Raw genomic sequence first — 142,835 nt, forward strand, 5'->3', positions numbered from 1 at the left:
GGAAAGCCCACAAGTTCAGCAATAGACCTCTTGTGAGGACCTGGGAGGTTTTGGGATCACGTATGAAATGAAGGACTGCCATAGTTGCCATAAGTTGCAATAATTGGTAACATCTATCTTCCTTCGGTGCTGAGATTTCAAGCAAATTCCCCCGTGCCGTGTCCTCTCTGTGCTGGGTTGGTTACCCCCACATTCCTACCCACCTCTGGAAATACTCCTCTGACCAGCACATAGCTTAAGCACATTGCAAAAGAATAATTTAATGCCTACTCTGATCTAAATTCTTGCTCTTTCAGCCATTTATTCCCTCATCACCAGCACACGGTCATAAACCCAAGGGCTCACTGCTGCTGCGGATATTTGGATGTAGATACTTAGGATTGGGGTATTAAGGAAGCAGATCATACGGCTGCTACTAGCCTACTGATCTGACCCAGCTCCCTGCTGGAATCCTAGAAGTTCAGGGCAAGGACTCTTTGGTGAGAGAACCCCAGCAGAAATTTAGCATCACAAAACATGCAGCAAATAAAAGCTTGGAAATATAGACAGTAAAACCTTTAAAATGTGCCCTTCCAGTAAGTTCCCGAAGTCCCTTTTTAAAAGCTATTTCCAAGCTATCCCACTTCCCTGGCATAGAGACCACGCGTTTGGTAAGCCATAAAATGGTTTACTTACAAAACTCTTCAAAGTTCATGTGCTTTTCCATGCAGCAGTTAGAAAAGATGCACAGGCAAAATATTGCTTGGTTACTAAAGGTAAAAGTTTCTAAACTATTGGTGGAGGGGGGGAAATGCTAGTTTCAGACTCCATTCTGGTCTGAAAAACAAGAGGCTGGTTAAAGCCATCGGCTGGAGTGACCAGTTCAGAAATCTGACATACTGCAAATTTTAACAAAGTCTTAATGACCCATTTCCTCTCAAGGTGAGGAATGATGACATAGGCTGAGCCTGGCAGAACAGCTTAGTCTATGGTTAAACCCATTTATGCACTAATTAGATTAAAACATGCGAAGGTTATATGAGGCTGGAATCCTACCCCTTCTAAGGCCTCAGCAACTAATAATAATAATAATAATAATAATAATAATATATACCCCACCCATCTGGCTGGGTATAATCGAGATATGGTAAAATATTTGCTCACAGTTTCACTTGTAACAAAAGAAATCTATAGTGTTCCATATTCCCCACTACTGAGTTACATTTCCTTTGCTCTAAAGAGCTACGGGGACTTGATGGTTGTACAGTTTGTTTTCTTTGCAAATATATAAGCAGGTCAAAGTAGAGGCAGCTGAACCCTGGCAGCCAGAGAGCACAGACACTAATTCTGCATCAAATTTGCAGAGAACATTTGTTGTGATCAGATCCACAGTTGCATCTCACTTGCAGCTCACTTCAACTAAACCCTCCGCTCTCCCTTGTATAAACTCAAACTGCGAACTGCCCGTTGGCACCTTTGTCAAACTGCACCCCGAAAGGTGAATTCTCCATTAGAAAGACTCTCCCAAAACATTCTGGCCAAGCGCCTTTCCCTTAGAAAGCAACAGGGGTGCAATGAATGGCTTGCCAGCAGCGGTAATACCAGAGAAAAGTGGACAAAGCAATTTAAGACGTGAAAGTTATAGCTCATATTTTGCGCAAGGGGTGGAGGAACTTGCAGGCCATATCCTGGTCATGCCTGAACAAATGTGCCTTGACGACTATGAAACCTCTCTTGCTGACTGGTGCCCGGCTGGCATCTGCTGTGTCACACAAAACTCCTCTTTGGCTCCGCAACATTACGATTTACTCCGGATCCACTGCGCTCCCGCAGCTGCTGAGTTTGAAGTTCAGTGCACATGGCAGTAGCCACAGCTAATTGAGAAACACACCTGTTTGATGCACTTTCCGTCAAACCAGCTGCCATCCAATTTGAAAACATCAGCTGCGGTTAAGCTGAGGGCTGTACAGTTCAGGGAGCCGCTCCTCATGCACAGATAACAGCACATGTGCAGAGGATGGCTTCTGTGAGCTGGAGTTCAGCACAGGGAAGCAAATCAAATAATGTGCATCAGGTGACGACATCCCTGTCCCCAATCTGGTGTCAGAAAGGGACTTGAAATGTGGTGGGGTGGGAGACTTCACTGTGTTTTAGATCTCATCCTGCATTGTTTGCTTTTATGGTGTTTGCTTTTTATGTTTTATTGTATTTTATTTATTATGGAATTTTTTACTTTATTTTTTTTTTGAAGGAGAATGGTATACAATTCCCCTCCATGACTTTTTGAGCCTGAAATCTAGCTCATGTGTCAAAACAGCAACAAAACCCCATCAGTCCTGGTTTCTATAGGCTAGTCTCCAGGGTGTGTGGTGTCAGGGCAGCTGCCTTACAGCAGACACATGATGTTAACTGAGAAGCCACCATGCAGTAGCCTGAATTTTGCCACCCCACCCCAGCTCTTGAAGTGAGAGGAGGAAGATGACACAAATCAGTTGTGTCATGAAGTACTGAATCTTGTGCAAATAAGTAAGTATGAAAGGCAGAAGGCCTTCTCGGTAGTGGCACCCTCCCTGTGGAACGCCCTCCCTTCAGATGTCAAGGAAACAAATAAGTTGTAGTCATTTAGTCGTGCCTGACTCTTCGTGACCCCCTGGACCAGAGCACGCCAGGCCCTCCTGTCTTCCACTGCCTCCCGCAGTTTGGTCAAACTCATGCTGGTAGCTTCAAGAACACTATCCAACCATCTCGTCCTCTGTCATCTCCTTCTCCTTGTGCCCTCCATCTTTCCCAACATCAGGGTCTTTTCCAGGGAGTCTTCTCTTCTCATGAGGTGGCCAAAGTCTTAGAGCCTCAGCTTCAAGATCTGCCCTTCCAGTGAGCACTCAGGGCTGATTTCCTTCAGAATGGATGTGTTTGATCTTCTTGCAGTCCTTGGGACTCTCAAGAGTCTCCTCCAGCACCAGAATTCAAAAGCATCAATTCTTCAGCAATCAGCCTTCTTTATGGTCCAGCTAGAAGACATCTGAAGACAGCCTCGTATTGGGAGGTTTTTAATGCCTGATGTTTTATGTTTTTAGATATGCTGTAAGCTGCCCAGAGTGGCTGGGGCAACCCAGGGTATTATTTATTATTATTATTTATTATTATTATTAATTATTATTATTATTATTATTATTATTATTATTATTATTATTATTAAATATGTATAGGCTATGATCTCCCAAGAAATTCTAAAACAACTCTCCTTTTTATATTTCACCATGAAGTCATTAATACTGCTTTACAACTGATCATCACACTGCTAACAAAAGCAAACCAATGATTTGCACAAAAATGGAAAAATAAAGACCCCACCACCACCATAACTGATTGGTTAAGGAAAACTTGGCAAACTTAATTATCTTAATTATAAAACTTGCATACTAGAGAAATGCAAGAAAACAAATTTATTGAGGGGTGGGCCTTGTTTTTATATTTCTGGAATGATGAAGTAAATGATATTTTTCCTTTTAATTTATTCATGGTATTACAGAGTTTTTGTTATGTTGTCTCTCTTGCCTCCTCATATGTCATTTCATTGTTTTTCTTTTCTTGTTTTTTCCTCATTTTATTTTATTTCTTTTGTTTTGCGTGAGAAGCAAGGAAGTTGGATGTATAATGGTTTTTGCTATGTATTGTCACAGCATATTATTATTATTAATATTATTAATATTATTAATCAAGTTGTGTCACACAAGGCGCAGAGTGCCTGCCTCACATGAGATGTTGTGTGCATTATGCGGAAGATGCCATAGGTAGTGCCAGAGAAGGTCTCACCCTCACAAGCAACACAAGATTTTGTTGCAGGCCCTTGCTTGTATACCCTCATTTTTTAAATTCAGTAACTGTTTAATTTTTATAAAACAGTAGCTAGAAATGTTCAAGAACCTGACCCTCCCAAAATCAGGAAGCAAATAAAAGAAGAATAATTGGGATGCTGAATAACCAGCTCTCCAGTATTTCTTCTTCTTCTTCTTTTGGTACTTTCTCAAACTTCCCCTCCTCACGTCCAATGTCCTTTTTGGCACTGGCAGAGGAGCGGGAGTGCGAAGGGCGTGGACCACCCCCGGCACCACTATTCCAGTAGGGTGCCATTGCGGCGGTCCCCACAGGCGGCACATACCCCCAGGCAGCACGCCACACCCCCAGAACATGTGCCATGCCCCTGCGGGTGGCGTACCACACCACCGGAACGCACACCATGCATCTGTGGGTGGCACGCCACATTCCCAGGGGTGCCAGCCACACCCCCGCCTGCTCTTCGCCCCCGGTAGTGGAGCATGCAGCTTCGCCACTGCTTTTCGGTCCCCTATAGCTAAATCCTATCCTTCCCCTTTCCTCATTCTTCTATCAAGAAGAGTGAGAACTGTGAGGTAGATCCACAGTTCCAGAGAAGGGAGAGAAGCCTGGGAAGAAAGCCTTCTGCCTGGTACTCATCAAAGGAATGGCATTTCCCCTTGACAAGGTGGCAGGAGGCTTAGCAGAGTAGGTGCCTTTTGCTTTTCCCTACAACCTACACTAAATAAAATTAAGGCCGTACATTTTAGATTAACTTGAAGTATATATGCCACACCAAAAGCAAACAAACAAACAGCCTCAAAAGTTTTCTTCCACTTTTTGCAAGGAAATTCCTCCATCGACATACAAGCCTTGTGATATTAATATTTATATGGAACCAGCCATGCCAACAGAGATATATAATTTGCCCCCTAAAATCGTTTGGGGACTTTTCCTTGTAACTCTGCTCTGTTGAATAATTATTATCTCAGAATGTAAATATTAAGACATTCCTGGAGCCACCAATACCTTATTAAATGGAAATAATTTCTGTCCTCAGGAGCGACTCTTTTTGATCTTGTTTTCCAGGATTGTCAGGTGGTCGGATGCCTTAGCTAAGGAGGTCAGATAAGGAGAAAAGATTTGTTCCACCTCAGCAAGGATGCCCACCTCACGTTGTGGATGAGCTACTGAAAAGCTTTTGCAGCCTCCTCAGATTCTTGGGCCTGTTATACTTCAAACCTGCTTGCATGTGTTGACCTAGACCTAGCGAGGCCACAGCCCTCGGGAGTTCCTGCATGGGGGCTGGTGGTGTCTTTGTCATCTGCATAATATTACAGGCAGAGGAAAGATTGGCACGGGCTTGCTGTATCTGTATCCTGAAGGGTCAAATGCATTCTCATACCAGAAGCAAGGGACGTGGTCTGGTTTTGCTTAAAGTAGATCTTGGAATCTTGGGCAACCGGGGTAAATGAAAGCCATTGTATTACCAGGCCCACGTGGTCAACAGTTATTTGCCCCTAAGAAATCACTAATATATATCTTAAAAGAGACCAAAGAGCACCACAGACAAGCAGGTCTCTTGGTCCTAGAAGGTTACCATCAAACACTTAAGTAATTATACATGTAAAACAGGTGAGTGACAAAGCAGAGAGATACAGTGGTACCTCGGGTTACATACGCTTCAGGTTACATACACTTCAGGTTACAGACGCCGCTAACCCAGAAATATTACCTCAGGTTAAGAACTTTGCTTCAGGATGAGAACAGAAATCGTGCGGCGGCGGTGCAGTGGCAGCAGGAGGCCCCATTAGCTAAAGTGGTGCTTCAGGTTAAGAACAGTTTCAGGTTAAGAACGGACCTCCGGAATGAATTAAGTTCCAAACCCGAGGTACCACTGTATCCAGAACTGTTTAGCTAAATGGTTTGGCTTCTGCCTTCCTCAACAGCACAACTGGACTTTTAGGTGGTTTCAACTTATTCTCATGTAAACTAGAATTCCTATCCAAAATGCATCATTTTAAATGTTCTCTATAGGTTGGCACTCGGAATCAAACACACCTATAAGAACAATGCTACTTAACACAAAGAACCAATAAACTCAAAGAAAACTTTATACACAGGGAAATCCCCCACATGTCATTTGTTAGTACCACCCCTCTGTTCCATTTATATTCTCCATAGATTTTTCTCCTCCACAAACCTTTAAAATTCCACCTAGTCACTCATATTCTAATCTTACAGGTTGGTTGCCTTATGAGACATCTTCAGGAGAATAAAAGGCTAAGGAGTAAGCCCTACACAAACCCAGCGTGGAGTTTCTAAGAGGGTTGGATGGCGCCTGGAATGCCTCCTTCCAGCAACTCCTGCAGTCAAGCTGGTGCCAACCGTATTGCTTTCCTTTCCTTTGGACCCCATCAGTGAGGCTGAGAGGGGGTCTTGTGGTCTGGGCAGCCCAGGACCCCCATGCATACTGCCCTGGCCTGTACCCTGGAGAGGTCAGTTTGGTGCTGCTGACGCAGCAAAAATAACACGGCAAAAATAACATAGTGTTTACATACTATGGAGCAGCTCTGTAGTTAGAGCATGAGACGCTTCCTCTCAGGGTTGCGGCTTTGGGCCTCGCATTGTGCAAGATATTTCTGCATTGCAGGGGGTTGGATTAGATGACCCTCATGGTCCCTTCCATTCTTTGGTTCTATTCTTCTGACATCATTGGAGGGATAGGCCTTGCAGGAGATGTAGTCCCTTTCATTTTGCATTGAGGCATACAATACAATATAAGACATCCATGTCATAGATGCAGGCTCCTGGGGGCTGAGGCCCTTTGCCCCTTCCATGGACCTGGCCCACTCAGTGTTCAGAGGGCATTCAACTCTGCCCCCTGGCTCCTTGTGATGCTGCATGTGTGACGTCAGTATGTTGCATTGGGCCCCCTCAAACATTTTGAGAAGATGGCGCCTCTCGTCAATGCCAAATTATACTGTGGTCCTTCGTATGTTATTGGACTCCAACTCCAATCATCCTCAGTCAGCATTAGGGATCTGAAGGCCTGCAGGTTCCCACCCCTGGTGTTCAAGATCAGCAAATTAGCAGCGTTGGTTCCAATTCTGGAGCCTATAAGTCGTAAAGATAAATCTGATTGAAGTACAGTCTTTGCTTCCGACTAAACAGGAAGAACTTTCTGATGGTAAGACCTGTTCAGCATCAGAACTGACTCTCTTGGGAGGTGCTGGACTTTATTTCATTGGAGGTTTTTAAGCAGAGGATGGATGGTGATTCATATAAAGCATCTTGGATGCTTTAGCTGAGATTCCTGCAATGCAGAGACTTTTGAATACCTTCCAATTCTACAATTCTATGCTTCTCTGCTTTGGTCAGTAAGGTATGTGGGACTGAAGCGTGGGGGTTTCAAGAGATCATGTTTACATCTGGCAGCTTGAACTACAAGGGCAGGTTTTCCTGGCGTGGGCTGAGCATGGCAGCACATACAACCAGTCCGTAATGTAACATCTTTCTCCACTACCAACACAAACAGCAGAGATCAGGTACGGTAAGGAGCAGAAAGGGAGATCAACAGAAAGAAGACAGTAATGGCAGATCTAAAAAGAAATGAAGCTGGAATTCCAGAAACAGGGCCAAACTAACAGCTATTTTAATCCAGTTGGCCTTTGGCTATGTAAATAAAGGACTTCTGCTTATTTTAATAAAACTGTGCTCCAGAAGTCACTTTGATATGAAGCTTTCCAAAATGTTCTTTTGCCACCCAGCTTGCAACTGTAAATCCAAAAACAAAGAATTGTTGTTTGCCAGTTGGCTGAAGAAATCATTTTTTCTACATCAAAATCCCAACTAGCTGCTAATTGATACTAGGATCAAAGAGAATAAAAAGCCAAGGTTTTTGGTGTAAAGGCATTTACTAGTTGCTAGATTTGTCCCCAGGTATGTGAGCAATGGCTTAAATCAGAGTCAACGTCACTTGCCAGCTCTGCATTTGCTAAAGACTATGGGATTTGTGAGGAGGTGTCTGAGGATAAAATACAGCGCCCAGCTAAAGCCAAAATGGTTAATGAAGTGGGCAGTGTGTGTGTGTGTGTGTGAACTCTCTCATTTCCCCTTGAACAGATGAAAGGGTGTTTTTTTCCAAAAGTACTTTCAAGATTCTGTGATACATATAATTAAACAATTATGCCTATCTAAAGGGTTGTTATATACTTCCAAAAGCACAAATAAGCTCTGTGCATTGATTATCACTGCTTTCGGGCAAAGTGTGCAGTGGCAGGGCTGGCAGTAGAGAAACAAGGTCAGCCCAGTGGGCTGGATCAAATAGTGACCAATCCTCCACAGAGCACATTTGACAGGTGGGCGGGGCCCAGAGTCACTAACCTGTCCATACCTGGTCCCACCCCAAACCAGCAAGACTTGCATTTGGTACAGTGGTACCTTGGGTTAAGTACTTAATTCATTCCGGAGGTCTGTTCTTAACCTGAAACTGTTCTTAACCTGAAGCACCACGTTAGCTAATGGGGCCTCCCGCTGCCGCTGCGTCACTGGAGCACAATTTCTGTTCTTATCCTGAAGCAAAGTTCTTAACCTGAAGCACTATTTCTGGGTTAGTGGAGTGTGTAACCTGAAAAGTATGTAACCTGAAGCATATGTAACCTGAGGTGCCACTGTACTAAGTGTAAGCTGCTTCTTTGTGTGCCTTCTCCACAAGAGGTTCAAAGGGTGGTAACACGTTAACAGGCCTATTCTGCAGTGGCCCCCAGTCTGTGGAATGCTCTCCCCAGGGAGGTTTGCCTATGGTGTATGATGATGATGATGATGATGATAATATTTTTTTATTTATACCCCGCCCTTCTCGGTTCAAAAACCGGGTTCAGGGCAGCTAACAACAAATTTAAAACACTCAATTATAAAAGCAGCATAAAATGCAGTATAAGAACATGAATAACAATAAAATTCAAAAATAAAAAATCAATTTAGGGGAAATAAGCATTAGATAATCCCCAGGGCTGGCTGAATTAGTTCTACTTGGGCCAGCGAGGAGGCCAGGGGAGAATTAGCTGTGGGGTCTCAGAGCGGGTGATCTTCATAAAAGGGGAGGGTGAGGGGAGAGAAGGGAAATTAAATATAATGAAGGCGCCAGGCAAAAACGTTCCTCTTTAACCAGGCCTTTGGCTGATTTTCGTGGATGAAACATGGCCTGAACCTGCCCATGTGCTGAACAGAAGCACTCGTGCCCTTAAAAGGGGGGGGGGAGTGATGGCAAAGAGGACATTTGTTTTTGTGTCACACAGCACCCACTGGCATGAATGAAATTTATTGTGACATGGCAGCATGTAGATAGAAAACCCACCGTTCCCATTATGCAACAGGTGGAGTCATAGAACTGCAGAGTTGGAGGGGACCCCGTGGTCATCTAGTCCAACCCCCGGCAATGCAGGAGTCTTTTGCCCAAATTGGAGCTCTACCAACTGGGCTATCACAGCTTGGTGCAATGCAGTGTCAATGAAACGGGACAGAACAGAACAGAATTTCTAAGAAATAGGAAACCCCACGGTCCCCTTCCAACTCCACAAGTGACAAGCCCAATAACCCTCCAGGTCATACATACAGCCTGTGTATGTGCCTTGCACGAGAAAAGTATGAATCAGCGCAGAAAATTGCTACTGTACCTCTGAGACTGCTTTTTTTAATGGAATGCTCTTTCATGGGCCATAACGCAAAGCTCTGGCATAGGCAACATAGGGAACGAAAGTGGAGGTTTTACAGTTTGCTCAGCGCTGACATTAGGCCTGCTTTGCACACATTTTGGTGGGTCGGATGAAAAACCTGAATTGCCCGGAATCAGGTTTCAGCACCAGCTATTTATGCAGCCCAAGTGTTTTATTTTGCTGTTCCAGGAATGCAGAGTCCCTCAGGAAGTTCCCTGCTCTTGCGCAGCTCAAAGCATCACAGTTGGGTTTACACAGAACAACTTCGCCGTGGATTGTGCTTCAAGTCTATAGAAACCGAGACAAGCTAAAACAGAAAGTTGCGTTATTTTTAAAAACCGTAATCCAAGAATACACAAAGTGTTCTGAAAGTTCCTAACACTAGGTTTTTAATAGCTGAAATGAAATCTTGGCCCTTTCTCATTCTAACCAATTTGAGTCTTGCCTTGATTTCAGCTTCATAAGTTTCCCATCTAATCACATTTTCTTTAACCCAAGAAGAACCAATGGTCTTGAAATTTGAAAACTATATTCGACCACACAAACTAATAAGGCACCAGGATTTTAGCAGATACTATAAAATGGAAAATTAGATGGAAAATTGCCTTAAGCCTCTGTAAATTGAAATTACTCTCTTAATAGCAAAAGTAACCATTATATAGCAACAAACAATGTTGTGATCTTCATTTAACTGGCAGTTTTCATATGGCCAAGGGTATTTATTCATCCTCTCCAGTGGCTGAGCCAGCTTTTAACAACACAATGTCTTGCATATTTTCACAGCATTGTAAAACAAAACAAAATGTTCAGTAGATTTATTTGATTCCTGTTGAAAAACTGTTTTACCTCCTCCTAACCTGTGCAAACTGCAAGTTATTCTTAATATAATTTACTTCATTCCCTATCCATTTATTAATCAGGAAGCCAATTAGAAATGGTTATGTACTCTGATTTGAAAAAGTGAATGCAACATATGTTGACAGTTAATTTGGATTTTTTTTGTTAACAAGCATTCAAGTTTCTTTAATGAAATAATATTTGATTATGCTCTAGGAATTTTTTTAAAAAACCCACATGCTATTAAATTGCAACAGGTTGGGGAATTGCCAGGACATTAATCACTCTGGGAGCAATAATGCAGATCGTTTGGTATTTAACATTCTAACATTTTTGCTGGTGATTTTCCATTTCGGCTATTTTTATGCGGCATTACCAGGATTTGATTTAGAACTTTTCAAATGTGTGTCATTACAATTTTTTTGTTGTATTTTGAGTTTCCACAGGCCCACACATTGCTGAGGACTCGTTCAGGAGGAAAATATGACATCTTCTAGCTACATGCATGTCTGTTGTGGCTTCAGGCATTTCCAGCTTCATGGATGTTTAATGTAATTGAAGGCCATAAACGGGTTGAATTCATCCAGCGCCTGCCTCAAAACTTGCTGGTCTGCTGGCTTTAGATGAAGAAGCCATTACAGGCCATTCATCTCATTACTTTCATTTTGGCCTCTTTAGTGCATAACATCCCAGCATGTAAAATGTGTGGGTGGCTCAGGGGTGGAGAACCCACAACCCACTGACTGCACACCCTCCAACATCAGAGAAATCTGATGAAAATAGGGATGTCCCATTCAACAACAACAACAATTTTATTATTTATACTCCACCCATCTGATTGGGTTGCCCCAGCCACTCTGGGTGGCTTTTAAAGGTAAAGGGACCCCTGACCATTAGGTCCAGTTGTGACCAACTCTGGGGTTGCAGCGCTCATCTCACTTTATTGGCTGAGGGAGCCGGCGTACAGCTTCCGGGTCATGTGGCCAGCATGACTAAGCCGCTTCTGGCGAACCAGAGCAGTGCATGGAAATGCCATTTACCTTCCTGCCGGAGTGGTACCTATTTATCTACTTGCACCTTGACGTGCTTTCGAACTGCTAGGTTGGCAGGAGCAGGGACCGAGCAACGGGAGCTCACCCCGTCATGGGGATTCGAACCGCTGACCTTCTGATCTGCAAGTCCTATACTCTGTGGTTTAACCCAGAGCGCCACCCGCGTCAATGCTCCCTAAATGTCTGCTAAAGCTTGTGTAGTTACCTGGCTCAGGGTTTGCATAGCTCCATACCCTCAAACATTTTCCCGATTAAAATAGGGATGTCCTAAGGAAAAGCAGACCAAATCAGAAACTGGGACAGCTTCTGTAAATCCAGGAGTGTCCCTGGAAAATAAGGACACTCTCTAACTGCAGTTATTGGGCTAAAATTCCCATTTGTCCTCAAGAGTCTGGTCAGGATTGTGGGCTTTGTAGGTCCAGCAATTTCTGAAGGGCGACAGCCCTGTGAAAAGATAGTTTTGAGTTTGAAAACTTCTAATATTTTGCCTCTTAAATATATTTTAATCAGTGTCAAATTATTCCATAATAGATGTCAACCAGTCGAGTCTCACTGAAGCAAATAGTGACCACAATAGTGCTTTTATTTCAACTGTGGGCTCTAGATGGGGTGCGTGCCATGTTAGGTCACAAGACTGTGGGTTTGAGCCCAACATTGGGCAAAAAGTTCAAGCATTGCAGGGAGCTGGTCTAGATGACCCTCATCGTCCCTTCCAACTCCACGATTCTAGACTCCGGTAAGATTTCTATGATTTGGCTCTCCGGTTTTCTGAGATGCACCTTTGAACGACAAACCTCTTTCACTAAGAAATAATTACATCACACAATTGTTGCAGTATCTGTTTCCAAAGGTAGGCTTCACTTTGAATGTGCTTCATCATGGTGTGAAAAATACTACAGCCATTTCCTAGTTGAATTTCTAAGGCCATTACTTCAATGAGCTTTCTTTGTGAAGATTGCTCCACTGATGTTCTAGGCAGTGGCGGAGGAAGGGGGGTGCGGTGGGTGAGGACTGCCCCGGGTATCATCAATGAGGGGGGTGACAAAAATGTGAGTTTTAAAAAATTGGGCTCACGAAACTTTTTAGTTCAGTCAAGAAATGTATCGAAAAGCGGCTGGCCCTGGGTGCCACACCATGGGGGCCGGCACTTACCGTGGGGCCTGCAGCGTGCCTAAGCCAGGCGTCTCTCCTGGGAGTGACGTGGTGGTTTGGGAACCTACAGACTCTGCGGTGCCTAAAATGGCAGCATGGGACTTGCGTCTGCCCTCCGCCTCTCCCTCATCTGCCCTACAGGCGGGGGGGGGGACGCAGCAGAGAGGCTCCACACAGTGCCCCCGCCCCCGGCTGGAGGACACACCAGGCACCCGAGCGGCTAGCTATGCTGCGGGTTCTAGGATTTCGTCACACATTCCTGCCCTCCGCCCTCAATTTCAGACAGCATCCTGATTCCATTCAGTATCTTGATTCAGAAGAAAAATATGGATGAATTTATTCAGGCTGAGAAGAAAAGAGGCAGCAAGAAAAACAAAATCATGGCTGTTGGCTTCCACCGCAAACTATCCAATCAGGAGGCATACATTCATTGCTTGGAGGTTTTCACTGACGCCAAGACACAGGAAACGCACGGGAAGCAGGATTTGCTGGGTATGTTTAGAGCATCAAGTGCATTTAAAGGCGTGTGCTGAAAGTCCAGGATTATTAGTTTCACTTATACAGGTACTGGCTGAAGGTATGTTTTGAAAGCATAGCGTAACAGAGGATATATATTAATTTTAATTTAAGATATTATTTAACAACTGAAATAACAGCTCAGATCTGAGAGACTGTATTCTCCCATACATGCCTGCCCAGGCCTTGAGATATGCGTAGGAGGTGCTTCTCTTGGCAAACTCTCACCGTGATCAACTCCTGCCCAGAAACCTACGTCCCCACTGTGGAAGGACGTGTGGATCCAAAATTGGCCTCCACAGTCACTTACAGACTCATTGTTAAAACCGTGTTTATGGAAGACAATCTTACTCGGCTGTGAGTGATCTCCAAAGATTAATCTCCTGTGAAAGTCAGAGGAGGAGATATTCGTTGACTTTCAGGGGCTGACAAATGCAACAAAAATTTCAGTCTGACCTGAAATAAAAGGTGGCTTCCTTCCACAGATGCATTTTGGGTCAGTGTGCACACACGGCTGCTTTCAAATACTGTTCTTTTGGGGTTTTGAAAGTGCCTTTCAGTATAAACCATATCTTACATTTTGTAATATGTTCCATATTGCTCTGTGCCATGTATGGGAACAGAGAGCACCTTCGCTGGGAACCTTGCTGAATGAAATAGGTGTGGATCAGGTCAGTGGCTGGATGGGGGATTTGAGTTCCATGTTGAATAAAAGGTATGTTATAAAACGGAGGAAAGTGTCAGCGTGCAGCATCATTCCCAGACAGTTGACTGGGTTAAATCCATTCTAAATTTCTGATTCATGAAAATTGGCAGGCCTGATTTTCTGTATTATGGGGAATTCTGAAAAAACTCGGTTCAGAAAGAAAAATAGTTAAAGCTTTTCACACTGGCAAACTCCGGGATGTCAATTCGTGGCTATGTGTGCAGCTCCCCCATGTGGTGAACCTTTGAACTGCAGGTGGCGGCTTCTCAGTGCCCTGGGCTGACCACCCACCAGGTTGGCCTCTGGGTTCTTCTGAACAGGAAGGAGTAAAACCAGTGATGAGGTTTGTACACTAGAGCAACAGGGGCTCAGCCTGCCAGCTGAAATACCTAGCAAAAAATGGCACACCCCCCCACAAAACATCAAAACCACACACTTTCTGCCACATGTGTCAAGTCCGTCATGCATCCGTGGTGCCTCTTGGCCAAATGAATAAACAACTCTTTGGGGGCACAAGCTCCCAGGTGCCCCCTTCAGGCTGAGACACATATGAATGTATCATATGACCCCACACGTGGATCTCCCTGAAGACTTGATGCACAGCGGAGGCACAGTCGCCATGGTGGTGGTGCTGAGCTCTGTGTGCCCTTGCCAGGCCTTCTTCCTCTGCCCAGTTGCTGGATCCTGCTCTCCTTGGCCTGATTCAAAAGCTCAGACACCAACTGCCTTCCTGCACAGGCCAAGTCCATCCGTTCTTTTCAACAGTGTGGGCTGCGCTCCTGGTAAAAGCACCAACCAGCACCGAAATCCTAAGTGCCAACTTGCGATGGGTTCCTCCCTTTTCCTGCACAAACACTCCTCCTGCTGCCTCCCAGGAGCAGCCGCCGCCACGGGAACTTTCTCTTTCCTGTCTTCCCTGAACAGATCCTCTGGCTTGCTTCTGTCCTTTTGGGAAAGGGAAAGGAATCCAGTGGCAGAGGCGGAGCAAGGTGGGGGCTGTGGGGGTGGCCTGGGTGCCATCCTGATGGGGGTGACATTCTGCATGCTGTGCACCCACATGCTGTTGCCCCCGCGCTCCCGGCTGGAGGAGGCAGGCAGGCAGGCAGGGGAGAGAGATGACAAGCTGTGCGGTTCTGCCGGCACCACCAGCAAAGCGGCACAGCTCCCTCCCTTCCCCCGACGGCTTGGGGTATGCTTGGGAGTCACAGGGGGGGGGCGTGTTGCCCCCGACAGCTCAGCCACTGGAAGCTGGCCGAATGAGAGAGAGCCTTGTCTTTTTGGGGTAAAGGTTTCACAACCAATTAGAATAGTTGGCAATTTGCTTGGCCATATGGCTTTTGGGTTATCCAATTTTTTTACTGTCTCTTAACTGCACTTCTGTGCTGTTTCCCATGCCCCCTCCAGCTAATCTCTGCCCTGCTTGCTTCGTTTCTTTTGATGTTGCTGCTGCTGATCATTTCTGGGTGCAACTTTCCCTCCTATCTGAGGGCATTTGCTCTTTGCACTTCTGAGCTGGAGGGCCTGAGACTAAGGAACACAGGCTGGAATATCCTTTATTCACTTGTAGGGTCGCCAATCAGCAAAAAGCATTGTTAGCTACATGCGGAAGTGACGTTGAGCTGGAGTGCAGTCTAATGATGCCCCAAAACCACATGCATTTTCCTTATTTTCAACAGGAAACGTTTTGACAGCCCGGTGCCCCTGGGCTGCTGGAGGAAGCAGGGGCGTAGGAAGCGGGGGGGGGCGGTCTGCCCCGGGTGCCATCATGGAGGGGCGTGACAAATTATCAAGGAACAATTACTGCCCTACTAGGACGGTTCATACAAAACTTTTTTTTGAAAATGCCTGCTCCAAAGGTCTTATCTTACTACACTAGGGATCATATAGCTTTATATGAAATCTCATGCATATCAGTTAATATCTTGACCCTCCTCCACGAAAATAGCTCCTTACTTGGCCGATTTACTATGTCGTGAAGGCTGACATTTCAGTTCAGTGGAGCACTTACTGTTCCCAACCCTAACCCTGCAGAAAGCCATCTAAGTAGACTTTAATTTGATTTTGACATGTTTTTATGAGGTAATTTAATTATTGTTTGATTTTATACCAATGTTATGTATCTGAAGTTAGCTGCCCTGAGCCCAACTTCAGCTAGGGAGAGTGGGATATAAATAAAAGTTTATTGTTGTTGTTGTTGTTGTTACTACTACTACTACTACTACTATTATTCCTTTGTAAGAAAATATGAAAACATAAAACCATTTTTGCAGGCAAAAAAATATATCAATCAATGGGGGATGACAAGAAATTTTCTGCACTGGGTATGTGATGGCCTGGGAATCCGATTCAGAGGCTGAACCGGAGGAATCCCAGCCTGCACAGGAGTCCCCACCTCCAGGGCCGGCTGAGCTGGGGCAGGGCCTTGATTCTGAAGCGCCTGCACCTGTGCCGGATCCTCAGGAGCAGGCACCAAGTGAATCCACTCTGGTTCCAGAGGTGGTTGAGGACTCAGTGCCTACAGGTGAGTCTCCCCCTGGGTCCAGTAACCCTCCAGCCTCTCCTGAGCTGCAGAGGCTCAGGGCAGAGAGGCGAAGGGAACTGGTTTCTCCCAGGAGGAGTGCTCGCCTTAAGGCCAGGAGAGGCAGGTCACCTGGGGGCCGGGACCGCCCCTGGCCTCAGAGAAGATAAAGGCCAGTCAGCCCGGTCCCAGGTTGCAGGAGCAACGTCGTTGAAGAGCTGTTTTGGCCAGCATCCAGTCCTGTTCCCCCAGAGTTCCTGTCCTTGCCCGGCTCCTCGCTGTGGACCCCGCTTCGCCTGTGGAGGACTGTCTGCCGACCCTCGACTCAGGTCCTGGACCTCGCCCCACGGTAACCTCCCCCCTGGACCAGCACAGTTTGCTCCCGCCACACCCGCACTCCGCCTTCGTTGGGGTGCGTTCGGGAAGAGCCAGAGGCCATGGCTGACCAGGCAGCTGCGCTGGTGGCATTGGCCCAGGAGAACCAGGCCTTGACCTACACCGTTCAGCAGCTAAGCGATGTGGTTACGGCGCTTCAGCAGTGGTTGGACGCCCTACCAGCTCCTGGAGCCGACGCCCCAGCTCCAGGCAAGCACCCAGTGGCCTTGCCAGAGAAATTTGATGAGGACCTGGCCAGCTTTCCCATGTTCCTCGCCCAGGCCAAGTTGTATATTCAGGGGCGAGCCTGGAACTTCCCTGACGACCGCACCAAGGTGCACTTTTTGGTCAGTTTGTTAAAGGACCAGGCGGCCAAGTGGGCTTTGCCACTGCTTCGGCAAGACTCTCCTTTGCTAACAGACTATGTGGGGTTTTGTAACCACTTAGTGACTGCGTTTGGCAACCCTCTGAAGGAGAGCCAAGCCAATCGGGCGATTCGTCGGTTGAGACAGGACAAGTCCACAGCCACCGCCTACGCCACAGAATTTCGGCTGTTGGCACAGGACTTGTCTTGGAATGACGCTGCACTTCGGGACCAGTATCTTGAGGGACTGTCGGACAAGATACTGGATCAGTTGGCCACGATGGATTGTCCCACCACGCTGGACGCCCTCATTCAGCAGAGCCTGCAAATAGATCGGTTGGAGGACCGTCGGCAGGCCTGGGACCACCAGCACTCCCGGCTCCTGGCTCCAGTCCTTCCCAGCAGGTCCATGGCCACAGCCGAGTTGCCGGACGAGTTAACGCAGCTTGAGGCTGCGTGACCTCGCCTCTCCCCCTCGGAGAAGAAGCAGCGCCGGGAGGGGAACCTGTGTCTGTACTGCGGTGGGAGTGGACATTACGCCCGGTCCTGTCCCAAGAAGATGCCAGCCGCAGGGAAACCGCCAACCTCGGTAGCCGAAGGGCCTGGCAACCTGGGGTCCCAAACCATGCAAGAGGGGCTCACACCAGTGGAATTGCGACATCTCATGGTTCCGGTGCGTCTTTACCCTCCAGGTGGACCCTGGATTCTTACCCACGCTCTGGTAGATTTGGGAGCAACCCGCTCCTATATGGACGCTGCCTTTGCTGCTCATCATCAGGTGCCACTTCAGAACAAGCTAGAACTGGTACAGGTGGAGGCAATTGATGGACGGCTCTTGTGTTCGGGAGACCCAGCCCTTGGTCTTGTGTCTCCAGCAGCACCAGCAGCACCGGGACGTGCGGACTTTGGACATTGCCTCCATGCCCCGGTTCCCCCTGGTGCTCGGGATGGACTGGCTGGAGGCTCACAATGTTCAGATTGACTGGGTCAATCGGACTGTGCATTTCCTAGACCCATGTCCCCATGCTCGGTCCGAGATGCTAGCAGCCGCGCCCACTGAGGAGGCTGCATCAACGCTCCCCACTGAGTACTGGGACTACCAAGACGTGTTCGAGGAACGGGGGGCAGACTAGCTGCTGCAGCATCGGTCTTTTGACTGCGGAATAGACCTCCAGCCCAGGGGTGCCCCTGCCGGTGAGTCGCTTATACTCTCTTACGGAGCCAGAGCGCGAAGCGTTGCAGGACTTCCTGCACAAGAACCTGGAGTGTGGTTTCATTCGGCCTTCTACCTCGCCTACCGCTGCGCCAGTGCTCTTCGTTAAGAAGAAATGTGGGGAGCTTCACCTTTGCCATGATTACCGGGCCCTGAACTAAATTACCACCCCAGACCGGTACCCCTTGCCCCTTATTTCGGAGTTGCTGGAGCGGGTGCAAGGGGCGCAGGTGTTCACCAAGCTAGATCTCCGGGGGGCCTACAATTTAATTCGGATCCGAGCCAGGGATGAGTGGAAGACTGCATTTGGGACCCGGTATGGGCAGTTCGAATACCTGGTTATGCCCTTCGGATTGTGCAACGCGCCTGTGGTGTTCCAACGGTACATCAACCACGTATTCCAGGACTTGCTAGACAAGTACGTGGTGGTGTACATGGATGACATTCTGGTTTTCTCCCGTGACCTGGCTCGCCACAAGGGTCATGTCTGGACCGTGCTGCAGTGTTTGCGGGAGCACCACCTGTATGCAAAGCTCAACAAGTGTGAGTTCCATCAGCGGTAAGTGGACTTCCTGGGTCACCGACTCTCTCCAGTTGGGGTGCAGATGGATCCTGGGAAGGTGGCAGCAGTTCGGGAGTGGGCGGCACCTCGGAACCGCAAGGACCTACAGCGATTCCTGGGGTTCGCCAACTATTACCGGACCTTCATTGCAGATTATGCTCATCGTACCACCCTGTTGACCCGGCTACTGCGCCCCAAGACGCCATTTTCCTGGGACAAGGAGGCGGAGGAGGCATTTCAGGGGTTGAAAGCCTGTTTCCAGAGAGCGCCGATCTTGCAACATCCTGATCCCTCTCGACCTTTTGTGGTAGAGACTGACGCCTCCAGCACGACTCTCGGTGCCATCTTGTCCCAGCAGCGCAGACCTGATGCGCCACTGTTACCCTGCGCCTTCTATTCCTGCCAGCTCCTTCCGGCGGAGCGTAACTATACCTTGTAGGAGCGGTAACTACTGGCGATCAAAGTGGCCTTTGAGGTCTGGCGCCACCATCTTGAGGGGGCACGACACCCGGTGGAGGTGAGAACTGACCACCGGAACCTGGAGTACCTCCAGACCACCCGCAAGCTGAACCAAAGGCAGATCCAGTGGGTGTTGTTCTTTTCCCGGTTCCAGTTCTGGATCCACTACATCCCTAGCTCCCAAAACCAGAAGGCGGATGCCCTGTCCCGGAAACCTGAAGACATCACAGACACGGTACAGCAAGCAGTACCAACCATGATCCTACCACCGGCTGCGTTCCTGGCCACTCAGGAGGCTGAGCCACTGCAGGCTCGGGTGCGGGAACAGCAGTGGGTCGACGCTTGGATCCACTCTGGCTCCAGAGGCAATTGAGGACACATTGCCTACAGGTGCGCCTCTCCCAGCCCTGTCAGGGGAAAGTGAGTCTTCCCCTGGGTCCAGTAACCCACCGGCCTCTCCTGAGCTGCAGAGGCTCAGGGCAGAGAGGCGGAGGGAACTGGTTTCTCCCAGGAGGAGTGCTCGCCTTAAGGCCAGGAGAGGCGGGTCACCTGGGGGCCGGGACCGCCCCTGGCCTCAGAGAAGATAAAGGCCAGTCAGCCCGGTCCCAGGTTGCAGGAGCAACGTCGTTGAAGAGCTGTTTTGGCCAGCATCCAGTCCTGTTCCCCCAGAGTTCCTGTCCTTGCCCGGCTCCTCGCTGTGGACCCCGCTTCGCCTGTGGAGGACTGTCTGCCGACCCTCGACTCAGGTCCTGGACCTCGCCCCACGGTAACCTCCCCCCTGGACCAGCACAGTTTGCTCCCGCCACACCCGCACTCCGCCTTCGTTGGGGTGCGTTCGGGAAGAGCCAGAGGCCATGGCTGACCAGGCAGCTGCGCTGGTGGCATTGGCCCAGGAGAACCAGGCCTTGACCTACACCGTTCAGCAGCTAAGCGATGTGGTTACGGCGCTTCAGCAGTGGTTGGACGCCCTACCAGCTCCTGGAGCCGACGCCCCAGCTCCAGGCAAGCACCCAGTGGCCTTGCCAGAGAAATTTGATGAGGACCTGGCCAGCTTTCCCATGTTCCTCGCCCAGGCCAAGTTGTATATTCAGGGGCGAGCCTGGAACTTCCCTGACGACCGCACCAAGGTGCACTTTTTGGTCAGTTTGTTAAAGGACCAGGCGGCCAAGTGGGCTTTGCCACTGCTTCGGCAAGACTCTCCTTTGCTAACAGACTATGTGGGGTTTTGTAACCACTTAGTGACTGCGTTTGGCAACCCTCTGAAGGAGAGCCAAGCCAATCGGGCGATTCGTCGGTTGAGACAGGACAAGTCCACAGCCACCGCCTACGCCACAGAATTTCGGCTGTTGGCACAGGACTTGTCTTGGAATGACGCTGCACTTCGGGACCAGTATCTTGAGGGACTGTCGGACAAGATACTGGATCAGTTGGCCACGATGGATTGTCCCACCACGCTGGACGCCCTCATTCAGCAGAGCCTGCAAATAGATCGGTTGGAGGACCGTCGGCAGGCCTGGGACCACCAGCACTCCCGGCTCCTGGCTCCAGTCCTTCCCAGCAGGTCCATGGCCACAGCCGAGTTGCCGGACGAGTTAACGCAGCTTGAGGCTGCGTGACCTCGCCTCTCCCCCTCGGAGAAGAAGCAGCGCCGGGAGGGGAACCTGTGTCTGTACTGCGGTGGGAGTGGACATTACGCCCGGTCCTGTCCCAAGAAGATGCCAGCCGCAGGGAAACCGCCAACCTCGGTAGCCGAAGGGCCTGGCAACCTGGGGTCCCAAACCATGCAAGAGGGGCTCACACCAGTGGAATTGCGACATCTCATGGTTCCGGTGCGTCTTTACCCTCCAGGTGGACCCTGGATTCTTACCCACGCTCTGGTAGATTTGGGAGCAACCCGCTCCTATATGGACGCTGCCTTTGCTGCTCATCATCAGGTGCCACTTCAGAACAAGCTAGAACTGGTACAGGTGGAGGCAATTGATGGACGGCTCTTGTGTTCGGGAGACCCAGCCCTTGGTCTTGTGTCTCCAGCAGCACCAGCAGCACCGGGACGTGCGGACTTTGGACATTGCCTCCATGCCCCGGTTCCCCCTGGTGCTCGGGATGGACTGGCTGGAGGCTCACAATGTTCAGATTGACTGGGTCAATCGGACTGTGCATTTCCTAGACCCATGTCCCCATGCTCGGTCCGAGATGCTAGCAGCCGCGCCCACTGAGGAGGCTGCATCAACGCTCCCCACTGAGTACTGGGACTACCAAGACGTGTTCGAGGAACGGGGGGCAGACTAGCTGCTGCAGCATCGGTCTTTTGACTGCGGAATAGACCTCCAGCCCAGGGGTGCCCCTGCCGGTGAGTCGCTTATACTCTCTTACGGAGCCAGAGCGCGAAGCGTTGCAGGACTTCCTGCACAAGAACCTGGAGTGTGGTTTCATTCGGCCTTCTACCTCGCCTACCGCTGCGCCAGTGCTCTTCGTTAAGAAGAAATGTGGGGAGCTTCACCTTTGCCATGATTACCGGGCCCTGAACTAAATTACCACCCCAGACCGGTACCCCTTGCCCCTTATTTCGGAGTTGCTGGAGCGGGTGCAAGGGGCGCAGGTGTTCACCAAGCTAGATCTCCGGGGGGCCTACAATTTAATTCGGATCCGAGCCAGGGATGAGTGGAAGACTGCATTTGGGACCCGGTATGGGCAGTTCGAATACCTGGTTATGCCCTTCGGATTGTGCAACGCGCCTGTGGTGTTCCAACGGTACATCAACCACGTATTCCAGGACTTGCTAGACAAGTACGTGGTGGTGTACATGGATGACATTCTGGTTTTCTCCCGTGACCTGGCTCGCCACAAGGGTCATGTCTGGACCGTGCTGCAGTGTTTGCGGGAGCACCACCTGTATGCAAAGCTCAACAAGTGTGAGTTCCATCAGCGGTAAGTGGACTTCCTGGGTCACCGACTCTCTCCAGTTGGGGTGCAGATGGATCCTGGGAAGGTGGCAGCAGTTCGGGAGTGGGCGGCACCTCGGAACCGCAAGGACCTACAGCGATTCCTGGGGTTCGCCAACTATTACCGGACCTTCATTGCAGATTATGCTCATCGTACCACCCTGTTGACCCGGCTACTGCGCCCCAAGACGCCATTTTCCTGGGACAAGGAGGCGGAGGAGGCATTTCAGGGGTTGAAAGCCTGTTTCCAGAGAGCGCCGATCTTGCAACATCCTGATCCCTCTCGACCTTTTGTGGTAGAGACTGACGCCTCCAGCACGACTCTCGGTGCCATCTTGTCCCAGCAGCGCAGACCTGATGCGCCACTGTTACCCTGCGCCTTCTATTCCTGCCAGCTCCTTCCGGCGGAGCGTAACTATACCTTGTAGGAGCGGTAACTACTGGCGATCAAAGTGGCCTTTGAGGTCTGGCGCCACCATCTTGAGGGGGCACGACACCCGGTGGAGGTGAGAACTGACCACCGGAACCTGGAGTACCTCCAGACCACCCGCAAGCTGAACCAAAGGCAGATCCAGTGGGTGTTGTTCTTTTCCCGGTTCCAGTTCTGGATCCACTACATCCCTAGCTCCCAAAACCAGAAGGCGGATGCCCTGTCCCGGAAACCTGAAGACATCACAGACACGGTACAGCAAGCAGTACCAACCATGATCCTACCACCGGCTGCGTTCCTGGCCACTCAGGAGGCTGAGCCACTGCAGGCTCGGGTGCGGGAACAGCAGTGGGTCGACGCTTGGATCCACTCTGGCTCCAGAGGCAATTGAGGACACATTGCCTACAGGTGCGCCTCTCCCAGCCCTGTCAGGGGAAAGTGAGTCTTCCCCTGGGTCCAGTAACCCACCGGCCTCTCCTGAGCTGCAGAGGCTCAGGGCAGAGAGGCGGAGGGAACTGGTTTCTCCCAGGAGGAGTGCTCGCCTTAAGGCCAGGAGAGGCGGGTCACCTGGGGGCCGGGACCGCCCCTGGCCTCAGAGAAGATAAAGGCCAGTCAGCCCGGTCCCAGGTTGCAGGAGCAACGTCGTTGAAGAGCTGTTTCGGCCAGCATCGAGTCCTGTTCCCCCAGAGTTCCTGTCCTTGCCCGGCTCCTCGCTGTGGACCCTGCTTCGCCCGTGGAGGACTGTCTGCCGACCCTCGACTCAGGTCCTGGACCTCGCCCCACGGTAACCTCCCCCCTGGACCAGCACAGGGTACCGCCTGACCTTCCTACACCTCGGGGAGGGGGGAGGGGGGAGGGACTCAGAGAGGACGGGAAGGAGGCAGGTGAGCAAACAAGCGGAGCAGGGAGGGAAGGAGAGAAGCAAAAGCTCCTCCAACTCGGGACCCAAACCCTGGAATGCCCAGGAGGAGAGGCGGGGTGAGAGAACAAAGTTGGGGGCGGGGAGTTTTAAGTGTTTATGCTCACTTGCAACTTTATCTTATTTTCCCTTCTTTTAATAATTTCAATGGGGGGGTGACACACAATTTCCGCACCGGGTACCCCTTGAGCTTGCTACGCTTCTGTCCGGTGGCTTGGGCCTGTTCCCAAATGATCTGGGATTTTGAAAATAAAAGATAGGAGGACCCAGTCTTGCTCCTTCCCCAGAGTAAAGGACAGGAGTGCGGATGGCAATGTTTGTGTGCATGAAAGAAGTGTGTGAATGTTTGCCAGCATTGTGTGTGTGTGTGTGTGAAAGAGAGAGAGAGAGAGATAGTGTGTGCTCATGGAGGGCCACCCCCCCCCCATATGACTGGACTCTTGATCTCATGGAGGAAACGTCAGGAGTATAGGCAGATCCTCCTTCAACAGGTGGAACCAAAAGGATGCTTGCAACACCAGGACAAGGACAGTGTTACAATCAGCTTCCCCATTAATAGCATGGGACCCCATCGCATGACTTGGGTAGTCTCCAGTTCTGATTTCTGGAGCCAATCCATTATGGCACAGCTTGGAAGTAGCTATTAAGATAGGGTTATATAAAACCTTCTGGGATTCGAAATCTTTTTGCACAGCAACATTGCAAAGGATCATCTCCCAGCTACACAGAGTCATTAGCTGCAATGTTCAGAATCTGCTCCCTGTTAACATCCCCTCTTGAATATGGTGCTGACTGTCTGAGGACTGAACTAGATTTGTCCACCCATAAGCAACAATTTCTCCTTATATTGTTATATTGGACTGTAGGCTAGGAATAGAATAATTTGTCAATTTGTGTTCTCTGTTTCTCATTTCTCCAATCTTAAACTCGGTTCTCCACATTTCTACAGAAATTCGCAAATTTCTTTTTTTTTTTTTAAATTCCCAGGAAAACTCTCCATCATTTCAGGGTGGATTTTGCCTAATCAACACTTTTTGCATGATGTGCACATTTCTGCAGGTAAATTCTCCTAAATATAAAGTATTTGGTGTGTTATTTCTAACTAGTAAACTGATCTTTCCTTCTAATATATGCACTTTTGTTTTTGTTTTTTTAAAAAAACTGTTTGGCTGGAGAACTACATCACAAAATTTGGGTAAGTGTGGATTTCAAAGGATCCCTGTGCTCAGAGGCGGATTTAGAGGAGCACAACTGGTTGACCTGAGAGGGTGCTGCAGGGGGAAGAAAAGCAATGATGAATAATAGAAGATGAGCACTGAAATTTTAAAGCCCAAAGTCTGCCACTGTTGTACTTCGGTTCCCATACTGCTTTTGAAAGTACGAATTCGATCGATATGCCTTTAAATGCACACTGAATCAAATTGATTCCCCCATCCCTATCTCCTTGCCAAGATCCTGACAAAAATAAAAGGCGCACTGTACACTCTAAATTTAGGCTCCATGGTATCAGTGCAAGCCTATTTTGCAATGAACATAGTAGCACTCTAATCAGGTAGAGCAATACTACTGGTGCCTGACTGGGACGACTGCAATGCCAGGCCAATGTCACTAGAAAAGTCATTTCCATTGCTTCTAAAAGCAACAGATTTTTTGTTCAACTCCCTAGTCAGCATTTGTAGAAAAGAGGAAAAGGTACATTTAATCCCCTATTTCTGAAGCTAGAAGTAACAATTGCCACAAATACCTTTCCCTAATCTAGGGTGCTTACCAGTATATCTTCACAACAATTGCCAAGGTGTCATTTGACACCTCTGCAAAGCACAGGCCTCCCTTTGATAATCCTGGGCTGAACTTCAACATTTTCTTAATATTTTCTTTAAGGGGTGGCTGCCAAGATTGCAAAATCAGAATGTGCTGATGAGTCGCTAAGGATGATTTAGCAAATGACTTCCGGTTTCACCACTTGCGCACCAGGCAGCGCATTTCCTTGAGCTCGCTGGGGCAATGCATTCCTTTTACACCAGATGCATTTTGTGCATTAAACAGCAGACCAAGTGATTCCAGAATCAATATTTGCATTTCCTGCACCATAATATTGAATGGAAATAGTGCATTAACCAGAATGTCAATTCGTTTTTTCAAAACCGTTCTCCTCTGCTCTACACATCACATTAATAGCATAACTCACTGGAGACCAAAAATATTTGTAAATATTCTGATTGTCATCAATGCAGTTGTAAAAAAGAAACTACCCAGTTTTTAAAAAATATATTGTTTGTTATATATCATAACCACTAACATATTGAGTTTGCTAAATAAATCATTCAAGGGCTTCTGTCAGCTAATGCCTGTGCCTGTTACTTGAGCAAAGAGGGATACTGACAAGCAAAACACCTGGGATGGTATTCAACAAAGGTTTACTCAGAGAAGACCCACTGAAATTAATGGATCTAATTTATTCAAGTACTCAATGACAAGTAAAATTTAACTTGATTTTTTAATGTGGGTGAAATGTAGGCAAAAGTGGGGCAGGAGGGAGGGGAAAGGGATTTGCAGCTTTCAACTCTTGCTGGCCCTTTTCACTGCAGACACTGGGGGAGAAAAGGGGGGCAGTCCACCCTGGCTGTCATCCCTGAGGGGGGTGACATCACCACAGGCAGTGCTCCCCTGGGGATGCTTGCTGCCACTGGTGCACTCCCCTGGGAGGCTTGCTGCCGCCCCCCCAAACGCTTGCCACTGTCACACCCCCGCAGCGGCTAGCTCCGCCCCCGTGGGCAGGGGCAGAGCAAGGGGTGCAGTGGGGGTGGTCCACCCCAGGTGTCACCACTGAGGGGGTGACAAAATGCCAGGCGGCACTCACCACGGGACCTGTAGCACACCCAAGCCATGTGTCTCTCCAAGCAGTGGCTTGGGCGTGTGCAGGCTCCCTTCTGCCCAAATGGTCCGCCCACTGCCTCCCCCCCCCCCAGCTGTAGGGCGACTGAGTGGGAGGAGGCAGGCAGACTACTTTGAATGGGATCAGAGTTTACTGATAGGCACCGGCAGGGACCTAGTGCCTGCCCCCCCCCCCGGCTGCTGCTGCTGGGCAAGCGGAGTGGGGGGGGTGCAGAGCAGCAGGCTCCTGGCTAGCTGCCTCGGAGCTCCAAGCTTCCCCTCCTCTCTCCCCCCCCCCCCCCCCCGCTTTGCTCCTTTGGAGAGCACAAGGGCTGCTGCTCCTGCTGGCCTGGCTAAAATTAGCCGCCGCAGCCGCCTACCTGGCGAGCAACAGCCCTCTTGACTTGGGGGGCTCCTTTGCACAAGACCCAGCCCAGGTTTGGGGCTGCTGCTGCTGACGCTACTGCTGAGCGAAAGATGCACCGAGGCTGCAGGGCTCAGGCTGGAGTGGGGCAGGGAAGGAAGGAGGGGAGGGGCAGGGCCAGATTTATATATAGGCTAAGTAGGCTGAAGCCTCACCAGCGCAGCCCACCCCCCCAGCGGGCAGTCTCCCCTCTCCCCAAATTGCAAACCCAAGACTTCATGCGAGGGCAGGACAACTTGGGCCCAGCAACTATGAGACTCGGGGCCAGCCAGTGGGGCCCAATTTGAATTTTTTTTGTGGGGCCCTAGTTCACAGCCAAAGTCTGCAGAATCTTAGAGATATAAATCCCTGTGCTAGGTCATTTTCACAAGGTCAGCAAAGCAGACCTGTTACAGTGGTACCTCGGGTTAAGTACTTAATTTGTTCCGGAGGTCTGTTCTTAACCTGAAACTGTTCTTAACCTGAAGCACCACTTTATCTAATGGGGCCCCCCGCTGCCGCCACGCTGCCGGAGCACGATTTCTGTTCTCATCCTGAAGCAAAGTTCTTAACCTGAAGCACTATTTCTGGGTTAGCGGAGTGTGTAACCTGAAAAGTATGTAACCTGAAGTGTATGTAACCCGAGGTACCACTGTATTGAGTTCTTGTGCAAGTTTGTACAGTTCACTTCTGGATTTTTTAAAGGAAAATTAGAGAAGATGTTGACGAGCTTGAGAAACAAGCAAAAGCCACCTTGCCAAATTTTAACTACAAAACAAGGAGACAAAGGGTGAGGGAACAGCAAAGAAATGACAGAAGTGCACATGATGCCTTAGATGCACTTTCTTCAAGAGAGACGTTTACGATAAAATCCTTTATTCCTATATCCCGATATCAGATGCACTTGAAGCCAATTTAAAAAGAAGTACAGTGATGTTGCACAATTGTTTTCCATTCTTGCTATCCTGCTAGCACCTAAGCAAGAAATTCAGCAAGGTGTTGAACTGTTGGTGGAAGCATACCCAGAAGATATGGACCTGAAACTTCTTGATGAATTTTTGCAGTTTCACCTATACATGAGACAAAGCCATAGGCTTACAGCAGAGCACTCTCTGTCTCATACAGACCTTTATTAAATTATATACAAGGGAAAAAATTCAGATGGCCTTTCCTACTGTGGAAGCAATTTTGCGGCTATTTCTTAGCTTTATGGTCACTAACTGCTCGGGAGAGAGGAGTTTTTCAAGGCTCAAAAGAATTAAAAATGCATTAAGGGCCACGATGTCTCAAGAGAGGTTGTCTGCACTGAGCATTCTGTACATTGAAAGTGACAAATTTAGACAAACAAATTTTGATGAAGTTTTTTGATGTCCTTTAGAGGAGAAATTGTGAATTGCAGAATTGTAAATACCCATCATCATCATCATCATCATCCTTGGCTTCACTCAATTTTGTTTATAACACTCTTCCATTTTCTTCTAGTTGGGGGGGGCTCACAAGTGGAGTAGCTTTGAGCGTCTCTTCATCTAAATCCGGCCCTGGGGAGGGGCATCCCAAAACTTTTCCCACTATGGGGGGGGGGTGGCGATCTCCCCCTCCTTGCCATGCGCCTCAGGCCCCCCCCCCCAAGAAAAGATTAACGCCATTTAACCCAGCCAAGGGAATTGTTTCATTGTGGCGTTAAAATTGTTCTTGCTGGCCTCTAGGCTTAATGAGAAGGTTTTTATGTATTTGTCTTTTAAGCCGCGTTTCTGAAGCTACAAGCCAGGACACCCCCAGAACTGCTCTGAAACAATGAGGCAACTGCTGGCTTCTCTATTTCGGCGAGGGAGAAACTGCAGACGTCGCCTGACTGCATAAGAGCCAACTGCTAGGGCCCAGGTCCCTTTGGTTCCCCCCAGAAAATATTTGAGCCCCCCCCCCCCAAGTTTATGGGCATTGCCATTCAAATAATAATGGTGTGTGCACACTGCATCTTGTGATCAGTTTTGCAGGGTGGGGCTTCCTTGGGTCCATGGGCGTAGCTGCCCCCCATTAAGTAAATAAATAAAAATCCTTAATTGAGATTCTGCCCTCCTAACATAAATCCTGACTGTGCCCATGCCTGCCTCCCCAATATTTTATTCAAGTTGGCACCCCTGGTTGACTGTAGTTACCTGTGCTGTTCACTGCTGCTATTATTAATAATAATAAATTTGTATCCTGCCCTTCATCCAAAGTTTACAGGGCAGTTCACAACATAAAAATGCAAAATGAGAACACAAAATGCATAATAAAACAAAGACAAACCAATGATCTCTCCTCCCACAAACACACTTAAAAGGCCGTAGAATGTTAACCAGCCCAAGGGCTGGTTATAGAGAAACATTTTTGCCTGGCACCTAAAGATGTAAGGAAGGAGCCAGGTGAGTCTCCCTTGGGAAGAGCATCCCACAAATGGGAAACCACTGCAGAAAAGGATTGGGGCCAATCTGCTCGGGAATAAGTCCCACTGATCATGATGAGACTCACAGGCGAGGAGGTTGCTGCTGTGCAGTCCTGCTTTTTAAATAAATGTTTTCTTTTTCAGATAATACAGAGCGTAGTGAAGTCACAATAAATAAAACCTCCCCTTCCGTAGTTTCAAGCACTACTACAGGTTCCACATAATATCTGTACTGCATTGTTTAGTGTGGCAGCACCTGCCCTTTGGAACCCCCAGCCTATTATAATAAAGCCCGTGCCTTTGCTAGACTCTTTTCAGGCACCTGCTGAAAGCATTCTTGTTTAGGCAAGTGTACCCAGATGCTTAGGAAGTTGAAGTAATTTTAATCTCTTTTAATATTTTAAAGTAGGAACTGTTAATTTTTCTTGATTTTACTGCTGTGGTGTGTTTTTTGTGTGTGTGTGTGTGTGGTTTGTTGTTGTTTTTTGGTAAACCACTTTGCAGGTTTTTAAAAATAAATTTTATTAAATAAATAAACAATAAATATAAATAAAATAACACAAGCCCAAACACAATCCATCCTGTAGATTTAAGTATCCGTCCACAGTTGCCTACTTGTTATCAGAGGCCCAGAATCCACATTCCTTTGTAAGAAAATATGACATAAAGTCAAACCATTTTTGCAGGCAATTTAATATATATATATATATATATATATATATATATATATATATATATTTACCAGGTACCACCTGACCTTGCTATGTGTGCTGCTCCAGGTGCCGGAGCAGCTAGCTCCTCCACTGCCTGCAGCCCCTCGCCTGCCACTTTTCCTATTTGATGGGGCAAACAGACATGTGGAACACCTGGACAGGAGAAAAGAAAACGGGGAGCAGTTGCAGGAGTGAGGTGGCAAGCCCTAATCCTGCAAATTTCCCCCTGTTGTTTTTTAGTTGAAAATAAACATCCCAGCCTACAACCAATTTTCAGCTGACTCTGAATACCTTTCTGGAGGCTTGGCTTTAAAGGAGAAGAGTAAAAACCCCAAATCTAGGTAGCTCTTGGAAAGGTCCCTACATCTTTCAAGATAATGAAATTGTGCATAGAATCCAAAGGAGTTCCCAGAATAGTACAGACTAGCTCAGGACAGAACACGAAGATTATCTGAGGTTATAGAAGATTATCAAGGGTTATAGGTAAACTGCTTAGTGGTACCTCGGGTTACATACGCTTCAGGTTACATACACTTCAGGTTACAGACTCCGCTAACCCAGAAATATTACATCGGGTTAAGAACTTTGCTTCAGGATGAGAACAGAAATCGTTCGGCGGCAGCAGCAGGAGGCCCCATTAGCTAAAGTGGTACCTCAGGTTAAGAACAGTTTCAGGTTAAGAACGGACCTCCAGAACGAATTAAGTTCTTAACCCGAGGTACCACTGTATTACTGTCGAGGGGTCTGGACATTTTGTCAAATAAATAAAGGGGATAAGCACTGAAATTGGTTGCCACTAGGGATTTTCAAAATGGATAACCACAAGAAGACTGGACACCGAGTCTCCAGTTCCCTTCCCATCTATGCAGTTCTCTCATGATACTTTTGCTGTTCAAACTAGAATCACATTAGCTTTTTATATATTTATAAAGCAGGAGCATATGATTCAATAACATACAAGAATTAAGAAATAAAGATAGTACAATTGAATAAAATTAAACTCAGAGACACAAAAGACATATGTGGGTTGCTTCATTCACAATCACATCACTGAAAAATATTGTGATTATTATTATTATTATTAGTGCTGGGGTAGTATTTTTTTTTTTAAAGAAGAATTGTTTTATTAATAAATATTAGCTTTTTTGACCACCAAGTCACACTGCTGACTCAAATTTAGCTTGCGGTCTCCTAAAGCACATAGATTCCTCTTTATACGCACTGCTGTCAAGCCAGGTGTCATCAATCCTGTATTTGTACTTCTGGGTTGTTTTTTACTTTGGATCTCTGTTCCGTTTCAGTTTGTTAGTTTTGGCCCTGCTCTCTCTCCAGGCAAGGCTATCTTGAATTCTCTTTTTGTTTTCTAAGCTGTTAGTTACACCACCCAGTTTGGTGTCATCTCCAAATCTGATGAGTATCCTCTCCACCCAAGTGATTTATAAAGGCGTTAAACCACACTGGACTCAAGAGAGAGCCTTGCAGCACCCTTGCTTGTCACTTCTATCCAGGTTGACAAGGAACCATTGATGGCCCCTGTTTGGGCAAAGCCCATCAGTCGGCCACAAATCCACCTAACAGTATCATTGTCTGGCCCACATTTTACCACTTTGCCAACAAAAATACCACACGAGACCTTACTGAAAAAGTCTTGCTGAAAACAAGTTTCATAAATTCATATTACCATTATAACCAAAAAACATTAATCAAGTCATAAGAAAATCAATACTACCACTTCTGCTTAACCTTATTATTTTTTCCCCAAGTTTCTTGCTTCATTTGGGTGAATTTTTCTTAAGAACAGGACTGTTATGAATCTAGGTCCCAAGGTGGCATGGATTGGCTAGATGTAGATGAGCGGTGGGAGGAAAACCCCAGGGGAAGAAAACTCAGTGCCAGGGAATTGGTGGTAGGATAGTGACGAGAGGCCAGAGGTAGAAGGAGCAGACTGCGAGCAGGAGGTGTCAGAAGCAGAAGAGGTGACAGGCTTTAGTGAACAGGAAGGGGCTGTGGCAGAGCACAGTTCAGACTCTGAGGCAGAAGCGGGGCTGGAGACGAGTAGGCCCGGGAGACAGAGAGGCAGGCTGCTGAAGCCAGGGAGTCCTCCCCTCTTGCTGCGACCAACTGCCCTTGCCCCTGGTCTCCTAGAACAGGGGTAGGCAACCCACAGCAGCCCACGGGAGTTGTTTAACCGGCCCCCGAGCTGCCCCCGAACCGAGCTGCCTGCTCAGCGAGTCCCTGCGCACTGCGCTAGACCAGCGCATGCTCAATGAGTCCTTGCACGTGGGAACTCGCTTCCGCGGTGCCAGAAATTGTGTCTGTGCATGCTCAGATGCTGAAAATTGCGTCTGCACAGATGCAGACACTGGAAATCATGTCTGTGCAGATGCAGACACCAGAAATTGCAGCTGTGCGATCTCTCTCTTGCGCTGATCCAGCCCATGGAGGGATCTCCGCTAGAGTGAACTGGCCCAGGCGAGGTAAACCTTGCTGACCCCTGTCCTAGAACATGCGGAGAAAGCAAAGAGGCAGAGCAAGTTGTGCACAGATGCAGCTTGAGACTTTGTTGGAAAGACCCCGGAGAGTCCTAGTGGGAACTGGGGAGGCAGGGATCTTCTGTACTCACATCTGCTTCATCAGGGTGAGACCTCTGGGCCAGAGTTTTACTTTAAACTGAGCCACCCCCAGAGCGCCTTTCAAACAGAGGGCTCCTACAAATAAAAGACAGTCTTCTCAAAAGTAAGACACACGGGCCCCTAGACCAGCACAGATACTTTCTTCTGTAAATTTTTTGACAGAAGAATTGGCCAGACATGAATGGTCAGCTGAGTTTCACACAGATGTACTGACTCAGGAATCCGAGGTGTGTTTACACAGAAGTAAGTCCCATTATAGTCAACAGGTCTGACTCCCTAGTAGGTGTTGTTAGGGTTGCAGCTTTAGTAGGTAAGACAGGTGGGATTTAATTTCAAAAGGGGTTTAATTTTCCTTCCTCAATTCTGGACATGTTAATACAATAAACCACTGCTTTTTTATATTTAACCATTTCTAGGTATAGGAACAAGGAAAAGCTTAAAGGGGATTATAGTGCTGTTACTAACTTACTGACAGGTACTTGGCATGGGCTTCTGATTGGCCTAAAGCTACTCCCACACCCATTGTGTTCCCCCCACCCCACCCCCAAAAAAGCTAGCTGTTGGGTATAAAGGCACCCAAACTTTGTCACTGCGCACCGGCAGTTCTAGAGAGGAACTCAAGTTTGGTAATATTTTGTACTCATTAATTTTTTTATGGGGAAGTATGGATGTAACGGGGAGTTGCAGGTGCTAATTAGATGTGTTGCATTCTCTCTCTATCTTTCTTTCAGCTCCAGCATTCAACGATCCATTCCAAACATCTGACATGGATTTCAAAAATTCTTATGCAGCTCTAGTTAAGGGCGTTCCTTCTTTTGACTTTAGTGGGGGGTTCCAGCCTTGTGAGCTTCTGCTTACAGGAGATAAAGCTTTCCCTGTCCTTGTGGATGCAAGTGGGCAAGTGCTAATTGCTGCATCCCAGTACGGGAAGGGGCGCATGGTAGTTGTCTCCCATGAAGATGCCCTGAAAACTCCCCAGCTCTTGCCATTCATTAGAAATGTTTTGCAGTGGCTCAAGCCCTCCGGGGCAGCGCAGGTGGGTGTCCATGCAAGCTTGGATTCCCTCTCTCAAATGCTCCTCCGCGATGGTGTGAAAGTGCAGGCAGGGGCAGCGCTGGGGTCCTCCCTGGGAGTCTACTGCACAGATGCCTACGAGGAGTTGCACGCAGATGACCTTGTGCAGTTTGTGAAGAGTGGTGGGGGCCTGCTCATCGCAGGGCAGGCCTGGCACTGGGCAAGTCAACATGGCATGAAGAACGTGCTGCTTGGGTTTCCTGGCAACCGGGTGGCGAGTGTGGCTGGTGTGTACTTCACTGGCAACATGGGAGGCAATGGGATCTTCCCTGTGTCCGCACAAATGCCGAGGATTCCACTTATCACCCAGTGAGTAAACCTCTTATCTGCATTTTGCATTTTAAAAAACCCCGCAAGCCAATTCCCAACATTCCATCCGTGTGTGTGTGTGCGCGCACACACACACACGTATACATACATACATACATACATATGCAAAACTTGTGACCAAACACAGGTAAGAATTGAAGTCTGCTTTGTGGTAGTGGTGGAGGCAATGAAAAAAGCAAGACTTCCCTGGCACACAGGGCAGCCTCCCATTTCATCCAGCAGAGCTTTCTCCTGCTGGCCCTAAGAGGTGGTGTTAGGTGTCCATCAAAGTCTCACTTACTGTGACTTGTTTGCTAGGCACTGAGGATTAAATTGCTCATAATAGTTGTGATTCACATATTGCAGGGAGTTGGGATTATATTATTCTATACCTGTAGACACCAAGGTGCCTCTTTATCTGCCGTGCAAGTGAGTTTTCCCAGGGGAGGGGTTGTCAAAAAATATTGGCTAATGTGAACCAATTTCAGGGCTTAAAATGACCTGGGGGAAGTAGGAATGCCCACAAATTATGGATTTAAGCCTTTAGCTTAAAGGGGTGGGGACAAAATATTCCAGGGACAAAATCCAGGTTGCCTTTCCTTCCTTCTGTTTTCCACCTGAAGGGTTTTAATTTCTCTTTATTGGATGTATGTAGTTGAATTATGGGGCTCCCCTGCATACAATAGGAGAAGCAGTCAGATGCTGCACAGGGTCCTCCACAAAAGGTGGGCTTCCTCCCATCTCAGTTTGTTGCTGTTGCAGAGCCTTAATGTTCTCTTCTGGAATGTAACGGAGAAGCCAAGGGATCTGACAGTGCTTGGATTTCAAACCTGTGTGAGAAAAGATTGTCAGGGATGTAAAACTCTCTCTCACAAACCCCACCTTTGAGGTTCCCAGAAAAGTTCCCAGAAGTTTCCCCCCCTCCCAAAACCTACCTTGGGAGACATGCGAATAAAAAACAAGTTACATACAAATTAGCCAGGCCAGCTCACCTGCCAGCCCATGTAAGGTACTGGTGGTCAGGATGAGCCCTGCGCCCAAAAGAATGATTTTGATAATCACTGAAGCCAAGTTTCCTCTTGCATCTTGCTGGCCATACAGCAAAAAGAGCAAATCATGCCAGTGGGGCGTACGTATCTCTCATTGGAAAAGGTCTGGCTCTTCTGGAACTGCCACTGTAGAAGTCTAAGGAATCTGCTAGGGAAAATGTAAAGCAATGAATTCCAGCAGGAAATTACATATAAATCCTAGTGACAAAACTGCAATTTGTTGTATTTGAAAGTATATACTGTACATGAAATTGTAAGAGTCTCTTGAGATCCTTCAGAAAGGACAATAAGATGCTGTCTTGCCATATAGTGTTACTCCTCATGATAAGAATTGATATTGCTTTTCTTCCAGGCATGGATTAGATATCCAAAGTGATTTAACAGCTCTTCTTAGTGGAGTGAAGGAATTCAAGATACAGGATGGTGTTCCATCTGAGCTGCTAATCCATGGAACCTTGGCATTTCCAGTTGCCATAGATGATGCCAACCAGTCATTTCTTGCAGCTGCTCGTTATGGGAGGGGACGGGTTATCGTAAGTGCTCATGAAAACCTGTTTAGCACACCATCCATGAAACCTTTCGTCCTCAATGCAATCCGGTGGCTTAGTTCTGGGAAGGGAGGAAAGGTGGGTGTTGGAGATTATCTCCAGGACCTTTACTCCATGCTAGATCAAGCGAAGATCACGTGTGAGCTAACAGGCCTTAAAGATGGCCTCAGTGTGTATTGCTGCACAGCCTACTATGACACAGAGGTGGAAAAAATCCAAGAGTTTGTCTCTGAAGGTGGTGGACTCCTGATTGGCGGACAAGCCTGGTCAAGTGCTGATGAAAATACTGGTTCCAGTATTATTACTGAGTTTCCAGGAAACAAAATACTGGAGAAATTTGGAATTGGGATCCTTGGAAATGACATCAGCTCACCTGATGAAATCTTCCCAGCTAGACCAGCCAGAGAAGTTGCTTTGGCCTATCACTTCCGGAAAGCCTTCTTCCAATTCCAGCAACACATTGAGAACCGCCAAGCTCTGAAGTCACCATATTCCTCATGGCTTAAGAAGCTAGGACAAGATTTGGTTACACTGATAAAGATCCCAGCTGCTGAATCCCCTGCTATATTCTCTGTGCATGAAGATCTGATGGAGCTGATGAAGTCCAGGGGAATTCCTGAGATCAGTGCAAGCAAGCCCATCAAATCCAGTTCAGAGGAGGCATTTTTTATCAGGCTGTCTTCAGAGCTCTACAACGTTTCCCCAGAATTCCAGAAGCTAGCGCCCAGCCTGAATCAACAGCTTGGAGCAACTTACCCTATTTCCCCTCCTCAAACTATCAGAATAAATGGAAAGAATAATGGTAAGAAGTACCGGTATTTTCGATTTTTCCCTCATCTCATTGCTTGATCTGCTGGCTTTAGCTATCTGAATACAGTATCTGACATCCTGAGAATTTGCCATAAGCTGGGAAGGGCCTTGTTGAAATATTGTCTCAGCCATAAAGTCATAGTGACCCTGAGCAAGGCAAAACTCAGTTCATTCCTCACCTGCAATATGTGTGAATAATTACTGCTGAGCTGAAAGGTTAACACAACAAACTTTTGGATTGAAATAGGGGGTGCAAGGTGAACGGTGTTCTGAAAACCATTTCTCATTTGGCTCCTGATTGTGGGACTTCCGGGAATGACGTAACTGGAGCTTCATGCTGCCGTCTAATAGGGATGTTTTGTTTGTATACTCAGGACCTCTCTTTACAACAAACCACAGGCTATTTAGAATATGTAAATATGCAGATATGTTCTCTGGGAAATATGGTAACTAACTGAATTCTAATAAAGTCCAGCTTCCTGAAGCTTTGTTCTGGGGATAAGCCCCACCAAACCCAGAGAGAATTACTTCTGAACAACGTTGGGGCCGTGCAGGAGCAGCACAGACGCCATTTTGGAGAAATGGTGGGATCAGAGCCAAAGAAATTGACATCCTCCTGTTGCTTACAAGACATTCCAAGGATTATATAGTAAAATCTCTAGTTAACCTATACAAAGTTTGAAGTCTTGGACTCAGTGGGAAAGTATTTTTGAAAAGGAAAGCTAACTAAACTGTTTTATTTGTACCGAACAACTTTTGACTGATTTATACTCTGTGTGTCAACTGCTTTGACCTCTTTGCAGGAAATGAAGCATGGAGAAGCACGGGCCTCTATGTCCCCCCAATGAAAACAGCCAGCTTGCTATTTCCCTACAATGCCATCGGTGCTAAATTACAGGTGCTAACCAACTTGCAATAACTTCAGCTGAATTGCAAACAGCAGACTCTGTACTGTTTTTACTATATGGCTCAGATCTACTTTGGGGGCTGGAATTTCTTGTGAAATTATTGTGTCAGAAGACACAATAGGTACCTCTAGCATGCTATACCTTGCATTCTTCCACTTTCTGTTTGTTGAAGACAATCATTGAGAGCTAGGAGCCAACTCCTAGGGGCGGAGAGGTCTTTGCCCCCCCCCAAAAAAAATATTTAAGGGTGCCAGGCTTCCCCCAAGTTGATAGGCATTGTCATACAAATGGTGTGCATGCACCACATCATGTGATCGATTATGTGGGGCAGGGCCTTCCCTGCTCCCCCCCCCCCAATATTGGCACTCCTGATTGAGAGGACTGACCCTGATCTGTAAGACCTGGGAATAAGGCTCACCTGGGAATAAATCCCAATTAAACTCGCTGCTGAGTAGACAATCAATGCACTGCACGGAAACGGATTCTTTCTATCCCTGGATCTTTCTAACTTAGTATCAACACATCAGTTTCAAGATGGGAGTCATGCCAAAGGGACACAGCAGACCAAACAGTGTTTAATGGCCCATTGTCTTTTGTAGCAAAGTCTGATTTGAAGCATCACACTTCCTTTCTCTAGGTGCAGATTGGTTGTCATTCGGATGACTTAAGTGATGCTGAGGAGCTGAAACGTGCTCCTGTAGTGACAAGGAGGTTTGAAGTTAAGGCTCAGAGCGTGGAAGTCTCCAGCCTGTGGGGTGGCCTCTTATACATCATTGTGCCAGAGAAGTCATCCGTGGGCCTGATCTCTGTTACCATCAAAGGAGCGGTCCAGGCACCTTATTACAAACATGGTAAGAAGGAAAGTACACACCTTCTTGTGGGTTGTGCAGAAGTCTCAGTGACACTTATTTCTGAGTAGACTTGCATAGGGATGCCCTGGAAATGTCCTTTGAACTATAGGAAATGGATCTGAATTCAAACGTAAGGGAATTGGCAAGCTGGTAGGAGCCCCACTGCATTCTGGGAGCTCCGCAGAGCACAGCAGGTGCACACAGTCCGATGCTGCCAGTTTCTTGCCTGGTGCTGCTCATAGAAAAACAAATCTTGCAGATACTGCCCCCTCTAGACTTTCCGACCTCTTTGGCCATTCTTCTTAGAGGGAGAGAGATAAAGTAATATGATACAATTTTTAAAAAGTACTTTTGAATATGTTCAGAGTGCCATAGCCTCACTATTGCACCATTTCAGCCTGTCCCCCACTCCACCCCACGCATTAATCCTTAACAAACAGTGTGTGGGGCAGGCCTGGAGTGTGGGTTGGTCCTTCTGTTCCACCACCAAGCCACGTTCTCATGCACCACACCTGATCACGTGTGATTGTTTTCACCTTTGTTGTAATATCTGAGCATCTTTGTGCAACTTCTGTAACCATAACGGATCTCCAAAGGACCAGCTGCCATGTCTAAATTCTGTTGGTGTTTCCAAGAACTGCTCCTCTCTTTGCAGCCACTTACGAACACTTTGCAGCTCCTCCTATCATTGCAATGAACCTGACATCCATTGCTGCCTTCAGCCTGAAGTGCCACCTGGCCTGTACTTTGAAAGGATGGTGGAATCAGCTGAGGCACTCCAGGACTTGTGAATCCCCTTCTTTCCATGAATGGATGCAAATACTGTTAATGAGTGTTATCTGTAGTTTCTTTTTTAGAGACTGGTTATTTTTTTCTTTTAAATGAACTTGCCTAATTACTTTGTGTTATTTGTATAATGGAAAAGTACGCAATGTGTTTTTTTCAAAATAAACATCTCCCTTTAAAATATTTCACTAGGTGAAACCAGCACATCTGCCTGGCAGAACACTATCCGCCACTTTCCTGCTCCCTGGGCTGAGCTAGAAACCACAAACGTTATTTTGACAGTGCCAGCAGACAATGTGCGGACTATGGACAATCCTGGGGTTCTTCTCACCATCTGGGACAACATGATGAAGGCAGTGGCCAAGTTAGCATCCGTCCCTGCTGTTTTCCCCAGGCCAGAGAGAATTGTGGCAGATGTTCAAATATCAGTTGGCAAGTACAATATTTAAAAATTCATACATATGTGGCTGAAAGTGGCATTTTGCACAATGCAGCAGTTTTTAGACAAGTGCAACTCATCCTAGAAAAGCAGTCCAGAGGGCACTGATGTGCTGGAAACTTAAGCTAGCTAGTTATTTAGCCATTTCACTCTCCTGACTTACCCCTGAAGATTTCTGGGAGTTGTAGTCTGAAGGGCCAGGCATGCATAAGAGGAATTTGGCATTCTACCAGACTCCCTTGGATCTGTGCCACCCGTTTCACATCCTAGGGCTTGGCAGTGAGCAATCTACATGTATCGCCCTGTGAGAGTACAGCTATAGCTTCCCTTAGGTCAAGCGTACGGGTCTTTTTTGGATCTACAAGTCAGATCCTTACTAAGATTGGCCAGTTTTGATGGGTGAGTGGAGCCACCTGTCAAATCACCAGCTGTCACAAAGATGTCCACCCTTTTGATGCTTTGAAGTCCCAAAGTTGGAGGGGGGGAAATGGAGAGGAGGGAGAGACTCCTAAGCAGGAGTATCAGTCCAGTCACCTTCCCAGTGACAAAGGATTTGCATTGAAACTGCTGCCAAAACCAGGGGCATACGCCTCCATTTCAGCAAGAGGGAGGAAAACCTTGAATAATTGAAACCATCAACTGACATCATACTCTCCATCACAGTGACACCAGCTGATTGACAGATGGGTTGTTTTCTTAATGGTCTTGTGGGCCAAACTGGCTGGCCAAGATTGTCCCACAGGCCAGGCAACTCCACACCACTGCCATAGGTCCTCCTTGCCCAAAGGTCTTTCATGTCATTCTCCCTCAGACCACATGAACCTTTGCCCTAAGGAAGCCTGTTTGCTATACGAACACTTCTTTTCACAAAAGCTGGTTTCCCACAAGCATCTAGTTGGCCACTGTGAGAACAAGCTGCTGGACTAGGTCTCTTCTGATTTCCTTTAGTTGTCAACGTGTTCCATTATAATGGGGCATAGCCTGAGGCCATTTGATACAAGCACCTAACTAAGCAAGTTTGGATTGGGTCAAGTGCCTTGGTAGGAAGGAGGCTAGGAACCATGATGGAAGATAGAAGAGAATTCAGTCTTCTGTCCTACTCTCAAAAGGCAAGGCACACAGGCTAATGCACAAATCCTAAACATGGCTGGCTTGGTGCCTTAGCCAATGCCTGCTCTGCGCCAACAACATTTAAGCACATTGATCTGAGTAGTTTCCTCATGTTTCCCAAGAGACAACATCACCTAACCAGAAAGCCATTTGTGTTGCCATGGTTTCCAAAGGATGGCCCTCAACTGCATGCTTAGACTATGTTTTATCTACAGCTGGTTCCTTGGCATTCAGCTCCTAAGGGTCTATTTTGTGTGTCTTTCTCCTCACTCACTGCTCCTTAGGTTGGATGCATTCTGGCTACCCAATCATGCTTCACTTGGTGTCAGTGCAAGAGATGATAGATGTGCAGTCCATACATGCCAATGGCCTATGGGGCCCCATTCATGAGCTAGGGCACAACCAGCAGCAGCCCGGATGGGATTTTCCACCTCACACCACTGAAGCCACCTGCAATCTATGGTCTGTCTATGTAAATGAGACTGTCCTGAACACCCCAAGAGAAAGGGCCCATGAGGAACTTCTGCCGGAGCTCAGAAAGAAAAGGATTGAAAATTACATTAAAAATGGCCAGCTAAAGGACTTTGAGCTGTTTACTGCACTGGAACCATATTTGCAGGTAAAATGCAATAAAAGTATATTAACATAGCATGCCTGGTTTCTGTGGGAATCGAAGGCTGTGGCTATGGGAGAAGCAAGAACCTCTTGGGCTGCTAATGCTATGACCGCCACCATTGTAGGTTCAGGTTGTATATATGTGTAAATGAACCCTATATCATAAAAACAGCACAGTCTCCGTTGTCCCTCATTCTGGGGAAACATGAACCTTGGGTAAGTGCCTGGGAGCCCTGGAATTTTGCACCACTCAGAGATTGGGGTGGCATGCAACAAAATATTAGACAAAAAGGGCATTCTGAGCATAACTTATGGGTACCTCTTCCTTACTTTGTATACAGAAGCCATTATGAAGTACTTAAGAAAGGGACTGAATACACATTTTTTTCCTGATTTTCAGCTGCAGGAGGCATTTGGATGGGAGCCCTACATGCGCATTTTTGCTGAGTACCAAAAAATGACCCAAATCCCAGAAGACAACGAGTCCAAGATGAATCTGTGGGCAGAAAAGTTCTCCCAGCAAGTGAAGAGAGATCTAGCCCCCTTCTTTCAAGCCTGGAAGTGGCCTATTAAGAAAGAGCTTTCTCAGAAGCTGGCCAGAACCTTTCCCCCATGGGCAGAGAATCCAATGAAGCAGTATCTGTCTCCATGAGGAATCAGAAGAGCTTGGATCTGAATGAAAAAATCTGAATGACACAGTAAAATGGGATGAATCTGAATGACACAATTAAATTGAATCAACTTCAAGATGAATTCTGCTTAAAATTGCTTGCTGCTGATTTGGGTTTGATGATTTGCCTAATGCTTTTTTATGATTAGTGCCTCTTTCCTGTTACGGGTCCTATAGTATAGCTATGATACATAATAAAAGTGGAAATGATTATGAAGTCACCTGGCTGTCTCCATCTCCTTTTATGGGTGTTCTTTATACAGCACTGTTTTCTGCATTGTGTCTACATAAACTCATAATCTGGCAGCTAGCTAACATATCAGGAAACAATCTGGTCCATATTTTCATGCATGAATCTTAAAGCAGCTCTTGGAGTCTTATTATCCAAGACAAAATATTAACATAAATAGCACAATACTCTCAAACTGTATTGTTTGTGGCAATAGTCTTTTTATGGCTTAGCAGAATGAAAGGACAATCCAATGATTTCAGGTTCATACATTTCAGTGGGAGAGGTTTAACTGTGTGTTTAAAATCAACAGGCTTCAAAAGCATTTACCAGTGGTTGGATTGCTCGATCCCAGTGGTTTTCAAAGGGTGTGGCAGGAAGATTCAAGGAAAGCATTGTAGTATAATATCAAAATATTTATTTGCATAATTCACGTAGAAATATTTTCAAAAGGAAAGCAAGGGCATCAAGTGATACTGAGGACAATCCTAGTTGTGTTTTCCCATGTGTTTCTTAGCAATAAAGAATTTGGTGTGCTGCGAGCAAAAAAAATTCTGAAAGTGTGGCTCAGAGGAAAAAGTTTGAGAATGAGTACTCTAACCAATATTATTAAATATATTGACAGTTTCTCTGACCAATATGCTGCCTGCTTCCTCTCTTCCTTTTACTTCCGCCTTTGGACTTGCCTTCTGCACCTTCTTAGCTTTGTCTTCTCCAATAACTGCTCTGTCTCCAACTTCTCTGCTGCAGAATTTCTTCGGCCAGACCACCGTTTGGCAGATTCTTTTGCTTCGAACTTTGCTGTATTAAAGCTATTGCTTAATGATAGTGAAAATATGGATTCCAGTTGCAACAAGTGTAAAATCTGTAGCACTTGGCCATCGTGTGTACTAAAAGTTCCAGCATCTGACAGACTTCATGACAAGGCATATGATCACTATGAACTTTCAAGAAGAGGCACCCAGCCCGGCACATTCTCAACTGGGCTTTCTCTCACAAAGAGCCCAGTTAGTCATTGTAAAGTCATTTCTCCACTGCAAGTTGGAGCTGTCACTTATAGAACTGCACCACTTCCTTTGCTCCCCTTCTTGGAATAAGCAGCAGCCTTTAATACTCGCTAAAACCTCACTAAAAAGGAACTGCAAGTGGCCTTCCCAAGTTGTGAGTTTTGTTTCTCTTTCCCCTTTCCTCCTTGCTTCTGCTGCAAATATTAAAGCAAATTATCCAGTTTATAACTATATGGCTGCTTCTGTCTTCCCGGCTGCAAAGTCTTGCTTTGCAACACCCCTCTCCTCCCTGCCTGGACAGTTTGAAGATTAAAAAAACGTGTCAAATGGCAACACACACACACACCACACACACACACACACACACACACACAAACAGTCTCCCAGGTCTCTAAGGTGGATGCAAAAGTGACCCAAAAACTCTGAGGCAGGATCTTTCTCATCCTTACCAAGTAAGGAACAGCAAATTCTGGCAGCTAATCTTCCTTTACAAGGCTTTGTTCGTCTTGTTGCTGTTGATTTACTACTACAGTTGTTGATTACAACTGTGCACTAAAACTTATATTTGCAGATTCTCCATCCTGAGGACAAATGATTGGCTGCTCTTTTACAACACTACTTCCAAATATCCTGAAGGCCAGTCAGTTGTAAAGCATCACACACTGCAGCAAAGATTCAGTTTCTGGCATGGCCAAGCCAGCTTCCTCCTGAGGTCATGGCCTTCGTGTTAGATAGCAGATGGGCGGCCAACTCCCTCAACTCACCCCTCTCTTATTGTCCATTCTGGGTTGTCCACAGTGTCTTTTCTCCTGGCAGATCAAGAGGAGCAGACGATAGCAAAGGTTGCAAGGTTTTTAGCTGGGGCAATCAGAACAAGATCCACTGTTTGACTGATGATTCAGGACCCTAAACTGTGTTTTATTATAATTGACTTTTATTGTGTTTTGTGTACATCGTAATGCTTTTTTATTGCTATGGCCAATGGCTAACGCAAATAAAGTTTCATTCATTCATTCACCAGTAGTTAGAAGACAAAGCTCAGAGTTGAGAGTGAAGTTAGGTGAGCTAGAACATAGAAGCTGGCAGGCTGCAGGCTGGGCAGAGCCAGGCCTGATTTCTGCTGGAATCCACGGCTCCGGCTCTGGGAGAAGCAAGACCCTCTTGGGGTGCTAATGCAATGAGCCCCTCCATCATAGGATCAATATCTTTATATCTTTCAATATTGTTATGCGTTTGTGGGCACCTTGACTCCCCTGAATTCCTGGGTCTAGTGGGAGTTTAATCAATGCTTGGAGCATTAAGATGGGCTGCCAGGTATTGAGCTTAGCAGTGCCAAAATACAGGCCAAATCAGTTTTTCCTTGCACAAGAAATTGCCTGGGAGAAGGTAAATCATCAGCAGGGAACAAAGGCAGGCTGATGAGCCAGAAGCAAAGATGGCAGAGGGGTGGGGGCCCTTCTCCCTGAGCTCTGTGTTAGTTAGCGGAGAAAAAGGCAGAAGTGGTAGTGTTTCAGGATTGAAGGGGGAAAGGTTTTTCAGTCGGTTAGCAGCGATGCAACGGAGAAGCAAGCTAGGCGGCTGCCTGGGAGTCAGGAGTTGTGTGGGTGGGAGAGCAAGGTAAGTTTCAGGGCAACAGGCAGGATGGCTGTGTCTGTTTGAAACCAGGGCTGCATCCATGGGAGAAGCAAGACCCTCTTGGAGTGTAAAGCTGGGAGCCCCTCCATTGAGGCTCAGGCTGTATATATGTGTAAATAAGCCATAGATCCTAAAGACACCACAGTCTCTGCTGTGCCTCATTTCTAAAGGAAACGCGAACCCTAGGCAAGTGCCCAGAAACTCGCACTGCTCGGAGATTGGGGGGGGGGTGTAACACTATATACAAAAGTAGACTTTTAGACCTTGCTGAAAATCTTGCTGCTCCTGCTGAAATATCTCAACACATACACCTTGATACCTGGCATGGTGCCAGAGAGAACACTTTGAGAACCTCACACTTTGAGAATTAATTCTGCTACAGGAATGACTCCTACTCTGTAATCCTAATCCCTCTTACCTAGGGGTAAATCTCATTGAATTCAATGGAACTTACTTCTGAGAAGACGTGGTTAGGGCTGGAGCTACATGCTACGGCTACATATTAATCACTTTCTACTGAACTTTGGATTCTCCCTATCATTTGAAAATTTCTATACATTACATTTATTTTGGAGCACAATTGTGGAATGAGAATGCACACCTTTCTCATGTGGAGCCCATGCTCAGAATGGATTCAGTCTGTCCAGTCAGGGGGCCCATGATTAATAGTTTGAAGTGTTCTTTTGGCTCTAGATCATCCTTTAAATGGGAAAAGATACTGTATTTGTTTCACAAACATAATGATGCTTGGCCTCTAAACACTGGACATCATTCCAGTTATTCTTCATCTTCTTGCCTTTTCCTTTACCTATATGCATGACAACACAGTTTTCATCAGCATTACTAGGTTCCTTGCTTCTCCAGAACCTGAAAGAGAAGACAATTAATGAAAGAAGGATGCAAAGCTAGGATTTAATAGACAAGCCCTGTACATCAGTCCAAATAGCACAAGGCATACCCAAGGCTCATTAAACTTTGGGTTCTCAGGAAATCAAAGAGGTCTCCAATGAACAAGTCAAGAAGGACAGAAATGGAGCCATTTTGAGAGTTTAGTTTTCAGACGCCAAGATGGAGAACAACAACAAATGGATAATTAGAAGCACAAAAAAATGATGTTTTGGACTTAGCACCCCAAAGAAAGATCATGCTGAACAGGCATGACATATCCAAGAAAAATAACAATATAAATATGCTTCTCGTGGAATAAGAAAATACTTACCTCAAGATATTCTCATAGACCTGGCTCTGCCTGAATTTGGAGAAGCCAGCTTGACTGGAGTCTGAATGACTTCAGGCTGCTTCTCTAATTGCTACCAGGGACACCAGTGCTGGTGAATATGTTTTTTATTTAATCCTCTCTCTATATTTTTACTTATATATTGTGACAGGATTGTAGATTTCTTGTTTATGGGTATGTTGGTGGTGGTGGCAGCAAGGAAAAATAGGTATATAGCTCCGCCACGCATTGCACCAATCCCCCTCACCCCACCAAATCTCTATTTGCCTTTTAAAAAATACTCTATTAATTTTGCACATAGTTTAGAAAACAATAAAGCACAGTTGGGGAGAAATGGTGAATAATGTTTGGATGGACAGTAGATGTAAATAATATAGATGACTAGTGTATCTTATATGTCACAGAAAAAATATAAACATAGGAAATGAGCTAAAAAGATGGGGAAACTGGGACACATAAAATTATCAATATAACTCTACAAAAATCCTACCATTTCAACATACTCCACATATAGGCTGAAGCTGCTGTCAAGGAGTGTGGCAGCTGTGCCCTGTTGGTATATTTAAGAAGATCTCTCAAAATTGCCCCAAAGCTTTCTGGCTTAATCCTACCAGACAGTAATCTAACATGCCATGTACGTTTTTCCCGTATGGCTGTTCTCCAAACATTATCTCACCATTTTCCAATGTCCTATTCCTCTAATATCTTCCATAGTAGCACATGCGGCCACTAGTAAAACAAAGTAAATAGTTTTATTTCTGAATTTTTCTACCTTAAAAAAGCGGTAATAGTGCCATTTGAGGTATAGCTGGAACAGGTTCTCTAAGAATATTCCTTATTTCAACAACAACAAAAAACTGAACCAGAACATCTGAGACGGAGGGCACTCCCACCACAAATGAAAATATGTTCCTTTTTTGGCCTTTTGTGAAGACACACATAATACTGGATTTGATTGGAGCTCCTGCACATGAAAGCAAACCCTAGCACCTAACTTTGTAAAAAGTATTCACTCCAGAATGCTGTGAACTACCAAAATAAAGAAGATCAAGGGTTCTGTCACAGTGCTATCCCTATCCCACGACTGCTTGGTGAGAGGAAATATGGAGAGTTTGAAATTCCCTGCCAAACCCCTGGGACCCTGGTTGCCCGAGCACCCACAAAATTCCCCATGAAGGGGCCAGGCACTCACAAATTTCAGTGCCAGGGCCGTAAACGCTGCGCGACACCTATGGCGCTGGGCACCCACGGTCACAGGGCCAAGCTGGCACTCCTGGCCTTCTGCAACACAGAGCAGTATTTGCTCAACCTCAGCTGCCATCCCAGTCTGCAGTGTGTCTATGAAGCACCTTTGAAAAGCACAATATAAATGCTAAATATAACTATTACTATGTAAGTATTACTCACATTAGCATGGGGTCAAGAGGAGTCTCATCCACCCAATGCCATTGATCTGTTCCCTTCTGACTTGTGAGACCGATACAAAGGTTTTCCACTCGACTGTTCTGGGTACGGTTTGTAAGGAAACCCTGCACAAAAATGTGAACCAAACTTTCGGTTAATTAAAATCACAGAGCAGTCTATACAGGTTAGCTGTCTTTGTGGAGCAGAGATCTTTGGGGACCCTTTTGTGTCAAACAAACCCCAAACCCAAGGCTGCCTGTCGTAGCATGTAAGCACCAATGCAACTAAAGACCACAAATACAGCTGAGTGGTGGGAGATAGAAATGCTTCTTCTAACATTCTGCTTCCAGGCATGATCAATGTAGCACAAGCTTCCCCAGCCTGGAACTCTTCCGTTGTCGTTGGACGGCTCCCATCATCCCTGCCCAATGGTCATGTTGGAGGGCACCAGGTTGGGAAAGCTGACCTACAGCAGCTCACCCAGCACCACACGGCATGGGAGAGGGAGGGAAATGGACGGCACATGCGCATTCAACTTCCTAAAAGCATCCACATCACACGGGAGATAACAGCTGCAGTGATAAGAAGAGTTGTTCTGTTGTCTGGAGAGGTCACTTCCTGGTTCACGTGGAGAAGCTCTTCTCAATGGTGCCCAGTGAAGCCGCACTGGGCATTGACATTTTGCGCCCCTAACAATTTTGCGCCTGAGGCCATCCCCATGCTATGCCCCTGAGCTCACCTGCTCAGCTTCTGAATTTATAATCACCAAGTCAAAGCCCTTCTTCATGCATTCTGCCCTGCTCTCGTTCCAGGTCCTTTCGTCTTTGGAGAAATAGTAGCAGCTGGATCCAAATTGCTCTAGGTCCCCCATGCAACATGACAGCTGTGGCTCTGTAAGGAAAGCAGAGACAACAAGACGCAACCTGAAATCTTGTTGCAAGTGGAAACAGGCCTCTCCCACCCACTCCCAGCCCTTTCCCAGATCTTTCTTTTGCTATTTTTCATCACATTCCATTAAGTTGTCCCACTTTTTAAATTGCACGTTCCATTTGTAGTATTGCACATCCTTTCTTTTGTTTCAAAAACATGCACAGGGAAGGCTCAGAAAATAAGTGGACATGCAGAATTTAAAGGGGTGCAAAGAGCGCTGCTCACAGTGTGCAGACTCAGCTCACCTTTCCCTTTGGGGAACCATCATTTGTTCTTCTTTTTGCATAAAGGAGCTCAAGGTGGCGTACAGTGTTCTCCCCATCCTCAAATCCCCACCACAGCCATGTGAGGTAGGTTAGGCTCTAACCACTACACCACATCATTTACTGCTATTAAGATAGTGGGCACTTGTCCTCAGCTGAAAGCTACGTGACAACATTCCGCCTTCTAGAGTTCCCCTTTTGAAGCCTGGGAGATTGCACAGGTTGCAGCAGCGATTTCCGGGCTCATGTGTCATTGTTCACATCAACAGACAAGTCCCATAAGTGAGGGAAGCAGCTTGGAGTTAAGTCTGCATGTTTATTTCTTAGTTGTTCAAGGGTTTGACTCACCAGCAGGAATTCACATGTTCAGATAGGCACTATAATTCAGATTTCATACGGGGTTTTCAGTGGGGATATAGTCCTAACCTGGCAGGCTTTGTGAACCCCAAATTCACCCCAGGGTAGCTGGGGCAACCCAGTCAGATGGGCAGGGTATTTTTATTTTTATTTTCATTATATTACACAACCAAAAGTGGCCAAAGCAGTGCTCAATAAGACAAAACAAAAAAGATGACAGACTCAGTAAACTAAAAGCAATAGTACTATTAATATTCCATAAAACTACTGGGTCACACAGGGTCTAATTAGGCACTTGTCTAATTTCAGTTGCTAACACAGTCCTTGGGTAAACAGTTCCCAAGTTGCTTAGGGCTTTAAATACTAAAGGAAAAAACTTGACCTGCATGCAGTAGCAGTTAAGGCAATGTGTATCATGAAAAGAAATGATAAATGAGACACACACTGTGGAGGAGCTTTTACTGGCCAGGCACACAAGCAAGGGAACTCCATTTCCTGCTACCACGGCTGAACTGTGGTTAGCAGTCTGAGGAGAGCTGGAAGCTGGGACCCAGAAGTGATAGGGCAAACCAGCAGTCATGAACAAACAACAATTCCGGCCTGAACTAGGAGGCAAGGTTGAGGAGCAAGCAGCACTCAGGAGCAAAGAATAGTGAAGGATTCAAGCTCAGACTGGAGCTCAGCAATGCTTTATTTTTCAAACTAAGTGCAGCTGGAACCAGCACATTGCTGCTGCTTACCAAGAGGGAGACTGGGAAGGAGAAGGCAGTGGGGCGCGTAATGCACTGAATGCTGTGGCAGAGCCAATGCAATGCTCCCCAAGGAGGCTTAAGGAAACCTCCAGGTTTGCAGAACTGCAAAAAATGATCAGAAAAAACCAAGTCAGGGATCGAGAGTGAATCAGAAACAGTTCAGCAGGCATGGAATGCTGACTGTCTGGGAGAATGGGTGGAAAACTGGGAAGTGAGTGGAATGGAGTGTTTGGGGAAAGGGCATGGCCAGCTGCCTAGAATCCTGAAGAGCGCCATGCCACATTGCAGCATTTCCTTGCAGCTCCCACTTGTGTTATGTGGTTCTCAAAACACTGGAACCAGTCCTGTTTTCTGGGGGTACTCAACAGTACACAGTAAAAAATGAAGTGTTGTTTTATCACCACCACATTTATTATGGGAAAATATGCAACTTTTTTCTTTTGGCAGAAGTGAATAAAACTTGCAGACATATTAGCCCCTCTGGAGTGGATCAAGGCAAATATATTCAGGATTTTTTATGTGAGACACATTTAAATGTTGTTGTTGTTGCTGCTGTTTTAAAAAGAAACCACTTATATAATTTAAAAACTTTTTGGCAGACTATTCCAACTGCATTTCTGGTTCAATTCCTGCTTTTAAGTGGCTCTTTTAAATAGGGGGTGGCTCTCTACTTTTTATTTTAAAGCGTCTAGCCTTTAGTCACATACTAAGGTGGCTTCCTTTGTTGCCCATCAGATCCTCTAATTCATAGTGACTCACCTTTTCCTTCAGGTCTCTTCAGGAGGCAATTCCATTCTGTTGATTTCTGAAACTGGCTTTTGAGGAATCCCTTCTTTAGACTTCCTTTGAGGATAACTGGGAAAAGGGAATGAACAGCAGCACCATATAATACTGCAGAGTCCAAGAAAAAAGGCTCGGCCGCAGAAGGAGGTGTTAACACTGTGATGAACCCCTGAACAGTCTGGAATTGGGCACCTCTGCAGTAAATCCTGAATGGACGGACATCTTCAAAAATGCCAGATCAGCTGCCACTGCCTAGTTCACTAAAAACTACACTGGTACCTCAGGTTACAGACGCTTCAGGATACAGACTCCGCTAACCCAGAAATAGTACCTCGGGTTGAGAACTTTGCTTCAGGATGAGAACAGAAATCACACGGTGGCGGCGTGGCAGCAGCAGGAGGCCCCATTAGCTAAAATGATACCTCAGGTTAAGAACAGTTTCAGCTTAAGAACGGACCTCCAAAACGAATTAAGTTCTTAACCCGAGGTACCACTGTACTGATTATTTAAGATTAGCAGGCACCACTCTCTCACATAATGATGCATTCACTGTATCCTCAACCAAACCAGTGACTTCCCTTTGGATAATCTGAATCAGCCATGATGGTCAAGAGAGCATGATGGTCAAACCTTTTGGTGCTAGATTTTTTAAAAAAAGGAGATTACCTGAATGGATGGGAAAGAGTGAGTGAATATGAATGAGGATTCTGTTTAATTATGTTAGTGCACCCCTCATCACAACATGTCCGATCCAAACTTCATCAATTTGAAGGGCATTTGTCAACTGGAGAGCTTTTAGGTGCTGTCATACTCTCTGCTAAAGGGAGAGAATACCTACTAAGTCTACTTACATCTAGCAGGCTTTATTTCTCCCTGCTTTACTCAGAAATTTTACGCAACCATTTAGCAGAATCTTCCCCTTTCTCTTAAGTTCAGTTTGCTTTTTACTCACCAATGATGAAAACAAGAAGGATGATGGAGAGCAACATCAAAAACCCTGACACCACCCACGGAAACCAGGGCTTGCATTTCTGGAATATACTAAGTGGTTTTTCACTTCCTGAAGATGCTGAAAAGTGAAAATGTCACCATTACAAAGGTAAAGGGAACTTACTCAAATGCACTCAGTGCAAGCTAGTTAACCCTTAAAATGTCTAATCATGCTGTTGCATCACTGTTGCACTCACAGTCACATGGCTGAAGAATAATGACCTATGGGAAAGCTAGTTCTGTGCACTAGAAACCATATGCCAACAGCCGTCTCTAAAGTGCGACAAGACTCTCTGTTGCTTGGGGGACATAACAACTCAGTAGCAATGACTTAGGACCATGCCTTAGGAGTAGAGGACATGTTTTTCAGGCAAAAATCCCAGGTTCGATCCCTGACATTTCCATTTAGGGCTGTGAAATCTGGAATATCACTGCCAGTCAGCACAGATGGTCTAGAGCAGAGGGACCCTCCCCATTATGTTGGAGCCTCCAACCTCTGGCCATGGGGAAGACAGTCGGCTGGGGATGATGAGAACAGGGGGTTCAGAACATCTGGGGGGGCCCACACTGGCTACTGAACTAGATAGGCCAATGACATGACTGTCTAAAATAGCTTCTTATGTGCCTGCTCTGCACTTCTCATATACACAAATGCCTTGTGACTATGAATCATTTTTGAAAAATCCACTGCCTGCAGATTTTTGGGGAAGATTACAAATTCTCTATAGGCCACTTATGCAAATTAGTTTCTGAGTGTATTTCCCCATTAACTATAATTCTGCTGGGCATAAGCGCATCATGCAAGTTGATTCTGCTTGGCAGCTGGAAATTTGTGGAATGCTGGTGTTCAAAAAAGCTGACATGCACATTCGTGTGTGTGGAATATTGGGGAAGTGGGGCTTTTTAGGCAAAAATAGCCTTTTGTTCATTTCTCAGACCCACTAGTCCAGAACAGATGTGCACCATTCCTGTTTTTGCCTTTGAAGCCATTTTTTGCTTGATGCCTGCCGGTTAAGTTGCACCTTCTCTAGTCTGCTTGATGAATGCTCTAAAAGGAAAAGGCTCCTTGTGCCATCTTCTTGAAGGTTACGTGTCTCCAGATGGAAATCCCAAGAAAGGTTTTTAAGTGCCATACTTTTATGGGCAAGCAGCCCATGGCATACGAACATTTCCCACAGAGGCCAGACAGCCAGATGCCAACAGCGCTCTCCCCCCTCGTGTTCCCCACACTAGTATTCAGTGGCAGACTGTCTCCAGTACTCAATGTCAAGCATGGCTGCCACACCTTTCAATGGAGGTCACTTTCCCAGTTTGAATATTGTGAATTTGTCTTGCTTCTCCACCTAGTGCTTGTGACTTCCACACTTCAGCCCTGCACAAGAAGTACACTCTTGTCTGCCCCAAACCTCTTACCAGCCGGCTTCCTAAAGATGACCTTGAGTTCTGGTATTGTTAGAGACGGAGGAAAACTTATTCATGTCCGCTTTTTTCACATATCCACTTTATATACCTCTTATCATGCCTTTTCCCCAAATGAAGAAGCCCTAAGCATGATAACCTTTCCTCAGGGAGAAGGTTTTCTGCCCCCAATCTGAGGCAGCCACCCCAAGGGCCTAGGTACCATGACTATCAAATGTTAGACCAACCAGGCAGGGTCTTCCCTTTGGCAGAGTCCTCTATGGAGAATCGCTCCTTCAGAAAGCCTGCCATGACCATTCCCTTTGAGCTCTTAGGAGATTGGTTAAGACCTGGATACTCGAGAATCAGTGGGGTGGGGTGAAATTTTTCATAGGGGAGCAGTTAGGGCCAGAGGCTTATGAGGGAGATTTGCGGCGGGGGGGGGGGGCATTGTGCACATGAGCATCGCGCTTCCCTCCCTAACCTGGGCAGAAGCCTCCTGGGCTTTGGGAAGGAGGCAACAGGCCTCTGACAGGATGCTGTCCTTCCCAAAACCAGGAGAGCATCAGGGCACCGTGCCTTATTCCCTAGGCCGGAGAGAAGCTTCCTGGGCTTTGGGAAGGAGGTGCCAGGGAAACATTTAGGGGACTAGCCTAGAACCCCTGGTCCATTGTCTAGAACCTCTGTGATGCGTTTTTAGACATGGAGGAAGGCACTTCTACTTGGGGTCTGGCAGGGGGCAGTCTGAAAGATTGAGTGCTGCAGCTCAGACCCTCGATGGCTCTCACCAGCCAGGGCAGAAAACTGGCAGGGAGGGAGGATTTTGCTAGAAGCTTTTTGCTACTCTAGCTCCAGGATGATGTAGCTGAGGGGCCCAAAGATCAGGCCCCTCAGGGGATCCAGCAGATACTTTGAATCCTGCTTTGAAGCACCCAGTTTTGTAGCTTTCTGCTCTCTACTGCGTATGAAAGATCCGATGGTGGCTGCTTACTGCCTGCCCAGGCAAACCTGGGGTCTCTTCCACAATGAAGCACCCCTTTTCCATCGGCCAGCAAAGATCAGTGAAGAGCAGATGGCATACAATCCTAACCAATTTTGATCAGGCTTGTTTATGGATTTTTATTTTGCAAGTTGTCTTGAAAGCTCTGCTGAGATCATTAAGTCAGAGGTGTAAATTTAAGAAATAACGACACCAGCCAGTAATAATAATCTACCAGAGACCATTAAAGTGAGGCACACCTGAATTGTCTGAATTCTGCCTGCTCCGAATTTAAATAGAACAGCAGATCAGAAAACTGAAAAGGTATTCTATAGCCAAGCTGTCGTCCTAAAACAACACAACTGGGGAAGAAGCGCCCAGAGGCTCGTTTCGGTTGCCGACACCCCAGCACACACGCCCTTGCACCCCACCGGCAGATCATTTACCTTTGGGTTCAGCAGATGACGGCCCGTTGTTCTTGAACCTCACTTCAGCATAGGTGACCTCTGATGACATTGGAAGAGTCCTTTTCAAAGCTTAAGGTGTAACTGGTGGAAAGGGATTTGCATTTGGTTTGGAGAACAGGTTACAAATGAAAGCTTGACTAAAGCAAGGGGTTTCTAACTCTCCCTCCCATGAGGTGTCATATTAGGAAGTCTTTCAGTACTTCTTCATTTGGAAAGCTCCACAAGAGCTGAAGTGAAATAGGAACTTCCAAGATGGAAAGGGGAAGTCCTACCAGCCCAGTCCCCCAAATTAAAAGGCAATCTTCGCAGTGATTGGCCACTGTCTCTGCCTTGCCCTGGGCTCACCCCTCCCTTCCCTCAGATTGTGCCACATTTCTGGGCAATGGAAAGTGGAAATAACGTCAGTTTACCAGAAATAGAATAAAACGAGGAAATGGAAGACAAGACTATCTTTGGCCATCTGAAATCATGGTGCGGTTATGGGTTGGTTGAGATAAGGAGTATTTTCAAAAACGAGTATTTTAAATCCTGTAACAAAATAAGCAGTGAAATAGGAGGGCCATGTCCACATTTTTTCAATATTTACAATTAAGAAATATAGCTAATTGCTTAATGACAAAATATTGCCCATTGTGGGATGCTACAGATGTGGAAAACCTGGTGGTAAAGCAGGAGAAGAAGATCAAAGTTACTGAGTAAAGGGCATGGACCTTCTATGAGCTGCGATGCTTCTGCTACTGCACATCAAACTAAATGGGAAGAAACTCTGAACTGTGAGATTACAGCTGTCAGTGGAGGTGGCACACTGTCCCACAGCAAACTTTTAGTACTACTCTTAAATAATGTTTTGTAAATTTCTGTTTTGTTGGCACTTGGGCTAGGCTAAACCAAATATATCCAGGGGCAAATAATAAATGTTGGGAATATGATACATCAAATGCCAATATGCTCCGTATGCTTCAGTAAGACTGCAAAATAAAGATTTTCCGGACAAGTATCTTGAATGAATGGTGCATTTTATATTGTTGTACCTGTCCTGGGACCTTCAGGTGAAAGGCAGGTAAGAAACATAATGACAATAATTGTTGGGGCACATATTAGACAGTCATCTTGGAAAATTCCAAACACAATGATATACAGTGGTACCTCAGTTTACGAACTTAATCCGTTCTGGAAGTCCGTTCTTAAACCAAAGCCATTCTTAAACTGAATATGCAGAAAGGAATTAAACTGAATCACATTTGCCCACCAGATGGCAGCACATCATTAAAAGAGTGTCCTATGGGACCTAACGTGACAGGTGCAGAGAAAGGGCATTATTTAAGTCCTTCCTCTGCCACGGTGCTAATTCCCTGATTCATGGGAACTTTCCAAGATTTGGGCAATGGATGTGACTATTTGTTGTGCATGACCCACTTATTTCCCTTCTTTGCAGGGATATCACTTTTCCACGTTACAGGATGTGTGAGAAGCCTCACAAGAGGTGCACTGCTTCAGTGTCGCGAGTGGGATGGCGACACTGGCAGAACCAGCGCCCCCCCCCCCCATTGCGGGTTTCCCATGCACTGCATCGCAACACCTGAAGAATGCTGCTTTAACCTCCTGCCATTTCAGATTGAGAATCCATCCACCGTTAAGCTCAACATAGCATCCAGATTAATGTTTTAAACTCTTCTCTATCATATTCCTTCTCTCCCCCTCTCTGCGCTTACCTTTACTACAGGCAAATTCATCTGACAATCTTCCTCCTCCAATAAATAAGGAGTTGGGAGAACGAAGAGCTCATCTTGAAGGTCTTGGCAGACACCGCCAACCAGGAAAGCTTACCTTCAGCCCTTGCTATGGGTAAGGTGGTGAGTTTGCTCTTGATGGGCTTATACTCCCTCTGAAAAAGTGGGTACACAGATCGGTGGCATTTCTGGAGCCTTTTCTGTTGCTTGAGGCTCAGCTGGCCTTGGTGGCCTGGAGCACCTTCCATCAGCTTTAGCTGGTGACTGAGCTGTGCCCCTATCTGGACAGAGATAGCCCAACTACAGTGGTGCCTCGCAAGACGAAAAGAATCCGTTCCGGGAGTCTTTTCATCTTGTGGTTTTTTCGTCTTGCGAAGCAAGCCCATTGGCGGAGTAGCGCTATTAGCGCTATTGACATTTTAAGGGCTAAAAATGGCTTTTTTAAGGGGGGGGGGATTAGCGGTTTTGCTGCTAAAATGCTTTTAGCAGCTTAGCAATTCAGAATAAGGGGTTTTGGAGCAAAAAAAAAAAAAATCAATTTTTTTTCGTCATTTTTCGTCTTGCAAAGCAAGCCCATAGGGAAATTCGTCTTGCGAAGCGCCTCTGCAGACGGAAAACCCTTTCGTCTTGCGGGTTTTCCGTCTTGCGAGGCATTCGTCTTGCGGGGCACCACTGTACTGTCTTCAATGCTCTGGTAATCTCTTTAGATTAAGGGACGCGGGTGGCGCTGTGGTCTAAACCACTGAGCCTCTTGGACTTGCTGATCAAAAGGTTGGCGGTTCGAATCCCAGCAATGGGGTGAGCTCCCGTTGCTCAGTCCCAGCTGCTGCCAACCTAGCAGTTCAAAAGCACACCAAAAAGTGCAAGTAGATAAATAGGTACTGCTTCGGCGGGAAGGTAAACAGCATTTCTGTGCGCTGCTCTGGTTCGCCAGAAGCGGCTTAGTCATGCTGGCCACATGACCTGGAAAGCTGTCTGTGGACAAACGCTGGCTCCCTCGGCCTGTAAAGCGAGATGAGCGCCGCAACCCCAGAGTCGTCGGCGACTGGATTTAACCAACAGGGGTCCTTTACATTTTAATCTCTTATATTACTGCAATGCATTATATGTAAGGCTGCCTTTGAAGATGGTTCTGAAACTACAGCTGGTGCAGAATTCAGTGGCCAGCTGAATTTTGGTGTAGAGCAAGAAAAAGGAGACTTTGAAACTCAACGGTGCACAGATGATGAACATGTTATTGCAGAATTCAGCAGCCAGGCTGCTCATCAGGGAAAGATGATTTGAGCACATTACACTGATTCTGGTCTGACTGCACTGGCTGCCAGTTTCCAGTCCCAATTCAAAATACTGGTTTTGACCTATACTTAAATGGTTCAGGACCACAATGCTTTTAAGGGTCTCCTCTATCCAAATGAACGGATCCAGGCCTTGAGAGCCTCATTTGAGGTCCTTTTTCATTTGCCTACTCACTGAAGAACCAAGAGAGACTGCTTCACCACAGGGAGACACATGAATTCTTAAGAGGGTGCCAGGCATGCATTAGGATCGCTTGATTTACTTATACATCGCTTTACACACACACACACCAAAAACACAGCCACCCCCAATTTTATCCTTGATTTTAATTGCTAATATTGAACCAGTACATCTTATGCTTTATATACATATAGATGAAATGTTACTTCAGTTTCTGCCAATACATAGTATATTATCTTGATAATAACAACTTAAAAAAACAACAATGGAGGGAGAGGCTCCTGATTAGTCTCTTCAAGATATTACCAAATACTTGAGGTCTGAACAGAGTTACTGAAATGATAAGACCTGCTACAGACATGGAATATTCGGCCAAATTCAAGAATTCTTCGGCTGGCTTATATGATAGCACAAGGAAAGGAACTTGAAAACAGTTTATAACCAGCAGTGAAACAAGAGAAAGCTGAAGAAGCAGATAAGCTTCGGATGTGTCTCAGTATTTAATGAATGGAAAGCCTTAAAAAGCAGGCCTCCATCCCCCAAATCCCACAAGTGAAGCAGCTAGAAATCAGAGCCAATATGTGCATACAACTTTACAAAACTCCTTAGAAGACTTTGCTTCCCAATTACTAACAGAATTTCTGTAAGCTATTCTGGTATCAAAGAATTCAGAAGAGGGTTTGCAAGGACATGATCAAAGGAGAAAACATCAGGATACTTGTTCAGAAGTTCCCCGATTCAACTACGCCCACCTAGAAGCACCAAACCACAGGGTCACAGAGGACACCAATTGTGTCTACACACAAAGCCTCTAGCTGATATTACAGGACAGTGACTACTGCCTATTGGCAGAACAAGAAGAAACCACTGTGAAACTTACAAATCTAGTGTTCAGTAATGAAGTGCATCTTGCTGCTAGAAGGTCAAGCAAAGCAGGTGCTTTAAAAGTTATTTCCAGCCAATAGAGTGAAGGGAGGGGGCTGCACAGCCACCAAAGTAGCTGGGGGGACAAAAGGACAGAGGAACTACAAAATAAGGAGCTTTGTACAGGATGTGCAGCGAGGAAGAGACTCTGCCCAAGATAACTTCATGATCCACTAATATTTGCTGGGGAAGAGACTATCACGATATAACAAGGTAAATCACACTGGCCAAAAAGTACAATTTCAGAACCTGAAATTCATTTTTTGGAAGTCTGTGCAGAGACCCCTCTGCTGCTTTGGCCAATCTGGTGACAGCAGCCTGCCATTGGCAACAAACTATGTGTTAAGTGCCTAGACTTCTTTCACATTAACCAACACAATGAAAGTGCACAAGTTCCACCAAACTTGAGTGAGAATCGGCACCGAGCTGCCTTGCCCAAAGAGAGGATTTCCAGAAGACACCAAGCTCCTCCTCCTCCTAATACCAACTGGCGAGCAGGCAGCTCTGCTCTTGTTCCCAGTAAGGATGGAAACAGCCTTGCCATCCTAGGGCCATTTCCACACATTTCCAGTTTTAAAGGCGCCAACTGTCTTTAGTGCTTTGGGGTGGGGAGAGGGGAGTTGAGGGATTTGTGGGACCCTAACGGCAGGGCTGCACCGCAGGCAGGTTTCACAGAACCCCGTCATCCCTCCCCTACTACAGATTTGACGGGAGAAGGAACATTTGAGGAAGGATTAAATTAATTCCATCATAAAGATGCTACGACAAAGCAGCCGGTCCCAGGTAACTCCAGGGTGGCTTCTTCAAGAATGGCTTTTGTTTTCCTTCTTGGTTGAAATGTACAAATTAGTGTCAGTTACACGGTTAGGGTGATTAGCAGTCAGCCTGCAAATCAACCTGCCCCAGCTAAGGTCACTGCTGCTGCTGCTGTGGAAGCTGGGAGAAGAAAAGGGGATCTGAGCCTACCTAGAAAAGCCAAGTCTGTGCAATCTTCTCCCATTCCACACAGTGTCAGCTTAATTCTCCCTGAAAGAGGCAGCCACTAAGCAGGCAGGTATTATTTATAGAAGCCAGTCAGGGCCCCTACTCTTCTGAAGTGACCACAGAGCACGCCTCTGCAGTTCTGTTGCACGAGAGAAAAACTGAACAAACCAATGCAAATGGGAAACATTAACAAAAAGAGGAAGATTGTCCAGAAGTCAAGTTTGGACTGAAGAGCCAAGGACATCAGCTCACTCCCCTGCCACTTCAGGCGCCTTGAGTCTCCGTCATTGGTCCATTCCTACGTCACCAACTCAGATTCTTTCAGAATTGGACCCAATTGGGTGCCTGGGGCGATTGGCTAGGAACTGTGCTGGGGAGAAGAAAGGAAGAGCAGTGTTAATGAGGAAAGTGGCAGCCTCTGGTGCTGGTTCAAGGGGCTGCTCTGGCCTCCAGGGCTCTGCCTCTCCCTCAGCAGCTGCTCCAATCCAAGGGGAATGGCTGGCAAAGGAGGAGGCAAAGTTGCATTCCTAGGTCCAGGCTGCTTTAGGAAGAGGCATACGGTGGTATTCAATTGAGTTTTACTCCAAGTAGTCCCAATGAAATGAATGGACAGGGCTAAGGCCACTAATTTATATGGGTCTACTCTGAGTAAAACTTAGTTGAATGCCATCCATTAAATTCCAACAAAAACCTGTAGCACCCATGTGCCCAAAGGGAGGAGGCTGGTTAGTTAGCTGACCTGGTTGTCTCTTAGTCTAGGAAGCAGTGAAATTGCCTTATTGTTTATTAAAGCTCTACAGTTTCTACTTAAGATTTTTTTAGAAGCTGTATTGCTTGCCAGTGTTTGTTTAATATATATCAGGGCAAGTAGATCTGGCTTTAACACTTCCAGAAGTGTCCTTCAGTTGCCTTGTAACCCATCTCTGGCATGTGCACCTCTCATGATCTCCCTGGGCCAATCCCCCCCCCCCCCCGTTTTCACAAGGGTTACCTGGACGCAGTGTTGAAGTCTCCCCAGAGGTCTGTGGTGGCTGGAACCACAGCAGGCGCAGGCACCTTTGAAACAGGAGGTGTTAAATCGAGGTCTAGCAGGATATCTGGGAGTCAAAAGAGGGAAATGCTTATTTATTAAACTTCTATAAAAGAACTTGCACAGGATTCCTATTGTGGTCTTTTTCCTAACTCCTGATGAGGGCCATATATGGGAATGTAAATTGCCTCAATTCTCAATAACCTGGGTGGAGAGAGAGCAATAACCACACACACCCAACCCAACAACACTTTGGTTGGCAATTTGTTTGGGGGAGGGGAATCTAGCATTGCTATTATGAGGAAAAATATTGTCACTTCTTGGGGCAACATCTAAAAAGGCACACAGGAACAGTGCACCACTGTGAAGGGGGACAACATCTGCTAGCAGCCAGACAAGGCTTTGCCTCTCATTTCCTGGTGCATGCAGAAGGTTTGCTTTTCTCCAGCTTTTACATGACGATCCGACATCCCATACAGCTCTTTTAAGGCAGGCATGAGGCCTCGGCCAAAGACTAGATCAAGTCTCTTGGCCCTCAGTAGCTGGTGATGATGTAAGGAGCAAGGTATTCAGAGAAACTGCAACTGCATCCATCTAGGAGCTGTAGCTCAGTGGCGTTGATTCTCAGGTAGGACTAGGATACACCCCTGCTTGGACCCAAGAAAAATCATTGTCAATCAGCAGAGACAATATTGAGCTACATAAACATTGGCATAAAGGGCCTTCCTATGCTCATATGATTAGCTCCAAAGGACAGATATTCCAAGCAGAAATCAGAGAGGACACTATGGAGTAGTGAAATTTCCATAAGGCGGCAGGAATTTGTAAGAGTCACACTATTACACACCTTTTTTTAAAAAAATAATTTACTACACTCTCAAAGTAGTTTACGTCCTGGTTCCCGAGCAGCCTTCCATCCAAACAGCTTACAATATCTGCTTTGATTAAGACACAGTATTGCACTAAGTGCATTCAGGCCATTCACTGGGTCTCCCCCCCCCCCCCAAATATAAACCAGCATCATTCTTCCACATTAGCTCTGTTGGATATGGCTTTTAAAAGGACACTTTGTAGAAATGACTACTCTCCACTCCAGAGACCCAGACCTACCCATATCCTAGATCTGTGACCCATGTTATTTGATAGCAATCTTGCATCTGCCACCGACCGTACACACAGCAGGGAGTTGCAACCAATTCTGGCTTCTTGGAACGTGCATTTGTATGATACGGCCAGGTGAGGAAATGTGCTTGCTACATGCACCTTTACAAACTCTGTGGCAGTTACCTGCGCTGCCCACATTGCTGGATTTCAGCACCGGCGGCGGTGTGACATGGTTGGAAATGGCAGTCGAGGAAGGAGGTGGCACGGGAGGAGGTACAATTTTGCCCCCGGGAGGTGGCGGAAGCAGGCTTAGCCCCCCTGACCCAGCTGGGCGTGGCTTGGCTGACCCACTTTTCTTCGTTGGCATGTTCTGTGAAGAGAGAGGCAGCATCAAGGCACACAACTCACACTGACCACAGCTTACCAGAGCATGTCAAGAAATAAGACCTATGAGATCCTTACCCCAATGTTCAATTTAATTGTCTGTCCTTCCTTAAACCCCAGGTCAAGCTTGGGACGGCTGTCAATTTCCTGGGACTCCTTGGAGATTTCCGTCTCTTGTTTCACCCACCTACATTGTGGAGTGGGAAACAAAGACAAACAAATGAACAAAAGAGGAGGAAAGATTAATTGCAGGGATGAGGAAAAATGATTGCAAGGAAAAGCCCAGCAAGGATTCTCTAGTAAGTACTCTGGCACTTTGGTTTCCTGCCCCCCGAGTGCTTGCCACTCCTTCAAATATGCTCCTATTTTTACAGACATCTGCATCACATTTTCCCTCCAAAGAGTACAGGGATGGTTTACTTAAGTTTGCTTGGGTTAATCCACACAATCCTACTCTTAGGTTAAGCCCACTTTCAGGTCCAACATTCTAAGCTGTACACTTTACACACTCTTCATGCTAAAGAAGCCAGCTAATCCTAACAACCTCAACCAATGCATTCGTCTGAATGGCGTCTGAATTTTTAATCAGGATACAAGAGTGTCAAGAGGCAAAGCAAAGTTCTGCTACCAGTATATTGTTGATAGATAATGAGGCGTCTGACTGAGCCTGCCCAGGGAAGGTGCTCCTGGAAGGACCAAGTAAAGTATCTTATTTCCTAAAGACTGTAGGGGCTGAGATCAGAAGGTCTGTATGAGAGAAGATGCTCCAGCAAATATAAAGGGGCCAAGTTATTCAGTGACCTGAACTGGGCCCTGCAGAACACCAGAAGCCATGGCAGGATCAGCAATAGTTTAGTTTAATATATTCCTGGGGACCCACCTCAAATGGGTAGCTAAATTTTATGCTATTGAAGATTCCACCAATCTTAAAGGGCAGTCTCAATAGAGGATATTAGGCAATCTGGAAAGCAACAAAGCGGCAGAAAAAGGCACCATCAAATGTTCTACTGGTGCTCAGCAGCTTCGACACTTTCTGTTAGCTCCTTCTTAGCTTTCCAAGAAGGAAAGTGTCCTCCTTGAAGTGTGACCCCAGGGCCAAGGCAACAACTCAGTAGCAGATCACATGCTTTAAATGTGACAACTGTATGCAAGTCTTGGCATCTCTGGTTAAAATGGAGGGCTGGAAAAGAGTCTCTCTGCCCCAAATCCTTGAAGGGGACTGTGCTGCAAGTCACAGTAGACCAGAATCTCTCAATCTTGGGTCCTGATATATTGTTGGACTAAAACTCCCATCATTCCTAGCCAGTCAAGGATGATGATTGTCACTCAAGAACATCTGGGGAGCTTTTGAATAAACATTCACAATTTTTTTACTGATAATAATCAGCTAAACAGTTTGAGGATCTATACAACTTTGTAACATGCAGAAAACAGCATTATTAGGAAAACCAAAGACTGGAACTGAGGGAAGTTGGGAGGTGGGGTGGGCTCTGGGGGGGGGGAGGAAAAATGGGGGGGGGAATAAGGATGATATGTTTTTGGATAATATGTCTTGTTATAATTTTGAATATATATATTTTTTTTAAAAAAAGAAAGAACATCTGGGGAACCAAGGCTGAGAAACAATGCAGTAGACAATAACAAACTGGATGGACCAGTCCTCGGGACTCAAATATTCAGTGGGAAAGAAGTTACCAGAGAATCAAAGTCCCAGGGCACAGCGGAAAACTTACTTGAAGTGATCCTGCAAGGAAACATTGAAGTCAAACGCATCTCCCCGGTCTCCAAAGCCAATGCCAATGAAAGCGCTTCGCCCTGACAAGGGAGGTGGAGAAACCAGTCAGCAGAAGGGATGAGGACAAGGGCTCAGACCACTCACCCTTGCTACTAGACTGTCTTGGGAGAATCAGGCATGAGGGGGCACAGCAACACATCACCAGCATTTGCAAATATATTTGAAGCTACAGACTGCCTTTTGCTAAGTTGTCCTTTCAATGGGATCCCTTTTATCATGCCTCAATTTACAGCCTTAATATATTAAGCCAGAGAATTTCAACACAGACAAATTCAAGGGGTCTCCATGTAGCAAGGAATTAACATCTGTACAAATATAAGAAGAGGGACACTTAGCTTGCCAGTACTACACATGAGAAGAATCTAGAGGGTCTTAGTAGACCACAAGCATAATGCATCAAAAGTGTGATGAAGCAGCAAAAAAAGCTAATGCTATTCTAGGCTGTATCAACAGAAGTATACTGCCCAGATCAAGGGAGGTAACAGTACCACACTTTTCTGCCTTGGTCAGACAACAAACTGGAATACTGTGTCCAGTTTTGGGCTCCACAATTTAAGAAGGATATTGACAAGCTAGAACGTTTGCAGAGGAGGGTGACCAAGATGATTGGGGGTCTTATGAAGAATGGTTGAGGGAGCTGGGCATTGTAAAAGGAGATTGAGAGGTGATATGAGAGCCATCTTCAAATATCTAAATAATATCTAAATGGCTGTCACATGGAAGATGCAGCATGCTTGTTTTCTCCTGCTCTGGAGGGGAGGACCTGAACCAAGGGCTTCAAGTTAAAAGAAAGGAGATTCCGACCAAACATCAGGAATAATTTTCTGATGGACTCCCTCAGAAGGTTGTGGACTCTCCTTCTTTGGAGATTTTAAAGCAGAATTTGGGTGATTGTCTGTTATGGATGCTTTAGCTGAGATTCCTGCATTGCAGGGGGTTGGACTAGATAACTCTCAGGGTCTCTTCCAACTCTACAATTCTGATTGTAAGAAGAGTCATGCTTCCTAGGTGGCAACAGAACAGAAGGGAGCCTTAGGCCTAGGTTTGTTGGGCCCTATACGGTAGCTCAGGACTTGCCAACCTGGTGCCCTCCAAATGCTATTGGAGCATAACTCCTATAAGCTCCAGCCAAAGGTCAGGGTGATGTAGACCTGTTGTGGGAGGGCACCAGATTGTTGTGCTCCTACTCCCAAGAACCACTTCATCATTCAGCCACACCACAGTTCAATTAAGGAGTAATAAACCCTTAATTCTCTCACCATTCCCATCCTGAATCCGGATGACAAAGTACCGACTGGAATCAGTCACAGTCTCCACAGCAATGCCAGGATACTGATCTATTGGAGCCTGAGCAAAAAGCTCCCCTAAGGATACAGAGGAAGAGCACCACTTTCAAGACCCAAACAGATTTTTCACTGCAAGCAAACTAGAGACACTATATTCTTTGTTCAAAGGAACAACCAACTTATTCAGCATCAAACACCATGAAGCAGTCTTTATCATTTTCATAAAAATCAAAGAGTACAACACAGTAAATTGCTGCACTGTCAGTCACACAGTATCTGAAGACTTCCAAACATTTTGAGTTTGCTTTCAAATCATAATCTATCCAACACCAGTTACGCTAGCTTTTACTGCTAAACCTTAGCTCACAAGATTAGATATTGCAAATAAATTTTAATTCTGCTCAGTGTGTGCATTTCATTAAGCCCATTTACAGTGGTGCCTCGCAAGACGAAAAGAATCCGTTCCGGGAGTCTTTTCGTCTTGCGTTTTTTTCGTCTTGCGAAGCAAGCCCATTGACGGAGTAGTGCTATTAGCGCTATTGACATTTTAAGGGCTAAAAACGGCTTTTTAAGGGGTGGGGGATTAGCGGTTTTGCTGCTAAAATGCTTTTAGCAGCTTAGCGATTCAGAATAAGGGGTTTTGGAGCAAAAAAAAAATTCTTTTTTTTTTTTCGTCATTTTTCGTCTTGTGAAGCAAGCCCATAGGGAAATTCGTCTTGCGAAGCGCCTCTGCAGACGGAAAACCCTTTCGTCTTGCAGGTTTTCCATCTTGCGAGGCATTCGTCTTGCGGGGCACCACTGTACTAATAGTCCTCTAGTACCAGGGGTTCACCATTTCCTTGGTTAATAGACCGTATTTTTCCATGTATAAGAGGACCGTTATTTTTGGGAGCCTAAAATTAGGAAATTAAAAATTTAAGTTGTTGAGCTATTTTTGGCAAATTGAGCTGAACTATTGAGCTGTATAAAACAACCCCCAATTTATCACTAAAAATTTTCAGAAAAAAAGGGTCTTATACATGGAAAAATACGGTACTTCACTCCCAAAATGATTATGAAAATCAACACATGTAGATTTTGCTTAGGTCAGAGCTTTAATGCTTACAGTATGTTATTTTCAAGAAACAATTATTGGCATGCCTGAACGGGTGCGGTACCTTGATGTTCATCAACAATTTGCACACAATAAAAAACGTTACATATTTGAGAAAAATGCTACATTCTCTGCCACCTTGAATTAAAACATGGATTCTAATGGCATCTTCCTCAACTCTGATTTAACATGAGTAACGAAGTGATAAAGGTAAAGGTAAAGGGACCCCTGACCATTAGGTCCAATTGTGGCTGACTCTGGGGTTGCGGCGCTCATCTCGCTTTATTGGCCGAGGGAGCCAGCGTACAGCTTCCGGGTCATGTGGCCAGCAGGACTAAGCCGCTTCTGGCGAACCAGAGCAGTGCATGGAAACGCCATTTAGCTTCCCGCCGGAGCAGTACCTATTTATCTACTTGCACTTCATGCTTTCAAACTGCTAGGTTGGCAGGAGCAGGGACCAAGCAACGGGAGCTCACCCCGTCGCGGGGATTCGAACCGCCGACCTTCTGATCGGCAGGCCCTAGGCTCAGTGGTTTAGACCACAGTGCCAATTGTGCATAAAAACTGTGCCGAGATATGGATGTTAATGACTGATCTTGCTTTTGGGTGACAGTCAAGTAAGTTTTCCTCAGAGCAGACCAACTGAAATTAATAAACCCAGCTTAGCCACGTGGATTCATGTTAACGGGTCCACTCTGAGTAAGACTGAGTTGACTATCACTTAGCCTGTAGCTGATCATCATCTCTGTTTGTTTCACTTACATCTGTTTTGCTTACAACTGTAATATGCCCAAGTGTGCACACTGCAATCATACCTAGCACAGCCCCATGGATAATCTAAACTAACATACAACAGAGGGCTTAACACCACAGGGCCGGCGTGGAGAACCTTTGGCTCTCCAGGTGAACTACAATTCTCATCTGCCCTGGCTGCTGGCCAGGCTAAGGCTTGCCAAGACTGATGGATCTTGTAGATCAGCATGTTTAGAGGGATCAAAGGTTCCCCAACACTGCCACAGAGGCTGGGGGGAAAAATACAACAGAAGAGAGTGATAAGCAGCAACAAAAATTTAGGGCAGAAAATTTTCATAAGACAAAGGTAACTCCTCCAAGGAGAAGGGAACATGTTTTGATGAAAACACACTATCAGTAATATCGCCTTCCCGTATGTAATTCTGTCTAACGTACACATTGTTGCAAAGCAATCACCCCCTCCCCGAATAAACTTTAGCCAATGAATGCATTCCTATGTATACTTTACCCTGGTGTATGCATTTCTGTACACATTACTTGGCTAGAAACCTGCTCTGCAAAATTTGGAGAAGTGCAACCAGCAACCACAGAGCAGTTATGTGTTGACACACTTTTCCAGAGATTTAGTATATAGGCAAACCTCCCCACGCTAATCATGTGGCAAGGTGACAGTCTGTATTCCCCACAATATCTGAAGCAACACCAAGTGAGGCGCTACATAAAAAACCATGCAGGGCAATATCACCTACTGGAGTGAGACAAAGGAAAATGACGCTGAACTGGATATGTACACACTGACAGAAATTAAGCGGAGCAGTCTCATGACAGAGAAGTCTGAGAAGTATTTGAATCCACCCCAACCAGAGCACAGAACCTGGGCAACCACAACTTCAAGACCACGTAATGCCCACCCTGTGATTTCCTCACCTGAAACTTTGTCCTCTAGTTTTATATATGCAACTTTGCCTTTAGAGGTAATGCGGAGGCGTCCTGTCCAGTCCGGCTGGTCCAGTTTCCAGTCAGAAGCCCTGAAGGTAAAAAAACAGGGAGATATTCGCTGAGAAGAAACCCCCGCCAGCCGCCCACGCCCTGTGGGCTTCCCCTGCTGATTTCACCACAATCCTGGGTCACGGCAGATTTAGCTTAACCTCCCTTGCGGCCAAGAAGAAGAAGAGTTTGGATTTGATATTCCGCCTTTCACTCCCTTTTTAAGGAGTCTCAAAGCGGCTAACAATCTCCTTTCCCTTCCTCCCCCACAACAAACACTCTGTGAGGTGAGTGGGGCTGAGAGACTTCAAGAAGTGTAACCAGCCCAAGGTCACCCAGCAGCTGCAGGTGGAGGAGCGGGGAAGCGAACCCGGTTCACCAGATTACGAGTCCACCGCTCTTAACCACTACACCACACTGGCTCTCAAGGGCACAAGGTGCTAACTCACAAGCAGCATTTTTATCTTTAGATGCTCCAGGACAGAATGCGGCCACAGAGTATCCCAGCTTGTTCCTTCACCATCAATATTATCCACCCTGCTTCTCAGCCTGCTGCTGAACAGAATTCATAATTAGGACGAAAGCTATTATGATTGTTGTTATTGTTTGAGGCTACTCTTATTTCAATAGGAACCAACTGCACCATCACCAACACAACGTTTATACAGGAACTAAAAAGCTGCGTGTAGCACAAAAGGAAAAGGAGACCGACCTTGCCTGCTCAAAGTGGAATGTAGACAAAAACAAAGAAGGGGAAGCACCTTGTGGAAAGATGATACTATCATAAGGACATAGGAAGAGCCAGCATCACGTACTCACAGCGGCTGAACAGTTGCCCGTGCAAAGCCAGCAAGCGGGATTTGAGCACAAGAGGAGTCCTCTCCCCTGCAGTGGTTTCCAGCAACTGGGGCCCAGAATCATTGCTGCCTCCAACTGTAGAGGCAGAGCAGAGCCATCCTGGCCAGGAGCCAGAGACAGCCCACTTCTTCGTTCTCTTTCAAAGCCAACCAAGCTAGTGGCAGTGACTGCCTTCTGTGGGAGCGAGTGCCATAGTTTAACTATGTGCTATGTGAAGAAGTATCACAAGAAAGTGTTGCGAGTAACCTCAGATCCCCACTCAGCGAGCGACCTTGGGCCAGGCTAGCATCTCTCTGGCTAATCCAATTCACTGATATTTCTCTGTGGGACCACCATGACTCACATGAGCCCACACCTGCCGAGATCAAAGGTGGCCATACAACACGTTCTATCTATAGAGAAAAGGTGGAGGAGGTCCCACATGGGGTCCTTCTGTATGGCAACATCAATTATGTGGAATTCCTACAGGCTCACCCTTCTAGATCTAAGAGGCAATAAGAGCATATTGGCATGCTTTGATGTTTTATTGGTATTTTGATCATCAGCTACTTGAGTTGGGCTGTACATTTTAACAGTGAAGTGGTGGCGCTGTGGTCTAAACCACTGAGCCTCTTGGGCTTGCCGATCGGAGGGTTGGAGGTTTGAATCTGCTTTACAGTGGTGAGCTCCCTTTGCTCTGTCCCAGCTTCTGCCAACATAGCAGTTCGAAAGCATACCCGTGCAAGTAGATAAATAGGTACTGCTGCTGCAGGAAGATAAACGGCGTTTCTGTGCACTCTGGCTTCTGTCACAGTGTCGTGTTGCGCCAGAAGTGGTTTAGTCATGCTGGCCACATGACCCGGAAAGCTAGCTGTGGACAAACACCAGATCCTTAGGCCTGAAGCGAGATGAGCACCACATGCCATAGTCACCTTTGAATGGATTTAACCATCCAGGGGTCCTTTACCTTTTACCTACCTACATTTTAACAGTATTTTTTCCACACAATGAGGTCAATATACCCCCGAGACAAATCTACAGAGAATCCGAAGTCGTTGTTGTTATTTAAACTACCCCACCCATCTGGCTGGGTTTCCCCAGCCACTCTGGGTGGCTCCCAACAGAATATTAAAAACACGATAAAATATCAAATATTAAAAACTTTCCTAAACATGTGAGACAGTGTGAAACAGTCTCTTCACAGATACAACTGTGGCCTTCCCAGAAAGATTTCTCCGAATACACACTTTCAAACCACTTCCAGGAGTCTGTGACATCTGAAGAGGAACTGAGCCACCCACAGACTCATCTTAAACAGTCAGTCCTCAAAAGCATTGAGAAATTGCTTTTGCTGAGCTGACCTTTGAAAAGCTTTCAAATCTAACAAGGTTGTCCTGTAGGCAACAGCTTTCAAAAAAGAAACATCAGCTAGCATATTCTCCTGTGTGACCAGGCAGGATTCCTTATCATCTGGATGCTCAGGGTTTCCTAAGCAGGTTGTGAAATTGGCTCAGTAGGCAGATGCAGACTTCAAAACTTTTACAAGCAATGGCCAAGGACATGGAGTAAACTTTTAGTGGAGCAAATCTCTTTGGTGAAGAAATGCAAAAGTTTCCAAGGAATCTGAAACCATGGGTGGATTTTCCTCGTGCTTGGGGGGCAGAGGGGTGGAACTTTTTGGAAATAGCGCAAATGTGCAATTCTCACTTTCTTGAAAACTCAACTTTCTTTACTGATAATGAAAATGTATATAACCTGGCATTTAGAATTGGGTATTTGATATATCTATGAGATTTAAAATCAGTAATACATTTGTGTGTCCCCCCCCAAAAAAAATGTTTTTTTACAAATATATCAGTGTTAGAGATGGGATCCTAAAGGGTATCTGAGTTTTAGACCACGAGAAATGCAGGGGCTGTGGGCAGGGGCAGGGATGATGTTTGAAAGTGATACCAACCAAAAAGTAATCAATTAAACAATGTTTTATTTTGAAGTGTGATCCAGTCATTGAAATGTTTTCATTGCTTTTCATTTAGTGGATATATATTATTTGTATTTTAACTTATTGAACACTGCTTTGGTAGGTTTTGACCGTGAAGCTGTTTATAAATCTGCAAATAAAAAAAGTACTGGGGATCAGAAACAGAACACTGACCTCTCCAGTTTTGTGCAGAAAAAGAGTACTGTATATTGAAAGAAAAGGCCCAGGAAATAAACGCACCAATAATGTAATTAAGAAGTAGCGTAAGTACTTGTGAGCGAGCGCCATTGAAATAACTGGGAATTGCATGTAAGAGTAAGTGCAGAGTGGGTAACAGTACAGACAGTTAGCTATCCTGGCCCCAAATGTATTTACATCCTGGTCTATATCAGTAAATGGCATATCCTTGAGAATACTACTAACATGACTCGCTTTTATTTTCCCCCAATTACCCTGGAGGATTCACAGTTCCTGATTCTGAACTTCTACTGTGGGATTCATTCCAGAGGCATTTCAGACCTGAATTTGGGGAGATGCAGAGCCTAATGGAAGCCACGCTAATGGAAATCAATGACTCCTCTGATTGCTCTGTTCCTTGAACAAGTAACTGGGCTCCAAATCATTTTAAACTAGCAGTGTGTGCCTACGCAGGGAGATGTCAGCAGAAAAACAAGTGTAATTGCTTAGCAGTTATCCACATTCCCTTCCTCTCTGCTCATCTAACCAGCGTGGTCAGCGCTGATGCACAATCTGGAAGATAATCCAGCTCCCTTTGTGACTGTTAGTGATGAGAGGAAAAGGGGAAGAGTGGATTTGTCACTAATGAGAACGGGGATAGGATGACTCAGAGAACACACGTACTGCAAAGGAACAGAGATGGGGGAAGGGGAAAGAGAAGGGAAGAGAGGATTACAGAAGAAAATGATGTTCCAGAAGCCGACACCAGCAGAAATCCACCTGTGCAGCTAAACACTGAACAGCGGAGCAGCAAGTCTGAGGAAGCCACGCTCTCCATTTTAACATCCCCGTGGGAATGACACACACAGAGACCCAGCAGATGTCACACAACTCCCTTTTGCGCTCCTACAAGGGGGGGGGGGACGTAACAGAGGAAAGGTTGCCTGTCAGATGATGGCTGGTGAGCAGAGGCTCCCAGATGAGGGGCAAACCAAGGAAAATCCATGCAGCAGAGCTTCTCTTGAAATGGGAAGAATTCAACCCCAGGGGTTCAGCCGCAAAGATCTACCACAGGCCTTTCAATTTAAAAACATTAATAACAACGTGTTTGTCTGCTTTTAATGTTTACTGATTTTACAGGTCTTTAAAAAATATAAATGCATTTATATAAATGCACACGATTTTAATGTCAGCCTCTCTGGTGTCATTAAAAGAATGAGTTAAGCGTCATTTAAAAGCCGGGCGTGTAAAGTGTGGAATGCGGGCCGAGGAGCAAAAAAAGGCCGCTACATCTCCAAGGAAGGTTTAGCAAGGGAGGCAGAGGCGGAGTCCCAAGGACAGCAGGTGCAGGCGAGAAGAAAGGGATCACGACCGCCTTACGTAAGAGGCTCCCCCAGAAGTTGCATTGGGTCGCCACTTACTCCCAGAGTAAACGGACCACTGCCACTTGGAGAAGTCTGCAGAGGACGCTGTGCGGTTGCTGCTCCTACTGGCATGGTTGTTATTAACGTAAAATGAGGAGGAAAATTAAAATGTGTCTTTTAAAAATAAAATAAAAACCCTCAAATGAATTCCAACCTCGGCCACCCTGCAAGGTCTAATCGTCGCCTCCTTGTTCCCACTGGGTAATAACACACACTCTCTCTCTCTCTCTCTCTCTCTCTCTCTCTCTCTGTATGTCTCATATATAGGCGGACAGGTGCGCTGAATGAATGCCGGGCACAGCCACCACCACCCCGCGGCGAGGGCGGGCGCCTGACCCTCAGCTCCGCGGGGAAAGAGGCGCGTGTGAAGCCGTGTGCCCGAGGGGAGCATTTCGCGGCCCGGCCCGCCTCCCCCTCCCGCCCGGCCCCGGCCCCGGCCCCGGCCCGCCTCTCCTGCCTGTATCCCCGGTTCGAGGCCCTCGGCGGGATCCTGTAGACGCTGATGTCGGGCTTCACGCACAGCACCGACTCGTACTCCACCTCGGGCGCCGCCGCCGCCGCCGCCGCCGCCGCCATCCTCGCCACTCTGGGACGCCGAGCCGGAGGGAGGGAGGGAGGAGGGCGGCCGGCAGCCCCGCGCGCTTCCAGCGCCGCCTTTGATTGGGGCAGCGGCGCGGGCGAGGGGACGCGGCCTATCACGTTCGCCGAAGCCCTGGCGGGCGCCATCTTAACCCCTGGCGCACTCTTACGCAACCAGGCCGGCCATATTGCGCAGTCACGACCCGCCGAGGGCGCCATCTTGGATTTCTGGGCGGGGAGGGGGAGGGGGGAGGTTCGGCCGCCCCGCTGCGTAGACTTATCAAGGGGTAGAGTCGCCTAAGTCGCCAACTCCCGGGTTCTTGAAAGATCTTTTCCCCACCTCGGGGAGATGTTCCAGAATTGCACCCATTCGACAGACCCCCCCCCCCGTTTCCAGCTCGGCTCGCGCTCAGCGCCACGTCGCCCGCTGCTTTATAGCTGCCACTCCGGACGCAGCACTTGAGGGAAAGCGGAGCGCGGTCTCCCCCGCTCGGGCTGCTTTTAAGGAGCCGCCAGACTCGCCGCTGTTTCCTCGCCCGGGCGCGCCAGCTGAGGGGCGTCTCAGGCGGGCTGCTCTGCAGACGACATTTCCCGAGCTCCTCTGAATTGCACCGTTTACAAACGATAAGAAGCTGTATTGGCATTTAAAAAAAAGCTTTACAACTTTTTTAAAACCCCACACATTTTTTCACCCAAGAAAGCCTGGCTTCTTTTTGCTGCTGCCTTTTGCTTTGGAGAGGACGCGTTGCGATTCAGTCACAATTGTGTGTTTAAAATCCTGGGTATATGTATATACCTCTCTCTGTTTTTTATTTTTTTACAAGGGAGAGGGCGAAAGGAACCAAAAAGCTCTGCCTTCAGTCCCTTGTATGCGTTTCTCTACTTTCCTATCTCTGTGTCTTTCTACTCGGCGGCGGTGATGAAGTTGGGCTGCTGAAGTCACGCAGGGAGCCATCTTTCGCCCTGGCAGCCAAGTTTGGGCTCATAGAGATAAACAGCTTAGAACGAACCCCCCACTTGGGAAAGGCTGGACCACAGTTTTATAGTTTTCCCGAGACGAAACTGAGAGCTGTCCTTGGAAAATAATGAAGTTCAAGATTTTAGCCTGGCTGTGATGGTTCTCCCTGAGCCCCGCAACCTCTTACCTGCCACAACCCCCTCAGAACACGACGCGCGCCCCTCTTGGGCAGTCTGGATATTTCTTTAAAAACGTTTAATTATATCACCATCATATTATTTCTACCCACCCCAATATAAAGCTAGCATTAGAAATCGGAAGGATTCCCTTTTCTTTGCTGCCGGCTGGATTTTCATCAGAAAAACCTCACTTCAGAAGGAACCTGAGAGTTTCACCCCCGAGTTTCTGTCTCTAACAGAGCATTATTGCTTCTATAAAAATATCAAACCAACGTGGTGGTTTTGAGTTTCAGTCATTGGCAGGTGGGATTGGGCTTGTCTGTATCACTAAACTATTGCATAAAATACTGTGTATGCCTTTCATTTCCAAATAAGGGTAATTGCATAGTGACCAACACCACATCTGTGAGCTTCTCTGCATATTATTTCGTGTTTTAGCTAATATCATTTGAACTCCTGTTAACGTTCAGCTGTGTGTGTGGAAATTGCCTCTATCTTACTCCAAAACCAACCAGGAAGTATGCCACAAATAGTTTAAATGCTATTTTTATTGTGTTTTAACAGATGTGTATACCTGTGAAGAGATCCAAGATTTAGAACCTCAAAGCCAAAGTGAGAGCATTTGGGTCAAAATTAAGGGAGAGAAGAATAACAGTGACCTCATTGTGGGAGTTTACTATAGATCCCCAAGCCAAACGGAGGACATAGATGATGCCTTCCTGGAACAGATGGCCAAGCATGCAAAAGGAAGGGAGATTGTAGTAATGGGGGACTTCAATTACCCGGATATTTGTTGGATGTCAAACTCAGCCAAGAGCATAAGGTCAAACAGATTCCTCACTGGCCTTGCAGACAACTTCATTGTCCAGAAAGTGGGAGAAGCAACAAGAGGAACAGCCATTTTAGATCTGGTCCTAACCAATGTCGATGACCTGGTTAATGGGGTAGAAGTGGAAGGATCATTAGGCGCAAGTGATCATGCTCTTCTGAAGTTTACTATACAACGGAAAGGAGCAGCCAAGCATACTAGGACTCAATTTCTTGACTTTAAGAAAGCCGACTTCATAAAACTTAGGGAAGTGCTGGGTGAGATCCCATGGACAGTAATACTAAAAGGAAAGGGAGTTCATGATGGCTGGGAGTTTGTTAAGAGGGAGATAGTAAAAGCACAACTTCAGGCAATACCAATGAGACGAAAACATGGAAGGTGCCTAAAGAAGCCAGGGTGGCTATCTAAAGAACTTTTAACTGAGTTAAGATTAAAAAAGGATGTGTACAAAAAATGGAAAAGGGGGGAAACCACCAAAGAGGAATTCAAACAAATAGCCAGCACATGTAGACACAAAGTCAGAAAAGCTAAAGCACAGAATGAACTCAGGCTTGCTAGAGAGGTTAAAAGCAACAAAAAAGGCTTTTATGGGTATGTTCGCAGCAAAAGGAAGAACAAAGAAACAGTGGGGTCACTCAGAGGAGAAGATGGTGAAATGCAAACAGGGGACACAAAAAGGGCTGAACTCCTCAATGCCTTCTTTGCCTCAGTCTTCTCCGATAAAGAAAACAATGCCCGACCTGAAGAATTTGGAGCAAATGATTCAGTAGAGAAAACACAGCCCAGAATAACTAAGGAGATAGTACAAGAATACTTGGCTAGTTTAGATGTATTCAAGTCTCCAGGGCCAGATGAACTGCATCCAAGAGTATTAAAAGAACTGGCAGATGTGATCTCAGAACCACTGGCAATCATCTTTGAGAATTCCTGGAGAACAGGCGAAGTCCCAGCAGACTGGAGGAGGGCAAATGTTGTCCCTATTTTCAAAAAGGGGAAAAGAGAGGACCCAAATAATTACCGCCCAGTCAGTCTGACATCAATACCAGGGAAGATTCTGGAGCAGATCATTAAGCAAACAATCTGTGAGCACCTAGAAAGGAATGCTGTGATCACCAATAGTCAGCATGGATTTCTGAAAAATAAGTCATGTCAGACGAACCTGATCTCATTTTTTGACAGAATTACAAGCCTGGTAGATGAAGGGAACGCAGTGGATGTAGCCTACCTTGATTTCAGCAAGGCATTTGACAAGGTGCCCCATGATATTCTTGTAAAGAAGCTGGTAAAATGCGGTCTTGACTATGCTACCACTCAGTGGATTTGTAACTGGCTGACTGACCGGACCCAAAGGGTGCTCATCAATGGTTCCTCTTCATCCTGGAGAAGAGTGACTAGTGGGGTGCCACAGGGTTCTGTCTTGGGCCCGGTCTTATTCAACATCTTTATCAACGTCTTGGAGGATGGACTCAAGGGCATCCTGATCAAATTTGCACATGACACCAAACTGGGAGGGGTGGCTAACACCCCAGAGGACAGGATCACACTTCAAAACGACCTTGACAGATTAGAGAACTGGGCCAAAACAAACAAGATGAATTTTAACAGGGAGAAATGTAAAGTATTGCACTTGGGCAAAAAAAATGAGAGGCACAAACACAAGATGGGTGACACCTGGCTTGAGAGCAGTACATGTGAAAAGGATCTAGGAGTCTTGGTTGACCACAAACTTGACATGAGCCAACAGTGTGACGTGGCAGCTAAAAAAGCCAATGCAATTCTGGGCTGCATCAATAGGAGTATAGCATCTAGATCAAGGGAAGTTATAGTGCCACTGTATTCTGCTCTGGTCAGACCTCACCTGGAGTACTGTGTCCAGTTCTGGGCACCACAGTTCAAGAAGGACACTGACAAACTGGAACGTGTCCAGAGGAGGGCAACCAAAATGGTCAAAGGCCTGGAAACGATGCCTTATGAGGAACGGCTAAGGGAGCTGGGCATGTTTAGCCTGGAGAAGAGGAGGTTAAGGGGGGATATGATAGCCATGTTCAAATATATAAAAGGATGTTACATAGAGGAGGGAGAAAGGTTGTTTTCTGCTGCTCCAGAGAAGCGGACACGGAGCAATGGATCCAAACTACAAGAAAGAAGATTCCACCTAAACATTAGGAAGAACTTCCTGACAGTAAGAGCTGTTCGACAGTGGAATTTGCTGCCAAGGAGTGTGGTGGAGTCTCCTTCTTTGGAGGTCTTTAAGCAGAGGCTTGACAACCATATGTCAGGAGTGCTCTGATGGTGTTTCCTGCTTGGCAGGGGGTTGGACTCGATGGCCCTTGTGGTCTCTTCCAACTCTATGATTCTATTCTATTCTATTCTATTCTATTCTATTCTATTCTATTCTAGATGTGACCAACATAACAGTTTTCTCTAGAAGTATAATTTAAGTGGGGAGGAACCCCCAGGAAATTTTTTACCCCCAACAGTTTGTCTTCTGTGGACAATCTGGACTCCAAGTTTTTTCTTTGGGGGGGGCACTTATTTGTCTGCAGGCGGGTCTTCTGCCTATCATGATAATGGCAGCGGCAGTGAGCAGAATTTTGAGCCACCCGCTTGAATTTAACAGTTCTGCAATCTTAATTGTGCCAAGCCCATTCCCAACACACACACACACACACCGTGTCCAGGGCAGGAGCAGCATAATTCAGATTGTGGTGTGAGTTCAAGCTGATGGCCCACATCATTGATGAATCATCCATCCCCTTTCTGAGACAGGCAGCCTCCCCTTTTGCTGGCAGCACCGATGGCTGAGCAGCACTGCAGAACACAGCTGTGCACCCAGACTCTCAGTGTCACTCACTGTCTTAATTAAGTCACTCCTGACCTTTGCACATTGAGTCTAGGGGTGGCATCATTGAGATGGCGGTGCATGAGCACATGGGCTGGAGCTACACTTAGCACCACTACCAGGTTGCTCCCCATCCACCCAAGGCCTGCCTGACAGGCCAGCCAGGCTGGCAGCATCTCTTCAGTAGCAGCAGGAAACCTGCGTGGCCCTGCAGACGATGCTGGACTCCCAACTCCCAGCAGCCTTGCCAGCGTGGCCAGTGGTCAAGAGTATGGGAGTTGTAGCCCAGCCCACAGGTTAGCCATCCCTGCATTAGGGACTGCAGATGCATGTTTTAGGATGCACACTTTCGTTGGGGGACAGGGGACAAGGTTGGCCAAGCCTGATGAGTCTTACTGCCCCCGCCGTATGCACACAAACGCGTCCAAACTCCCTCCCAGTAATCATTTCAGGGTTAAGACTGGCAACTTGGGTTTCTGTTTTGTTTCTTTAAATGGGAGTGGAAAGCAGACTGTGGTTATCTCCCAAGAGACCTCTCTGCATTTCAAAACTAAAGCAGAACTAAAGCTGCCTTTCATTAAGTCCATCATTACTGACCCTTCACATGGAGGAATACAGTGGTACCTCAGGTTACAGACGCTTCAGGTTACAGACTCTGCTAACCCAGAAATAGTACCTCGGGTTAAGAACTTTGCTTCAGGATGAGAACAGAAATTGCATGGTGGCAGTGGGAGGCCCCATTTGCTAAAGTGGCACATCAGGTTAAGAACAGTTTCAGGTTAAGAACGGACCTCCAGAACGAATTAAGTTCTTAACCTGAGGTACCACTGTACCTGATAAGCTTCCCTGAAAGACAGTAGGGAAATCACTCATATTACTTATTGAATATGATGAATGGTTTCTTATTAAGATTCATTCCAAACCACGTTCTGACCTTGCTTTTGGGTGAAAACAGACTGGCAACAGACCCTGGTGGATAATGTGTGCTGGGGACTAGGGTGGTGACCATTATGTCCCCACCTGTCCAGCCTAGGTGGTACAGAATGACAGTGACTCCAATCCTTCCTTGTTGGTTGGTCTCAGATGGTGCTGGGTGACTTCTATTCCACCCCATGGTCTCTTCATGGATAAGGGTCCCATCTTATCTATGATCCATCATGCTCTTCAGCATCTAAACAAAGCCAACCAGAGGTTTAGGCAGCGATGTCACCAATATGCAGATGACAGACAGCTCTACTTCTCTTTTTTGCCTAAATCGCCCATGAAGGTTGTGGACCACATGAACTGGGTGCCTGAGATGGATGAAGAAGAAGCTGAAATTTAAGCTGGGTAAAAACAGGTTTTGACAGTGGGGACGGTGGCTACTCTGGATTGAGCTCTTATACAGGAACACCTTCTAGCATCTTAGACTTTATACCAGCTGTGAACCTAATTGGAGTGGCTAGGACAGGATAGGAACCTCCAAGTTAAGACTGCTATTGTGCCCTATCATGTAGGGCTACCTATGAAACTACAGCTAGTGCAAAATGCAGTTACTCAGATGCGAACAAAACCAGGACACCTGAACATGTGACACCATTTTTTGCACCAACTGAACTGGTTACCAATAATAATTATTATTATCTTATTTAAACCCCAGGTTAACTTAAAGGCCACCTTTACTTGTATGATGCTGCCCATATGCCACTACGGAGGTCCTGCTCTTGTACCTCCTTACTGAGAAAATTGGTTAGGCTAGAGAGTGAGAGAGAGAGCAGGGCTTTCTTGGTGGTGGCCCCAGTAATGGAACTCCTTTCTGTTAACCTACACTTTGCCCTTTCAGTCTAAGCCTTTAGAAGGAACTTGAAAGCACAATTCTTTTCAACCGCCTTTCTTTGAGGGCACAAATGGCTTCTGCGATTCAAAGAAGTGTTTTGTTTCATTTTCAGATGGCACCTGCATCCTTATAAGTTACACACATTATATCTTATGTATATTGCTTTGTGAGGGCTTGGCCTTAAAGGGCACCTTATAAATACTTCCAGTGATTAAATAAGTAACTTCATCTCATTTAAAAATGGGCTTTTGAAGTGCATTTATTCCAAGCAAGTTCTGATGTTCTGCCATTTAAGCTATATGGCTGAAGGGCACCCTTTCTCCAGATTGATCTCTGCTGTTTTGCCTTAAGAACAAAACTAAAATGCTCTTAAAAGTTTGCTCAGCCTTATGAGGGGACTCTCCTAATCAGAACAATCAAGAAAATGAACTAGCGTGTTCTCCCTGTAAAAGTGATTAGAAGTGCAATCTGCAACTTCCTGCCCAGAGCTGCCTTTTCTTCTTCCCCTATTCTTGACCCAGTCGGACACAAGGAGCTGGTGACCAAAGACTGAAGCAGCAGCAGCAGCAGCAGCGGCAGAAACTGCTGTGGAGCCAGCCCTACAGCAAAGGTAGGCGTTAGCTGGGGCAGGAGATTGGGGTTGGGGGCTCCTATATGAGCCATAGAAGCTTATAGCCAGGATTTGGAGAGGGAAAATAGAAAGTATTGAGTGGGGTGGATGGGGAGAAAAGCAATTCATCATTTTAATGAATTATTCATAGTTGGGGAGCTCTGTTCAGAATAAGAGAGAACTTATCTAGGAGTTTGCTCACATTTTTGAAAAACCTGAGAAGGGAGAGCTGCTAAGGAAAGCAAAAAGCCACCAAATGCCCCCCTCTCCTAATAAAAACCAATAAGGATCGAGTTTCCAAAGGGGTAGCTCTGCTTGCTGTTTCTGTTCCAGCAAAAGAGCCACTTTAAAGACTAACAAAAGTATGCTGGTATAAGCATTCATGGACTACAGTTCACTTCATCAAATGCATGGTATGGTTATCTGTGGAATCCGACTATAGTCCATGAAAGTTGATGCCCAGACAAATGTGTCAGCCTTTAAGGTGCCACAAGACTCTTTGTTTTTAATAAAAATCAGCAACTTACAATGCACAGGCTTATATTGTGTGAGATATACTCTGGAAACTAAAACTGCTATATCAGGGACTACAAATCATGACCTCTCTTGTCAACTCACTTTTTAATCATTAAAACAGTGTGCCTTGATACTATTATAGTGTAGTTGCAATATTTTGTCTGATACTGTCTGCGTACTAAAAATGTAATAAAATAAGGGTGTGGATGCACAGCCCTAATAACCACACAATCATTGACTATGGATATGTGCCCTGCTTCAATGGCTGCAGCTTTAATAGGTCCATAGTGCTAAAAAAAAAGTATCCCCAGACCTGTAAGACAAGGAAACTCTTAAATTTCTGAAGAAATCCAGGTTCTGAGCCCCCACGGTTGTGAATAAATATAACAAATGGTTACAAGAGTGCTACTGTCAAAACTCATAAGCAACCAAATGGTCTGTACATATTCTTTTTTTATATATTCCATCGTGTTTGGGGTGGGGCTTTCATTATTACTGACCACAATTGCCCCTGCTGCATGGCTGACACATTGGTTATACTGTAATTGCAACATCGCACACGTCATAAAAATATACAAGAGACAAAAATGCTGTCCACTCACAAATTTTCCCCTACCACAAAGGGAACCACATCATTTGCAATGAGAAAAAAAAGGAACCAAGCTCAAGTCATTATACACTGAACCACCACCACCAAGCCTTTCAAGGTACAGCTAGGATTATCATAGCAAGCAGGTGGAACTGACCATTAGACGTACCCCCTGGGGGCAAGGGGAAGCCCCTGTCTCACTGGAGCTTAATGTAATTTCCTGAGACTGCTGCTGCATGGATGGGGAGCACATCCAGTTCCCTTGCACTGGGCTTCTTTAAAGTTCTGACTAATGCAGACGTGGTTACTGATCCCTCGAGTTGGGGGAAATGCATTGGCAACCCCACTCCTCATCCTGGTGATGTGCATCCATGTAAGCAAGCGCAACAGGACAGTGCAGAACTAGCCAGACCACAGAGGTCCTTGATCCTATAGAGATAAGTTTGTTCCAAGAGTATAGAAAAAGCCAGGCCCACATTGAGATGGGAAGGTGGCTGCCTCGATTTCTAGACATCGTTAAAGAGTGGCAACAGGCAAGATAGTCTTATTAATGTGTGTGCACACCTGCAGAGGCAGTGGAGCCACTTGGATTTTATGGCACAGGGCAAAGATGCCTTTTGCTGCACCCATGAAGCAGGGAAGAGCCCTCGTGTTCTTTAATCCTGTACAAGGAATAAGGGGTAAAGCGAAGAAGGCTGAGATTGCTTAGCACAAAAAATCTCCAGGGTGGCCACCATTTTGTGGGAGGGATTAAATCACATACCAGAAATTTAGGTTTGCACAATTGCAACTGGGGTGCCATTAATTCACTTCTTTGAAAAAAGAAACCTGGACATTTCCCAGTTAGGAAAGTGACAGACACTAAAAATTTGATTCATGGAAGTTGTACAACATCCCCATAAAAAAATTAGAACAGAATTCCACCCACCACCCAATTACTGGAGAATGGGAAGACAACCATTCCCACTTCTTAGGGCATAATTAAATGAATTATACAAGAGGACACCAACCTGTTGGTCAAGGGCCTTCCACAAGTTTTGGGTTCCTGCCCCTTGTGGTCCCACCCTCTCATCCTCCAGGTGTTAACATCATCTGAGGTTGCACACGTTTTCTTGATCTTCCATCAAGTGCAGCAATACAAAAAGAGGCTTATTTTGACCTTACCTGACCAATGAATCTCACTGCGTACAAGCAACAAACCAAGTGTTAAAGCTTTCCCTGGACTGCGCTATTTTAGGCTGCAGGTGAAGGCTGAATATTTGAGTTCTCTCCCATCTTAAATAAATTCACCTTCCTGCATGAAGGAAATGCTTCCACCTGTAGCCTGAAGCAGTTTAGCCCCCCAAAATATCTTGCTACTGTACTTGACTCTGCTGAACGTATAAACTATCCCTAGCAGGGTCAACCCCAGATACGCTGCTGCTTGAAGTGGAAGATCTAAGCACCACTCCTTCCCACTAATAAACAAACAGGAGGCGTAAGTCACTAGGAAGCTCTTCTGCACAAGTGTGAATAAAATAAATGGGAGCGATGCAAGAGCCCAAGGGTACCCCTGCAAAGCTCCCATGCATTTCAGCAGCAGCTTGTGCTGGATAATTCCCCACTGACTGTGGCCTGATCTCTGAGGCTGCAAACTCTCCTCATTTAGAACAGCATCTAAGAACTTGTTTGCATTTTTCAGGCTTTTCCTCCTTTCTTTTCTTTTTTAAAGAACATGCCTCCATTCATGGCTAATGAGAGTTTCTACGAATCTGAGGACTCCTTCACGTTACAACATATGGATTCCGTGTCTATTGGATCTCTGCTCATCTTCTCCATCACCTTTCTCCTGGGCCTCCCCGGAAATGGCTTGGTAATCTGGGTCGTTGCTCTGAAAATGAAGCGAACGGTGAACACGGTTTGGTTTCTGCACCTTGCCGTGGCTGACTTTGTGTGCTGCCTGTCCCTGCCTTTCTCCATTGTCCACCTGGCGCTGCATCAGCAGTGGCCTTTCGGGTGGTTTTTCTGCAAGATTATCCCGTCTGCCATCATCTTCAACATGTTTGCCAGTGTCTTCCTCCTCACCACCATCAGCATCGACAGGTGTCTTGTGGTGATGAAGCCTGTCTGGTGTCAGAATCACCGGACAGTAAGGTTCGCATCCGTGGTCTGTGGTGTTACCTGGTTCCTAGCTTTCATTATGTGTTTTCCTGCTTTCTTCTATCGCGAAATCTCCATTGATGAATTGGGCAATGCCAGGTGTGTCTACAATTGGCACGGTGAGGAATATGAGGAAGGATGGCCAGATTATTTGTTTCCCAGCAACGAAGAGTTTTCTAGTCAACGTCCTACCTTTGTGGCTAGTAGCTATGAAGATATTTTCACAGACGGAATTTTGGATGTGTATTCTGAGTACCATATTCTTAATACAGACAAAAGCAAAGCTTGGTATTCCAGCACACCAAGCACTCTTGGCACTAATAGAGATACAGATTCATTGACGGTGGAAGTCACCAGTCCAAAATACGTGTCACACGAATCTTCCCACCCAGCTACTGCCATATCCAATGTTATTTATTCTGATCTTCCCGATTATTTTCTTTTTGGCAATTACTCTGGCAACCTCCCAATTAGCAATGACTCAATGGCAATGCCCTTTTATGATGAGCTGCCAAGCGTTCTTGTGTCCATTACTGTCACCCGAAGCATCTTTGGTTTTCTCCTCCCCTTCGGAATCATGACTGCCTGCTACATCCTTATTGCCCTCAAGATGCTCAGAAACCAATTTGCAAAGTCCCGTGTGAAGGCTTTGCGGGTGATCCTGCTTGTGATAGTCACTTTCTTTCTCTGTTGGGCTCCTTATCATGTCATTGGGGTGCTGTATCTCCTGGCTAACCCCAGCACAGCACTTTATGAAACACTGGCTTTGTGGAACCATGTGTCCACAGCATTGGCCTATGCCAACAGCTGCATCAACCCACTTCTTTATGTGTTTGTGGGGAAAAAATTCAGGGAAAAAGCACGCCAGACGGTGCAAGGGATTTTGGAAGGGGCGTTCAGTGAGGAAGGAACATGCTCCACTGCCTTCTCCCAGGAAAGAAGCAAGTCTACAGTTGACCATATTGATGTTTCCGCCCTCTAAAATGGAGCTTCCAGGCAACTAAACTGTCCTTGCTACTGTGGATTCTTGATTGGCACAGATGTGGCCACTTTGAATTAGTATCTGGAGCTCTTGCATATGCAGAGAGCAGCCACACCTTGTGAATCCCCTTTGTGCTGCGGTGTGAGGGGGTCAAGTGAAGTTCTGGGTTACACCACAGAAGGGAGACAGGGACAACTGCCTATCTTTGCAACATGTGTGGTGGTGGTGGTATCCAAATTTGTCAAAAATTTTCTAGCACTGCAAATGTGCCCTACAGTATTACTTGACTTGTTATATATTTTTTCCCCTGTTGATGAAAGGAAGTAGCATAGCCATGTATGACGAGCCAGAATAAGCTTTAGCGGTGGCACAGAAATCTTGCAAGAAGTGTCAGCAGCTTTGTTTTGTAAGTGGTCTGCATTCACCAAAAACTGTCAAAGAAAACTGGACGCAGTGCTTAATTTCTAAAAGCAAAGCAGGGAAGAGGTAGGCAAGGGTTGAGCCTACGTTCTGCAAGCAGATCTAGGAGGAAAGCCCCTTCGCTTAACTTTAGGTGGGAACGGCTGCTCAACAGAAAGGAAAAGGTAGTCAAAGGGGTGGTGGTGGTGGTCAACAGGCATGGCTAGAACCTACAGAACCAAGCCAAATAGTACCTGTAGACTTGAGTATCAGCTATGAGTATCCTGTCCATTTTCAGGGCTACTGGAGACTCCATTCAAAATGTGCTTATTTCCAGAGCATACCTTAGGGGCTGCCTAGTTAATGAATTCTCTCCTACTGCAAATTCACCCAACCTGGGCACCTTTCCAGAAGCACTGTAAGGCCTACATTTTAGTACTAGCACCGGGAGAGTGAGTTAAGAGAAGTGGGGTACAATTTATTCTGTTCAGCTGCAGATGCATTGCTTTTGTCCCAGTTTTTTGCTGTTACGTATTTGGATTGGGGTAGGTTGCACACATGTACTAATAAATAAGTTGCTTTTAACCCTCTGAATTAAAACAGGCTTGACTTTTCCCTCTTCACATTTATCCTATGGTTACTCTCCCTTCCTAGGTGGCTTTAATTTGGAACCGCTTAGTCCTTCTGCCTCATACCGGGGGGGGGGGGGGGGGGGGCTGGCTCTATCAGTCTCTAGGCATCTCAATAGCAGAACCCATACAGGCAGTTTACACCAAAAGCCAGATCAGAAGACCCAATGAAGACTAGGACGCTGCGTTGCTCTTAGTCTTTTCTCTCTCTACGGGTAGAGGTAGCAGGAAGTGGCCTCCTTTCCATCTTCTCTTGAAAGCATTGGACAGAGGCCAACAGAGCAACCTCATGGTTCTCCTTTCCTTGACAAATTAAGGGAAACTGCACGCCAAGCAAGAACATAAAACTATGGTTTAATGTGAGGAGGAGAGAGAGAGAGATCACTGAAGATATAAGGCAGGGAAACTATTCCTTTCCCTTCTCCATAAGGAAATATTTTCAGTTAAATCTCATCTCTGTCTCTTTCAGAAATATGTGAAGGGAGAGAAGGAAAATTCTAACTTTCATTCCTTCTTGTGGCCCTTTTGCCTCCTTCCCATCCCCTTGTTGTCTTGTTCATGCTTTGTTTTTGGTTATGCTATTCTGTAAAATGTACACACCACTATTACAACAGGGAATTACAAGGATATATTCTATTATGTGTATACAAAACTGCACCTGGCAGCTTGGTGATCAAGCTATTAAGGATGGCCTTGAATTGAGTGACACCTCTGCATCAGGCAGGGCATAGGCAAGAAGCTACTATTTCTTCCCCACCCGTCCTCCAAGGAGGTCAAAGTCATGGGCATCCCTTTAACAACAACCCTGAGAGGTAGGTTAGCTTGCAAGATAGCAACTGGCCCAGGCACCCAGTGAGCTTTGTGGCTGAGGAGGCATTCAAAGCAGGTCTGCCTGGTCAAAGTTTGTTGCAACCTTTGAATCCAGCAGCAGGACAGATCCAGTTGGGGCTGCAGATGCACCAGCTAAGGAGCCAACCAGGAACTCAGCTGGCTGCTCAATCTTGAGAAACCACTGTGCCTGAGGCTGTCACACAGGAGCCCCATAAGAACCTCCTGAACCACTGAGGTCTATAGGGACAGGCCCTCGCAGAACACCAGGAACCAAATGTTTCCCACAAGTCCTAATCGGTCTAGTGACACAGGGAGGACACTAGGCTATGGGACAGCGGAGTGCCTGTCTACAGGCCAGGTGGCTGGCCCTTCAAGTGTCTGAGGTTGTCTATGGGGGGCAGCACCAAGAAGAGGCAGTCTGGAGGCAGAGGCTTAGGCCTCACATAATGGGAATAAGTCTAACAGAGCCTCTGTTAAGTGTCCCCCCTTGAGATGGTTAGAGAACTCTGTGCCTGATCTACATTTCTTGACAAACGAGTCAAGAAAATGGACTAGGCCACTGTAGGGCATGCATTTCTGGATGCTTCCCTGCATTTGAAAAATACATTCTCTGCGCAAGTAAAAAGAAAAATGAAAAAAAGGTTCCAGCTCAACCCACTCTCCAGCAGTTTTCTCCTTGCAAGAAAAAGTAACCTAGGGAAACATACAAAAATGGCGCTCCCTCACCTGGCCGTTCTAAAATGATGCATTCCAATCATTACCACCTCATTTGTTGTGTGTGTACACCAGGCCCACCAGTATGCAGCAGATATACCTAAAAGGAAGGGCTTGAAGAAAGCCTGTTGGTATGCATGTTGAAGAAACGGGGGCTACAGAAGCCTTTGCTCATGTCCTGGAGAAAGTAGCTAAGTGCAAAACGTGATTCCCTTTGAATGCTGCAGGTCTGATGACAATTTGGGCTCAAATTGTCTATTTCTAAACTCGAATCAGCAAGGAAGACAGCTGACTTCCATATGTGCATCATGCTCCACCCAATCACTGCACCCAGCCTTTCTCAACTATGCTCAAAAGACCAGTTCCCTTTTGAAAGTCAAAGTTGCTCAATAAATAGCATAGCTCAGCAAAAATAATGTGCCAAAAAAAAAAGTCTCCACTCATGACTTTTATTTTGGATCACACTCCGTCACTCCTTTGAAAACAAGGAAGCACCCATCACTGACTAATCTAAAAGTTTCCTGCAGCACTGGACCTGAAGGTCTTTGAGCTGTGAAGTTGTACTGTATACAAGAAAATTTAAGAACAAAAGTAGATTCCTGAACTGATGGCTTCTAGAACTCCTGACTGCTGATAGGCTCTTACATCAACTCACCCAACAAAATTTCCTCTACTGAAATTTACTGTGGTGCAATGAATACTGTTATTGTTGGATCATTCAGCAATGACCCTGGGCACCTCACTCTCTGAACCTCACACAGTTGCTGTGAAAGGAAAACAGGGTTAGCCCAAATATGTTGCCTGAGCTCCTTAGAAGAAGGGTAGGATACAAATATCAAAAACAACAAGCAAACTTAAGTGATTCAACTCAGTTTTAAAATATTTTGGTAGGGCTGTTTCTACACTGCGATTAAGATCTGTTGCACCTAGCCAAGGCGGTGTTAATTACATTATTAAAAAAACCAAACTTCTGGACTAATAAGGTCCTAATTCTATGTCCTAGAACATTGATCCGTAATAAATATTTATAAAAGTATGTAATCCTTTATGATAATACAGACGAGTCTTAACTCACCAGGGGGTAAGGCCAAAATCATGTACAGCCGTTTCTTGAAAGTTGAGCAGCTTAGTTCCCAAACGTTTTGGCTCCCAAACGGTTTGCAAACTATTTTTGGAAGCTAAACATCCAACAGGCCTTCCGTGGCTTTTGATTGGCTGCAGGAGCTTCCTACAGCCAATCAGAAGCTGCGCTTTGGTTTTTGAACATTTTGGAAGTCAAACGGACTTCCGGAACAGATTCCATTCGACTTCCAAGGTACGACTGTATAGTCAAAATACATTGGGTTCAACAGTGAGTGGAATTGCCAAAGTCTTTTTTCTCCATATATATATATATATATATATATATATATATATAGTCAAGTGTGTAAAGCTGAATGTGCACAAGTGAAACGTGTGTATGTTGTGAGTTACCGGTACTAAAAATCAGGGCCATCCAATTAAACTGAAGGAAATAATTGAGGACAATGTAAAGTACTTCTTTACCCAATGCATAATCCGTTTATGGAATTTACTGCTAATGGCTGTCCGCTTAGATGGCTTTCAAAGGGGGCTGGACAAATTCATGGGAGAATAATAATTCTATCAATGACCACTAGTCATGATGTCTGTATAGAAACTCCATGGCCAGAGCCGGCATGCCTCTGAGGATTAGCAAGAGAGAGCGGCCGCCTTCATGCCCTGCCTAAGGGCTTCCCTGAGTAATCTAGTTGGCCACTGTGGAAATCAAGATGCCGGAACAGATGAAAGTTAAACTTCATCTGCTCTCATGGAGCTCTGTCTAGGTTTGTAATTTATCTCTGTTTACATAATTTATTCCGCAATTTGGAAGAAGGTACAGGGTTATAAAGACTAGGACTAGCCGCCTGAGAAAGTTACTATCCAAATGCGATTTTGGTTTTAAACGCAGTGTAAAGTAGTCTCTATGGGAGTATACTGTATTTAATTATGGGGTATCAGAGTTTTCAGGGGGCTAACCAGGCTGGGATAGCAGGATTGTTGGTTTTTGATTGTCTGATGTAGATTCTTTCAATTTCGTTGTTCTGTATGGGACAATGACAATAAAGATTATTGTTTTGTTTTGTATTGTATTATTCTGTATAATTTATTCTGCTTTTACTAATAATGAGAAGGAGCAATGCAAGGGCACTCAAGCCACATCCCTAGTGAAATAAACTATTTTCAACCACCTTCCTGGATTCTAGGATTTCAGCCCCCAATTTCAATAATATCTTTAAAATCATAACGGACAAAGCATTTTTTAAAAAGAAAAAGGAAGCAGTGTTTCTCAAAACATTGAATTCTGCACTTTCTGTGCTCCTGCAAAATTCACTGTATAGACACTACTCTGCACGAAGGGATGGCTTTGGGCTCTGGTTGCAACATGAGGTGGTACAAATGTAAGGAATAAACTGGAATCAAGCATATGTAAAATGACAGGCTTTGTTTCAGTAAGAACAAGGCTGTATTTCCTTTGTCCAAATTCCAGCCCAATGATGTGAGTTGCACCTTACGAGTTGCCACAGACAAATTAAAACAGGGGCACCAAAGGGATTAAACCATAAACATTCACTTTTTTAATTAAGAAAGCATGCAAAAAAAATAAATCTGTGAGGCCACACCCCTCTCCCATCTCCTTGACATGAAGCATTGTGGGCTGCACTGAAGCGGGTGGGCAGGCGAGGGATTTCTCTCCACGGCAGGCAGGCTGGCCGGCCAGCCCTCTGTGCTGCTGACCCTTGTTTTTCCAGGACAGGCTGTGTCAGCTGCTCACAGTGCAGAATTCCAGTGCTGAGTCTATGACTTCATGCGTCCATTCCAATACTAACCCACTTGAGAATGATGCAGTTAATTCAGAGGCAAAAGGGAGGATGTGGCTAATTTGCACACTGACTGGCATATATTTACATATGCAAACAAGGCGCCTTTAAATACCTATAGGAGTGATCTTTTATTCCCTCCACCTTCTGTGGATTTTATTCTTCGAAAACTTCTTGTAAAAAGCACCAGCTGGCATCTGGAGGAGAAGTCATCTCTACAGCGTGTTCCACAGACACTCGCCAACAAGAATCTCCTGTTCCTGGTCACATCATTCTCATCTTGGGACAGCGTAGACAACCATTAAAACTCCTCCAGGAATTCAGCTCAGGGATTTTCTACTCCTCTCAGTACACACAATGATGGCCCCATTCCCCAACAACCAAAAATTCCCTCCCTCCAAAATCCAATGGAACAGTGAGTTAAAAGCAGTGCTACAGAACCTTCCCACCCTCGGGCACAGCACTTTCCTATGATGTTTTTTGCTTCCAACTTAAGTTTCCTCTTCACACAAAGCAGGCTTGCAGCTGAAAGAGTATGCAGATTAACAAGAGGTCTGGCAAAAGAGAGTCACACTAGAAACTGAAAACAAAGCAGCAAAGAGGTCACCTAGCCAGATCCAGTTCCAAATTCAATCCTGCACTGGCACCCTCCTTCCTCCTTGTCTCCTAAGGACTGCCATACAACTGAACTTCTGCCCTTCCTGACCCCACGTGACTTGGAAGGGCCCTTCCAACTTCCCCTCCTATTCCAGCTACACACTTTCGGCATCTTCTTCACAGAGATATTCCACAATCACTTAGCCTCTACCAGAAAGCTTTAAACCCTCCACCCACCAAGCTCTGCTCAGCATTACGTTCCTCCTTTCACCTTAAGTTTATCCACGAAACAGGGACCACCAGTTGCTTATTTTACATAAGGCAGACAAGACACCCTCAGCTCTTACTCTTGCATCACAAGCCACAACACTTTCTAGAGAATTGAGAGGAAGTCAAATTCAGGAGTTGAAAAACAAAACCTTGCAGGGTAGAGAAGTTACTTCTTGATTTTTATGTCTTATCTGCATATTCAAATAAGAGCCTTACTGCATTATGAGAGAAGGCAGCAGGAGGGGGGCGGAACTGTGATAAGACAAGCCCTGAGGATTCTGGTTCGATCTTGGTACCCAAGCCACATGATGCGGATACAAGCCAGACCTGTCAAGCTTTCATCGTCTGCCGAGGGGGAAAGTGCAAAATGGCAGTGATTGAAAAAGGCAGTGTAGAAAAAAGGTAAAGGCCCCCATCGTCTATACCAGACACTCAGTCCCTACCAAGCAGCAGACTCGTAACCACAATGCTTCAGCTAGAGGGAAGTCCTCACCTTCCACTAAGGCAAGCCTGTCTCTGTCAAACTCCAATATTCCAGCTCTTCTCCACACCCAGAGCCTCATATTCTGTGCACTTGTTAATCCTGCTGCTCCTGCTGGTGTGAGAAAGTTCACAGACCTCCTTTCAACGCCGGTCTAACCCTCCCCTCCCCTCCCCCCCCCTTACAACATTTAAGAAAGAACATAATTATTACAGACTTTCAAGATTCACGGGGCTCTCTCACTTTTGTAGCCAATAAAACAGAGTCACTGGCCACCTTGAAGGGAAAGCGGGATTGTTAAAACGCAGGTGATGCAGGAAGAGAAAGGTGCCCTCAAGAATTCCTCCTTCCGAGGTCTTCTCATGACACCACAAAACAGTTTTCCTACCCTCCATCCCACACAGGGTGCCAGTAAACACATAAAATCCGAAGCTGGAAGATGGAGCAGAAGGGCTGTGCACTATTATTGATGATGATGATAATAATAATAATAAAGAAGAAGAAAATAAGGTAAAACAGGGAGCGCAAGGAAGGATTATCTTCGGCAGCATCTTGCGGCAGCTTCTCTGGCGGAAGTAGAGAATATATATCTATATACAGGCAAGGAAAGAGGCTGAAGGTGCTGGTCTTGTGACCCAAACCCCAGGCTCCCCTTCCCATACCCTACATGAGGGATGTGCTATCAAGTCTGTAACTTGCTAGGTGATCAAATCCCAGTTGAAATCATCAGGGATTTCCTCATTGGCACCTGGAGGCGGCCGTGGAACCAGATGATGACCTGAATGCATTGCAGGAAGGAAGAAAACAGGAAACAAGTGGTCTATTATGTAGAATTCTTGGTAATAAAGTACTATGATCATTACAGAGCAGCTCAGTTCAGTTGAAACTCTGCACATGCCCCCAAATGGTGTTTTTGGCTTGGCCCTGGTGGCATATGTGAGACTGTCAACATATTCAGGCCCTTAAACAGGAGGCTGCAATTGCTCCAATTAATTCCGGAATCCAATGTCGTATCTAATGCAAGCAACTTTGTCTGTTATCTCTTGTGAGTGAATGGATTGAGCCTAAAAGCATATCCTGCATTTCCTGAGAGGGCCAAGCTGAACCATTTTCCAGCAAAGGTGAGATCACCTCATTAGAATGAGATCTGAGTCGTGGACTTTGCTTTAACCCTGTGGTAAAACAGCTGGCATGATTTAGGCAGACCCAGGAAAACACATTACCTGTGTCTTTCTACTATAATGCCTCATTGCGAAAAGCCTGGTTCAGATTGAAGTGAGGTTTACTGGTAAGTTTCCCCTGTTACTGGATGTATACTGTATTCATAGTTTGTACAGCCATTTGGGATCACACCAGAAGGCTCCTCTGCTTTCAGGTGCTCTATAGGTGGGTGTGGAAGATGGCTTTTCTCCCTGTCATTAACTTAAGTTAGACCCTTTCCTTGTCTCAATCTTCTCCATACTCCTTGTATCTGAACTGTGTTTGTCATTTTCTTCAGAATTATTCGGACTCCTTCATGCAGAGGCCTCTTTCCCAAAGGGTAATTTTTTCTATCTTTAAATGAATTGAAAGAACCCAGGATAAAACTGGAGATTAATTGCAAGGAAAGAAGCATTTTGACTAGACTCTGCAAAGCCCTGGTGGATTTTGTTGTCCGGTAGGTAAGAAAGCGAGACAATGTCTGCAGGGACACTGGGCTTCACTGGAACTAATAAGTAAGTCTGCTCAGCTGTAGACTACTAGCACATTATAGACAGTGCCCCTCTTGAGTTGCAGTAGACAACCCAGTTTTTCACCTTTCCAAGTTCCTTCAACCACATGACAGGTAAATATTAGGACCTCAACTTTTGTACTTCTTTCTGTTTTCTGAATTTCCCAGTCCCATGCACTTTTAGTCTTTCCATTCTACACCTGTAGAACAGTGGACCCTCCAGATACGGACTTAATTCGTTCCGGGGGTCCGTACATACCCCGAAAAGTCTGCATCTAGAGGCGCGGCTTCTGCACATGCATGCGGCACGATAGAGCGCTTCTGCACATGCGCGGCGAAACCCAGAAGTATACACTTCTGGGGTTGCCGCATTCACAACCCGAAAGTTACGTTACCCGAATGTAACGTAACACAAGTGTCCACTGTAGTAACTAAGCATTTGGGCCAAGCAATGTGTGGGTGGTTTAGCCTGTGTAACTAAGCACCTAACTCAAACATTTGCTAGAAATCATCTGCATATGTTTGGGGAAAGAGATAGGAGAAAGCAGATGATTCATACTTGCCAGCTAGACCCTGGAGCAAGCCAGAAATGAAATTATTCAACTTTTTATGTTCAAAGAGTATCTCAAAACTCATCCTTACCTGGACGATTATACCCTGGCGTGTCCTGGGTGGAAATCTGGTACATTGGAGATGGCCCAGAGTAGAGATGGGGAGGCTGTGGCTGACCGTAAGAGTTCACTAGCAGAGAAAAGGGGAAAAGAACCATCAATAGCCCCAGCTACCTGCTTGCAACCTGGAAACACAATCGATTAAGGTGGGATATGTGACTTCTACACATGCTCTCAGGTCTTCCTATCAGTTTATCTGTAGCATCATCTGGGATACAGAAAATCAGGGATGGTTTCTATCATTCAACTGGTTTGGCTCCTTTGCCAGATATAAATATGAAAAACAGTTAGCAACTTTCTCAATTCATAAAAAAATCAAAAAGATATATATACAATTTGCATTTTCTACAAAACACAGATCTGTTTTTGGTTTCAGTTTTGTTGTATGTGAATTCATGTACCTCACTAGCCATGTCTGAGCACTATAGTTACAAAGTTGACATAAATTTGCTAGATCAACTCTTAAAGACTTCCTCTTTTTATCTTTATGCTCTTTTAAAAGCATACTAATTCAGCTTTGCAAAGAAATCCACAAAAATTACTAGCCCACTAGGCCTTCATACACCAGTTCAGTAATTTTTGAAAACTGTTACAAGTCTTTCATTGTATAATTAATTCCATCGTGGATTAACTGGAGGCATTTCTTACAGGTAAGTGGTTATTTACAAACCTATGCTACTCATATGACTTTACTGCACTAGAGTAAATGTGGTGGGGTGCAATTTGAAGTCGAAGAGGTAACAATATGTACCGTATTTTTCGCCCTATAGGACGCACTTTTTCCCCTCCAAAAATGAAGGGGAAATGTGTGTGCGTCCTATGGGGCGAATGCAGGCTTCAGGAGAGCCGCAGCGTCAGCCCCACAAGGTCGGGGGGACAGCGGGGAGGCGGAACGCCGCCATCCCGCTGTCTCCCGATGTGGTTTGAAGGCTGACGGCAGGGAGACGTGTGCTTCTCCCTGCCGCCAGCCCCGCAAGCTCCAGGAACAGCTGGGAGGCGCAGCGCGTCTTCCCGCTATCCCCGGACATGGTCTGCAGGCAGGCGGCGGGGAGAAGAGCGCTTCTCCCCGCTGCCGGCCCCACAAGCACCTGGGGGGGGAAATAACATTTTTTTTCTTTATTTCCCCCCAAAAAAACTTGGTGCGTCCTATGGGCCGGTGTGTCCTACGGGGCGAAAAATACGGTAGATGTTTTCACACAATGTGTCATCAGATCTCTATCCATGCAACATAATGAGCATGTGCAGCCCAGTATTCATATTTTATGGACAACAGAAGACTCTTTGGAAATGGCTGAATTGTGGAATAAATTCATACCATGCAATCTCACTCTAGCAGTGAAAAATGGGGCAACCTGAACATCCTTTGATAACTGCAAATATGTATTTGCATTTGTGTAAGCTCTGTGAATTCTTCTGGTTCTTTTCAGCAAAGGCTTTCTTTCTTTCTTATCTCCATGTGTTCCATGGGTGACTTGTGCATAAGCTTTTGCAGAATGCTTTCTTATAACTTGTTTTAAAACCGCTGTGTGTTGCTAAGAAGTGGTCATCAGGTCCCTGATTGTTTTCCTTGAGTCTTTCACACTAGTCAGAACGATAAAAGTTGAGATAGGCTGATAAACTATGTCTTGGCCCTTTTGAAACAGACACACATGCACCCATTCATGAGGTACAGTTTCATCTCTCAGTAAAACACAGTATTTCTCAGCATGCACAGACACACACTTGCTAGCTGTGTAAAGTGACAAAGAACTGGACATGCTTAGCCATCCATCCTGTGTAAATCTGAGCCTACCGTAAGTGGGGGGAAACTCCTTTATGGTAATGACAGCTGCCAACATTGCAGCATGTGTTTGCTACCATCTTTGCATTGCTCAGATACACTCTGGGCATGGAACATTCAGAATTTTTGGCGATGGTACAGGCACGTCAAACACCTCAAACTACACTCTTCTGTCCCCCCCCCCCTTGCATACTAAGGGATCAGGCAAAAAGATCAAGGTTAGGGAAAATCTGAGAGACGGAGACCGGATGTGACAAAAACATATGCTTTGTTGAACCTTTTATCCCCATCCCTAGAAACGGTGCCACGTGAGGGGGTGTGGCTACACCTCTTTGATTCCGTCTCACCTACTGTCCTGGCATGGCAGGTCCCCACCCAGAAAGCCCTGCTGAGTACCTTGGTTCATGGGCTGCTCTTGTTTGCCACTATTCATGGCACAGGACTCGGAGATTCGGGGAAGCTGCTGTGGGCCTCCCAGGTGAGGGAGCTGACCGGTCTGGGTGAGAAAGTGATTGAGGGAGTCACAGAGGTTGGCAATGTGATGCTGATCTAGAGTCCAGTTCTTACGCTCAGCCTGGCGCAGACTCTCCATCAACTCTGCAGGGGCCAGAGAAAGAGAGAGGTAAGAAACTAGGCGTCGCTGTTCTCTACTCTTGCCAAAGAGATCCTTCTCTATATCTCTACTTCCCACTCTAAGCCTTTGAAGGGCCCCTTTCCCCCTCTACCAGAGTGAAGGGTGTAAGGAAATAACATAACATGACCCACCTGAGAACTGGGAGTGCTCAATGCTAGACCAGTTCAGCCGATTCACCATCTTGAAACTTTCTTTTAGGGAATCTATGTTGGAGCACCACTCAGGGGGAAATGCTGAAAAATGGGGGACACAAAATAGTCAACAGGGTGTACCCCCATACCTTATATTAGACACCAAATACATGCCTAATACATTTATCTCTAAAGTCCTGAAGTGAACAACCTACCTCCTCATGACAACGTAACTCTTCTCTGTACCCAGCCACTCCCTGTTTTATTCATTAATTCATTCAAAGCTTTCCAAGCTCCTTTTATCATCAATAATGGCTTACAAAAATTGAAGCTAATAAAATAATAGATATAAGCACAAACACCCAGCAGTTAAAAGCAAAATTTAAAGCCATCTAGTTTAGGGAACCACCCACTAACAGTGCCTCAGTCTTATCTGGATTGAGTTTCAGTTTGTTGCCTCCCATCCTGTCCATTATCAAGGCAAGACACTGGTCCAGCACTTCCACTGCCTCACGTTCAAATGTAAAGGAGAAATAGAGCCCAGTGTCATCAGCATACTGCTGACAAGGTACTCCAAACCTGTGGATAACCCCACCCAGCGGTTTCATGTAGATGTTAAACAACATGGGGGATAGGAGTGAGCCATGCAGGACCCCACATTGAAGGTTCCACATGGCTGAAAAACATTCCCCAAGCAACACCCTCTGGGAATGACCATCCAAGTAGGACTGGAACCACCGCAAAGCGCTGCCACCCACACCTAGTTCGGACAGTTGCTCCAGGATACCATGGTTGATGGTAACGAAAGCCATTGAGAGGTCAAGAAGAATTAACAGGGACACGTTTCCAAAGCCGTTTCTGTGCCTAAACCTGAAATGGATCTGGAAAATCAGTTTCTTCCCAAAGTGCCTGGATATGGTCTGCGACCACTAGCTACAGAGCCTTGCTCAGGAAAAGGAGATGAGCAACTGCTGTAGTGAGTTAGGTTTTCCAAATCCAGGGAATTTTTCTTCTGGGCTGCCACCCCAAACTTCTGAGGGCAGTGGAACTAGCAAGAAGGCCCCACTGCTTATCTTAACACCTGAGAGGATCTGAAGGGAAGAAGATAGTTTCAGAAATATGGGGCTCATGTTGTTAAGGGCTTTAAACGCTAACGTAAGCACCCTGAATTGAACCCAGAAACTATCTGGCAACCAATGCAGCTGTTTTAAAACAGGGATTATATTGGAGTTCTAAATGGAACCCCAGCTGCATTTGGATCAACTGAAGTTTTCGAGCTGTATTCAAGGGCAGCCCTATGGAGAGTGAATTGCAACAATCCAGTCCATAAGTTACTGTGTACTGTGACCGTATCATCTCTGTCCAAAAGGGACTGGAGCTGGTGAACTAGCCTCAGCTAGATATAGGCACTCCTAGTCAAAACCACCTGAGCCTACAGTGATAGTGTTGGACCTTGGAGTAAACCCAAGGCCCAGCACAGGGTACAATCAAGAGAGCTGCAGTCCGTTCTGACTTCCTGCACAATGCAGGCCTGCACAAGGGTGTTTTTCCACATTCACACTTGACTATCTTTGGTGCACAGCTAAAAATGTAAACTGTGATGTGGCCCTTCATGATTTGCTCAGAAGGAACATGCCAAAAGCTCCACAACTCCAAACCTTCAGCCTTGCCTAGTCCATCTGTCCTTCATTCAATGAATATTTCTGTCAGTTTGCCCACTCTGTAACTCACCAAAGCTAGCATTATTCATGGAAGCTTGTGACTGCTGCTGCTGCTGTTGCTGTTGTTGTTGCTGCTGCTGCTGCTGTGAATGGGAGTGCGGGTGGTGGTGCTGATGCTGGTGATATCCTCCATGCTGCATTGAAGAGGGGTGAATGGACATCACAGGTGGGGGGCCATAGCTGTCACCTCCTTGCTGCTTGCCACCCTGGGATGGACAGCCTTCTGAGGTTGGAGTGTGGAGGGGGGGTGCAGCTCCCACCGAGGAGGGCACCTGCTGCTGGTGGTACATATAGTAATTGTGGTTGGAGGGCTGCATGTCACCCAGGAGGGAAGAGAAATCTGAAGGGAGGATTAAGAGGAAAGTATTAAAATGGGTGGCGGGCCCTTTTTAGCCTGGAGGGCCACATTCACCTGTGGCCACCCACTCTCTTGTCAGGTACATGCACTTATGCATACACACACAAGACACACACAGGCATATTATGGCCCTCCTTCTGATGACTGGCAGAGCGGGCAGTGAACACCTCTATCTGGGAACTGGGCTCTGCCCACCCCACATTTTTTAATCCCTATCTCACCATTTTGCTGCGGCTGCCAACATTGGCAAGGTCTTGGACAGCCAGAAAAAACTGTGTGTGTGCATGGGAGGGGCAAATCACACCCTTGAACTGAGGTTAACCACTCCTGCATTAAAATACACAAAGGTAGCAGAAACACCAGTTCTATACCTTTCCTAGAAATGAGGCGAGTACCCCAAATATTATAAAACAAGCCATTAGCACTTCAGTGACCACATTTCTATCAATGTTCACTAAACAGCAGCTTAGGTCCAGAATTTTTCATCCCTTTTCTACGCGAATAACACAAAAGACAAGATTAGCTTCATGAGATGCTGCCCCCCAGTGGCTGTAACTGATTGACAGAATGCAAAGTACTCTGGAGTAGGCCTGGGCGATATATTGATATATCGCCCAGGACTGTTATGAGGGGCAGACCGCAATGATGGCTTCACTCAGTGGTATATTGTGGGTGACACTGCTGCTTCCAGAGACCCTCTGCTACCAGCACCCAGCACGCCAAGGGAGCAACAAGCTGCAGTGGGGCTGCTCACCCGCCCCGCCCCCCACACCAGCAAAGGCAGAGGGAGTCCTGCAAACGGAGTCCTGTCAGGCTCTGTCACAGGGCTCACTCTGTCTTGGGGAGTCATGGGGCTCGCTCAGCTGGAGCCTTCCTGCCCCCCCCCCAGCTGCCACCGGCCCTAGGGTGAAAGTGTCTCAGCTCCCGCGGTGACAGCTGTGGCAGTTTCACCCAGTGCCTCGCAGGCTGGGGCAACTGCAGCTAGTTTCAGCATCGCCAAACCACAATGTTTGGCTGGTGATACACCACAATGTGGATCACCCAACCCTACTCTGGAGTTGGGAAACAAGTACAGTGGTGCCCCGCAAGACGAATGCCTCGGAAGACGAAAAACTCGCAAGACAAAAGAGTTTTTCGTTTTCTGAGTTGCTTCGCAAGACGGATTTCCCTATGGGCTTGCTTCGCAAGACGAAACGTCTTGCGCCTTTTTTTTTTAAACCGCCAATGCATTCCTATGGGAAACCGTCAATACACATTGGTGCTTCGCAAGACGAAAAAACTAGTAGAACGAAAAAACTCGCAGAACGAATTAATTTTGTCTTGCGAGGCACCACTGTACCATATTTCACCAAAAGATCATCGCACCCTGCTTTTTCAGTCCAAAAACCAGGTTACCTTTCATTGCATGGTATAATTCTGTTTGTCCTGCCACTTAAACAGAGCAGCAATGTATTCACCAGTGGGATATGGATACACATTTTTCTCTTGCACATTGTGCATTGCAAGCCACAAGCGTAGCATTCTCAGTGCACATGTCAGTATACTATACTGCATTTCCATAGGTGAGGCACATGATATGATAAGACCTGCATCTTCCTGCGATAGCTTAGTGATAATAAAATTTAGTAATAATAAGATTATTGCTTCACATAATGGTTGCACCCCACTTTGGGCAAAAAAAGGCATAAAATCTGTGGCAATTATACGGGGAATTACGGTAATCTTTCTCTGCAACCTATTTCTAGCTATTGATCTTTCCCCTTTCCCTACAGCATAGGCATGTCCCTAACCCAAGAGGTCAGCTAAAAACACTCAATCCATTATTGAGCATATAGTTCTGTAGCAATTTTTAATTCAGTATGCATTCTCCAAAAAAGGAGGCTGCAAAAAGGAGTGTGGTGGAGTCTCCTTCTTTGGAGGTCTTTAAGCAGAGGCTTGACAACCATATGTCAGGAGTGCTCTGATGGTGTTTCCTGCTTAGCAGGGGGTTGGACTCGATGGCCCTTGTCGTCTCTTCCAACTCTATGATTCTATGATTGAAAAAGGGACATAGGATTTCTCTAGAGCAGGCCAACTTCTTCAGTTGAGAAGGGCTCTTAAAGTGTAGGGGCCTCATTCTAGCCTCAACATCAGGAAGAACTTTCTGACAGTAAGAGCTGTTTGGAAGTGGAAGGGACTCCCTTGGGAGGTGGTGGACTCTCCTTCCTTGGAAGTTTTTCAGCAGAGGTTGGATGGCCATCTGTCATGGATGCTTTAGCTGAGATTCCTGCATTGAAGGGGTTGGACTAGATGACTCCCAAGGGTCCCTTTTTTAAGTCTACAATTCTATGATTCTAAGATGATTATCTGGGGTGCAGACACCTCTCCCTCCCTCTCTCTCTCTCCCAACCCCCCAATCATACCTGGCACTGTTACTCACCATGCTGGGATGAGGAGGATTTCTCAAGCATGGATTTATAGAGATTTCGGAAGGACCAGCTCAGGTCCTGGAAGTTGATCTCAGAATAGGAGAATTTCAAGTCGTTGCTGTTACTGTAATGTGGAGGTGGCACATCTGGACCTTCACGGCTCTGACCGCCAGCCACTGTTGCTGCCACATCCACAGGCCCTGTGCTCTGCTGAAGATAAACAGGTGTATTAAATAGAATTCTAGCCTTTTGAAACCAGGGATTGTATATGTACAATTCCCCCATTTTCAGAGCTATTAGCTCTGGCCCACATCCAAGGCATGCCACTGTGCCGCAGCTCATTTCCCCTTCCCTTCATCATCCATGTCCTTTTTTGCCTTTCAATAGCCTTCTCCCATTTTCTTCCTCCCTCCTCCCAGCTCCCCCTCAGCAGCCGCCTTTTCCCGCTGCTTCTCCCTCTTCTTACCCTCGACTCACCTGACTGTAATTGCCAATAGGCGGTGTGCTTTGCAAGGATAGCTGCTGGGTGGATTCGGGGGACAGCGATGACTCTGCCCCAACAGAAACAGGCCCCCGGGGGCTCTTGCTTGCCTCTTGCTCTGGGGAATCCTGGGACAGCTGAACAGATGGAAAATATGCGCATAAGAAACACATGGGCAGAGAAGTAAAACTGCAGAGAAACAACTCACTCTAGAGTTGACAGAAAATTGATAGGACTAGATAGGGGCAAGTCAAGGGGAGCGTCACCTGCCAGGCAATGTGCTAGAGCAGGAGGGAAATTAAAACTCCATGTCTAGTGGTTAAACAACGGACTCACATGCGGTGAGCCAATTTAAGATCACCAGCCAAGACATAACTATTGAATGAACCTCAGAAACCTCTTGTGAAATAAACACATGAACTTTCCAATTAAATAAATTTTATGTGATTAGTTATAAGTTTTAATTGATTAATTAACTGATCTATCAATTAAATCTGCATATGGGTTAAAACAGTGTTTCTACAGAACAAAGCACTTTCTTTGTTTTTAGATGAGGCGTGTATGTGTTGTAATAGGCATTTCTGAGCGCTCTGGCACTCGTCACGGTCCTCCATGCACCAGTAGAGGTTTAGTCGTGCTGGCCAGATGACCCAGAAAGCTGTCTGCAGGCAAACACCATTCCCTCAACCTAAAAAGTGAGATGAGCGCAACACCCCATAGTCGTCTTTGAATGGACTCAACTGTCCAGCATCCTTTACCTTTTAACAGGCATCATCTTAGAAGAGGCATCCCCCACACCCACTGAACGCAAAAAAAGATGGAATGCTTCTTTTAAGCACTTGTACTAAAAATAATATTTATAAAAAATAAATTGCTGTACAATTAATTGCAGCATCTTTTTGGGTGATTAAAAGTTTTTTAATTAATTAATTTAACCCTTTAATTTAATGTATTATTGCATATTTACTCTAGAGCCAGTCTCACTCTGTTTAGTGGGGTTTACTCCAAGGCATGTGTGCACAAAAATGCAAGCAAAACATTGCAGCCCTACTGAATGATTTAATAAATCTCTGCTGTTTTTGGAGCAATATAGCTAATACAGTTATTAATCATTAGGTTAATAATTTAAAAGAACAAAATTAAAGTCATTTAAATTAAGCACATGTATTATTATGTATTTTGCTATTTAAATAATAATAGTTCTGATTCTGCTAATAATGGAGCAGGCTGAGGAAGAAAGGGCAAAGGGGGCAAGGCGCTGAAGCCTTTCCCTCCTTTGGCTGCTGCAAATCTTATGCAATTCTTCTCTATTTCCAAATCTCAGCAGACATTGCTCATGCACTGACAAACATTGCTTCAAGCCCATAAAGGCTACAAACTTGCTTTTAAAAAAACATGAAAGTGAAGGCTCGCAGAAGCCTGAGTTTTATGACCAATGCATTACTTCTGTGCCATGTAGGATCATGCCCTTTGGAAAAAGTGGATCTCTTAATCATCTCACAAATGCTTTGGATTTTGAGGGTAGGAATGGGGAGCCACACTCACATCGTCATCTGGTGGGTGACGCCTCTTCCGGGAAATATCAGGACAGGTATCTATGGTCCAGTAAGAACCCTGCAAAGAATAAGATCTACTGGTGAAAGGAGTATAGAACCAACCCTTGATATCAGCGATAGCAACAGCAGCAGTGCAACCCATAATACCAAAGAGCATGCAGGTTGCCACAGCTTATCAATTACTCTTGCAGCACAAGACAGGTCCTTTCTTTTCATTGCAACATCATTGCAACATCATCCTTGATACTTTTTTGTGATGTCACAATCCCAATACTCCTTCAGTCTCCAATAAACGCTTGGGAAGAACAGGTTGGACAAGAACAGCAATTCTGATGTAAAAGTATGAAAAAGAATGACCAGGGCAGAAATGCAGTAAAATCTAAAAAAAGTGATGTTTTGCTCCTGTTGCAGGATAGTTCTGGGGTCATGCACACACATATTGCAGTCTGGGATACAAAGGCCCACGGCTTTCTCTTAGCTTTCCCAAATGTGAACATACCGAAGAAGTCAGAGCTATTTCATCCACAGTAGAGTTTATTACTTATTACTATTAATATTACTATTACTGAGAGATACAGAAGAACAAAACCTGAATGTTCTTTCCTTGCTTCTTCAGCAGAGCAGTAAATACCTATGCCCTACTTTTACACAAACCTTTGCTCTAGCCTGGAGTAGGAGCAGCAGAATTTTCAACTTGCCTGCATATTTTATGTCCTCACTTAATCTGTTCATTCACATTAGTCCAATTTCTGCCAAGAGCAGGAGTGAGGGTTTAAAAGTCAATGCAACATTGGTTTAAAAAAAGACCTCCCCACCATGATGGTCAAATGTCTAGCTTGATCCCTCTCACCTTTCCAGGGTCGTCCCGAGGGCGAGGCACTTTTCGAAAGCATTTATTCAGAGACAGATTGTGACGAATGGAGTTCTAGGGAGGAAAAAAATGACATAGCTAACAGGCAGGCTGCTCACCCATGCCCTTGTCACCTCCCTAGCCCAAATGCTGCTGCTTTGCCCTCAGCCAGAGTTCCCAGGCACAGCTATGGTTGTTGTTGTTGTTTTGCCACATCAAGAGGGGGAAGCAGGAGATGGAGTACTGGGTGGGGTGGGAAGGATGTGGCAGGCAAGAACAGTGAGGGTTAAGCAGCCTCTTTCCACCTACCACAGCTGCCCTGGAAGTCATCCCACCTGTGGTATTTTGGAGAAGCAGCAGCCAAGCTTCCAACCCCAAAGAGCAGTTCCAATCTCCCCACCAGGATGCAGATTTGCATCTCTTACCTACACAATGGGAAAGCCTGAACAGAGAAAAGCCAAGGTCTTCTCTTAGAACCAATGTTCTACTCCAGGGATGGGGAACCGTAGGCCCAGAAGATGGAGGCATATGTGATTGAAGAAACCCTTAGATTTTGTGTTCCTAGAAAGTAGCCTGATGTGCATTTCTCTGCCCAATTCTTCCTCTGGCCCTGCACATCCCTGGCAAGCGGCCTCTAGAAGGTCCCCCATGAAGGAACTGAGTAAAGTGCAGAAAGTTCCCCCACCACAGCTCCTCAGACAGAAGTTACAGCACAGACTGCCTCACCGAACCCCGAAAAGCTAAATTTCTCCTTTACTCTGCAGGAAGAATTAAGGCTGCATGAAACACATGTGACTAATCTGCAGCACATAGTGGTAGTTATGGCGTGTACCTCCACCTACCTCTAGCATGGTGAAATGCCATGGACTGCATATTTGCTATGGCCAATCACATGCTCTGATTTAGCCTGTGGCACAAGCCCCAAGAAGGCTGGCTACCACTGGCACAGAAGAGAGCCTCTGACTCGAAACAGGAATCTGTAGCTCATATTCCACCAAGCCTCCTAAGTGGAGATTATTATTATCCTCTTTATCGGCATTGAACTAGAAACTATATTTATATATGTACTTATTGCTGATGTTTTTACTGTTGACTGCTTCAGGATGTTTCATAGGAAGAAATTAATAAATGAAATCAATGTTATCTATTTTAAAGATACAGAATGGACTTCAAGTGTATAGAAGAGGCATGGAGAAGCTGAAGACTGAAACACTCATATGGGAAAGTTTCACCTCCCCTCTGGTCAAAATTTAGAATGTAAGTACCTTGAGGCGGAGATTTGTTTTTGTGTTACATTCAGTCTGTAAAACACCATGCACATTCGTGGCGTGATCAAACAATATAACGTTAAATGGGAATGGATTTTCATAGGAGCAGAAGCTGGAACTTCTGAGAATGCCCAAGTCTACTTACCTTCCACCCAATGCCAGCATTCTTATAGTAGGGAAAGTTGTCACAAATCCAGCGATAGATCTCACTGAGGGTCATCTTCTTGGCCGGGGATGAATTGATAGCGTAAGTGATCAGAGTGGCATAGCTGTAGCGCGGCTTCCCATCCTGGTGGACGGCAGCATCATCTTTGCTCAAGGTGGCATTGGGGTCAGTGGGGGAGCCAGGAGAGCACTTCCGACCGGCCCCTGGGGGACCTGACTGGGAGGCACCCCCCAATTTCTCAATAGTGGCTCGCAGAGTGAGCTGTGGGAGCCAATCAATGGAAGTGAGGCTGCTTTCCAGATCAGAGGCCATGATGCTGGAGGCAAAAGTGTCTACTGTGGAGAAAGAAAGAGATACAGAGAGATGGGGCTGTTGAAATATGATCACATTATATGTTTTTTTTCTCCTACAAGGAAAAAAACCTCAGTATGGCCAAACAAAAGCTGCATCACCAATAGCTCAGTTTCCAAAGCCACAGACATTACTGCATTTGCTTGGTTATGTGTAAGAACTACTGTATATAGGTCAGGAACGAAGATGACAACTTTCTGAGCCAGACTTAAGAGAAGTTAGAACAGGCTTGTATAAAAGTCACTCTTTTCCTTACCTATGGAGAGTAAGCTTCCTCTCCAGGCAACAAGAAAAGGAAGTGCTAAAGAAGTTGAACCACAAATTATTGCAACAATGCAGGTGAGCACAGGTAAGCTCATAGAAGTTTGTGTGGGTTAGTTACAATGCATCATAGTCACTTGCCCATATTTGGACGTTTAAATTGTATTTCTCAGTGATGTTCTGGATACAGACGGCAACCATTTTACATGGGGGTTCCGTTCCTGGCCCCCACGTGCATCAGTGCAGAACACATAAGCCCACCCCACCCCACCCCATTAAACCACTGCCCCCATTCCACCCTCTTTTGGGTCCAAAAGGACCCATGCGTCAACTGGACATGCAAAATGGTCACTGCCTGTAAGTATTGTTTTGTTCTGATGCATATCATGACTGCTTTGTTTTACAATTAAAAAGAAGGGGGAAAATACTCCCACCACTCTGATTACAGTGCTTCTGACATGAGAGGAGTGAAATATGCCTTGAAAGGTTAAGCCACCATGTTGAGTGCACAAGTCCCATGAAATGAGCAGCAGCTACACAAGAGCACTGCCTGCTAGATTCTACCTCATGAGCTGCATCTGTCTGGCTCTCATTCTTTTGCCCTTAGTGTTAAATGAAATCTACTGCTTGAGGCAGGGATAGCACTCGCCCAAAGATTCTGAGATCAACTCTGCAACCTGTGCTATTACCCAGCTAATTTGGGGGAAGGGCACCTCGACGGAAGAAAAGGGATAGCTCTGTAACAACACTTCTCTCCAGTACAGAACTTTCATATGCATTTAAAAGACTGGCAACTAACAAGCTCAGCTAACAGATTAATTAATAGGCAGACAAGTAGTGGCTGAATGACCACCTGGAGGGGAAGGTTCAGTTTCCCTTGCAGGTTATTTCTCTTGTGAGCAGTCCAGCTGAGGCAAGGAAACACCCATTGGCGAATGAACGTAACAATTAGTTGTTTCTTTTTTAAAAAAAACAGGTATGACAGGGAGCAGTTGCCCCAATCCAAACATGTATGCACTCAATGTATTCTACACCACTACTTTCACAACACAAAATGAGCCTATCTGGTCTTTAAGGACTTACACAAGTGTTCAACAGTACTTGTTTCAATACGCTCTCAAACGTGTATGCATCTGCTAGCTTAGACCCGCTTGTCACACTCATAACCTTTAACGGTATTTCACATATGTTTTATCAGTCTTTACAACAACCTTAGAATGGTGGGCTGGTGCTACTGCCTCTGTGTTAGGGGTATATATAGTGAAAACACTGGTCAATTTGACAGTACAGTGGTACCTCGGGTTAAGAACTTAATTCATTCTGGAGGTCCGTTCTTAACCTGAAACTGTTCTTACCCTGAAGCACCACTTTAGCTAATGGGGCCTCCCACTGCCGCTGCACGATTTCTGTTCTCATCCTTAAGCAAAGTTCTTAACCCAAGGTACTATTTCTGGGTTAGCGGAGTCTGTAACCTGAAGCGTCTGTAACCCAAGGTACCACTGTACAATGATGTATGAATACCACTGGGCAATCATTATGTATACCCCTTGAGCCATATCGGCAGTGAAGTAAGTTACTACAGGATTAAAAGGTTTATGATGATTTACCAAATCATAATTTCAATGGTGCCAAGTTCTAAAATGTTCTAGTGGGGCTCAAGTCCATCACCCCTAATTCCCCTGTCAGAGGCAAATGCCAGTTTTAAAACATATTCAGGTTAATATCAATCCAAGCCTATTGATATCAGCAATGCTATCTCATTAAGCTAAATATAATCTCTTTCCAACAAATTATTGTAGTAATACTAATTCCCCATAAAAGAGCCAAGGACATTCTTGATTCTTCCAGGATCTAGAAGCAGTTTTAGCTTTCAATGTTAGAGTATTCCTCCTCTAAGTCAGAGAAGCTGTTTCGGAAGGACTGAAAGTGAAGAGCAGAGAAAGCAATTCATAGCCCTTGCAACCGAAGAAAGAGGTAACCCTTAACCCACAAATGAGATTACATACGTATGACAAGATTTGAGGGGAATCTTTTGCCCTCTACCACATTCTGTGGTTTTTCTACATTTACATGGATTTTAGCATATATACAACCCTGTTCACAAGGCAATTTGTGTGGCTCAGAAAGGCAAGGGGGGAGGGGAATAAATATGCCGCTACCTTTCAGCATGAAACAACTAACATATTTCAATGTAAGTGACTAACATGTGTGACCTTAGGGTGAAAACTGAATCCGGCCCCTAGTCTCAGATTCCCTGCACTGTGAATTCCACTGATTGGTAGAAGGTGGTATTCTGCTTGTCCTGCTCTTCTGCTAAATTCTTTCATCCTTGCCTCATCCTGCCATGGCAAGCCATGCCTCTGAATTCACACAACAGGGTTTGAGAAGCTTCTCACATGCAGTGATGAATGCATTAAGGTTATAAGCAGGACAGCCAGCCAGGTGCAAAACAGTAGCTGGGGTGGCAGAGCCCATTCAAAATGATGGCTTTGAGGGGAGTAAATTACCTACTCCACACACTTGGATGACCTGAACGAAGTACAAACTATACCTGAGTTACTATAGACCAGGGATTTTCAAATTCTAATGTGTGGGGAATGAAAAACTTGTGCTGTTGCTATAGTTAAAAAATTGGGAGTCAGAAATCCTTGCTCATCTACTGCAAATCATCCAGCCATCATTCAAGAAGCCATTGATATATCCTGATCTACCTCCTGCCCACCCCAACTCTGAAGAATTTTTATAAAAACCATTGATCAAGAAGCAAGCAGTGTAGCAGTTTCAAGTACCAGATAGCTTTATCTTTTTAAAGAAAAAAATTCTTCTCATGTTCATGAAAAATTGGGTATAAGACTGAACGTTACCTTGAAACACATTGTTCCAGGTGGATGATAAAAACAAGACTCATCTCTCAACAAGACGCATCAAGTTACACTTGCTTTTTATTGTTATAACCTGCCCTGGGACCTTATGGTGAAAGGTGGGTAAGCAATCTAATAAATCAATCAAACAAGCCCTTACAAAATGTTATATTTTGTAAATGAGTCAATTAACCAAATATCTGTGTAACAACAGTTTGGCAGCTCTACACATTTTACCCACTATCTTTAACTTATTCCCAAATCTTCTTTCTTAACTGCATTTTCTAATAGTTATTGGGTCATACAGTAGCTTGTCATCTCTTCAATTTTTACAAATATATATACATACTAAAAATATAATATTTGACAAGGAAAATAATGATGGCGTCTAAACAAGGTGAATTTAAAAGCGAGAAGGGGGAACACATGGGATAAAGGAATCATATCTCACAAGTAGTGAAGACTTTTAAAATTGGAAACGTATGGATATATGGTTAGGAAGGGGGTTGTCCTACCAATGCTATTTATGAAGTGGAAAGAGGAAATAACATTTTTCTTGTCCTTTCCCATTATCCAGAAACCTTGCTGCAAGCACTATAGTGGAATCAGCTGCTCAGGTTCAGGGCTGGAAGGCAACCAGCCACAAACCTGAGCCCTTTCCAGAATAGGCGGGGAAATTTTTTAAAGAGTGGGAAAGAAAAAAAATGTTGTCTCTTTTCCTATTCCGTTCCTGAAAACTCCCCTCCTTCTGAAACTTCTAACAGAACTACAAGGCTGGCTGGCTGGCAGCTTGAACTGCAGCACAGTTGGAGGCTGAGAATAGACTGAAACATTGTTTCCTATTTTTTACCCTTTTTCCCTCCAATATTGGGCACTTCCACACTTATCAGTGTGGAAATGAAATGAAATTACCCAAAATCATGGTAGTACAGTGGTACCTCGGGTTACATACGCTTCAGGTTACAGACTCCGCTAACCCAGAAATATTGCTTCAGGTTAAGAACTTTGCTTCAGGATGAGAACAGAAATTGTGCTCCAGCGGCACGGCGGCAGCAGGAGGCCCCATTAGCTAAAGTGGTGCTTCAGGTTAAGAACAGTTTCAGGTTAAGAACGGACCTCTGGAACAAATTAAGTGCTTAACCCGAGGTACCACTGTACTTGCTACATAAGGGGGATTTCCTAGGTAAATTAAGAGAAAACTATTTGTAAAATGTACCAACATCCTGTGAACTTCTAGGAAACTGAGAGTGCAAGTCTTTTTCTTTTTTCTTTTTAAATGGTACAAGAGGTTATAAGTGCTTGAGCAGGCCAATTGCATCTAACAGTGAGAATACTATAGGTGGGGATTTAGGTCAGGGTGGGGGAGAGATAAAGTTCAAACTCTCTTTTTACAAACACTGATCTCACTGGAAAAGGACTAGAAAAACACCACATAAATATCTGGACAACAATTGAGGAAAAGAACTGGTCTCCGGGTGGGAATGCCTTAAAATGCATTTGGCTGGGCAATAACCGTTTTCATCACTGGTGTTCTACTGCCTGTGAACACACACACCAGTCACATGCAACTAGGCCAAGACCACTGTAGTTGCTTCATCCATGAAGATGCTGATGACAAAGAGAATTTTAGCTCTACTTGTGTCAAGACTTCATGGAGACAGCATCCTGGTACCACGGAGGAAAGACATACCTCTTCCAACAGAAAGGTAAAACAAGGAGGTTGCAGACCACTTTCCAGTGGCTTTCCAAATTTCCTTTCCTTTATGCGCAGGATGCTGAAGCAACTGGATGTCCACAACACAGAATAAAAATAAACATCATTTGATTTTTAAATAGTCATCCATAAAGTATTTCAGGTTGTTTTACAAGTCATACTAAGAATAAACCCTTGAATCAAGGGTTTGAGGCCTGGCAAGTAGGCAGGGACAAAGAGTCTCATATCCTTATTTTGCATCTAAAGTCATTTACTCTTATTCTAGATGAAAAACACTCTCACATACATATTAGCAACTAATAAATGCACTTCAGCCACAAGTAGACTGGAAAAAAGAACAACCCTGTTTAACCACCCTCACTGTGAGGACAACACATGTTTAAATGAAGTTATGGGTAACGAATCTGTTCTAAAGGATCATGGGTATGCTCCATCCTAGGATTCTAGTACATACTCTTAGTGTTCTAGAACTACTAATTTTAGACTGAGAATATCGAATCAGAAAGGCAAGAGCTTTCAGGTATGGTCAAAAGACACAATGGTACTAATCTCAGATTAACAACACCAAATTAAAGAATGCAATTTGAATTTATATTATATAGCTATATATACAGATAAGACGAAGAAAAAGGTCTTAAAAGTTTGCAAGTTGTAGCTGCCTTCCCACAGTAAGCATAAGATTGTATGGGGTGGGCAGAAGCAGCAATGCCTGTACTCTCTTTCTGTGTTATGCCAAACCCTTGCGGCAGTCATGAGGTGACTGGCACAGTCAACAGTAAAATAAGAATATGTAAGACAATTCTCAAAAAACTTTTTTGGACAATATCAAATTCCAACATGAATTTGAAGTCAGTGGTGTCAGTGGCAGCATAGTTAGCTGGCAGGCTACATTCTGAAATGCAGATTGAGGTGTTCACTGATTTTTCAGCTTGGCCCTTCAAGATACAGGCCTCCCCGCACTTATGTGTGATCAACTTGCGTGCAACCGTGTATATGCTTGCTGCCGGGAAATAAATAAGTAATTCGCTTCTAACCTGAAATGGCAGGAGAGAGCTGGAAAGTCTTTGTGGCTCATAAGGAGGCCCTTCCCTGAGCCTGAAGTGGACATCAGTAAGCCTAAAGTCCAGAAAAAAGACCTGTGAGGGCTCCAAAATGGCACACGGGAACCATTTTGGAACCCGCTCAACAGCTGTTGGGTGGGAAGCTATATGTACTGCAGCAGGCCCCCTGCAAAACGTAACCTCCGCCTAAGTTGGGAGCTGCTTGCAATTAGTTACTGCCCAGGAAACAATATACAGGCAGTGACCGTTTTAGGCACGTCCGATATGTGCTTAACCGCACACACATGCATCACACCAAACCCAGGAGTGACCCAAAATGTCACAAAAAGGGATGGATGTAGGCTTTTTCATTTGGTGTTCTGATTATATGCAATTTCACGCAAGCATGCAATGACCCAGAACACAACCCCTGGCCTGTATACTTTTAATATTGGGTTGATTAGTGCTGAGCTTTGCCCAACCCTAATTCCGCACTAACTCATCTCTGTTTTTCAACACCCTTCCTTTAAAACCAACTAGTATTGCCCTTCTTTTCTAAACCCTCAGAAGATACCCCATATCCCCAAGAAAACACCAAACATCAGAGAGATTAGTGGTCATACCTGCCATACATTTCTATTTTGATATAAAAGATGTTCTATGGCACCTTAGAGACAAACAGATTCATTGAAGCACAAGTCTATGTTATCAGACACTGTCCTGTGTTTACTGTGATGGACTAGACTAGAATTTTCCTACTATGGAATTTGTCCCAGTTTCTGTTCAGATTAAATGAACTATTTTGCCCCCTTAGAACTGATTAGGATTAAAGTACTTTGATATGGGGTTGTGAGATTAGCTACGCTGCACCTTCCAAGACTAGCCAAAATGTTTTTGCACTCATTTTGAACTGGGCACCTGCAACCTCTGCAGGGCTAGAAGTAAAACAGACTCAAAAATAAAGACCACTAGAGCCTCAAGTGTCAGTTAGCACAGGCTAAAAGAAGTCTTCCACATCTTCATTCTCTGGCTGGCTGGGGCTGATGAGAGTTGTAGTTCAAACTATCTAAAGGAAAGCAGGCTGGGGAAGGCTGCCCTAGAAGATGATACAAAAAAGTAGACATTTTTGGGAGAAGTGGATAGTAGGAAGGAGAATTAGTTATTGAAATAAAAATACTATTCTCAACTACAACTGTGTTATGAATGCCACAAGCAGACACAAAGAAAAAAACATTGACAAAGGGAAAGAGCTGGGAGAAGCACAACAATGTAGGAAGAAATGAGAACATTAATGATGAAGGTGAGAAATTTCAAGACCCAAAAGATTCAGGTAAGGATTTTGAACTTGATGCAATAAACATAAAAAACCCACTAAATGGAAGGGGGAGCTGACATTTGAACTGAGACACTATAGCAGCAGATGAAGATAAAAGTCTCCTCCTCATGGGAGTACAAAGAAGAAAACTATTACGTGCAGTTCAGTCTGGGAAAACCCCAGCAAATCTACAATTATCTATGCCTATTGTACAGTATTTGCAGTTTGTAAAATTCTGGATGCCCCATGGGGAATGAACTATAAAATATTCAGATAGAAAGCTTTAGTCATTGAGCTACTAAAATGAGTGATAGAGCATATACCATGGATTTTTGCACACACATTTTGCAACTTTATCACAAATTATTTCTGGCTTGCATCTGAAGAGTGTGGCCAAATTAGATGCTACACACAGGTGTATGTAACCTCGCCCCTACATTTTTTAAAGTAAAAACACACACCCTAAAAGTAGTGAAATGGTGATCCTGGGGAGCTGCTTAACTCTAGCCCCACCAGCTGTTTTTTCACTCAAAATATAAATACCCTCCCAAGCTACTTTTCCACTTGTAATGTGACGTGCTGGTTTTTTTTTTGAGGGGGGAATAATGTCTGAGTGGGGAAATGACCTGAGGTAAAGGGTTAAATGGCCCCTACTCCAAGTTCCTCAAATTATACTTTAAGCTTTGTAAAGATACATTTGGTTGGCTTTCATTCTTTTAAGATGCAAAAAAATTATATGAAACATAATAAATGTGATATCTGATTTCAGAGTACTATAGTTGCAGAAACAACCATCAGGGCCAAACTGCAGAAATCAGTGTTTGAAATTCTCCAGGTGCCAGGTGCATTTTGCTACTGGCATGGGTCCAATTGCAACTATGTGGAGATATCTGGGTGCCAGGTTGTCAACCACAGTTTAGAAACCTCTGCCTTAGTCCATAGTTTCCACTGTGTGTGTTTCTTCTTCTTGCATACTGGGACAAGTGAATTGTTATAAGAGCAAGGCGCAGTCAAGCACCGTAGTTGAGATCACTGAATTGTAGTGTTGGAAGTAACCCCGAGGGGCATCTAGTCCAACCCCTTGGCGAATAGACATTCCATTGTGGCAACCAAAACCTAGATTTAAGGTGCCATTTGGTGCCTAGCTTATGTATCTGAGTATAAACGGTTGATATTTGTGAGCATTTACTCTGAAATCTAAAAGGACAGTTTAACCATAACAAGGGGATGAATGAAAGGGTCCCTATCTCTTCACAGCAATGGCAAATTAAAGCACTAGAGTCAAGTGTTCAAAAGTTAGAGCCATAATTAGAGCAACACTTACAATAAAAATCTTCACTCCAGAGCAGTGTTTCCCAACCTGTAGGTTATGACCCACAAGTGAGTCACAGGCTCTGTGACTTATTTTTCACAAAATAATTATTACTTTTATCCCTCTTAACCAGTACAAGGAACACCTCTTACAACATTTTGCTGGCATTTTATAGTGCTGCGTTGGCACTTATAACGGAACAGCGGAAAGGCTAAAGTCTTACATTTTAACACTTGGGAACTCCTCTATTGTGACAGATCCAGCAACAGTTTGCCACAAAGGTGTTCTAAGCAGCCCGCGCATCAGAGGCTAGCTGTAATAGTCACTCACAACAACCCTTTGTACGAGCACCTTGTGGTGAACGACCGCTGGGTCTGCTTCCAGGGTTAGTTACTTGTTAAGTCAAAGGGGATTTGAAGTTTGCTTTGTCAAAATTTGTCCACTATCCTTCTGCTGAAATAACACCAGAAATCTGAGTGATGTCACTCAAAGTTGCCGTTATCTGGTCAAAAAGAAAAACAACACACTGGACTGTTGTGTGACAGGACCCTCAAACGTAAATTATCGGAACTGAAGTTATGAAAATTTTGGCTTCGTGTTACCAAAATTACTCAGTTACCACTGAGGATCCTGAGCTTCCTGATGAAGCAATATCTGTGTTGCTGCCATTTGGTAGTACATGCAAGACAGGTTTTTCAGCAATGACTGCTATGGGGACAACAAAAGTAGCAAGCGATGTATCAATAAAGATTTGAGGCTGTGTCTAACAACTAACAAACTCTGCACTGACTTGCTCATTGGCAAAATTCAATTCTAACATCCCACTTATAAATTGACTTTATCATGAATAAAACTATTAAAAATATTCATTTGCTTGTTATCTCCAACACCAATTTTGTAACCGTATGTTTTTAGAACAATTTTAATAGTTTATGAAGCAATACCCTTCAATCCTATGATTAGTGTTCTTACATTCCCATTTTTTTTAAAAAAAATGTGAGTAACTTTGTAAGTACTATACATATTTCAACAAATTCCACATGAATAGGCGCATTAAGGAAATTTTTGCTTGGATGCCTTGAGCAATGGTTATAGAATACGCAAAGCTGAAGTTAAACTGCACGAAACCAACAGTTGCCATAAGGTTCAGAGTTTATGTGACAATAAATTGATGGGTCACCATTATCAAGTAAATTTGGACTTGTGGTTCACCATATCAAAAAGTTTGGGAACCACTGCTCCAGAACACTATGTGCCAGGTTGTATTTGACTATAGAGCACAATAGTTAAAAGTCCCAGGAGGCACGAGGGTGAGGGGAAAGATATACACTAATAAATAACAACAATAATAATAACTAACAGGTAACTAGGTAAAGGTAAAGGTACCCCTGCCCGTACGGGCCAGTCTTACCAGACTCTAGGGTTGTGCGCTCATCTCACTCTAAAGGCCGGGAGCCAGCGCTGTCCGCAGACACTTCCGGGTCACGTGGCCAGCGTGACAAGCTGCATCTGGCGAGCCAGCGCAGCACACGGAACGCCGTTTACCTTCCCGCTGGTAAGCGGTCCCTATTTATCTACTTGCAGCCGAGGGTGCTTTCGAACTGCTAGGTTGGCAGGCGCTGGGGCCGAACGACGGGAGCGCACCCCGCCGCAGGGATTCGAACCGCCGACCTTTCAATCGGCAAGTCCTAGGTGCTGAGGCTTTAACCCACAGCGCCACCCGCGTCCCTTAACAGGTAACTACTACTAGACAAATAACAATAATAAATACAGTGGAACCTCGGGTTAAGAACTTAATTTGTTCTGGAGGTCCGTTCTTAACCTGAAGCTGTTCTTAACCTGAAGCACCACTTTAGCTAATGGGGCCTCCTGCTGCCTCCGCACGATTTCTGTTCTCATCCTGAAGCAAAGTTCTTAACCCAAGGTACTATTTCTGGGTTAGCGGAGTCTGTAACCTGAAGCATCTGTAACCTGAAGCATCTGTAACCCGAGGTACCACTGTAACAGGTAACTACTACTAGAATCTGATAAGCCAGGAAAGTCTAGATACTATCAGAACACACATATGATCCACTGGATCCCATGTCATGCCTTTTTTTAAAAAAAGCTGACAAGCCTAACTGTGACCTACATCCTGCTTCAAATTTCTATCCACCTCTTTAAGGATTACAACCCATAAATCCCTAAACATTAACTGTCATTCCTGCAGATACCTTCAAATGACAGTCAAGGTATTACAGCACAAAGCAATACAAAGGACTTCCTGTATGTTTATGAACTGCCTGCACTTTCCCTCATATTCTCAGACAGAGAAATGGGGGAGAAAATCTTCTGCAGATGGGCAGCATGCCATTCACATTCAGAAGCCATGGTGGCTTTGTACAGATCTCCCTTCTGTACCAAATCCCAGGCCAAAACTAAAGTTTCTGACCTTATATATGCGGAAACGAGCCAACCTGCACTGTTGTATGTTCTAAACTCTGCTAGTCAAGGGGGTGTAAACCTGCACTGCTCTCAGCATTTCTATCATCACCTTGGATCTAATGAAGAACCCTGCATGAAGGAACCAAAGAAGATGAAGACTCAGGCTTGTACCATTGTCACGCACCATAATCAATTAGGCCATACAACATTTTCTCCCACCCTCAAAACCAACTAGATATCTATGGAGCAGCATTAGAAATTCCCTAGGTGCCAGGTGCATTTTGCAACTGGCACAGATGCCAGATGGGCGACTGACATCTCCATCTGGCTGGCCAGTCTAGCTTTCTTAAGCAGGTAAGCAGAAGAGCTTATTGAATCCATTTATAGCCCACTTTTTTTCTCCATGGAGTACATGGTTCACCCCCCCTTCAGTTAATCCCTACAACCACCCTGTGAGGTAGGTGAAGAGGCTGTGCCTGGCCCAAGGTCACCCAGTGAGCTTCATGGCTGAGTGGGGATTTGAACCCTGATCTCCCAGGGCCTAGTCCAACACTCTAACCACTGCACCACACTGGCTTCCTAGAGGACTTCTGCTATGGGGCATCTCTATAAATTAAGTAGGTAAATATGGGGAAAGCAGAATGTCACTTCAAGAAGTCTGTAATATTTTCGTTGAAACTTGAATTTGATTTATTCTGGATTGTTTTATTTGATGTTTTAATGTGTTGTGAACCACTCTGAGATTTTTTATTTAAAATATAAAGCAGTATAGAAATGAAATTATTAATAGTTACTAACAACAACAACTTTCAGTGGAAAAAATGGTGCCTATACATTTTGTTGTGGTGACCATAACCTGGGTTTAAGATGCTATTTGGCAATTAACTTATACAGTGGTACCTCTGGATACACACACCTCCAGCTGTGTATCCTTCAGGATGCGAATGTGGCAAAACCAGATTTTTTTCTGGGTTTCGCCATGCACACATGCACAGAAGCAGTCCCTCCGGTTGCGGAAACTTTGGGACCCGACCAGAGCTCCGGAACGGATCCTGTCTGCAACCAGAGGTACCACTGTAAATCTGAGTTTCTAACACTGCGACAGAGGAAACTTTTATTAATTACTATTTTATTTTATTTTATCACACTCATTTTAAAGTTTGCTTGATATTTGTTTTACTGTTATGTACAAAATGAATAATTTGTACTCAAAACTAGAGTAAGTTACATTTTGTTGTTAAGTAACTTTGAATAACCTTTGAAAAAGTGTGATATAAAAAGTTAAAAGCGTATTTTTTAAATGGAAAGCTTAGGCTTCAGTTACATTAGCAGATCACACATATCTGCACAAGCTTGAGACAAACGTTAACTTCTGAATAGAAAGGTACAATGAATGAGAGTTCAATCCTGCTTGTGTCAGGAAGTGGCATCTGACTGTGAAGCCCCAAATTCCAGGTACCGGTATGTAGGTTCTGGTTGTGGCTACTCATGGTGACAGAGCAGGCTCTGACCCAGCCCAAAAGCACTCTTCTGTATTATTCATTCACATATTTGAGATATTAAGATGTTGTTTTCAAACCCTCTAGGCAGAAGACAAGAGGACCACTGACCTAAAGGACTTACAAATATAATGGAACTAGACAAAATTCAATTAAAAATGGATTTCAAGCATCCACCTATATAAACTGGAAGAACTTTCACAAGAGGCAGAGGTAATCACAAACAGATTTCAAAGTAACAATATTCAGATTTTCAAATTGTTTTTCAATTCTAAAGACCATTATTCTGATCCCTCTGCCTTAGACACATTACTTTTTAAAAACCCTAATTAAATAAACATGCAAAGAACCAGCATCATCTCCAATTATCTTTCATCATTGCTTAGGCAATTTCACCTATAACCATTTTTTTTACAACAAGCCTTTTCAGACTTTTGGCCATGATCCTAAACAGACTTGTTTTACTTTTGAGTTAACATGCATAGATTATGGAATTAAAACTCAAAATCTTTGCTAATCATCGTTAACTTGCAAGTTCACAATTCTCAGTGCTATGTAAGAGATGCCAAAGGAAGTAGATTACTTACTCTGACATATCAAGAAGATGAATCTAGGTAACTTTTAATTAATTTTCTCAGATCTATAAACTGATATTTGGGGGGGATTCCTGATTTTCAAGTTGTGGGACATTAAAGTTATGAAGAAGTACACTGTGAGATGGTCCAAGCTTCTTCCTCACATTCCTTTTCCCACCTTTTGCTTACATACCTGGGTCACAACAATTGAACCACTCCACCAAAATACAGGCTGGGGGGCATTGATCAGGTAACTGTCCCCCATGATTTTCCATTCCTCACAGCCAAATTTTATAATAGACAAATTCTTATTTTATTTGCAGTGAACTATTTAGATGCCATATATTGGGCGTTTTAGCTCTCCAGAAAAATCTACCTGTCCAACTGGGATGCTCCGTGAAAGTTTAAATGTAGGGCTGTTACTCAGCTAAAGAAATCTGAGTCCATTAACTTCATGTGTTTTAGCTCATTAATGACATCTGCATAAAATCTGCACACATGAAAAAGCAGTAGTTCTAAAGAAAAAAAGCATGTTACAGCCTGCCTTGAAAAGTGGTTGCCTCTCTTACAGAGAGAGGTTGGATAGCCCCCTATCAAGGATGCTGTAGCCATATATTTCCTGAAGCAGGGATTAGGGCTAGATGTCTTCTGAGGTCCCTTCTGACATACCTTCTGTTTTCAGATGATGCAATTGCCCATGTCACAGCAAGTGTCATCTAAAAAAGGCATCCCCCCTTCACATAGAAAGGAATACCTTTTTGTCATGTGGCCTTTTTAAAATAATTACTTGAACCAAAAACAATCAATCTGTTCCTAAAACCCACTCCCTATTAAGCAGAGGAATTATGTTCATTTATCAAAATGCTTTCCATTGATTAAACTAACTATTAGTCAATTAAAATACTGCAGGTTAAAAAAAAATCAGGCATGGGCAATTAATTTTAAACGATTGGGCAGTTTTGAATTTACATCGATTACATTCAGAAGAATCCCATAACTCCTCCTGTGAATACTTTACAACAAGGAATCTTTTGAATTTAAGATTGCTTTTCAACTGATTTAATCCCAAAGTGGATGGAGATGTCAGAGGTACACCTTAAGTTAGTATTCCTATTTTTTCCTCAAAGTGATCACTGTCAATGGAATCTATAAAAAGCACTATCTGAAGTGGTCGCCCCTTAGGCTTCTATTTCCTACCAGGAGCAGCTGCAGTGTGTAACTTGCTCTACTACGCACTGCTGCCAAAAGGATTCCACGACCTGAGATTTAACTCTCCCATCCCAGGACATGGGCACCAAAATTTGTCTGTAATACTCAGTAAAGTAGGAAGATCAAATCAAGGACGGCACTAGTGGAATGAATGCAAGGCCTTCAAATGCACTTGATTTCACATACTGCAGATGGATTTCTCAGTCCAAATCCAGATCATTCATTAACATGCATTAGAATCCCTATTATTCCCCTTTGAAAGAATGAAGGAAAGAGAATTAACCTAACATACACCCAAAACAAGAAGAGTCACACTTGAGAGACTTGACATAGTCTTATCATCTGAAGCTTATGTCTCACACAGAGTTCAGCATGTACAGGATTATGCTGACACTATCCGAGCACAGATGCATTAATGGTGTGATGTTACCTCTGAAGTAAATAATCACACACACACACTGCCCATTAACTTTCAGTCACTGTGAATCTTTCCTCACGGACTCCTAAATGGTAAGATATATACATACCCCTGACCCCTACCCAGACCCAACGTGCTGAAAAACTGTGTGTTGCTTACAATTCCTTGAGACAGGCTCTACACTAGAAAAATCAAACAGGTGAATTATTATTTTTTAAATGGCAAGCAACATATTCCAGAAAGCAAGCCAGCAAAACATACAGAGAAAGGAGGCATAGAGGCTTCTAAGTCAGAATATTGAGAGAGAAAAAATATAACAAGGAAGAATGCTGGGGAGAAAAAACAGAAAAATAGACAAGGCAAGATATGTGATGCAACATTGTCACTCACCTTAAGATTTTCTGCAGTGGATGCCTCTGGACTTATTTCAGCGAGAGATGTCCTTCACACTCTGCACATAGGCCTCATGCTCAAAAGTGATGCTGCTGTGGGTTTTTCTGAGTTGTGAGCACAGAGGTAGAGATCAGCTTTGGGTTTCCAAACCCTTAAGCTACAGGTACATATATTTATTCCTCCTCTCTCCTGTTGACTAGGCTTGAAAGATGTCACGTCTTTTCTCCTCCTTTTTCTTTGTTGGCGAGTAGCTATAAATGGGAACAACTTTCACCTCCTTTGGTAATTAAGAGTTCCTTATTTTCTTCAAGCTAACACACACCCTATGAGAAATCTTAGGGAACAAGCATCTTTTTCGTTTATCCCAAGGAGTATTTGTTTTTCCTTTTAAACTGCTGCGGGTCCTCCTCTCTGACAGCTGTTTGATACTATCCCGTTTCCTCCGCCTGTCAAGCGTCCCCTTCCCCTTCACAATTGATATCTGACAGCAAAATGGGCCGGGGGGGGGGCTGCTCCTTCTTGCTTGACTAGCGTGAGGAACTTATTTATAAAGTCGGCGGCTCCAAAAGGCCAGTGGAAAATCTGCTTCGTTTCCTTGCCGGCGAGCAGGTAGGTACCGATTTTGAGTTGCAGGAGAGAATTTAAGAGGGAAGTGGTGGCTGTGGCTGTTGTGGCGGCGGCGGGGGGGGGGGGGGCGGTTTAAAATAAAAATACGACGGCGCGAGAGACGAGGTCGGTCCTTCCTCCCTCCCCTCTGGCGGCCGCTACGAGCTCTCCTCCCCGGCCGGGGCTCCTTTCCCTTCCATTCCGCCGAGAGGGGCCTTTAAATCCTCGGTCTGGGGCCGAGAACTTGCGGGAGCGGACAACTGACCCAGACGCGGGCCTAGCTGCGCGCGGGCTGTCCTTGGCCTCTGCGGGGGAAGGAGGAGGCGTGGGGCGGCGCGGGGGGGGGCGCTCTTCCTGGGCCTCCGCCTCCCCGAGATGATCCCCTCCGCTGCGCAGGAGCCCGGGGCCGAGCCGGGGAAGGGAGGGAGCGGGAGGGCTGCGCGGGGCGGGGGTGGCGCCGCCGCTCGCTCGCTCGCTCCTCCTGACTGGCTTGCCACGGGAGGCCGCGGCGGCTCCTGGGCCTGGCGCTGCTGCGGCGGCTGCTGCTGCTGCCCGGGCTGAGGCCCGCTCCCGGGGGTCTTCCCGAGCGGGGCGGCGGCTAGGCAGACCCTCCGCAGGCCCCGGCCTCGCTGCTGCTGCTGCTGCTGTGCTGCCGCTCCTGCCGCCTGACGCTCGCTCCGTGTGCTCCGGGGCTGCGGCTCCACTGCAGGCCCCGGCTCCTCCCCGGCCTCCGCTCCGCCTCCCCCGGCTCCCTCCAGGCCGCGCCACCCCCGCCTCCCCGCCTTAAGGTGGCTCCTCTCGCAGGAGGCGGCGGCGGCGGCGGCGGCGGGGCCCCGGCAGAGGGGAAGCCAACCCGCCTCTTCCCCATCTCCTGACGGAGGCGCTTCCGTCGCCGCCTCCTTCGCAGCCTGAAACACCCCTTTCCCCTCACCAAAAGCGCCAACGGCCGACACCCCCTTCCACCGCGCGCCCCCCCCCGGCCAGGCGGCGGGGGGGGCTCCGGATTTGCCGCCCCCTCCTCGCCCCCCCCGTGTCTCCCCTCAGCTTTTCCCGCGAGTAGACCCGGCTCCCCGGTTTAAGTTTGAAACGTGCAAGTGGGGGGGGGGGGAGCTGAGCCCTTGTCGTAAACGAGTAGCTCGTATTTCGGAGTTGTGTCCAGAACTGGGCAGGAAATACACCATCTCATGGTGGGCAGAGAAAACGCGGACGACTGTGCGTCTGAATGTACTTTGTAAAACCCGCCGTGTCTTTCCATAAAAAAGGGGAAGCAAAACCCACTCCCTGCAGAAGCACCTTGTGGCAAAGCATAGCCAGATCTGCCGCCAGAGTTAGCTAATAGTTTAAGGGTGATTTGATACATTTGCTCAGGCTCAAGTCAACATTTGTCCCCCCCCCCCCGCTGTACTTTTCTGCTGCAGTTTGGGAGGGTGCGGAAACCCATTTGCAACTGATGTCACTCCAAGTTGTCTTTGGACAAGAAGGACAAAAACTTTCTGTTGCAAGGCCCTCGAAGGTACATCGTTTGCAAGTGTGGTTCTCCAGATTTTGACTTTGTTACCAAAATTATTCAGTTATGACGTGAGTATCCAGACCTTACTGACAAAGCAATATCTGTGATGCTGCCATGTGCATGTGTCATTTGGACACATGTCAGTCAGTTGTTGTGTGTATGTATCTTTTTGAGACAGCCTTTTCAGCATTGACTATCTGATAATCATCAGATCTGACATTGACCTACTTGTGGCAAAATGCAAGCTCAACCATCTCACTGATGTTTGCCAAAGTGGACTTTATCTAAATAAAAGTATTAAAAATATTCATAGCTTGTTATTTTATTATTTTCACATATTTATACAAGAAGCAACAATCAATATTCAACCTTCCCACCCCCACTGAAGCACAAAATTTCTACTTAATTACATTTCACTTTAAAGTTATTTTAAGTTTTTAAACAAAGGCATCATTCCACAAGTTGTAATTTATCCTTGGAGGCCTAGGACATCGTTTTTCAAACTCTGGTCTTCAAGCTTCATTCAGGTGATCCATTGTGTATTTGCATTACAGATTCATATTGACTTTTAATTTTATTTCTATTGCTCCTTTTGTTTCTTAGATGAAATCTATGGAATTCAAGTTGTAATTCAATACACTGCTATACAATAAATAAAATCAGCAATAAATATTCAATTAAAAATCACACAGCATCTCACAGTGTGTGTTACAATTGCTTCAAGAGACAGACAAATGATTACATGGTCCACCAAGAAGATCCTTACCAATATTCAAGTGGTCTGTGGGGGCCTGAGAGGGAGTTTGGGACCTGCTGATTTAGGATAGAAGTCTCAGGTGGCTAAAATAAGCAAAGCCAATACATGGGGAAAGTGAAGAACATCCCAAATTTTTGCCTGGAAGAAAATTCTCTCTGATTTGAGCACAAAGTTTATTTCAACAATTTAGCACAGACAAGAAGACCAGCAGGCGATAGCTGGAGAAGCAGCAAGAGTGTAGTCTCTAATTTTTTTATGCCTAACCCTCCATGCACCCATGACCATGGCAACCATTTTGTAACTGATGCCCACAGCAGTCTCTCAAAATTCAAGAAGTGCCCACTGGTCCAAAAAGGTTGTTGACTCCTACTTTACAGTTACTTCTGCAAAACTGAAAAATGCTCAGCAGGATGCTAGAGAGTCCCAGAGGATTTGGGATGAGCAGAAACTTAGTTTGGGGTTCCCATCCCATGCCCCCCCCCATATCTATAGATAGTTGTGGACCTGAGTGCAGTGAAACTTGGAACACCTTATCACAAAACAAAACTTTAGACCAAAAGTGATGTTAGGGTGTCTGATGAGACTGTCTCCTTGCGGTATCTTTTATTTAGGATAGCAGCCCAATGCTTATTTTGAGATGAATAATCTCCAAATGCTGATTCAAAAATATGTTGGAGGTAATTGGTATGTTTAACCCAAGGCTGAATGGGATTTATCTGGGGACCTAGAAAATTGTTGCTGTTTTTTCATTCAGACTGTTTGGGCAACGGGGAGCTGGGGGAGCTAGTACTGTAACCAGCTTCAGCCTTGTACAGCCACAGGTAGGAATGAGGAATGATCTGAAGGGTTGTTTTAGATCAGGCTTCCTCAACCTTGTCCCTCCAGATGTCCCTCCCATGATCCCTAGCTAGCAGGACCAGTGTTCAGGGATGATGGGAATTGTAGTCTCAAAACTACAAGGAGGGCGGAGGTTGAGGAAGCCTGTTTTAGATCATATAGGAGCAATAATCATAGGCATTGAACCTTCTACAACATAACTGAGTAGTAAGAATCCCTGAAGGTTTGAAAGCCGCTGCCTCCTAATGCCAAGTGCGAACAGGTGACCTCCTTGGCACACAATGGGCTGCTCCAAACCAGCAGCAACATGAGTGGCAGGGGGTAGAGTGGCCTGTGCCACTTTAGGGGGCACCTGGTAGAGTCCTCTTTTGAATGCTCCCTTCACATGCAAGAATTCCTGAGGTGGGGTGGGATTCCACCCCTGTTGGGGGTCTTGTCTTGCTTGCAAGGCGTCTTTGAGAGGGGAGGGGAATCCTTCAAAAATGAATCCCCGCTTGTACCGGTACTTCAAGCACCGCATTCTGCTGCGCGTGTAAACAAGGTTATAGAGAGGAAACCGGAGCAGAACAAAGGAGAAAAATAGCAGGGTCGCTGGTGTGTATTGTAAGAGCTGAGTAGGCCAAGGCCAGCTAAGAGTTGCTGCAAGCAGGCAATGACGCACTTTGCACAATGGCAAGGTTGGAGCTGTGTGGGAAGGGAGGCATCGCTGTATCGATGCGCAGCAATATTCCGTGGCAGGGAGCGGGCCGGGCTCCAGAGGCGAGCACCTGTTGCCATCCGCAGGCCGGCCAGTATTTATGTTTTCCGGAACAATGAGGACTAGGCGCGCCCTTTTGGAGACGCCACGGAACACTCTGCCGCTTTGCCCGAGCACTGGCGCCGCCCCTGAATGGCGGAGGGCCGGGGGCTCCGAGCAGGGCGGCGCGCCAGGCCACCTTAAGAGGACGGCGGAGTCGGCGCGGCGGCGCGCAGGCGGCTCCTCCCAGCCCCGTGTCGGAGGCAGCCGAGGAACGTGTCCCGGCTCGGCCGCGGGGGAGACGCGCGCCCGCCCCGCTGCGCCCTCGCCAAATGGCCGGCGGGGAAGCCGCCCTCCGCGCGCCCCGGGGCGGGGGGGGGGGCGAGGGGGCGCCGAGGACCCGTGGGGAGGGAGGGAGGGGGAGGCGTCTGCAGGAGCGGAAATGGCTCGCCTCCCCGGGGAGGAGGGGGCCGCCCTCGGGAAGCGCCGCCGCCGCGGACAGCCCGGCAAAGCTGGGTCTGCCCCTCGGCTGGCGGGGCGGGAGCCGCGTTGGCCGCGCAACGCCCCTTGCACGGAGGCCAGGTGAGGCCAGCGCCTCAGGCGGCGGCAGCATCCCCTTGTCGCGCTTTATTGCGCCCTGCTTCCCCTTGGCCTGGCCCTGGCCCGCCTCGATTTCTTGTGGGTCTGGTACAGACACCTGCAAGCAGAATTTTGAGGCCGTTTAGGCACACCTTTACAAGAAAGATGCACTTCAATGGGTTGCCCAGGGCACTACTTTAGTTGTGCACCAGAGGTGTCTCAACCTGAGTTTGAAAGTATAATGGTCTCTGCTGTATTCGTGTACATCTGCTCTATGTGGGGGGCTTTCCTTGTTGCTTGATCCAGAAGCTGCAGTTAGTGCAGGATGCTGCAGCACAATTGCTGACAGGAGTGAGGCCTTGTCGGCATGTGACACCTGTGCTCAGAGATCTGCACCAGTTGACGATTTGCTACTGGGCCAGGGTCAAGGTCTAGGAGGCCCTTAACAACTTGGGACCAGTGTCCCTACAAGATCGCCTTACACACTCACCTGCTTCGGTCAGCGAAATTGGTATCGCTACAGGTGCCACATAATACCTGTCGCACATTTGTAATGATTTGATCGTTTAGTGTGGCAGCACCTACACTTTGGAGCCCCCTGTCTGTTGAGATCAAGTAGGTGCCTTCACAATACTTTTTTCGGCGCCTGCTAAAAACATTTTCGTTCATAGAAGCCTACCCAGATGTTTAGAAAACTCGGATAATTTTAACATCTGTAAGTTTTAAAGTATGGTTGTTACCGTAGTTTTTCTTGACACTCCTAGTCACACAGGGGAGCCAATCGCTCTTCCTTTTTTATATATTAAAAAAATCATTATAGTCATTCTAAACAAGGGAAGGGAAAACTACAAGCCATACAACTATTTGTAAAAAAAACACCTTAGTTTCCCCCCCAAAAGACTAAATGCATATTGGCTATGTAAATGTCAGGTATAGATAGCTGAATTACCCTTAGTTTCTATTTGAGAGAGAAATTGGGGGGGGGGGGTAAACAAGGCATTACAACACCATACAGCAAAAACCAAAGAGTATTTATATAAGCCATTTCTCTCCCAGCCTCCCATCTCACCCACTTCCCTCCCACCCAATTTGTACTCTGGAAAAATAAATGTTGGCCGGGCAACCACTGAGTTCCCAGAGCAGCTCCAAGGGTTGGGATAAGTAACCTCTGGCCCTCTGAACACTGTTGGATCACTGCTCTCATCATCTCTGAGTATTAGCCAGGCAGGCTTGGGACTGATGGGAGTCGGAGTCCAGCAACATCTGGATGCCACTGGTTCCCCATTCCTGATTCCAAGGGAGTGGAGTAAGCAAGTTACCTGCAGTTGCTGGTTTCTCCTAAGTGGTAAGTGGGGAAAGACTCTGCTCGCAGGGGTTCTGGGGAGCGGTAGGACTTAATGGATAACATGGTGTCATTAGTGAATGCTGCCAAGTTTCATAATTCCCTGCCTGAACACGAGGCTCACTGACTCATCCTTGTCACCTCCAACCAGAGTTGAGTGCTTAAAGACCCCTCAGAAGTTCTATCTTTTTATTTTGGTCAATAACCAGTAGAGATAAGAAACAGAGCACATGAAACACAATAAAATATTTTAAGTATACAATTAAATGTAGAGTTAAAAACAGTATAGAATTTTTTAAAAAATAATTATAATATTTATTGGAAATTTAAAGTTACAAGAAAAAAAGAAGAAAGAAAAACAAGAAAAGCGAAAAAACAGAATTAACAATACAATAAAAAAAAAAATACCAAACATACAATACACCAAAATCAAAAACAAGAACAAAAGAATAAATTTAAAAACAAATCCAATATTTCCATATCCTTATCTTCATTAACTTATTTCCTCGACCTCCTCACACCTCCCTCTTCTGTTTTCTAATTATTAATTATCTCAGCAAATCCTTTCCACCTTTCACTATATTCTGTCCTTTAATTGTCTTAATTTATTTTGGCCTTATCTTACCATAAAAAGAAAAAACCCTAGAACTTAAAAAATTATTTATACATAACTCCTTATAACATTTCTACTAAAGCCTAATAGTTTCATTCCAAGATTTTCCTAACATACATTAATTTTACAATACTTCTCTAGATAAGTTTTTAAAATTTCTGCCAAACTTCATCCACCGTCTCTTCTTCCTGGTCCCGAGTTCTGTCAGTCCTTTCTGTCTGTTCCATCTAGTCCATCAACCAGGTGATCTTATGTCCGAGGCTCTTAACTCTTTTCCATGTCCCTTCTGCAGATCCTCTTCATAATTGTACCTACACTTTACTTTGTCTTCTGCTGGTCTTATTCTTAATTTCCTTCCTTTGTCTCTGAGGGGTAGATCTCGGGGAAGCAACCTAAGAATGTCTTTACCCCTTCTCGGCCGGTCAGCCCGTTCTCCATGTTTAGCACTAAAATCCAAAAAATATTCCAGAGCATACTTCAATGCCCCTCCAAAATTGAGAGCCTCGACCACTCCAATTTCCTCCTGGCCCAAAACCATGTCCCAAAGGTCATGGCAGAAATGACCGGAATGGCAGAAATGACCGGCAGAATCAGAGACCAGGGAGAAGAGACGGTGGAAGAAGATTGGAAGAAATTTAAAGACTATCTACAGAAATATTATAAGATAAATGAATGTTAGTATGTCATCGGATTGAACGTAAAAGGTTATTAGTAATAAAGTGGTAAAGGAGTACAGAAAATTTAAAGGTTAAAAGGTGTAAAATTAAAAGGCTTTAATTTGTTAAGATATTAAGGAGATTAAGATATATTAAGATACCAAGATCAAGTTTAAAATTAGACAAGACAGAGGGAAGGGATTTGCTGATTAAATATATGAACTAGAATACAGTGAAGGGAGGTGTGGGGAAGTCTGGGAAATAAGTAAATGCAAGGAATATTACGAAATGGAATTGTTTTTAACTGTTTTTCTGTTTGTTTTTTGTGTTGCTCTTTCTGTTGTTTTGTATTTTTGTACTTTTGTATTTTTCTGTTATTTTTTCTTCTTATGTAAAAACCTTAATAAAAAATATTATTAAAAAAAAAACCATGTCCCAAAGGTCAAAACATCCCTGCATAGGAGGATTTGACCAACTTGCCATCTCCAGTCCCGACCGGACTCCGTCACTCCAAGTCTGACTCACTCCAGATTCAGTCATCAGAGACGACAGCTTATGTTCTTGCAGGACCGCATCTCTCTCAACTTGTATTACTTGAGGTTCAACAATAACCTCCTCCTTTATCTTCACCACAGCTTGCCCTGTCAGGGCAGATTCCTGGGTCAATTCTTGTGCAGGTTCTATGTAAGTGTTCACTATTTGACCAAAATTAACAGTTGCAGTAGTCATCAAATCCATCTTCGCATGAAGCTGCTCCAACAAAGCACTTGTCCTGCACAAAGCAGACACTAAGACTTCCTGTGTCAACATTCTTAAGGTCAAAGCCTGTTTCTCACGATCTCTTATCTCTACAGCTGTAGAGTTCCCCAAGTCCATTCCAACAACAGTTCAAAAGCTCCCTCTAGAGGAAACAATTTCAGCAACAAAATTGCTTTCGTTTTCCAAGTCTTTGTTCCTTTTTAGTGCAAAAGGAAACATTGGAGTCAATATGTTTCTCTTATTTGACTATCTGCAACATACGTTATTATTCACAGTCCATGAACTTTCCCAAAACGTCTATCTTTGACAGTTCGTTCCCAGGTTCAAGACGATAGAAATTTATCTTTCTTTACTCCCTCTCCTGCAGGCTTGAACAGTTTAAAAATTTCCCCCTCTTCTCCTGCTTCCAAGGGGGGTTTTGTAACTTTAATCGATGGAAATTTAGTACTTTACAAATAGCTTTCCAGACTTTAGCTTGTAATATCTTTGCTTCAAACTATTTACAAAAGCGGAAAGGCGGACTTCCTGTTTAGACCTTCACGCTCCGGTGCCAAATTACGAAATTTAATAATCCAATTTTCCGTTCTACTCACGGGTACTTGTTTAGAGTCCAATTTGTCCACAGAAAAAAAGTTAACGCTCTCCGACAACAGCAATGTGGCTTCACTCCGTGAAAAGAGCAATCGGTTTGAAGCACTGCACCGCTCACCCCACGTCGCTCCGGATCCCCGAAATCGGGTTTTCCCACGAGTAGGGGAGGTGCAAAAGGTGCCAGCCGAATCCCAGGTCCACAGGCTTCTCCCGCCTGTGGTTTTGATGGGTCTCCGCCTCGCTGTGGCGGGCCAGACCCTAATTTTCACGGAGCGGGTTCCTCCAGATCAGAGGAAGCCCGCCATTGCCGGTGGCGCTAACCCGGAAGTCTCAATATAGAATATTTTAAAACAATGAGAAATATAAAATGATTATATTAAAATGGTAAAAAGAGAAGATGGGAGCACATTAAACTTAGCCTGGGTAAATGGTTTCCTAAATTTTGGGATAGTCAAATTGGTCAGATAGTCGGCAGGAAGAAGAGCCCGCCCTCTGTTTCTAAAAGTTAGAAAAACAGAAGCTGCATTTATGCAATTTTGCAACACAATATCCCAAATGCATTGACTTATATTTTCTTTGGCTTCTGCATAACCCATGGCAAGAATAGCATTTTGTGAGAATCCTAAATTTAGTACTTTCTCATTTACTATCTTTTCCCACCTTGACTGGAATGTGCCAGTAAGGGTCAAGAGGGCTAGGCCTTTAGACATGAATAACAGTTTTAAATAATATAATTATAGCCTGCCCATCTGGCTGGGTTTCCCCTGCCACTCTGGGTGGCTCACAATCGAATATTAAAAACACAATACAGCATTAAACACTAAAAACTTCCCTAAACAGGGCTACCTTCAGATATCTTTTAAAAGTAAGATAGTTGCTTATTGCCTTGACATCTGATGGGAGGGTGTTCCACAGGGCAGGCGCCACTACCAAGATATTTTATCTTCAGACTTGAGATTCAGTATAAATTTGTCCAGTCTCTAATCGTAGAAGAACATTGGGCACACATCTTGGAAAGCCGAGAACACTTCTCCGAAATTTTCTTCAGACAGATTCTAGAGCCTCAAAGTGGTTAAATGTGCCTGCGTGTGTTCCGTACAGCATTTGTGGTAAAATCTTAATATTGAACACCTGAATTGCTGAGGGAACATGCTGGCCTCCATTGACATAGAAGAAAGAAATTAGTGAGTTATGGCTCTGTTGTGCATTTGCTATTGCACTTCAGTTTTCCAGGAGCTGGTAGCTTGGAAAATTACTCCCAGACATTTTTAAATTTTGACCTGTTCAGTTAGATGTCCATTGATTTGCCAGCGATGTTTGCACCGTTTCCAAGTAAAAACTAAAACTTTAGATTTATCATAATTAATTGTCAGCTGTTCAGTATTACAATAGGCATCAGAGCTCTTAATAGCTGTCTCAGACCTACACACGACAGTGACAGGAGTCATCTGCGTGAAGTAGAATAGATAGGGATCTCCCTGACAATTTAGGTGGATGAGATTGTTTCAGAAAGTGTCTTAACCAAGGAGTTAATATGAATGTTTAGCAGAGTGGGGCCAAGAACACAACCTTGTTTTACTCCCATATATGTTGGTATTAATCTAGTTAAGTGACCTTCATAGTAGTGGTTATAAGTGAGAGCTGGGAACTCCCCAGTTCATGTCTCGCATCATCTAAGAAACTACTGGGAACCTCAGCCCACACATGCAATGTGCAGATAATAATTCTGGTTTCTCTTGAAGGGTTGTAAGTATAACTGAACTAACTCACACTTTGAAGTGTACCACTTTGAAGAGGTAATATTATTCTTGCTCTGAATGAGTAACTCCTAACAACTGCATTGTTGCACAGCAGCAGATCCAGATGTGGAAAAGCATCACAAGGAACTGATCATGCACACAAGCAACCGTGTACAGCATTAGACCTGCTTACAAACCAGGGTGATGCCTTTGTCACAAATTTATAACTTCTGTGGAGTACAGTCACATGCAGGCCCTGGATTCTTGGTTTAAGCAGTCTTTCTGGAAGAGACAGCGTCTTGAAAAGACTTAGTAGCATAAATAATGTCTGTGGCTCAGCTAAGCACCAGGTGGCAGCAGAATTCCATATGAAATTCTCAAAATGACTTATCATTACTCTCCCGCCCCTTTAGGCTTAAAACTTTGCTGGGTTAAAAAGGGGGGGGGGGAGCATATAGACATAGAAAGGTACAAGAACAATATCACAATATCTGGATGTGCTTTAAAACTGATGATGTAAGAGAGAAGCAATGTAATTGAAGTCTAGGTACAGTATTAGAAACATAAATGGTATTGCTCCACAGTAATGGAATCTCAGCTGAATTTTGTTAGTATTGTTTCTTTTGTTGGCATTTTAAAAAAATTCCTTCCTAATTATTGTCTCATCTAGAACCATCTTGTTATTTTGAACTGAATAAAATGATGCGATACAGCAGTTGCTATGGAAACTAGACAACCTTTTTCCTGGATCTTCAATGGCCTGTCATGTTCTTCTCTAACCACCCACTGTCATGCTGCATGTCTAAGCTCCATCCCAGTTTGGCCTTCCCTGCTTCTCCTTTATGCCTCTTTAACTGGACCCAGTCCTCGATTTCACCTCGCTCAGAGAAGCTTACTACAATACATTTATAATTAGGATTGCACAGAATTAGGGACAGCTGGGGCTGGATTACACATTCATGTTAGGGCTGCTGACTTTTCAAACAGTCTCTGCAACAGCTGTTAGAGGTGCCTTTTTTCTGGTAAGTTAACACCCCTAATTCATATTCATCACTTGATGGCTGCAGAATCAGGTGAAGACTCATTATGTGAATCAGCCAACAAGCATCAGAGACCATAAATGGAACTTCCATGTTAATTCACCTCAAGGACATCACTTTTTCATGGTGCAAGTTCTTAAGTGATACACAAACCAGCCTCCCGTGGACTGCAGTTAGAGGGCTGGTTGAGCTTGGAGGGCAGCATGTTTCAGATCCTCAGCCTGGGGTCTCCAGGTGCACAATCACCCTTAAGGACTTCCCTTGGTGCCCACAAAGTGTCTGAGAGCCCCCACCCCCTTCATTTTGAGGTGGTGAGAGTGAATGAGAAAAAGGGGGAAGCAAGCAACACACTTTCTCACTCCCTCTTTCAGCTCTATGTGCTTTTCAAGGCTCAGATCAGCTCCCAGGCAGCTGAGCAGAGAGAAGAGTGGGTAGAAGGGAAAGAGGAACAATCCGGGAGACTGGGAAGGAAGCTGAATGGCTGGGAGGAGAGGAGAGAGTGACAAAAAGAGAGAGAGAAAAAATGGAGTGCCTGAGAAAGGATACATGCAGGTGAGCATCTTGGATCGAGGAAAGCATACCATCTTGAAACTCTGTTTCCCATGGGCTGCGCCCTCAAAAATCAAATCACAGACTACATCTGTCTCCATTGACTGAATTACAAATGATTATGAATCCAGTACTTTCCAGCACTGCTCTGGCAAAAAGACATGGATCTGTAAGGTGGGTGAGCAAAGGTGTGAGTTTGTTATCTGGGGCTGGTTTGCCATAGAGCTGCTCACATTGGGCCTTTAAATTCAGTTACAAGCCAATTGCAAGCCAATAATTACTTTCTGGTCTGCAGGTGTGATGTGGATTTTCAACAAGTTTTGATAGATGCTGCTGAGATTGCAAAGGAGCTAGAAATACTACCAAGCCCTGAGGCAGAATAAGTTAGAAAAAAGAAGGAGGTTTCAGAATGAGGCCCAAGAGGCACCACAAGAGCCAAAGCAGAAATTCAAAGTAGGTTGCTACTATGCTGTCTTATACATGGTCATACAATTTGTCTTCTAGGGTAGTTTGTCCACCTTTGGTCCCCATCCTGCCCTCAACTCTCACCTGTGGCTCCTAGAACCTGTCCGCAGGCGACAGTAGCCATACCCCAGGAATGGCTTCGACTGGCTGGCTAAACCAGGTGAGGGGAGCTGGTGGGTCTCAAACTCTGAGTGAGTTACGGACTTCCCCTGCATGTGCAGACAGGCTCCAGCGGATTGAGCGGAGGAGACCAAGAGTGGGTCCATTGGTCCAGAAGGTGGTTTCTGCATGTGCTTTAGAGGGGAGTGGAGGGCAGATGGGGCTTGTCAACCTGGGAAGGTAGCCAACTAGCAAAAGGAAAACTGATACCAAAGCTCCACTTCTTCAGAAGAAGAAAAGGAGTAAGCCCTACACAAATCTGGACTGGAGTCCCTAAGATGGTTGGGTGGTGCCGTGTATGCAGGGGCGTAGGATGGCGTGTGTGGCCTGCCCCAAGTGTCACCTTGAGGGGGCTGACAAAATGGCGGGCGGCACTCACTGCGGGGCCTGCAGCATGCTCTAGCCACGCGTCTCAGGTGCCTGCAGGTGCCAGGCTGTCCGCCTGCTGCCTCCCCCCCAGCTGTAGGGTGGCCAAGGGCGTGTGCATACCGTCCATATGGGTGCTGCATGTGCACCACCAGACGGTTCCCCCCCCCCCCCGTGGATGGTTTGCCCCGCCCCTCGACACCCTTCACTGGGTGCTGGAGAACCTTCCTCTGCCACTGCTTGTATGACTCCTTCCAGCAACACCTGTAGCCAAGCTGGTGCCAAATGCATTGCTCTGCTTTCCTATGGACCACAACAGTGAGGCTGGGATGGGGGTCTTGTCATCTGGGCAGCCCAGGACCTCCAGACACACTGCCCAGGCTTGCGCCCTGGGGAGCTTACTTTAATGCTGCTTCACCCCCAGAAGCATAAGTGCCAACTCCTAGGAGCCCAGGTCATTTTGCCCCGCCAGTAAAATATTTGAGGGGCATTGCTGCCTTTCTTTCTTTTCCATGATTGAACTTCGTTTCCCAGCAAGCCCTTTAAATGAAATTGTAAAAATGCTTCTGGATGGCAAGAGAACTGGGATTGGGCAAAAGCTTCTGACATCATTTCTAATGATCCTTGTGATTGGAGCCTGGTTTTTTGGGTGGGGGGCGGGAGACAGAGAGAAAGAGACAGAAAGAGAATGCTAACTGGCTGCTTGCTCCACAGGGCAGGTTCACGGAGCTCTGCCAGGACAAGAGAGGAAGCCACTCCTGGCGGCTTATCATTTATAAAAATTAAACTAGGAGTGCCTAATTCAGATGACTTGGAGGATAAAGCTCCCCACCTAAACAGTGTAACTGGAGGGGGCGGAGTGCCCCTGGCGGCACTTACCTTTGGCGGTGGCACGGCGGATCCCAAGGCAGCGTGGCCCAGGGCTAGGCTCACCGTGTAGCAAGCTGCTGCATCCCCCCAGCTGCCAGAGGTCAGCCAAGAAGGACACACACTGGCACACGCTGGCCCTGTGAGTGGCACTGGCCCTGCAGTGCACCTGAGCCACCAAGTCTCTTCTGAGCACCCTCCAGCTGGAGGGCACCTGCCTGGGAGCGATGTGCCGACTCAAGTGCCCTGAAGGCCCCATGCTGCCCCCAAAAGCAGCGCAGGGCTGGCGTCCGCCCACCGCCTCCCCCTCAGCTGCCTTCCGCCTGGAGGGTGCCTGGGAGGGACACAGCTGCTGGGGCGCCACTCAGGCTCCCTATGCCACTGCCCCAACTGTTGTTGTTGTTCTGCCCTTTACCCCCAGACCCAACTGAAACACAATATTTAAAAGCAATTTAAATTTTGACATAATTAGTATTTTCTTGGTGACAACAGCAGCAGGAATGTTGATAGCCAATAATTGGAAAGGAAATTATGTTCCAACCAAAGAAGAAGGGTTGAATAAATTATGCGAATACTTGGAATTAGCAAAGTTGGCTGATTTGAAAAGACAAAAACCAAAAAATATAATCCAGAAACAATGGAAATGTCTAAATCATTATTTATGTAGACAAAGATTAAATGTAAGGTATTGGTTGTGTTTAGAATAAATTTATGAAAGATTTAGAAAACTTATTGATTAGAATATTTGTGTGAGATTGTATGGGGAAAATACAGAATAACAGATACAATCTTGCTTAAAATGTATATAGGAAGTGCAGTGTAAGTGATGGAAGTCAATCAATGAAATTTTATTATTATTTTCATGTTGAGATATTTGTAGAATAAACTTGGAAGAAATTCTTCCAACTTTTCTTCTTCTTTTCTCTTTATTTTTCCTTCTTTTTTCTTTTCTTCTTTTTTTCCTTTTGTTCCTTTTTTCATATATATGTGCTTATTTGAAATATATATGTATGTATTTGCAATATTTTGCTTATATTTTGTAACAATTATGTTAAATAAATAAAAAATAAAAAAGCAATTTAAAATGACTTACTATCACAGAAATAAGGTGGGTCCTAAAAATACCCCCAAGCAGACAAATGCATACTTTTCCAGCCAGCCATCATTGATTTTTTTTGCGGGGGGGGGGGGAGGGAGGCAACCACGTGCCTAGAAACTTGGGCTTGGGGAGAGTTGGATTCCAGTCCCTTTTTAGATTTAAGAATTCAGAGTAGCCCTGGATCAGTCACTATTTCTGAGACCAGTCAACCTCACAGAGCTGACAAGAAAGACAGATGCCAACTTCTTCTTCTTTGGCAATCACTGGTAACCAAGTAAGACTCTCTTCCATGAACACGGTCTTAACAGTGAGTCCGTAAGTGACTGCGAAGGCTAATTCTGGATCCACACGTCCTTCCACAGTGGGGACATAAGTTTCCGGGTGGGAGTTGATCACGTTGAGGGTTTGCCAAACGTGCCTTCCTCTTAGCACGTTTCTCCCTTTCTCCCTGAGTTTGAGCGTCTTCAGAGTCCATGACACCTTTGGTAAAGGCTGTTCTCCAATTGGAGCACTCGCAAGCCAGTGTTTCCCAATTGTCAGTGTTTATACAGTGGTACCTCGGGTTACAGACGCTTCAGGTTACGCAATTTCGGGTTGCGCACCGTGCTGAATCCAGAAGTATCGGAACGGGTTACTTCTAGGTTTCGGTGCTCGTGCATGCACAGAAATGCTACATCATATTTTGCGCATGCGCAGATGCGGCGCTGCGAGTTGCGAACACTGCGGGTTGCGAATGTGCCTCCTGCACGGATCACATTCGCAACCCGAGGTTCCACTGTACTATATTTTTTAGGTTTTCCTTGAGAGCAAATTAAACCTCTTTTCTGACCACCAGCATTACGCTTTCCATTTTTAAGTTCAGAATAGAGACCAGTCAACGTCATGGAGCTGAGAGGCAGACAGATGCCAATAACAACGCTGAATATTGAAGTTTGTCGTGAGGCGGAGTTGTTTTCTAGCCCTTGGTCAAGTATTTTCTTTAAAGTTGTTAATCTGGAGATTCAGCAAACCCTACTGCAGTCACAATGGACCAGTATGAATGATAGCGGTGGGGGAAACCCTGCTGGGTGTCAGATTTGCTGAGGCTTAGGAGCTGCCTGTGGGTGAGGCTGACTTTTGATGAGACAAAGGAATCATGTGGAAAGATCCTGGCTAATGAAACCTTTGATGTGCAAAGAGGATGCTTGTGTACAAGGCCTTGTTTACCTGGACTGATGTGAGAATGCAAAAGCCCTGGGTAAACTGTCTGATAAAAAGAACAAGAAACCTCTTAACTGATCAAGAGCATTAGAAAAACCATCTTTGAGGACAGAACAGTTGGTAATGTCCGAACTGGACTGGCAGTGATGGCATTTGTTTATGGGATGATGCTGAAATGGAATGTGCTTATATAACATCTGAGGAATTTACAGGGACACTGGTGACGTTTCCCCTGATAAAATTCAGGAAAGTAGAAACAGTGACAAGTTCTATTTGCTCTTTCAGCTGAGTCTGAAAAAGTCTGCGTATGTCAGTAACTAATATGATACCTCCAGGATGCCTCTTCCACTCCACTCCTCCCCCCCCCCTTTCACTTCCTTTCCCTCTTTTCTGGTATTAGCTATGTATTTTGTTAACTCAGAATGGATGTTTTAGCTCTTAGGTATGGGTGTTGGAGAAAGTTTAGGACATGGGTAGGCAAACTAAGGCCTGGGGGCCGGATCCAGCCCCATCGCCTTCTCAATCCGGCCTGTGGACTGTCTGGGAATCAGCGTGTTTTTACATGAGTAGAATGCGTCCTTTTATTTAAAATGCATCTCTGGGTTATTTGTGGGGCCTGCCTGGTGTTTTTACATGAGCAGAATGTGTGCTTTAATTTAAAATGCATCTCTGGGTTAGTTGTGGGGCATAGGAATGAATTCACTCCCCCCCCCCAAAAAAATATAGTCCACCCCCCCCAAGGTCTGAGGGACAGTGGACCAGCCCCCTGCTGAAAAAGTTTGCTGACCCCTGGTTTAGGACAATACAGTGGTACCTCGGGTTACAAACGCTTCGGGTTACAAACTCTGCTAACCAGGGAATAGTACCTCGGGTTGAGAACTTTGCCCCAGGAGGAGAACACAAATTGCACGCTGACTGCGGGAGGCCGCATTAGTGAAAGCACACCTCAGGTTAAGAACGGTTTTGGGTTAAGAATGGACCTCCGGAACGAATTAAGTTCGTAACCTGAGGTACCACTGTAGTTGAAGATAGTATGAAGGGAGAGGCTTGACTTCATTTCCTTGATTTCCTTGGGCCTTATTTGCTGCATTATATATTTCTGGCCATTTCTGTATTGTCTTTATTTGCTTTACAATTTCTTTATTCCCTGCCCTTGTGGGGCACCGGGGGGCGGGGGGGGTAATGTGAATGACGGTGAGTCCACTTCCCTCCCTCAGGTCATTAGAACCCCTTTTTTGAATGCCTGGATAGAGCTTTGTGGTTATTTTTATTGGTTCACCTTACCCACTATGCTTTGATTTCAAAGCCAGGTTTCCAAAAGTCACCTCCCTTGTTCAAGAGGCAAGATAGGCAGGAGAGTCAACATTTGGGCCAAAAATATTTACCTGTGCTAGAGTTGTTGGGGCATTTTCAGTGAGTAGAATGATAACGCAGTTCTCTTCATCAACAAAATCAAGCACAGATCTTTTGTGGATTAATGTGGCTAGTATTTTTGGATTGTTTGAAGCAGCACTCAGGTGAGCTTCCCCTACTCTGTTTGCAGAATCTTTATCCTTTGCTTAGAATCAAGCTTCTTATAGTAGGGCTATAATTAGAGAGAACTTGCTCTCTTTTATTGGGGTGCCTAATCTCCAAACATTCTGTGTAATATTTAAGGATATGGAAAGTCATAAAACGTGGGAAGTGAGTTTTGTAGGAAAATTGGTGGTTGGCTTTCGCTGCCCAACTCCCCAAGGGGTTCTGAGTCCCCAAAGTCCATGATCGATCAGAGAAGAATGGATGAAGGTTCCAGTGAAAGCAAAGCAGATCTTTATTTTTCTGTTGCAACAGAGTCCCCCACCCTCCACTCTTTGGAAGGAGGTGAGAGACCAAGAAGAAAGTATGCAGGAACCTTTAAAGACTTTAGACGTTGCCCAACCTCTTAGCCAAAGACCACCCTAAAAGCATCAGACAAGCATCACAGAAAGAGGTGGTCACACAGAAATTTGAGTGTGTGGTTTTTCTCCTGTCTGCCAGGATACCTGATAATGTTTTATGGATTGCATTACCTGGGCAGTTTGACCATTCTTTTGAAATGGTAAATACTATAGTTCTTGAATCCAGGTCACAGGCCCACCCTATTCATACACAAATATGCCCTCAAGACAGGATTTCTGGGTGAAAAGATATACCTTACTGGGAAAGGTTCTTCCAAGACATTTCGTTCTGCAGAGGAAATATTTGGGGTTATTTAAGAGTCAAGATGGCTTCAAGATTGCTCTCCTGTGCTATTTCAGACACGTGGGTTATATATTCTAGATGTGTGTTTACCTTGTGCATTTATGAACATTTATTCTATATTTGAGACCTTATAATTCTTATAACATGAGAAAGGAGAAAAAAGGAAGTGTAGGTAGGAAATGTTGTCCCTTACCATTCCACATTGTTCTCTGCTGATGGCCATTTGAGATGAATTCAGTGCAACAATGTGATATTGTCAAAGGGTGGCTCTGTGACAGCCTCCAACATGAGGTGAAGTGTGTTTGCATGTAGGCGATGGATGTGCTTGCCAAGGGCACTGGGGCAGCCAGAAATTGCAGCTGCATTGAGTCGTGACAGAAGGGAAGGGGGAGGAATCAAAACCTAAACCAGAGGAAGTTATGTTACAATGCAAACATTGAGGGGGGGGGGGGGAGGCTGAACTTTGGGGTGGGCGGAGAGACAGAGAAAAATTACCCTGAACAACTTGTTGAGATACATTTAAAAGCACAATCCTATGCATTTTTACTTGGAAATAAATCCTATATCTCCAGTAGGGCTTAAGTTCACAGCAACTGGAGTCAAACACAGGTCAAGATTAAAATAATGTCACCCATGCCAGTGAAGCTGACTCAAGTAAAGCAAAATACAGTTCAGGCCTAGTGGTCTCAGCAGCCCTTCCTAATAGGTCTTGCCCTGATGTCACAGTTGTGAGAACTGATGGTCCCCACCTCCCCACCCCTCTCTAAGGCTCCTCCTCTACAAGATTTTCCCAGGCAGTCTCAAACGGTGTCTGCGCACAACTAACCTCTGCTCTGCTCTTTTCATTTCTCTGCATGTTCTTGGAGACCAGCAGGGAGGGGAGTTGGTTGCAGCAGGACGTAGAAACTCCCTGGATTCTTCTGCAGCCTATTGTCCCCTCCCCTGGCCTCTGCTTTAGCCTCAGAGTCTGAACTGCACTCTGCCACAGACTCTTCCTGCTCACGAAACTTTGTAACACCACAGTGGAGCGACTCCCGTTACCTGCCCCCTATTAAATATAGTGCACCCAAATCATGGTGCACCAATAACACAAATTTCTACAATTTACCACAGATTATCTCGCGGGGGTCTTGTGTGAGGGAAAACCTAATGTTTGAAAATATCAGGCAGGAGTTGAACAAACAAACAATAAAAGTTTGTTGAACAAAGTGGGTCAGGAAATGTGTTCTTCTGGCAGAAGTTAACTTGTTTAATTTAACTAACTCTAAGATGTCTCAGGCTTAAACACAATGCTATAGGCACAGCTCTTCTTAAACCAGTTATTAAAAATCAGGTGTTATACTTCAGGTGGTAGACGTTCAGGTTTCTAGATTAGATGGTAAGATGTTAAGAACTCAGTTCCTGTTATTACAGTTCCACACCATCCAGCTTCCTTCACAGCTTAATCCTTTGACTCGTGAGCGAGGGGCACCTCTCCTCCGTTACCCCTCTCTAAGCAATCCCACACCTGAGGTATTCCAAATGCTATAACAGACCCATTCATTCATACCTGGCTAAGCTCCAGGAAGACTGGGAGAGAGGCCGGAGGAAGTTCTAGGGAGCTCAGGGGAAATAAAATAGGAAAGTAGTTTTAAAGAAAGAAAATTCACCACAAAAGCACAGGATCAATGGTTGCTCCTTGAAGGAGGTACCAGGAGGCGACCAAGAGGCCCTCTACTTGCAGGGAATAGTAAGCAGCTTGAGTCAGAAGTTTGCAAAGCATGGTCAGCTGAAGCTTGGACTACTGCCATGCGTCTACGTGGGGCTACCTTTGAAGGTGACCTGGAAACTACAACTAATCCAGAATGCGGCAGCTAGACAGGTGACTGGGAGCGGCCGCCGAGACCACATAACACCGGTCTTGAAAGACCTACATTGGCTCCCAGTACGCTTCCGAGCACAATTCAAAGCGTTGGTGCTGACCTTTAAAGCCCTAAACGGCCTCGGTCCAGTATACCTGAAGGAGCGTCTCCACCTCCATCGTTCAAGCCTTGACACTGAGGTCCAGCTCCAAGGGCCTTCTGGCAGTTCCCTCGCTGCGAGCAGTGAGGTTATAGGGAACCAGGCAGAGGGCCTTCTTGGTGGTGGCGCCTGACTTGTGGAACACCCTCCCACCAGATGTCAAGGCAATAAGCAACTATTTTACTTTTAAAAGACAACTGAAGGTGGCCCTGTTTAGGGAAGTTTTTTATGTCTGATGCTGTATTGTTTTTAATATTTGGATGGAAGCTGCCCAGAGTGGCTGGGAAACCCAACCAGATGGGCAGGGTATAATAAATTATTATTATTATTATTATTATTATTATTATTATTATTATTATTATCATCATCATGTCTGAAGCATGATGCACAGAAATTGTTTGCAAGAGAGCAGGAACCCCTTTCTTTATTTTCTGGGGGGGGGGGGCAAATGTCAAGGTTGGCCCTGACTAGGCTGTGGTGTCTATCCCTCCCCCCCCCCCAGTTGGAGCAGCACTGCAGTGGCATCTGGCCCCAGCGCATCAGGAGCACACAGGGTTCCCTTAGATACAAAGCTCTGCCTGTAGCGACTCAGACCATTAAGATCTGAGAGGGGTTGCTGGAACTAAAAGGGCCTTGTTGATCAAAAGTCACTGTGGAGGAGACCAGCTCCTGTTGGGCCACAGCCAACTCCAGGTGCCACCACTGCCCAATTCCACCCTAACTCTTAAGTATGAAGGTAATCACAACAGACCCTCCAAGTGTCCCTATTTCCCAGGGATGTCTCTGATTTAGAGAAGCCGTCCCAGTTTCTGATTTGATCCTGGAATGTCTCACTTTTCCTTGGAATGCCCCTATTTTAATTTTTCTTTTAATGTATTTTTTATTAAAGATTTCTTGGTTTACAAAAGTATGTGCATTTTTTTTCAAGTAACATTTTTACAGATCAGTTTCATTTGTTGAGACATTAGTGTTGCATTAGGAAGGAAAGGGGGGAAAGGTGGAGGGGGCCATGGTGGGTGGGGTCGGGTGGCGATGTTTCTATTTTGTGTCAGCGTCTTTTGCGCAGGTTCTCTGCTTTCACTTGTTTTCCTTTGGTGGTGAGAGAAATTGGCGTTGGTCATGGGTGTGCTTGCTTGTTTGTGATTGGCTGTGGTGAATTTTGTTTTCGTGGGGGTGTTTTTCAATCAGGTTAGCCATATTGATTCACATGCTGTTGGTGGATTATTGTCATTGTCCTGTTGGGCTGTGTATGTGATAAAGGGGAGCCATAAAGGCATCTTCTTCTATTTGTCCCCGTGTCAGTTGCAGTTTATTGGTTAATTTTTCTAGTATGGCTGTTTACCGTACTATTTGGTACCATTGGTCCATGCTTACTCCTGACAGGTCTCTCCAGTGTCTGGCTATGATGTTTCTGGGTGTTGAGAGTGTCCCTATTTTAACCGGAGAAATGTAGGAGGGTATGGAGATTTCCCAGTCGTCCAAAGGCAATCCTGTAGCGGGAAGGTTTTTTTTAATGTTCAATGTTTTATTATGTTTTTATATATGTTGGAAGCTGCCCAGAGTGGCTGGGGCAACCCAGTAAGATGTGTGGGGTATAAATAGTAAAATTATCATTATGGAATGGGACGTCCCTATTTTCAATGGAGAAATGTTGGAGGGGATGTCACAAGAGCTTCAGGCAAGAGTTGGAGCAGGGCAGGGATGACAACTTGTTGGGAGTGTGCAGCCTGCCCACCCTTTCATTGCTCTTCCGAAACGTTCGAAAACCTAGGCGCAAAGGGCAATCAGCAAATTCCACCGAGAAAATTGAAAAACACGCTGTGGAAACAGTTCGACTTCTGAGGCGCATCCAGAAATGGAAGCATTCACTTCCGGGTTTTCAGTGTTCAAGTTCCAAAGCATTTGTCAACAGAGATGTTCGGGAACTGAGGTAGCACTGTACCAATGTGCAAAGATCATAAACTCATATGTTAAATAAACATTAATTTATTTAATTTATTTCAACAATGTCTCCGGCACAACACCAGA

At 45.5% G+C, this 142,835-nt stretch overlaps 5 protein-coding genes and 1 long non-coding RNA gene across 8 annotated transcripts; 2 read left to right on the forward strand and 4 right to left on the reverse strand.

Moving 5' to 3' along the window:
- The first annotated feature begins 33,195 nt into the window (after positions 1–33,195).
- On the forward strand, positions 33,196–41,995 carry LOC310657445 (TRPM8 channel-associated factor 2-like). The gene is made up of 8 exons (XM_083398046.1): positions 33,196–33,231; positions 33,337–33,988; positions 35,390–36,387; positions 37,199–37,293; positions 37,941–38,154; positions 39,133–39,372; positions 40,774–41,108; positions 41,505–41,995. Exons 2-8 carry the CDS (start codon positions 33,372–33,374, stop codon positions 41,754–41,756), a joined length of 2,751 nt encoding a protein of 916 aa, XP_083254172.1. The 5' UTR covers positions 33,196–33,231; positions 33,337–33,371; the 3' UTR covers positions 41,757–41,995.
- Positions 41,996–42,404: 409 nt separating this feature from the next.
- Positions 42,405–54,799, reverse strand: CLEC4A (C-type lectin domain family 4 member A). The gene is made up of 6 exons (XM_083399178.1): positions 54,185–54,799; positions 51,324–51,440; positions 50,348–50,443; positions 48,026–48,177; positions 47,290–47,411; positions 42,405–45,512 (listed from the first exon to the last, which is right to left on the reverse strand). The coding sequence occupies exons 1-6, from the start codon at positions 54,252–54,254 to the stop codon at positions 45,347–45,349; spliced, it is 723 nt and encodes a 240-aa protein (XP_083255304.1). The 5' UTR covers positions 54,255–54,799; the 3' UTR covers positions 42,405–45,346.
- Positions 54,800–57,542: 2,743 nt separating this feature from the next.
- On the reverse strand, positions 57,543–72,906 carry NECAP1 (NECAP endocytosis associated 1). 2 transcript variants are annotated; one of them, XM_083399134.1, is made up of 8 exons: positions 72,628–72,906; positions 67,692–67,792; positions 64,892–64,996; positions 63,571–63,652; positions 61,916–62,024; positions 61,637–61,823; positions 60,311–60,416; positions 57,543–59,684 (listed from the first exon to the last, which is right to left on the reverse strand). In XM_083399134.1, exons 1-8 carry the CDS (start codon positions 72,894–72,896, stop codon positions 59,678–59,680), a joined length of 966 nt encoding a protein of 321 aa, XP_083255260.1. In that variant the 5' UTR covers positions 72,897–72,906; the 3' UTR covers positions 57,543–59,677. The 2 variants fall into 2 exon arrangements, with proteins under 2 accessions (XP_083255260.1, XP_083255259.1); XM_083399133.1 differs by having other exon boundaries at positions 57,543–59,689; positions 72,628–72,894.
- A 6,710-nt stretch (positions 72,907–79,616) lies between these two features.
- Positions 79,617–115,007, reverse strand: LOC310657934. Its single transcript, XR_014502015.1, has 2 exons — positions 114,966–115,007; positions 79,617–81,631 (listed from the first exon to the last, which is right to left on the reverse strand). It is a non-coding gene; the product is annotated as an uncharacterized lncRNA (long non-coding RNA).
- C3AR1 (complement C3a receptor 1) lies at positions 81,640–85,208 on the forward strand. The gene has a single exon (XM_083399079.1). It carries the CDS (start codon positions 82,803–82,805, stop codon positions 84,207–84,209), a length of 1,407 nt encoding a protein of 468 aa, XP_083255205.1. The 5' UTR covers positions 81,640–82,802; the 3' UTR covers positions 84,210–85,208.
- FOXJ2 (forkhead box J2) lies at positions 89,396–121,411 on the reverse strand. 2 transcript variants are annotated; one of them, XM_083399042.1, is made up of 12 exons: positions 121,368–121,411; positions 120,114–121,158; positions 104,724–105,079; positions 103,311–103,385; positions 102,450–102,518; positions 100,901–101,041; positions 100,435–100,630; positions 97,668–97,997; positions 95,937–96,038; positions 95,568–95,768; positions 93,363–93,461; positions 89,396–91,787 (listed from the first exon to the last, which is right to left on the reverse strand). In XM_083399042.1, the coding sequence occupies exons 3-12, from the start codon at positions 105,054–105,056 to the stop codon at positions 91,708–91,710; spliced, it is 1,626 nt and encodes a 541-aa protein (XP_083255168.1). In that variant the 5' UTR covers positions 105,057–105,079; positions 120,114–121,158; positions 121,368–121,411; the 3' UTR covers positions 89,396–91,707. The 2 variants fall into 2 exon arrangements, with proteins under 2 accessions (XP_083255168.1, XP_083255167.1); XM_083399041.1 differs by lacking the exon at positions 121,368–121,411 and having other exon boundaries at positions 100,435–100,633.
- Between the last annotated feature and the right edge of the window lie 21,424 nt (positions 121,412–142,835).

The sequence above is a fragment of the Podarcis tiliguerta genome (genome assembly GCF_965153285.1).
Source record: "Podarcis tiliguerta genome assembly, chromosome: 9".
NCBI lineage: Eukaryota > Metazoa > Chordata > Lepidosauria > Squamata > Lacertidae > Podarcis > Podarcis tiliguerta.

Bases quoted from the DNA above. Each gene is read 5' to 3' on its own strand.
- CLEC4A (XM_083399178.1), bottom strand. From the start codon at position 54,254: ATGTCATCAGAGGTCACCTATGCTGAAGTGAGGTTCAAGAACAACGGG. The intron at 51,441-54,184 runs GTAAATGATCTG...TTCACTTTTCAG, and splicing joins GTCATCTGCTGAACCCAAAG to CATCTTCAGGAAGTGAAAAA. The intron at 47,412-48,025 runs GTGAGCTCAGGG...ATTTTTGTGCAG, and splicing joins TAAATTCAGAAGCTGAGCAG to GGTTTCCTTACAAACCGTAC.
- FOXJ2 (XM_083399041.1), bottom strand. From the start codon at position 105,056: ATGGCCTCTGATCTGGAAAGCAGCCTCACTTCCATTGATTGGCTCCCA. The intron at 96,039-97,667 runs GTGAGTTACAGA...CCCATTTTTCAG, and splicing joins CATGAATAATGCTAGCTTTG to CATTTCCCCCTGAGTGGTGC. The intron at 95,769-95,936 runs GTGGGTCATGTT...TGGCCCCTGCAG, and splicing joins TGAGCACTCCCAGTTCTCAG to AGTTGATGGAGAGTCTGCGC.
- NECAP1 (XM_083399134.1), bottom strand. From the start codon at position 72,896: ATGGCGCCCGCCAGGGCTTCGGCGAACGTGATAGGCCGCGTCCCCTCG. The intron at 61,824-61,915 runs GTAAGGATCTCA...CTCTCTTCACAG, and splicing joins CAATTAAATTGAACATTGGG to AACATGCCAACGAAGAAAAG. The intron at 60,417-61,636 runs GTAACTGCCACA...TTTGACTCCCAG, and splicing joins CAGCAATGTGGGCAGCGCAG to ATATCCTGCTAGACCTCGAT.
- LOC310657445 (XM_083398046.1), top strand. From the start codon at position 33,372: ATGGATTTCAAAAATTCTTATGCAGCTCTAGTTAAGGGCGTTCCTTCT. The intron at 33,989-35,389 runs GTGAGTAAACCT...CTTTTCTTCCAG, and splicing joins AGGATTCCACTTATCACCCA to GCATGGATTAGATATCCAAA. The intron at 39,373-40,773 runs GCAAGTACAATA...ACTGCTCCTTAG, and splicing joins AGATGTTCAAATATCAGTTG to GTTGGATGCATTCTGGCTAC.
- C3AR1 (XM_083399079.1), top strand. From the start codon at position 82,803: ATGCCTCCATTCATGGCTAATGAGAGTTTCTACGAATCTGAGGACTCC.